General features: G+C 40.0%; 10 protein-coding genes, 1 long non-coding RNA gene and 1 pseudogene across 18 annotated transcripts in view; 6 read left to right on the top strand and 6 right to left on the bottom strand.

The window, feature by feature from the left end:
• Nucleotides 1-35,622: 35,622 nt before the first annotated feature.
• LOC121990518 lies at nucleotides 35,623-36,997 on the top strand. Its single transcript, XR_006114619.1, has 2 exons — nucleotides 35,623-36,344; nucleotides 36,468-36,997. It is a non-coding gene; the product is annotated as an uncharacterized LOC121990518 (long non-coding RNA).
• A 1,374-nt stretch (nucleotides 36,998-38,371) lies between these two features.
• On the bottom strand, nucleotides 38,372-38,746 carry LOC121991354 (protein RALF-like 19). Its single transcript, XM_042545363.1, has one exon. It carries the CDS (start codon nucleotides 38,744-38,746, stop codon nucleotides 38,372-38,374), a length of 375 nt encoding a protein of 124 aa, XP_042401297.1.
• Nucleotides 38,747-39,486: 740 nt separating this feature from the next.
• On the bottom strand, nucleotides 39,487-42,172 carry LOC121988831 (G-type lectin S-receptor-like serine/threonine-protein kinase SD2-5). Its single transcript, XM_042542516.1, has 2 exons — nucleotides 40,692-42,172; nucleotides 39,487-40,598 (listed from the first exon to the last, which is right to left on the bottom strand). Exons 1-2 carry the CDS (start codon nucleotides 42,088-42,090, stop codon nucleotides 39,625-39,627), a joined length of 2,373 nt encoding a protein of 790 aa, XP_042398450.1. The 5' UTR covers nucleotides 42,091-42,172; the 3' UTR covers nucleotides 39,487-39,624.
• Nucleotides 42,173-59,004: 16,832 nt separating this feature from the next.
• LOC121988832 (protein GRAVITROPIC IN THE LIGHT 1-like) lies at nucleotides 59,005-62,422 on the top strand. 2 transcript variants are annotated; one of them, XM_042542517.1, is made up of 2 exons: nucleotides 59,005-59,336; nucleotides 60,786-62,422. In XM_042542517.1, exon 2 carries the CDS (start codon nucleotides 60,801-60,803, stop codon nucleotides 62,235-62,237), a length of 1,437 nt encoding a protein of 478 aa, XP_042398451.1. In that variant the 5' UTR covers nucleotides 59,005-59,336; nucleotides 60,786-60,800; the 3' UTR covers nucleotides 62,238-62,422. The 2 variants fall into 2 exon arrangements, with proteins under 2 accessions (XP_042398451.1, XP_042398452.1); XM_042542518.1 differs by lacking the exon at nucleotides 59,005-59,336 and adding an exon at nucleotides 59,575-60,690.
• A 684-nt stretch (nucleotides 62,423-63,106) lies between these two features.
• LOC121988833 (BES1/BZR1 homolog protein 4-like) lies at nucleotides 63,107-65,978 on the top strand. Its single transcript, XM_042542519.1, has 2 exons — nucleotides 63,107-63,526; nucleotides 64,661-65,978. Exons 1-2 carry the CDS (start codon nucleotides 63,311-63,313, stop codon nucleotides 65,462-65,464), a joined length of 1,020 nt encoding a protein of 339 aa, XP_042398453.1. The 5' UTR covers nucleotides 63,107-63,310; the 3' UTR covers nucleotides 65,465-65,978.
• Nucleotides 65,979-66,163: 185 nt separating this feature from the next.
• LOC121988835 (B-box zinc finger protein 22-like) lies at nucleotides 66,164-68,273 on the bottom strand. The gene is made up of 3 exons (XM_042542521.1): nucleotides 67,839-68,273; nucleotides 66,887-67,300; nucleotides 66,164-66,745 (listed from the first exon to the last, which is right to left on the bottom strand). Exons 1-3 carry the CDS (start codon nucleotides 68,076-68,078, stop codon nucleotides 66,515-66,517), a joined length of 885 nt encoding a protein of 294 aa, XP_042398455.1. The 5' UTR covers nucleotides 68,079-68,273; the 3' UTR covers nucleotides 66,164-66,514.
• Nucleotides 68,274-68,854: 581 nt separating this feature from the next.
• Nucleotides 68,855-75,704, bottom strand: LOC121988834 (protein HIGH CHLOROPHYLL FLUORESCENCE PHENOTYPE 173, chloroplastic-like). Its single transcript, XM_042542520.1, has 16 exons — nucleotides 75,406-75,704; nucleotides 74,252-74,509; nucleotides 73,988-74,149; nucleotides 73,834-73,884; nucleotides 73,465-73,599; nucleotides 73,353-73,376; nucleotides 73,124-73,235; nucleotides 72,700-72,825; nucleotides 72,529-72,578; nucleotides 71,005-71,163; nucleotides 70,834-70,929; nucleotides 70,631-70,746; nucleotides 70,216-70,339; nucleotides 70,005-70,118; nucleotides 69,837-69,917; nucleotides 68,855-69,301 (listed from the first exon to the last, which is right to left on the bottom strand). The coding sequence occupies exons 1-16, from the start codon at nucleotides 75,463-75,465 to the stop codon at nucleotides 69,155-69,157; spliced, it is 1,815 nt and encodes a 604-aa protein (XP_042398454.1). The 5' UTR covers nucleotides 75,466-75,704; the 3' UTR covers nucleotides 68,855-69,154.
• Nucleotides 75,705-76,162: 458 nt separating this feature from the next.
• LOC121988836 (60S ribosomal protein L11-like) lies at nucleotides 76,163-79,201 on the top strand. The gene is made up of 5 exons (XM_042542523.1): nucleotides 76,163-76,277; nucleotides 76,387-76,494; nucleotides 77,303-77,345; nucleotides 77,436-77,631; nucleotides 78,851-79,201. Exons 1-5 carry the CDS (start codon nucleotides 76,275-76,277, stop codon nucleotides 79,047-79,049), a joined length of 549 nt encoding a protein of 182 aa, XP_042398457.1. The 5' UTR covers nucleotides 76,163-76,274; the 3' UTR covers nucleotides 79,050-79,201.
• A 5,770-nt stretch (nucleotides 79,202-84,971) lies between these two features.
• Nucleotides 84,972-90,413, bottom strand: LOC121988837 (polyadenylate-binding protein-interacting protein 9-like). Its single transcript, XM_042542524.1, has 10 exons — nucleotides 89,902-90,413; nucleotides 89,555-89,665; nucleotides 89,350-89,394; nucleotides 88,623-88,695; nucleotides 88,432-88,544; nucleotides 88,254-88,313; nucleotides 88,059-88,106; nucleotides 87,905-87,973; nucleotides 85,440-85,501; nucleotides 84,972-85,328 (listed from the first exon to the last, which is right to left on the bottom strand). The coding sequence occupies exons 1-10, from the start codon at nucleotides 90,217-90,219 to the stop codon at nucleotides 85,271-85,273; spliced, it is 957 nt and encodes a 318-aa protein (XP_042398458.1). The 5' UTR covers nucleotides 90,220-90,413; the 3' UTR covers nucleotides 84,972-85,270.
• A 16,218-nt stretch (nucleotides 90,414-106,631) lies between these two features.
• LOC121988838 (nuclear intron maturase 1, mitochondrial-like) lies at nucleotides 106,632-113,418 on the top strand. 7 transcript variants are annotated; one of them, XM_042542527.1, is made up of 5 exons: nucleotides 106,632-109,002; nucleotides 109,266-109,533; nucleotides 111,706-111,787; nucleotides 112,004-112,847; nucleotides 112,930-113,418. In XM_042542527.1, exon 1 carries the CDS (start codon nucleotides 106,673-106,675, stop codon nucleotides 108,842-108,844), a length of 2,172 nt encoding a protein of 723 aa, XP_042398461.1. In that variant the 5' UTR covers nucleotides 106,632-106,672; the 3' UTR covers nucleotides 108,845-109,002; nucleotides 109,266-109,533; nucleotides 111,706-111,787; nucleotides 112,004-112,847; nucleotides 112,930-113,418. The 7 variants fall into 7 exon arrangements, with proteins under 7 accessions (XP_042398461.1, XP_042398460.1, XP_042398464.1 ...); XM_042542526.1 differs by having other exon boundaries at nucleotides 109,266-109,475; XM_042542530.1 differs by having other exon boundaries at nucleotides 109,266-111,787.
• A 14,173-nt stretch (nucleotides 113,419-127,591) lies between these two features.
• On the bottom strand, nucleotides 127,592-129,135 carry LOC121988840 (annotated as a pseudogene).
• Nucleotides 129,136-139,391: 10,256 nt separating this feature from the next.
• Nucleotides 139,392-143,083, top strand: part of LOC121991355 (serine/threonine-protein kinase EDR1-like) — an 8,697-nt gene continuing 5,005 nt past the window's right edge. The window contains exons 1-4 of the mRNA XM_042545365.1: nucleotides 139,392-139,590; nucleotides 142,207-142,262; nucleotides 142,829-142,897; nucleotides 142,980-143,080. Coding sequence (XP_042401299.1) covers nucleotides 139,392-139,590; nucleotides 142,207-142,262; nucleotides 142,829-142,897; nucleotides 142,980-143,080 — 425 coding nt within the window. The remainder of the gene's footprint in view (nucleotides 139,591-142,206; nucleotides 142,263-142,828; nucleotides 142,898-142,979; nucleotides 143,081-143,083) is intronic.

Consider the following 143,083-nt stretch of genomic DNA (forward strand, 5'->3'; position numbering starts at 1 on the left):
TCGCGAGAACATGCTCGCTTATTACTCGCACTGGGGCAAGAATCTGGAGGCATGAGAGCATGCTCACTTATAACTCGCGCTGGGCGAGAGTCTGGAATCCCGACCGAGGGGTAATCTGGGGGGTCTGACCAGTAAGCGATCAGGAGGCCTGACCAAGACTTAATCTGGAGACTTGACTAGGAATGGATCTGGAGGTCAGACCAGGGACAGATCTGGAGGTCTGGCTAGGAATTGATGATTTGGAGGTATGACAAGGAATGGATCTGGAGGTCTGACCAAGAATTGATGATCTGAAGGGTTGACTAGGACTTGATCTGGAGACCTAACCAGGAAGCGATCGGGAGGCCTGACCAGGACTTGATCTAGAAACCTAACCAGAAATGGATCTAGAGGTCTGACCAGGAACAGATCTGGAGGTCTGACTAGGAATTGATGATCTGGAGGCCTAACCAGGACTTGATCTGGAGACCTGACCAGGAAGTGATAGGGAGGCCTGACTAGGACTTGATCTAGAGACCTGACCAAAAATGGATCTGGAGGTCTGACCAGGAAGTGATTCGGACGAGCAACATCTGTGGCTTGAAGGGATTGTGCTCGAGGACTTAGCTTAATGCTCCTATGGCCACAAAGTGCAATACATAAGGTTTTAGTCAAATTTAAACCTTACTCTGATTTCGCGGAGGAGTAAAGGCGCCGAATTTGGAGCGACACTTCCTGACGTCTTCTTCTTCGTTTCCCGAGGTCGTCGCATGGAATTTTCAGTCCCCGAGGCATGGTCTTCACAAGGTAGGGCATTCCTGTTCGCATATCCCCCTCCATGATTTTCTTGTCACTTCCATCATAAATGCCCATTTATAGGGAGATGACACGTGCCCCATGAACTTAACTAGTCATAATGTATGATGCATGCTTTTTGCACATGACCCCAAATCGCTTCTGCTTCTCGATCTAATGGCTGACGTGTTCTATGTCGTTTCAGTTGTCCAACTCGTTTCCCGATACTTCCTAAGGGTTTTGATTTAAAAACCCTAAAGGATGTCCGCCGTCGTTCCCTATCGCTTCGACTTCCTTCGACCTTTCTTTTCCTTCTTGCTTTTGCTTGCTCGCCTTCTTCTTCGTGCCCCTCCCTTGTCTTCTATAAGTATTCTTCCTTCTCTATTTTCCATTTCTCCTTTTGATCCTATAATGGCCGGCGAAATGGAAGTGCCCTGGTATGCATACTTTCACTCCGACTTAGATAGGAGTGACCTTAGGGCGATTCAGTCAAGTTTGCAACTTTCTAAAGTCTACAAGCTCCGTCCTCCGGGGCCTGATGACCATCCTTCCTCCCCTCCTGCTGGTTTTGTGACCTTTTTCAAGGATCAACTCCTTGGCAGTCTTCGCTTTCCTATCCATCCATTCTTTTCTTCTTTGAGCAGGTACTTCGGTGTTTCATTATCCCAATTCGCTCCCAACGCCTTCCGCGTCATGTGCGGAATGGTGATCCTTTGTTGCCTAGATCAAATCCCCTTGACCCCACAGTTCTTCCACCATTTTTACACCCTCAAACGCTCAGAGCCGGGTGTTTTCATGGTGCAGTCCAAGGTCAGGTACAAGTTTTTTGAAGGGATGTCTTCTTCTAACAAAGGTTGGAAGTCTAGATTCTTTTACGTCCAATTGCCCGAGTCAGTATCCTGGCCCATTGAGTGGCGCTATACTCTTCCAACTCCTTTTGAGCTACGCAACCACCAACATCAACCACACTGCCACACAGCTTCCGAAAAGTTGGAGAGTGTTCAACTTCGGCTCTCCTTGCTACTGCGAGAGAGTTTGCTATACACTTTTGGGCTCAACCCTATCCAGATGTCATTAGGCACTCCTTTTGGTAAGATCCAATGTCCCCACTTCCCGATCTTCACTAACTGAGGTATCTTCCTTTTGTTTTGTAGAAGCCACCATGTTTCATGCTTACGCCCTTGACTCCTCTAAATTGCCCAACGATGTTCTAAAGAAGATGGTCCAGGAGGTTCCCCAGGCCCCTCAGGCCAGCGCCCTAGCAGAAGCTTCCTCACAACAGTCTGGGGATCATGAGGCTCAGGGAACTGAGTCCCTCCCCATTGAGGTGGCCACTAGTGATAGGGCTCCCTCTCCAGCCCCCGAAAAGCACTTGCGCCTCCAATGCAAGAGGAAGTGAGTTATCCCATCATTCCAAGCTTCTCCGTTGAGGCATCCCCTCTCGCAGGCCTCCTCCAAGGCCAAAACCCCACCCGGGTAGCCCCTTCTCCGACGATAGAGGCCGCAACCTCTTCTCCTATTCTCGTCTATATCTCAGAGCAGACCAGCCCCCGAGCAAGAGACTAGCCCGGGGACTCCTCCACTCCCTCGCTTCCACGTTCTACCCTACCTGCCTCTTCTTCCCGCCCCAAGGAGCAGCTCAAGAACAAGTACGCCTTCACCTCCTCCTTCCAGCTACCCTCTCTGCAAGTGTTGAGTCTCATTCCTTCTACTAGCGCTTCTCCTCTTTGTGGTCAGGTGAAATTTCATGGGGCCCTGGCTGAATCCTAGAAAACTGCCGCTGACCAGATTTTGGAAGGCCCACCACTGGAGCTAGTCGACCTGTTCTCTAATCGGCTAATATCGGTGAGTTTTTTTTTCTTTCTTTTTCATACCCTTGGGATAATGCTAATGCTAATCCTCCCCTACTTTTGACAGACCTGCGCCCTGGACCTTAGCATATCACAATACGTGGCTGGTCTGTAGCGAGAGAACGAGTCTCTGAGGGCTCGCCTTTGGGAGCTGGAATCTCCCACGACTACTAGCCGCGTTTTTGATTTAATTGCCCTTGACAACCCGGTGCAGTCCTATCTTCAGACTGTCGAGGAGCAGACCCAAGTTGCCAGGGGCATGGTGTTAGCTAGAGCCCTAGAGCCAATCATTTGATGATTGTATGGACTCATTGTATCATATTCTTGTATATTAATAAAGGCATTTATTTGGTTATTATACTTATTTATATTAGTGCCAAATAGACTAAGTATAATAGCGTCCTTGAGTAGAAGGTTCATACCTATATCAATCGATTAGTTGAATCGATAGTGAGATGATATAGGGAACACTACTCTAAATCATTCCTAGTCGAGTATTAGCATTCAGGGACAATGTTAATACAATAAGACTAGCATGTAGGTCAGCTCGATGACTTGATCTCACAAGTCATGGATATAGAGATATCAAGCTGACACATGGGTATGCATTAGAGAATGTATATTGAATGACCCGCCATGAGAAAGTATCATGGATCGTTATATGAGTGTCATATACTTTCTCATGTGGCTATTAGTATGACTATTAGTCCTTAGACCTGAAGTCACCATGGATCCCTATATAAGGAGTTATGTACTTTAGTTTCGTCAAACGTCACCCGTAACTGGGTAGACTATAAAGGCGATTACTGGGTATATAACGAATTATGTAGAGGAATGTGAGTGATGTAGATGGGATCTATCCCTCCCATATGACGGGAGCGACATCGGTATTCTTGATAGAGTGAGACCACTAAGTGCATGGCCATGCCCAAATGAGTCAACATTAGATGTTGAGCTCATTTGATCGAGTGAGTCTACTTGGAGTTCAATATTTAGATTGATTAGAGGATGACACGGTCTATGCCTCACATTGATCAATCTAGATGTCTAGGATAGAAGGACACTTGTCATTATTTTGTGAGTAGTCACAATTGGTAGTCACAAGGTGATGTCGGATCTCGACATTCTTGTAACTTGGGTAGTAATGATGTGTTGCTAGATACCGCTCATTACTTATGCTCCTAAATGAGTTTAGGGCATTGCCAACGTTACAAGAACCTATAGGGTCACACACTTAGGACAATTAGGTGGAGATTAGGTTCATATGATGAACCAAGAGGATTAGATTCATTTGATGAATCAAATTGGATTAAGAGTAATCCTAATTGGGCTAACTTGAGTTCGACTCAAGTTGATTCATGTGTTAAATGAGTCTAATTTAGATTTTGACTCATTGAATCAATTTAATTTAATGAATTAGATTCATTATATTAAGTTGGCTCGAATCAAATGGTTGGATTAGATCCACCATGGTAGAGATTGAGTCAAGTTTGACTTGACTTGAGAAGGAAGACCAAAGGTCAATTTTGACTTGACCTTTTGCCACCTCATTGGTGAGTTGGCATTAGGTGGACCAATAATGATGTTCCACATCATCATGGGTGTCACCTCATGAAAGTTACAAAGCCACTCTCTTAATGGTTTCATATTAATTGCAATTAATGCAATTAATGTGATTTTATGGTTTCATATTAATTGCAATTAATGCAATTAATGTGAATTTTGAAAAGTGGCTGGCCACTTTGTTTTTGGGTGAAGAAATTCATTTTTCATTCACTTGTGTGCATCTTCCTCCTTCTCCCTCTCAAGCTCTCCCTCTCCCTCTCCTCCCTTGGCCGAACCACATAGGTGCTAGCACACCTTGGTTTTTGGTCATCTCCATCTAGTGTGTCCGTGTGGATACTTCTAGAGGACCGGCGCTTGACGGTCTTGAGATCCGGCATCATTTGGACGAGCGGGAACGCGAAGGGCATCGCTACAAGGGTAAACATTTTTTCTCGTAGATCTAAGTAGTAGATCAGTTTTTGAACTCGTACAAGAAATAGTTTTTCGAATTTTGTATACGAATCTTTGCACGGATCTACGGCTTTGGGTCCTTCGGGGTTTCCGCGACGCGAAAAAGCGGTTTTCGCGGCTCGAAGAACCCAACACATGGTTCAAGCAGAATCAGAGAGGGTACATACCTTGCAGACAGCCTTAACGACGAGCGAGTCCAAGATCAAGTCTGAAGGGCTGAGGCGCACCCAAATTTTGGCTGATCTGGAGAAGAAGGAAGCTGAGATGACTACCGTATCTTTGCGGCTGCGGGAGTTGCAAGAGGCCCACGCCACTTTGGAGAAGGATTTGACAACCAAGAAGGCAGATTTGGCTGCCAATGTCGATCGGGAAGCCGCCCTTCAGAAGTAGTGGGAGGTTGGCACGGCTACCCTGAAGTCCCTCTAAGCATACCTCTCCAAGGCCAAGGACGAAGCTGCCACCACATATCAGGAGCTGGCCCTGATCCGAGCTGATGCAGACAAGGCCAAGGATGAGCTAAAGGATTATCAGGCCGGTGATGCTGCCCATCTAGAAGCTCACAAGGCCACCTACCTTGCTTCCAAAGAATTTGGAGCGAAGATAGGCGATCTCATTGACTGGATGGTCTGCTACGATGGTTTAGGGGCCCTGCTGTAGCTTTGTGAGAAAGGTTACCTCCGATCATCCCCTCTTGACAATTTCTTGGACAGGGGTCGTCTTCTCCATGAGCTTCCCAACGATGTCTTTCCTTCTTTTGATGATTAACCTGTGCTCATCCTGTACCCTTCTCTTCCATGAATGCACACTTGGATTTTGATAATTATTGAATGCATATGTTAGTGGTGGATGAACCTGGTGTCGTGTATGGTTTACTTAGCATATTCACATATATCTCATGCTACTTGCTACATTCAAGCAGTTTGCTAAGTACTTATCCCTCCTGCAGAGGTTTTGCTAACTTAGCCTCCATGTAGGCATCGAGGTATGCAATCGGTCAGGTTTTTTTTTTAACCTGACCGGACATCTATCCCGACTAATCCGTTTAATGTCCCGGCTGGGTTGGGTGATTGGATGACCCGATCAGCTGCTTTGTCTGACCAGTCTACTCAAGGGTGTTGACGCAGCGGGGGCCGACAAGAGGGGGGGTGAATTGCCTGCAATAAAAAGTAAACCCTCCTCAAGGCTTTCAACTCAAAAATAAAAGCAACAAGAACAATAAAAATAAATAGCAGAAATAAACAAAAAGAATAGACTCAGCTATTTGACTTGGTTACAACCGAGACGGTTGTTAATCCAAGGCGGTTGGAAAGGTGCGCTAAAAGAGTCTCCTTCTTTGAAGGCGGAGAAGTCTTTTACACTTTGAGAACACAGAGGTTGCTTAGAAATGAATTACAGAGTTCAAAGTTGAGTTGCTTGATTGAATTAATTAGATCTGGACCAAGGCTATATTTATAGCCTTGGTCGGGATGCCCCGAAGAGTTCCAGGCGCCCTGGGGGGATAAAATTTTATCCCCCAACGAATAGATCGCGGTTTCATCGCAATCAAGATAAGAAGGCATCCCGGGCGCCCGGACTGTGAAGTCAACCAGGTTGACTTTTCGTCAGGGCCTTCTGCTCCATTTCAGCTCGGCTTGGTCCGGGTCTCTTCTGCTCCGACTCCGTTTGCTTGGGTGATCTCCACTATCCGGAATAAGGCTCACCCGAACCCAACTTCCGGTCTTCTCCTCAAGCAGTCTTCGTCCCGGCTTTACGTCCCTCGAACGCTGCGCATGTTCTTCACGCCCACCAGTGTACTCTTTCGCAGCTTTCTCATCCTTCGGACGTACCGAGCCCGTCAACTCCCTTCCCATGCCATCCTTCTCGCTAGCTGTGTCTTCCGCTAGACTTCCTGCGCTCCTAAGCTCCTGTACACTTAGACACAGGGATCAGGCAAACAGGACCTAACCTAAACTTGATTGATCACATCAAAACAACCACGGGGTCCAACAATCTCCCCCTTTTTGATGTGCATCAACCCAAGTTTAAGTTGGGGTAAAACAAACAAATAGTAATTTTAAGAAAGTTACTAAACTAACATTTTTTGGCGCAAAAATTACAATAATAAAATTTGCAACATAAGTTAGAAAAAAATAAAAAAATGTAATTATCCTAACTCCCCCTAAACTTGTTACTTAATTCTCCCCCTTTGATCACAGCAAAAACGGGGTAAAAGCAGTTTTTCTAAGTCATTTCAAAAATCCAAAAGAAAATTTCTAAGTCATTAAAAAAAATGCTAAGTTCACTTTCAAAGAATTTTTTCAAAATGTTTTCCAAGTTGAAAACATTACTAAGTAAAAAAAAATCAAATTAAGAAGTAATTTTAATTGAAAGAGTTTGTAAGTACAAAAAATATTTTTAGAAGACTTTTTAACGAAAATAGTTTTAAAGATTTTTCAAGTTTAAATGAAAGAATTTCTAATTTCAGAATATATTTAAACCAAAAAAAACTATTTGAGAATTTTTCAAAAAAAAATTCTAAGTATTTTTTAAAATTCATGTGTAGTATTTAAAAATGATTAAAAAAATATTTAAGTAACCTTTTTAAAGAATTGTTTTATTCTAATTTTAATGCTTTTATCAAAAAAATTAATTAAACATTTTATTTCGATATTTCGGCTTCCAGGTCGTAGTGAGGCACTTGACCTTCTTGGTTATTGGAGCAACAACCACTTCTTTAGACAAAGCTTCATAAAGAAACTCATTGTTTAATTTACTCGTTGTAAGGTCTAACTTATATAGTTTTTAATTTAGCAAAGATTTTGGAATCCAGTATAGATTCCTTCGTACTAGGTCACTCAGAAATTTAGGGGGAACATAATTTCTGGGAACTTTCCTAAGTTGTCCCTGATATTTTCTAATATACCAGTTTAATTTTCCATAAATTCTTAATTTTGATTTTTGGAAATTTATTTAAGCATGCATTATGATATTTCAATTTCTCAATTTCAACTTTTAATTTTTTATTTTCTAATTTTAAATTATCATACATTTCTAGTGGGTATGCTTTTGCTAAGTTCAATTTCAATTCAGTATCCTCTTTTTCTAATTTAGCTAAGTCTTTAGAAAGAGCTATAATAAATTGAAATGACTGTTTAGGATTTAGTGCACGTACCTCACTTACCTTACTTGGTGAGGCTCCCCCTTCATCGTAGCTTTCCTCTTCTGATGATCCTCCCCCTTTATCTATGCTCATCTCTAAGTCTGAGTCATCTTCAAAGAGATGGTTGGCTGCCAGTGCTAGTCCCGAGAAAGCTTCGGCTTCTGACTCGGATGATGAAGAATCATCCCATGTAGCCTTCAGGCTTTTACATGTAGAGGACGTCGATTTTTTAGGCTTCTCCTTGTTCTTTTTCTTCAGTTTGGGGCAGTCATTCTTGATGTGCCCTTCCTCGTTGTAATTATAGCATCGGACTATCCTTCTATTGTGTTGATGCTTCCTCGACTGTGATTTAAATTTATTAGTTTTAAGAAATTTACTGAAACGTCTTACCAATAGCGCCGCTTCGGTTTGTCGATCGTTGCTTCGGAGTCGAGATCGTCCTTTTCGGCTTGTAGGGCAATGTTGAGGTTTGACTTCTCAACTGGTTTCTCTGCAAGTCGAGACTCGTGAAGTTCGAAGGTAGAAAATAAGTTTTCTAAACTACTTACCTCAAGGTCCTTAGAGATGTAGTATGCATCTACTAAGGAGGCCCATTCCGGAGTTCTGGGGAAGGCGTTGAGTGCATACCGAATGGAATCTCAGTTTGTTACCGTTTCACCGAGATTCGTCAGTTTCGTTATCAGCTCCTTGATCCTCACTTGAAGCTGCGCAACCTTCTCGTTGTTGTTTATCCGAAGGTTTGTTAGTTGTGTCTGGAGGACGTCGCGCCTTGCTAGCTTCGCTTCTTAGGTGCCCTCGTGGAGCTCCAGGAATTTATCCCAGAGGTCTTTAGCGGAGTCATAGCTTCCGATCGGACTTACCTCCTGGGGCGGCAAAACACTGAGCAGGTGAAATTCGGCCTTTTCGTTGGCCACGCAATCGACCTGCTCCTTCTTCGTCCAGTTGCACTCTTCTTTATCTTTTGGCGCTGCATATCCATACTTCATTATTAAAAGTATATCAAATTCAGTTTTAAAAAATACCTCCATTTTTCGCTTCCAAGTAGCGAAGTCTCCGTCGAACTTCGGGGGATGAATGTTCGCTCCGGCCATCGTTCTGATCTTTGTGCTTCAATCGGCGGTTAGTCCTTCTGAGGCTGTCAGGCTCTGATACCACTTGTTGACGCAGCGGGGGCTGGCAAGAGGGGGGGTGAATTGCCTGCAATAAAAAGTAAACCCTCCTCAAGGATTTCAGCTCAAAAATAAAAGCAACAAGAACAATAAAAATAAATAGCAGAAACAAACAGAAATAATAGACTCAGCTATTTGACTTGGTTACAACCGAGATGGTTGTTAATCCAAGGCGGTTGGAAAGGCGCGCTAAAAGAGTCTCCTTCTTTGAAGGCGGAGAAGCCTTTTACACTTTGAGAGCACAAAGGTTGCTTAGAAATGAATTACAGAGTTCAGAGTTGAGTTGCTTGATTGAATTAATTAGATCTAGACCAAGGCTATATTTATAGCTTTGGTCGGGGCGCCCCAAAGAGTTCCAGGCGCCCAGGGGGGATACAATTTTATCCCCCAACGAATAGATCGTGGTTTAACCACAATCAAGATAAGAAGGCATCCCAGGCGCCCGGAATGGTTCCGGGCGCCCGGACTGTGAAGTCAACCAGGTTAACTTTCCGTCCGGGCCTTCTACTCCATTTCAGCTCGGCTTGGTCCGGATCTCTTCTATTCCAGCTCCGTTTTCTTAGGTGATCTCCGCTATCCGGAATAGGGTTCACCCGAATCCAACTTCCGGTCTTCTCCTCGAGTAGTCTTCTGTCCCGGCTTTACGTCCTTCGAACGCCGCGCACGTTCTTCACGTCCACCGGTGTACTCTTCCGTAGTTTTCTCGTCCTTCGGACGCATCGAGCCCGTCAGCTCCCTTCCTGTGCCGTCCTTCTCGCTAGCTGCATCTTTCGCTCGACTTCTTGTGCTCCTAAGCTCCTGTACACTTAGACACAGGGATCAGACAAACAGAACCTAACCTAAACTTGGTTGATCACATCAAAATAATCACAGGGTCCAATAAAGGGCCCTCGACCTAGTTTCGCACGATCAAGCTACCCGCCCAGTCATGAGCCCTGGTACTCGATAATTCGAGAGGGAGCTACTGTAGACACGCCTCCTTGGCACGATATTCTAGAATAATCTTACGACTATCACTGCTTTTAAGTTTATGGCTGACGCCAGCTACTTTAATCAAACCGCTTGATGGACACTAATGACGAGACCCTCTAAGCCCCCCCTTGGCAACTATAAATACCCTTCCCCTTCCGCTTTATTGAACTTTTCGTCTCCCTTCCTCTTTTTTCTGGTACCAGCTATGCTATACCTCTTGTGCTTCGCGTTTACACCATCTCATGGATTCCCCTATGCCTACCTATTCTCTCGGAGTTTCAACCTTCACTAGCGTGGATCTAGACGATCTTCACTTCTCGTATGAGATTCCTATGACCATGAACATCATCATACCTTTTAAGGTCCACAGGGTCTCTTCCCCTCCAGCAAGGTACGTGACCTTCTTCAAAGAGCAGTTTGTTGTCGGTCTCCGCTTCCCCATTCACCCTTTCTTTTCCAAAGTGAGTCGTTATTTCGTATCCCCCTTTGTCAACTTACCCCTAATTCCATGAGGATTTTGTCCAGATTCGTCCTCCTCTGCGAAGTGTGTGACATACCCTGGACTCCCCGCTTATTTCATTGCTTCTTTACCCATCGTCGTCACAGTGAGGGCCTTTTCTGTCTTCAGGCCCGCATTCGAACTACCTTTTTTGTTCCCCTCCCCTCCTCGGACTCGAAGTGGAAAGAAAAATATTTCTTCTTGAGCTTTCCCCTAGCCATAGAATTACCTACCCAATGGCGCTCAGCTCTACCTCTGGCACCACCTCTAGGGGATTTTCAGATGGACTCTGACTTTACAGAGGCCTCCGCACAACTAGGATGTTGGCGCTTGGACCTGCTTAGACTGCTAACAGAAGACGTACTATTTTTATTCAGGCTGAGCAGCATCCCTTCAGAGCTACCATATTCCTTAGGTAAGGCTTACCCTACCTCGACTGGCCTTCGTCCCCCTACTCTGATTTTGATGCAATTCTTGCGGCAAACACTCTAGCTCAAGTGCCCCCAATCAGGCCTCTTCCCGTGAGCAATTTGGAAATAAACCACCGGGTGCACATGGTACTGGATAGGAGGGGTCTCTCGCATCTTTCTCCCCTTCCCATAGGGGCGACTGCTTCAACTGCTCCACGGTCGGCCGTCCGAGCAGCCTCGCACGTTCGCTCCGCTCCTGAGCCTTCAAGGCACGCTCCTCCTGTGCCTTGTATTCGTCAGCCCCGAACTCCATCAGAAGGGTCAGACTCAGATGAGCAGCCGCTTCTGCGTCGAGCCAGACATCGACCCATGGGACCCGTCTTGGCATCCGAGGCCCCGACCATCATTCCGTCGTCACAACCAGTCTCTGATTCCCTTCCAGATCCACATCCCCCCAGCGATCTTGTCAGACCACCTCGAATTAGGGCTGGAGTTGAGCGAGGGAAGGCCCCGGTGGTTAAAGAAGAGATTAACCCGGGGTGGCAATATAGATCTAGTGCCTCGGTCAGACCTTCTCCTCGACCAACTGCTTCCTCTCAACCTGGCCCTTCCCCCTCATCCCGGTGCTGCACCTTCTTCATCTAGTCCTTCTACTCAGCCAGGATCTATTCATGCCCCGCCTGGTCCATCTACTCAACCAAAATATGTTTCCACTCAGCCTGGCCTGAGCGGGACTACTCCAGACTCTTCTCGACCTTGGTATCTCCGCTTCCGTGCCACTCTGCCCATAGAGTGAGGATTGTGTCGCTCTCTCACTGCTCCTGCTCGCAATATCCTATTACAGGGTCAATTAGCATCTCAATGGGAGCACACCATGCAGGCGATGGATACTTGCACCTTGCCTGGCCTGTTGGACTTGGTCTTGGAAACTGCCACTATGGTAAGCTTTCGCTCTCTTTTGCGGCTATGCTCCTCCTACTCTGTTTTTCTGTTCTCACTCCACTATGATTATGAACAGATGTTTTCCCAGTCACTCCACTTAAATTAGACAATCCTGCACATATATCGGTTTAATAAGATCTTAAAGGACTGAGTTGCAGACCTGGAGTCTCAAATCTCCAACCTTGCTACAGTCATGTCCGGATTTAAGGCAGAGGTAGCGACCTTGAAGAAAGCGAGTGCCTTCTGGGAACAGACATTGGAAGAGACCCAGTTAGAGATCAGCCGTCTCCGAGATGACAAGAGCAGGCTTGAAGTTCTCTTGCAAACATCTGAGGCTAGGTGTCAAGAGACTCAATCAGAGATAATTCAGCGATCTGCAGCTTTAGAGGATTTCAAGCTTACACATAAGAAAGAGATGTATTGTATGGTCCAGGAGATAAGTTCTCGGGACCTGCTTATTATGGACCAGAGGCGGGATCTGGAGTCTCAGGCAACAGAGCTGGGTTCTTTGCAGGCAGTGCTATCTCAGGCGTAGTCTGCTTTATCGAGCTCTGTTATTGCTTTGGAGACCTATAAGGCTGGGAAGAGCGACCGCCTACAAGCAAGTCGAGAAGAATATTTACACTCTCGAGAGTTCGGCTCCCAGGTGGGGGATCACTTCGTCACGTCCGTGGCCTATGGTGCGGTGGGGGCACTTCAACAACTTGAGGAGAAAGGGTATCTGTTCTCTATCCCTTCTGAAGATTTTCTAAATCATTGTCGCATCCTTAGAGAGATGCCCAACGATGTATTCGCAGGATTCAAATAACTTATGCATGAACATTATATTATACTCTATTGACGTGCACTTACTGTAGTGGCTACTCTCTTTCTAGATTTTATACCTTCTCCTTAGTCTTAACTCAATGGAGTCTGAGCTATTTTAACCCAAGCACGGGGGCCTGATCGGGTCTGAAAAAAGATTCATGAGTGTTCTAAACTAAGGTATCCCGGCCTGACATTTCATACCCGACCGATCATATCTCCATGATCTAAAGTCTTACAAAGTACTAACTTAAGTACAAAAGGACTGGAGGTAGTTAGCACTCTAGGGACAGTCAAGCTTCTTACCATGAGCGTCTTGCAGATAGTAGGTACCGACGCTAACCTTTGAACAACTTTATAAGGACTGTTCCACTGAGGTGCTAACTTGGTTACCTCCCCTACGGGCTTTGTCCTCTTCCACACTAAGTCCTCTTCTCCGAAGAACCGGGGAATCACCCTTCTATTGTAGTTCTGACGCATCCTTTGCCGATATGCAGTTAAGCGGGCAACCGTCCGTTTGCAAATTTCACTGATCAAATCCAGCTCTAAAAGTCACCGCTCAACATTTCCTTCATCATATAGCATTCTTCGAACTGAGGGCACCCCAATCTCTATAGGCACTATAGCCTCACTTGTTAGAGTGTATACTAAAAGCCTAGCTTTTGTAAACATTTATTTGTTGAAATGAAAGAATCACATTGGTCAATATTTGCATTTATTTGTTAAATGTATTTGTTCAATTAATTTATATAGTAGATAACATGGAGTGTGGTGTCACACTCAGAAGATCATGTTGTCAGTTCTCTATAAATTATAAACAGTTGCTCGCGACTAAGATGGAAAGGAACAAACCATCAGAATAGTCATAGTGTAATTAAGTATTAGTTTATCTTGACTAATAAATTACACTGATACACTTTAAGTGTATTGAGTAGGATCATTTAGGTATGTTCTTTTTGTACTGACTTAGTAAAAGAACTAGACCTTAGTTATTATGGAAGTGTGTGCTCTTAATCCTAATATAATAACAAGCACATAAATTTAATATTTATTTCTTTGACTTATCAAAGGGTGAGCTTTAGCTCGATAAATCAATATGCCCGATAAGTTGGGAAATGATACTACTTATAGTGTGTGTTGTTGATTATAGAAGGAATCTGTGTCCTAGTTATCTAGGTTGAGAATGTCCCCAAGAGGAGCTCATAAGGATTGTCATGTTAAACCCTGCAGATGGACCTAGTCCGACATGATAATAAAGTTGAGTGGTACTACTCTTGGAGCTAGATATTAATTAAGTGAGTTGTCAGTAACTTACTTAATTAGTGGACATTCGTAATCTTAAACACAGGGAGACTAACACACTCATGATAAGAAGAAGCCCATAATGTAATTTGGGATTGGTGCGGTAGTGCGGTAATAACTCTCTAGTGGAATGAGTTATTATCGATGAACTTGAGTTGTGTGTTCAGGGCGAGCACGGGATACTCAAGCTCATCGGAAGGCCAAAACCAATTTCTCCTCTAGATCCCTGTCGTAGCCTCATTATAGCCTCAAGTCCATCCAAATGTAAGGCTCTTCTTGGTGTCCAAGAAGGGGGTCGGACCATTGCTTGGTGATCAAGCAATGGCCGGCCACATCCTCTTATAGGGGCCGGCCCTATAGCTTGGTGACCAAGCTTGTAGGGGCCGGCCACAATAATTCAAAAAGGGAGGGTTGTTTTGAATTTTTAAAATCTTCTCTTTGTAGAAAACTATAAGTTTTAAAAGAAAGATTTTAATTTTTAAAACTTTCCTTATTTGAATTAGGCCACATGTTTAAATAGAGAGTTTAAAAGATTTTAAAACTTTCCTTTTTTAACCATCCTCATGGTTTAAGAAAAAAAGGAAAAGAAGTTTTAAAATTTAAATTTTCTATCACTATGTTAAAAAAAGGAAATTTTATAAGAGAAGTTTTAATTTTTAGAACTTTCCTTTTTTAACTCTTACTTTAGGAAAGAGAGCTTGTAAAATTTTATAAGAATTTTTCTTGTAAAATTTTATATTAAAATTATTTATTTCTTTCTCTTGTGGGGGCCGGCCAACCTTGCTTGGTGCCCAAGCAAGGTGGCCGGCCATATAATAAAATAAAATCATCATCCAATTAATTTTGGTGATTGATTCAATCAAGAGGAAAGAAAAGGAAAAATAAAAGGGAAAAGGAAAAACTCTTTGATGATTTTATTTTTTGTAAAAGGTTTTTCCTTATTTGCCTTGGGCAAGTAATATAAAAGAAGGGGTGAGGGGGCTTCATGAGACACAACTCTTATTCTTTTGCTTGGGTGATCTCTTGGTGGCCGGCCCTCTCTCTTCTTCCTCTCCCTTTGCTCTCTTCTCCTTGGTGGTGGTGGTGGCCAGATTTTAGAAGAAGAAGGAGGAAGCTTTTGGGTGGTGTTCATCTTGGAGGATCGTCGCCCACACGACGTCCAAGGCGAGGCGAGGAATACGGCAGAAGATCTCGAGGTCATTAGCATACAAAGAGAAGGTATAATTAGCAATTGTTTTCCGCATCATGCTAGTTTTTCTCTTTGTAAGAATTCTAAATACAAGAGGCAATTAGATCTAGTTTTTCGAAATAGTTTTTTCGAGTTTGTGTTTTCTTCTTTTTCGAACTTGTGATTCGATTGTTCCTTTTGGTTAACCTAGAGTTATTTAAGGAAATAAATATTAGCTTTCCTTAAAAGGCTTTGCCTAGGCGGTGGTGGTTGCTCCCATATCCAAGAAGGTCATGTGTCTCGCCATGCAGTCCTGGAAGCCAATTTTGAAAATTAATATTTATGGAATTAATAACCTAAGTAGATTTGAATCAATAGTGTTAAGATCCGCTTGCGATTCAAATCTAAACCATTAAGAACAGATAAGTTAAATTTAGAATCAATGATGTTAAGTTCCGTCTGCGATTCCTTATTTAACTTCTAAAGAACACAATAGGTTATTTAAGTAAAGGTTCGACACTTGTACAAAAAATTTTGTACAGTGGAACCGGTACGTTTTCCTAGGTTTAACCAACATCACTGTCGTAGACCAAGTGAAATAAGATGAGTCCTGTGCTCTCTCAAGGGATCGTGCGGTAGGCCCAGAGGATGCTGGGCAGCTCTTCCACCCAAACAATGAAGTACCAAACCCCTCCTATGCTAATGTAGCATAGAAATGACTCGGGTCGTCCGCCAATGAATGTAACTATAAGTGATAAACTTATGATCGTATGTTATTTCTATGTTTGGGATTTTTAATATGGAAATGGGGGTTTTGGATTTTGATTCTAAATCTAACAAATGAAAAGAAAAGCAAATAGGAAACTAATCTAGTGTTGGAATGAAATCTAACTAAGTGTCAACAATTAATCCACAACATATTGTCACTCTACGTTATGGTTTAACCATCAACATAATTAAACTAAGGAAGGAAATAGCAAAGCATTAAATGAAACCTAATCTAATAAATGAAAGACAATGTAAGTAATAAAGTTAAATCTAACCTAACTATAATTGCAGAAAATAAAAGGGTAACATGAAATAAAATAAGCATTTAACAAACCCTAAAGTATTAAAGAAATCTAATCTAACCTAACCTAATTGCATTCAATCAAAACTAGAACTTAACGAAATTGAAAGAACAAGAAAAAGCAAGAATTAAACAAACTAAAATGCATCAAATTAAACCTAACTAATGGTTGAAGCAATTCATCGAACACATTGTAGGCATGAAGCTAATTAAGCATAATAACTGCAATTCAAACATGGAAAATCATATTCAATACAAGCATTCAATAAGAAACTCCAACACAAGCAATTTGACACAATTAACAAACATTAATATGAATAAAACTAAGCTAATCCAACCACAATTTACACTTTAACTTCCAATTACCAATGACTACCTTTGCCATCACACAAGGGTCCGGCGATCGAACCCCGAAAGCCGGTGGACTGTAGTGAAGAACTGGTGGACAACTTGCTTCGACAACGACGATGATGAACAAATCTTCCACCGAAGAACCACTTTGCTGGAAGTTAACAGGAAATGAAGGTGCTGTGAATGGGATGAATTGCTGCTCCTTCTTGCTCTACCGCTTGAACCTCAGTTGGTAGAAGCTTCGGAAGGAAGTCGGAAGATGGAGGTCACACCGGAGAAACCCTCTCCGGTGAGGTGAAGACGACTGGAGATCGCTGCCTCCGCTATCTCTTGAATCTTTGCTTTGCAACCACTACGATAGAGACTCGAGGAAGCAAGTAGATGAAGACACCGGAGAAACCTCTCTGGTGAGTTGAGCGCGATCGGAGTCGTCGTCGCTATGTGGCACCTCCTGGAAGAGACTGCTATCGCTCGCCGGAGAGGAATCAAGAAGAGAAGGTGGAAAGGGTTGGCCTGCCGGCTGTAGTAAAGGTAAGGGAAGAGTGGCCGCCGGCCGGTGGTGAGGAAGAAAGAAGAAAGAGGAGGTGTCGGCGATGTGGGGGTGTGTTGTGTGCCCTAGCCGACGCGAGGAAGAGAGGAGTTTTCTACTGTGCCGTCGCGTGGGTTTAAGAGAGGATTTTTCCTCTTTGAATCTGGGTCGCCTATCTTGATGAAGAGCTGATCTTGACCATTTGATTAAAGTGATGAAGGGGATCTGCATCTGAGCCATTCATTTTGATGAAGGAGATGGATGAAGATCTAGCCATTGATCTCGCTGATGAATGATTTAGATCAAGTTGTCTTCTTGCTTGGATCCAATGGTTCATATCTTTAGATCTAGATCAAGGGCAGGATACTTAGATCTGAATGAAAGGGGAAGATCTCTCTTGATCTGGATCAACGGTTCATATTGATGCAGCTTGATCTTCTCCGTTCGACCTCCAAATCAAGCTAGATTCGATCCGATCCGACCCTAATTCATGGATCTTTGAATTTCCTATAAAACCAAAATAACAACATGCGTTTAAATTCCATAATTATAGAAAATTTATATTTAAGTCCAAAATAAATTCCTACTCACAATACATAGTATAAACACCAAATTAAGTATGTGAGAAGGTAAAAATGTCAATAATAAGAGTCAAAATAATGCAAAAAAATACTAGTTATCAACTTCCTCGCACTTATTCTTGCTCATCTCGATCATGTAAATAAAAAAAAATAACTAAGATGCATTCCCTTAGCAATTCTCAATCATATATAGAAAATAGTGAAAAGAAAGTTACCTAGGATTGTCTAATTCAAGTGACCCAAGCATTCATGGATTCAATTCATACACTAATTAACAAACATGGTAACTTCAATCCACAATCAATAAATTGAGGATGATACAAAATAACCTTACAAAGTAAGTAATGGTGGCTCTCCTCTCATATACATGTAATAGTGGAGTTCACTCAAGCTACTCATGATTAATGTACTACCATAAGCTTGCTTTTTTTCTACTCTCCACCACAATATACATAAGAATGTACAATAAAATAATGAAGGCTTATTTATGTAAGAGAAACATGAATCAAGCAAATGATAGTGTAAGAAAAGAAGTGAAGAAGATAAAGTAAAGTAATGTGGAAGACATGGACATAATGAAATGCTACATAGATGAGTACAAGAGAACCATGCCCAAAAAGTATCTTATCCAACTTTCAAGTTAGCTTTCACAACTCCAATAAACATGTGAACAACCTCTACTCTAGCATTTCAATAAAAATTCACTCATGATAGACAATAAAATCTAAATATTGCAACAATAAAGATTGTCTCTTCTAAAAATTCTATCATAAAGGAATATAAAATAGCACAACATGTCAAAAGTATTTTTCTTTTTTCTATTTTTTTTCTTTTGTTTCTTATGTTTCTGATTTTTTTTATTTCTTTTTTTTTGTTTTGATATTTTTTTTTACTTTTTTTTCAACATGTTGTGCATCACTATACAACATCATCAATAGCTAAAAAAAAAGATAAATAGCATGGTTTACCTATGGTGATCAAACATGGTTCACCTATACTTCCCCTAAATTCTACTAAGCTATTTCTCTCCCCCCACACTTAAATTTTTGTCCGTCTCGGGCAAAACACATCATGTAACATCCAAAAATATCCACATCCCAAGAGAGTAAGAGAGTGAAATAAATGGAAATAAATGAAGAGAGAAGAATGATATGATAAATGATATGGATTTTATTCAAGAAACATGTGATAACAAAAGGAATGAATAAAGAAAGTGAGATACCCTTCATAAAAATCATGCAATCCTATGATAGTATGGTCTCGAAAGAATTAAGCAAATTCTAGAGTAACATTAACCACGAATGCATCACACATCAATAGGAATAATAGGCTTAAAAATCCTCACTAAGTATATAAAAAATTGTCATCTCAATCTATCAACATAGAATCCATCACCAAGTTGTAATCACATGTAATCCAAGAATCCAATCATGACAATAAATCATCAAATTAAACAATCAAATTTAACTAACTTTCACAATTTCTAAGATGATAAAAAGAATGCATAGGGAATTTATTATGAAAATCGACAAGACAAACTAAAAATGAACTAACAAGTAAAAGCAAACAATGCAAAGTAATATATACAAGCTGAAAGAAAAAGAAGAAATGAGATGGAACAGACTCCCTTGAAATTCTAGTGGTCGGAGTCGATTCAGTTCCAGAAGTCATTCTGGAAGTGGGATGAATGTAGGTGAAGTGAGGATCACCCCCTCCACCTTCGACTCTTCAAAAATTTTCTCCGGTGGCCGAAGACGGTTTAGTTGGAGTGTCCACTCTAGGAGCTTCATTATTGCATAAAAGGTTAGGGCTTTGTTCAAATGATAAAATATATCCTTGCGTGATTGACTACAAATGAAATATATGTAGAAATCATGTGCACTAAAAAGAAAAGGATGCATTTCCTGTACGCATGATGTGTGAGATGTACTAGAAATAATATCAATATAAATATGAATCAAAAGATGTGTCACATTCAATACAATCAAACTTAATTACCTCCATGGAATTTTCTAAGAATTCAGAAGAAACATTGACCTTGTCATCCTAAAAGGTGCCTTGGGGTCTAAAATAGTGAATGCGATATTTTCTTGGTCATATAAAAGATCAAGCTCTGGATCAGGAACAATCAACGGAAGTGATTCTTGAGTTCCCCTACAATTCCATCGTTACTAAGTAAAATAGCATGCACAACTGGCTCAAATGATAAAATAGTTATAGGAAGTGATTCTTGGGTCTCCCCTACACTTCCATCATTATCTCTTATACCTGCAACATCAAGACTATCTGGAACAACAATATCATCAACAAAAATAATATCAGAATCAACTACAGCATCACGATATAAAAAACTAGAAGAGTCATGTAAAGTAGCAGAATAAAAGTCAGGAATATCACAAACTCTACAATTCATCTCCTCAAGAATTGATGCAGTAGATTGATCTGAATGCAACTGTAACTATGTCGATGAATGTGTTCTTGGCTAAAACTGTGTTTCTTGATGTTGCAAAAATTATTGTGACTATTCCCTAAAATGCTGCTCAGGCTGATGGTGCTGAAAGTAAGGTTGATAATATTAGGGTCACTCAGAAATCCCTTGTTGTGTGTTCCCATACCTTAATCATGCAAATAAATTATACCTGTCCTGCTGATGAGTCTGATAATATTGAGGATCAGGCTGCTGATACTGGATCCTGATTGGGAATATACTGGCAAAGGAATGAACATCCTCGGTAATAGCTGGTCGAGTCCCATATTACTGATAATTTATAGCCATAATTTCAATAAGTTCTCTGTTCTCTGGCTTGAGTTGGTCTCTTGTTAACTAGAGCTCCTCCACTAGCTGCATCAACCATACTCTTGTCCATGGGAAGCAATCCCTCATAGAAGTATATAATCAGTGTTGGATCGAGAAGTGCTAGAGGTGGGTGAATAGCGCTCATGGCTTTCACTCGTTTCAGATTCATAGAACTCGTTCAGAATAAAGCAGCGGAAAGATTAAAAGAAATAAGTACAAGCACAGAAGACACTAGGAGTTACTTGGTTCAGAGCCTAGGGTGACTCCTACTCCAAGGCCCGCGATCGTTGATCATATACTGTGGGCAATAACTATATAGCGCAAAATGTTTACAAATATGTATTACAATAAGTGCAATAATAAAAATTTATACTGACGACAATAATCAGAATCTCGGAGCTTCGGGTCGTCGGGGAATTGGAACAGCACTTCAGGGTGTCTCTTATACAGCAGGATGTAGAAAGGTCACTTGGAATTGAATGCTTTGAGTGCTGCCTCGAGAGTTTCTTTTATACACTGCTGGAGGCGCCTCCAAGCCTGTCCAAGGCGCCTCCAGGCCTCCCGAGTCGCCCGCGTGGATCAGCACGAAACTGGTCACAACTTATCTGGTTGAAGGCGCCTCCAAGCCACTCCAAGGCGCCTCCAACCTTAAGTCCAAGGCGCCTCCAGCACTGCTTCGCAGCCAGCTCCAGCTTTGCACCCGAGGCGCCTCCAAGCTCCATGGAGGCGCATCGGACACTGTTTATCCGAGGTATAACATGCTCCTTTGCTCCTGCAAAATGTATTAGTGTCAAACACATACCCTGCAAAACAAAGTTAGCACATAATAGTCAAGGTAAATAAGATATTGACAGTCTCCCGACTGTCCGGGTGTGACTTCGGATTTCCTACCGGAAACCCTACGTCGACCCGACGCCTACTGTTCCCTCTACGGGGAATGCATCCTCACCTACTCCTTTCGGGAGATTTACCTTTTGCCAGTTCGGTCCTCCAGACCAACTGGACTTTTGCTCAGCGTCCTAAGCTTCCGGTCTTCATGCTGGATGTCCGGTCCTCGATTCATCCAGACTTCTACCCGGTTCACGACACCAAGATTTTAACCTAGGGTTACCGCCCCCTAGGAGTTTTGCCCGAAGCTCCGACCCGCCAAGACTTCCCGCATAAGGTTACCACCCCCTATGACCTAGGGTTACCACCCCCTAGGATTTTTCACTTGCCTAACCGCAGCTAGGACTTTCCTGAAACACTCAATCATACACATTAGATGACAATTAAGCTTAACTTTGAATCTCTTTGCCATTATCAAAACTAAGGTTCGATCGTCGGATGCTTCCCGCACCAACAATCTCCCCCTTTTTTATTATGGCAACCGAAATTCAAAGTTAAGTAAAAAGTGCAATAAAGATAAACATAAATGAGCACAAGCATAAATAAAACATAAGCACATACAAAGCTCCCCCTTAATAAAAATTTTCTTGTTATTTTGAAATTTCTTTAATTTTCTTTGAATTTCCTTATACTCTCCCCCTTTGCCATATACCAAAATAAATAAGAGAGAAATTGAGTATAAAAATAAATGCTTAGCTTTTTAGAATTAATTTTCTTGTAAACATTAGGTAAGATAAAAAAAATTTGTCATAAGTTTGGAAACATAACTTTTTTTCATTTAAAATCTAAGTTTGAGAAATACTTTCATGATTTATCTAAGATTTTTCAAATGATTTTTGAAAGTATATATATATATATATATATAAAATAATTTTTCAAATGATTTTATAATTATTTACAAAGTGTTTTCAAAAAAAATTTCAAATAATTTTCAAAGTTTTTAAACAATTTTAAAATGATTTTTCAAATAATTTTAAAAGATTTTTCAAATAATTTTTAAAGAATTTATAAAAGATTTTTCAAATAATTTTTAAAGAATTTTTTAAATTATTTTTCAAATAATTTTTAAAGAATTTAAAAGATTTTTCAAATAATTTTTAAAAGATTTTTCAAATAATTTTTCAAGAATTTTTAAAGATTTTTCAAATAATTTTTAAAGAATTTTTTAAAAGATTTTTCAAATAATTTATAAAGAAATTAAAATATTTTTCAAATAATTTTTAAAGAATTTTTAAGAGATTTTTAAAGCAATTTTTAAAGAATTTTTAAGAGATTTTTCAAACAATTTTTAAAGAATTTTTAAAGATTTTTCAAATAATTTTTAAAATATTTTTCAAATAATTTTGAAAGAATATTTAAAATGATTTTTCAAATAATTTTTAAAGAAAATATATGATTTTTCAAATAATTTTTAAAGAATTTTTAAATGATTTTTCAAATAATTTTTAAAATAATTTTTTAAAGAATTTTTAAAATGATTTTTCAAATAATTTTTAAAGAAATTTTAAAATGACTTTTCTAATAATTTTTAAAGAAATTTTAAAATGATTTTTCAAATAATTTTTAAATGGTTTTCCAAATGATTTTTCAAATAATTTTTTAAAGAATTTTTAAAATGATTTTTCAAATATTTTTTAAAGAATTTTTAAAATGAAGGTTGATTGGGTTTAGTAATTAAATTTGATTAAATTTTTGAACAATTTAAACTTATTTGAACCTAGATCCATCTCACCCGATTCTTAATTATCAATCAGGTAATCTTAAGTAATTTTATGAGATAGTTATCTTTAATTTAGGTTATTTCTAAGGATTAATTTACATTTGAGTTAAACTTAGGTTTTCCAATTAGTCAATTAAATATATCTTTCCATAATTGATTCCTAGGTCAGGGCGAGGCTCTAGGCCTTCTTGGATATGGGATCATCCACCCCCTTCCTAGACAGAATCGCTCAAAGAAATATATATTTAATTTTCTTTTTAAAACTCCTAGATTTAACTAGCAAGTGTAAATTACGCCTAGATCCTTAAGCTATCCTAGTCAAAGCATGTATATTGCAAGGAAAATAAATAAACAAGCATCAATCAATTTTATCTATTTATTGAGATAGTTTTTCTATTAGCTCCCCCTGGATCATAGCCTCGATATGGTCTATCAAGGAAATGGATCTGATCCTTGGGGACCCAATAGTGACCAGGTCCAACTTGATTAACCAAGTTTGACTTGGGGACCCATGCTTGAATTATGTTTATATTATTTCTATTTACTAGAGATAGATATGATTTATACTTACTTTTGGTTTTGAATCCAAGTCCGGACTTGTTGTAAACGGCTCGCTGTTTTCCAATAATCAAATCCAGATTCTTGGAACCCATGGTGAACCATTCCAACGTGTCCTTGAGTTCTTTAATTTGAGTTTTAAAATTGAAATTTTCTTCCTCAAGTTGTTGGACTTGAGTTGAACTTCCAATTTGAACTTGCTTAGTTAAAGAACTCGAGTCAGTCGCTTCCTTAAGAGCTGTTACCTCCTTTTGGAGCGACTTGACCCGGATGTTGGATTTTGCCAATTTTTTTTACCAAGTAAGGTACTAATTCTTGCAATTCATCTAACTGAGTTTCGGCGAGTAGGGCACTTACCGTGAGGTTCGGTCCTTCGGAAACGGATGCGGATCTGTGGCTTTGTTCGGACTCGGTGTCTGACTCACTCTTGGTTTCGTCAAGGTTTACTTGTACTGGCAACGTGAGGAAGCTTGTCAGTTCTTCTTCGTCGCACCCGGATTCATCTGATGACTCGGACCAAGTTGCCTACAACGCCTTCTTCCTTCGTTGCTTTCGATTTAGACAGTCTGGCTTGTAGTGCCCCTTCTGGTTACAGCCGTAGCAGGTGACTCTAGTCTTGTCCTTTGTGTTCGTTTGAGTCACCTTTTTCGACTTGCATATCTTCCGTACGAACTTTATCAGTTCGGAAGTAACTTCGTCTTCGTCCTCTGTGTCTGATTCGTCTTTGGACTCTGGTTTGGTTTTGCACCTTGATGTTGGTTCGCGCATTCTGCTAGTACCTGCAACAAAAGCTATACCCTTTTCGACCAGGCGTACATTAATCTGCTCATGCAACTCGAATTCAGAAAACATTTCATCTAATTTAATAGAAGAAAGATCCTTGGAAACCTTGTAAGCATCTACCATGGATGCCCACAAGGTATTCCTTGGGAAGGCATTTAAGGCATACCTTATGACGTCCCTGTTCTCCACCTTTTGGTCGATCGCATGAAGCATGTTGAGTAGGTCCTGGATGCGTGCATGGAGCTAGCTGGCCATCTCACCTTCCTGCATTTTAATATTGTATAATTTATTGAAAATTAAGTCGCGCTTACTTACTTTAGCATCGGAGGTGCCCTCGTGTAGTTCGATTAGTTTGTTCCACAACTCTTTTGCACTTGAGAATGGTCCAACTCTGTTGAGTTTTTCTTTTGAAAGGCCGCATTGTAGCATGCAGGTTGCTTTGGCATCAGCTTCCACCTTCTTCTTTATGCTAGCATCCCAGTTGATGCATGAGACGAGTTCTCCGGTGTCGTCGCGTGGAAGCTCGAGACCGGTCTGGATAATGATCCACATCTCGACTTGTGTCTTGAGGTGGTATTCCATCTGGTTCTTCCAATAGGCAAAGTCCTCGCCGGAGAAGAGTGGCGGGCGGACTATGCTAAAGCCTTCTCGGAGGGCCATTTGAAAATCCTGCACAAAAAAGGAGAAAAACAACTGGTCCCAGGACTTGATCCTGGATTAGTAGTGCGAGAGAGGGATAAAGATAACAAATAACTAATTTTGGGAAAAAATAATAATAAAATATTAAAAATATATTAAAAATATATAGAAAAAATATTATTTCAATTTTTTGAAAACGCGATATTTTGTTAATATGGACCAATGGTGATAAGATGGCAATGAATTTTTTGAAATTAATTTTGGAGGGAAAAAACGAAAGGCGACGAAAAAAAATGCTCAAACGGTAGTTGTACCAATTCAAAGTAACCCCGCTCTGATACCAATTGTTAGATCGAGAAGCGCTAGAGGGGGGTGAATAGCGCTCATGGCTTTCACTCGTTTCAGATTCGTAGAACTCGTTCAGAATAAAGTAGTGGAAAGATTAAAAGAAATAAGCACAAGCACAGAAGACACTAGGAGTTACTTGGTTCGGAGCCTAGGGTGACTCCTACTCCAAGGCCCACGATCGTTGATCGCTTACTGTGGGCAACAACTATATCGCGCAAAATGTTTACAAATATGTATTACAATAAGTGTAATAATAAAAATTTATACCGACGACAATAATCAGAATCTCGGAGCTTCAAGTCGTCGGGGACTTGCAACAGTACTTCAGGGCGTCTCTTATACAGCAGGATGTAGAAAGTTTGCTTGGAATTGAATGCTTTGAGTGCTGCCTCTAGAGTTTCTTTTATACACTGCTGGAGGCGCCTCCAAGCCTGTCCAAGGCGCCTCCAGGCCTCCCGAGTCACCCGCGTGGATCAGCACAGAACTGGTCGCAACTTATCTGGTTGAAGGCATCTTCATCCAAGGCACCTCCAGCACTGTTTCGCAGCCAGCTCCAGCTTTGCACCCGAGGCGTCTCCAAGCTCCATGGAGGCGCCTCGGACACTGTTCATCCGAGGTATAACATGCTCCTTTGCTCCTGCAAAATGTATTAGTCTCAAACACATACCCTGCAAAACAAAGTTAGCACATAATAGTCAAGGTAAACAAGATATTGACAGTCTCCCGACTATTCGGGTGTGACTTCGGATTTCCTACCGGAAACCCTAGGTCGACCCGACACTTACTGTTCCCTCTACGGGGAATTCGTCCTCACCTACTCCTCTCAAGAGATTTACCTTTTGCTAGTTCGGTCCTCCAGACCGACTGGACTTTTGCTCAGCGTCCTAAGCTTCCAATCTTCATGCTGGATGTCTGGTCCTCGACCCATCCAGACTTCTACCCGGTTCACGACACTAGGATTTTAACCTAGGGTTACCACCCCCTAGGAGTTTTGCCCAAAGCTCCGACCCGCCAAGACTTCCCGCATAAGGTTACCACCTCCTATGACCTAGGGTTACCACCCTTAGGATTTTTCACTTGCCTAATCGCAGCTAGGACTTTCCTGAAACACTCAATCATACACATTAAATAACAATTAAGCTTAACTTTGAATCTCTTTGCCATTATCAAAACTAAGGTTCGATCGTCGGATGCTTCCCGCACCAACAATCAGTATTTGATCACTTATCTGGTGCTGAGGGAAACTAGTAACAAGTCCTTTAAATATCTCCCAATATTCTTGAAATGGTTCTCTTGTGAATTGTTGGATTCCACATATACTCCTCCAAATAGCTACAATAACAGAAGCATGAAAGAACCTCGCCAGAAATACTTTCTTCATCTCGATCCAGCTGGTGATAGAATTGGGTGGGAGACAATACAACCAATGTTTTACTGAATCTGCTACTGAAAATGAAAATTCTCTAAGTCTAACATCATCTTTTGATATGCCAAGTGGGTTCCATGAAGAGCACATCATATCTAGTTCTTGCATATGTCTGTTGGGATCTTCACCAGAAAGTCCATGAAACTTCGGTAATAGATGAACAATATGCCATAATTCGAAGTCTGCCTCTAAACCAGAATATCTGATGTAAAAGGAATCATCTGACAAGTCTAGTGCCCAAAGCTCTTTGAGAATCTTTTCAGTGTCATTCTCCATAGTACTCATCAAGTCTGAGATCCTGAACACACTGAAACTCTGGAACTGCTAATATCACACAAGAAATTTCTTGGTCTTACCTGAAACACTCATGCAAATACCATTAAAAGACACAGGAAAATATACAAGATAGCACACATGCATACAAGAGAAAAAATAATTAAGCCCCTAACAATATTTTTGAATTTTTGCAACCACAAAAAATAGAAACAAGAAAAGAGAGAAAATAGAAAAACAAACCTAAGATTACCAAACACCACTACTTCTCCCTGGCAAGGGTGCCAATTTGATTATGACCCAATTTCATCATAAATTGGGCATTAAACAATGAAGTACCAAACCCCTCCTATGCTAATGTAGCATAGAAATGACTCGGGTCGTCCGCCAACGAATGTAATGGTAAGTGATAAACTTAGGATCGTATGTTATTTCTATTTTTGGGATTTTTAATATTGAAATGGAGGTTTTGGATTTTGATTCTAAATCTAACAAATGAAAAACAAAGCAAGTAGGAAACTAATCTAGTGCTATAATGAAATCTAACTAAGTGTCAACAATTAATCCACAACGCATTGTCACTCTACGTTATGGTTTAACCATCAACACAATTAAACTAAGGAAGGAAATAACAAAGCATTAAATGAAACCTAATCTAATAAATGAAAGACAATGCAAGTAATAAAGCTAAATCTAACCTAACTATAATTGTAGAAAATAAAAGGGAAACATGAAATAAAGTAAGCATTTAACGAACCCTAAAGCATTAAAGAAATCTAATATAACCTAACCTAATTGCATTCAATCAAAACTAGAACTTAACGAAATTGAAAGAACAAGAAAAAGCAAGAATTAAACAAACCAAAATGCATCAAATTAAACCTAACTAATGGTTGAAGCAATTCATCAAACACATTGTAGGCGTGAAGCTAATTAAGCATAATAACTACAATTCAAACATGGAAAATCATATTCAATACAAGTATTCAATAAGAAACTTCAACACAAGCAATTTGACACAATTAACAAACATTAACATGAATAAAACTAAGCTAATCCAACCACAATCACACTTTAACTTCTAATTACCAACGACTACCCTTGCCGTCACACAAGGGTCCGGCAATCGAACCCCGAAAGCCGGTGGACAGCAGTGAAGAACTGGTGGACAACTTGCTTCGACAACCACGATGATGAATGAATCTTCCACCGAAGAACTACTTCGCTCGAAGTTGACCAGAAATGAAGGTGTTGTGAATGGGATGAACTACCTCTCCTTCTTGCTCTATCGCCTGAACCCCAGTTGGTAGAAGCTTCGGAAGGAAGTCAGAAAATGGAGGTCACACCAGAGAAACCCTCTCCGATAAGGTGAAGATGACCGGAGCTCGCTGCCTCCGCTACCTCTTGAATCCCTGCTTTGCAACCACTATGACAGAGACTCGAGGAAGCAAGGGAAGTAGATGAAGACACCGGACAAACCTCTCTGGTGAGTTGAGCACGATCGAAGTCGCCGTCGTTGTGTGTCGCCTCCTGGAAGAGACTGACGTCGCTCGCCGGAGAGGAATCAAGAAGAGAAGGTGGAAAGGGTTGGCCGACCAGCGGTAGTAAAGGTAAGGGAAGAGTGGTTGCCGACCAGTGGTGAGGAAGAAAGAAGAAAGAGGAGGTACCGGCGGTGTGGGGGTGTGTCGCGTGCCCTAGCCGACGCGAGGAAGAGAGGAGTTTTCTACTGTGTCGTCGCATGGGTTTAAGAGAGGATTTTTCCTCTTTGAATCTGGGTCGTCCATCTTGATGAAGAACTGATCTTAACCATTTGATTAAAGTGATTAAGGGGATCTTCATCTGAGCCGTTCATTTTGATGAAGGAGATGGATGAAGATCTAGCCATTGATCTCACTAATGAACAGTTTAGATCAAGTTGTCTTCTTGCTTGGATCCAATGGTCCATATCATTTCAGATCTGGATCAAGGGCAAGATACTTAGATCTGAATGAAAGGGGAAGATCTCTCTTGATCTAGATCAACGATTCATATTAATTCAGCTTGATCTCCTCCGTTTGACCTCTAAATTAAGCCAAATTTGATCTGATCCGACCCTAATTCATGGCTCTTTGAATTCCATAATTGTAGGAAATTTACATTTAAGTCCAAAATAAGTTCCTACTCACAACACATAGTATAAACACCAAATTAAGTATGTGAGAAGGTAAAAATATCAATAATAAGAGCCAAAATAATACACAAAAATGCTAGTTATCAGGCACCTCGACCTCTATAGGCACCACAGCCTCATTGTCGTAGACCAGGTGAAATGGGGTGAGTCTTGTGCTCTCTCGAGGGGTCGTGTAGTTGGCCCAGAGGATGCTGGGCAGCTCTTCCACCCAATCACCTCCAACATGATCCAACTTGACTTTCAACCCTCGGACTATCTCCCGATTGGTAACCTCGATTTGCCCATTGCTCTGAGGGTAAGCTAAGGATGTGAAGGTCTGAGTTATGTCAAATTCTTAACACCAGGCCTAGATCTTACGGCCCTGAAATTATCTTTCGTTATATGAAACCAACTTGTGTGGTATTCCAAATCGGTAGAGGATGTTCTTCCATAAGAATTGAATAACGGCTCCCTCAATAATCCTGGCCAGGGCTTCTGCTTCCACCTATTTAGAAAAGTAGTCCACTGCTACGAGCAAGAATTGCTTCTGACCTGGTGCCATCGGGAACGGTCTCACAATATCCATGCCACATTGGTCAAAGGGGCATGAGACTATTGAGGTTTTCAGCGTGTTGATCAGTCGATGAGTCAGGTTCTGATGCTTCGGGCAAGATAAGCAAATATTCACCAGTCTTTGAGCATCTTTCTGTAGAGTGGGCTAGAAATACCCGGTCAATAATACTTTTCGAGCCAGCGTCCTTCCTCTTGCATGGTTGCCGTAACATCCCTGATGTACTTCCTGCAAAGCATACTCCGTCTCTTCCATTCCTAAGCATTTGAGTAGCGGTCTGGAGAATGCTCGTTTGTACAACTGGCCCTCGATTAGAGTATGCATATGAGCTCTTTTCCTGATCAACCTGGCCTCTTCTGGATCAGCAGACAAGACACCCTGCTGAAGATAAATGATCATCGGAGCCCTCCAATCGATTGACTCCTCCATATCATTCTGCAGGTCTATCTGAGTTACTAGGTAGGTCTGGGCTATTGACCTGTTCAGCACCCAAGTGGTTAAAGAGCTGGCCATTTTAAGTAACTCATCAGCTCTTTGATTATCTGCTCAAGGAATCTTAGTCACAGTGACTTCTTTGAAATCCTCTTTCATCTTCTCATAGGCTTCCTAGTATAACTGTAGCTTGTCACTGTTAACTTCGAAGTTGCCCATACCTGCTGAGCCACAAGCTGAGAATCTGAATAAACAACTATACGAGCGGCTCCAACATATCGAGTTGCTTGCAGTCTTGCCAATAATGCTTCGTACTCCGCCTCATTATTTGTGGTTCTGAAATTTAACCTGACAACCAATTGCAGGATGTCTTTCGAGAGGATATCAGGAGGATCCCGACTCTGCTTCCTTGTTGGATGGATGATTCATCTACATAAACCTTCCAAATTTCTTCATAATTCATTTGATGGACTCTGTTAGAAAATTTGCTAGGGTCTGCGCTTTAATTGTCGTTCGGGGCTGGTACTGTATGTCATATTCTCCTAGTTCTGTAGCCCATTTGATGAGACAACCTGCTACCTCCACATTAGTAAGAGCCTTACCCATGGTGCTGTTGGTCAGGACTATGATGGAGTGTGCCAGGAAATAGGGTCTTAAGTGGCGAGTCATGAGTACCAATCCGTAGACCAATTTTTCCATGGCCGTGTATCGGGACTCAGCCCCTTTCAATAAGTGGCGGAAGAAATACACAGGCCGCTGTACATCGTCCTGCTCTTTTACCAATACCGCCCCCACAGCCTCAGGAGTGGCTGACAAATAAACCCAGAGCGGCTCTCCGACAATAGGTTTGAACAATGAGGGTAAGGTCTCCAGGCGCTTTTTTAATTCTTCGAAGGCCTGGCTGCATTCTTCGTCCCATTAAAACTTGGTCGCTCTCCTGAGTACTTTGAAAAAGGGTAAGGCTCTATCTACAGACCGAGATATGAACCTGGACAATGTAGTTATTCTACCTACCAACTTCTGAGCTTTCTTCAAATTCTGAGACGCCTTCATATCTCGAAGTGCCCGAACCGTCTCCAGATTAGCTTCAATTCCTCGCTCAGTGACAAGGTATCCCAAGAATTTTCCCCCTCAAGCTCCAAATAGGCATGTCAATAGATTCAACTTTAGTCCATACTGTCATAGTGTGTCGTAGGTTTCTTCTATGTCAGCAATCAAATTTATGGCCACAGTGAATTTGATGAGGATGACATCTATATAGACTTCCACATTTCACCCTATTAGCTCCTGGAAGATCTTATCCATCATCCTTTGGTAGGTAACTCCGACATTCCTCAATCTAAAAGGCATGATGGTTTAACAGAAGGTACCATCTGCCGTGATGAAGCCAACCTTCTCCTAATTTTCCTACACGAAAGGGATCTGGTGGTATCTCTGGTAAGCGTCGAGCATGCAAATCCTTTCACATCCCGAGGTTGAGTCCACCATCTGATCAATCCTAGGCAACGGATAGCAATCCTTAGGGCTGACACGATTGAGATCTCGGAAGTCGATGCAGACTCTCCACTTATTGTTGGGTTTAGCTACCAGGACCACATTAGAGAGCCAGGATGGGAATTATACCTCTCTAATGTGACCTACTTTCTTAAGCTGATCCACCTCCACTCGGATGATTTTATTTTGCTCGGCTGAGAAGTTCCTCTTCTTCTGCTTGATCGGTCGAGAATCAGGCAAAAGGTGTAATCTATGCTTAGCCACCTCGGGCTTGACCTCGGTCAGCTCTTCAAGGGACCAAGCAAAAATGTCCCTGTTACAAGTCAGGCATTAGGACAGGTTTTTCTTGAGCTCGATAGACAGGTCGCTTGATATGCGGGTGAGGCTCTCCGGGCGTTTGGGATAGAGCTGAACCTCCTCCCAAGGGATGGGTTCCTCTGTTATAGGCAAAGGCTCCTCTTGGATGATGTGGATCCTGCCATCCTGGGTTCTCTGAGCATTGCGGGCCTCCACCTTCACCATGTCGATGTAATACTTGCGCGAGACCAATTGCTCACCTTTAACTTCCCCGACCTGGTCTCCCACAAGGAATTTGATCTTTTGATGAAAAGTGGAGACTGTCGTTCGGAACTCGTGCAGTGCCGATCTTCCCAAGATGACGTTGTATGAGGACGGTGAATCCACCACTATGAAGGTGATCCTCCGCGTCCTCACCAGGGGCTCGCTACCCAAAGATATTGCTAGCTTGATCTGGCCCATGGGTCGCACTTCATTGCGGTGAAACCATACAATGAAGTGGCCACGGGCTGGAGTTCACTAGCGTCGATTTGCATGCCCTCGAATGCACTCTTGAACAGCACGTTGACAGAGCTTCCAGTATCAACGAAAACTTTGGCCACGCGACTGTTGGCAATAACGACTTTGATTATTAGGGCATCATCATAGGGAAGCTCCAACCCCTCCAGGTCTTGTGGCCCAAAGTTGATGATGGGCCCTGCAGCTTGCTCCCGGTTGCATCCTACAACGTGTATCTCCAAGCACTACTCGTGAGACTTCTGAGCTCTAGCGGAGTCTCCATCTATGGGCCCTCCGGAGATCATGCCAATCTCACGGATGGCCACATTTCCCCTGTTCTCCTTTTCCCGGGCTTCTCCTGGCTCTCTACCCTGACCTGGCTGTTGGCTTCCCTGACCTGCATTTTCGGGCAGAGGCCTACCTGCCTAGCCCTTTGTCGCAGTAGGCTGATTGGCCAACATCCTTTAAAGCTTGGGCGCGATCTCGAGGGAAGGTAGGCCAAGTTCGGCTGCGCTTCGAGAGTCACGAGAAAATTGGACACAATTTCCCATGGAATGAGTGTGGGACCGGTGGTAAGTGTAATAGCGGGGCTCCCACTGACCGGGCCTTGGGGGTTGGACAGCTGCCACATGTTAGACCGACCTAGGATCGTGACCAAGAGGGAATGGTGGTCGAGTATCCTGGGCGCACGGAAAAGGCTGAGCTGATGGTTGAGATGACTTTCTCTCTAGTTCATTTTTTTTACTATCCTTTATTTAAATATCAATTGAACATCATAAAACATCAAAATATATATATATATATATATATATATATATACACGCTCTAATTTATTGAGTAAAATTATCAATAGTTAACCTGTTATTTTTCTATTAAATTTTTTCCCTTAGCATGCAGCTCGTATTGCGTTGAAGCCGTCGTCCATGCCTTCTCCATGGTCCATCATCTTGTCATCTGATCTGATCATATCCTAACCCAGCTTGTATATATAATACAGGTCAACGATAATTAAAAAAAAAATAAAAATTCTCTCCTCTCTTTTTCTTAGTTTCCGTACATATACGCCTTCAGATTAAACAGTACGGGAGTGTGGCTGGTGGTCGGCGGTAGGATCGCGTAACGGCAGCGGTAGTAACACGTAGACAGCTGCAAAGCAAATTCCTAAGAAGAAAAAACAACCACCAACAGAAAGTGCAAGAGATTCATATGGAAGGAGAAGAAGAATTCGAAGCACGTAGGCTAAGACCGAGGAGGCCACGGCCACTTCAATCAGCCTTCTTCGTCTTCCATGACAATGACTACTGCACCAGACGAGGCTGAGACTGGCGGCGAGGACAGCCAAGCAAACGAAGGCGAGGAAGGGACTGTAACGAAGAGGGTGTGAAACGAGCAGTTCCGACGGCGGGATTGAGGGATAGACACTGGCGCATATGGTTAAGGGAATCACGACGTCTCCCATTGACGGCAGGGCATTGTGTTGGTTGTGGGTTGTTGCAGTACTGCCGCCGGACTCGATGTCGTCCTGAGGTCGAGGTGGTTGTGAAGCTGCCGCAGCAGCGGTTTGAGGCGGCGGTGTGATAGGACCATGGTAGGAAGAGCGGAGAAAGGTGAGGAAGGAAGCAAACACTGTTTTCACAGAGAGGCGAGAGAAGATAGACATGGCAGAGAGATCGATGGTGGGCGACGCGACGGAGTTATATGAAGAATATATATACACAGACAGCTGCAGGATCACCAGCTTACTAAGAAGATTGAAATGGGATTGTGGGGCTAAAGACGAATATGTTCGTCAGTAGAGCCCTCATCTCACGATCATCTATGAAGAGGTAAATCAAGATGTTGTAGTTGATTAGTACAAAGGAGGATTTTTTTTCCTTGACTTTGTCGAAATTCGAGCCCTTGTCCTATGATAACAACTCTGCTCCGCACTAGCCAACTCAATCATACCCCGGAGACCTTATCGGTCCATCTTAGGATTAACACGGAGAAGATAAATCATAATCACTAACAAATAAGTGACAAGTGGGGTGAAGTTTACACTAATTACAGGGATTTACTCTTCGCCAGCCTCGAGAATCGACACCTAGATCTTATATGACATTAATCCTGCTATTTATCATCTCAGCTAGCCCGTGGGAGCTTATTGAAATGGGATGGTGGTGGTAGTAGTGGTGGAGGAGGAGGAGGAAAAAGACAACAATGAGATGAAAAAAATGGGTTGATTCGATGCTGGGGATGCGGGAAGACAATAATGATGTGCTCATTGAAAAAATGGGTTGATTCGATGCTGGGGAGGGAAGATTTTGTGAAAAGCATCGGATCAACCCACAAAAAGGCGGAGACAGGAGCACTAAAGAAAGATAAAATAGAGGCGAAGCAAAGTAAAAGGAAGGATCAACCCATTACTTTAATTTTATACAGTTCTCGTATTAAAAAAAAATATTTTGATTTTCTATAGATAAACTTTTATTAAATTTATTTTCTATATAATTTTTTTTTTCAAATTTGGCACGTATAATTAAAATTGAGTATATTTTCTAACAAATTAAACATAATTTTTTTCTGTTTAATATAATTATTCCTAAATTTAATAAAGAATATAGTATATTTTTTATTTAATTAAGTACTATTTAAAAAGAATTTAGTACATTTTTTGTGATGAAAAAAAAGTCATGTTAAATTTGATAAAAAATATACTAGAAAATAAATATAGACTGTCGTGTCAAAATGTAATATGGAGGTGATCGACCTAACCGTGAATCCTAAATTACCCTTGCAAGACGATGAACATGGTCATGAATCCAAAATTATCCACTTGTTTTTTGCCCTAATTTTTTAAAAAGATGGGTTGATGTTACTTACTGTACATGGCACATGAGCAGTTTTCAACTGGTAAGAAGTGCAGTTTCCATGAAATAGATCGATAGTTAATAAGATTAATTAAAATTATTATTTCTCATCAAAAACCTCCCTTTGCTTGGCAATTTGGCATATTCGTCTCAAAAAAAAAACAAGTCCAACAAATTCACGCGTTTTATCAATTACTAAAAGCAAAAACAAATGTAAAAACAAAAACAAAAGATACTTCGATTTAAGAAAAATAGCAAATCCATCTGCTACCCAGGCGAACAACGTAGGAACAAGTCAAAACATTATCTTAAAGCTATAGCCACATTATTATATGATTTAATTTAACTGTCCAAAAGTGGAACATGTGGAAATTACAAAGCGGCAAAAGACATGATAGTGGTGGTGCGTAACTGGGACCCAGAGAGACGGATCAACGAGGAAAAGGAATCAACTAATTAAAAAAATCTCTAGGCCCTAGGGGAAGGGGAGGGAAAAGGATAAAGAAAGAAGGGAATCCCTAGGGAATAGGGAAGGAAGAGAGAAGAGAAGGAAGAGAACGGAAGAAGTGAAGCAGCAAAAGAAATAAAAAGTGTTGTATAGCAATGACAGATCTGGTAGAGGTATTCTAAGGGAGACTAGAAGATTAGAGAAGGAAGATACTGGACAATAATAATTAAGGTGTAGTGGAGAAGAAGAAAAGTGCAGAAGAGGAGGAGAGGTATGGGAACTAGAGGGGCGGAGAGCTTTTTGCACGGTGGCCCGGCGAGAGGTGGCGGAAGCCATAGCAACCGAGAGGGTTGTCACGCTCAGTCCTGGACCTAGTTCGAGGAGTTGTGCCAAGCTTGGATTTTTATCCGGCGGCAAAAGGGACAGTAATCCGTCCACGCTGCGGCTCGTGCTAGCGCCAAAGCTTCGCGAGCCCCAGTCATTGCAGCCAGTACTACCGCCGGAGTCACAACACTACTCTGTTTCATAGAAAGGCCTTCTCTACACCTTTGTCTCCGAGATCCCCTTCTAAATTTGCCCTCTTCAAGAACCTCTCCAAGGTTCCTTTTTTTCTTTAAATCGATCTGATTCCTGGCTTTTGGCTTTGAGATTTCATTGGATAGCTTTTTCGTTTTACAGGTTTTTGTTCTCATACTAAAGTTTGCAGCTTGTTCTTTTAGCAGAGTCGTTGCCGGATTTGTTCGCAAAGCCCGAAGGTGAGCTAGGGGACGCCGGTGTTTAAGGCGGAGTGTTCCTACACCCTTCACTGCCACTTCCCCTGTATCACTGTCGATGTCAAGAGCCACAACCATCTCAGCTGCTTGTGTGTTGCGCTGCCTAGCTCCAGGAATCCTTCCTCTTGGTCATGAACCGCTGTGACGAAGACACAGAGCGAAGGATGGATGGTGAGGCAGAGAACCGGAATCCAGAATCCCAATTGGAGAACCTATGGCGGAGGTAGAAGCGGTACAACCCAAGGTCGTGAGCAATGGGTTGGCGTGAACAAAGTCGTGAGGAGACGCTGCCAGTAAACTGAGCGGTCATGAGGGGGACGTCGTTATTCGCGAGTGGCCGTGAGGAGACCTGTGTTTTGGCCAATTGCGTAGGACTATCGGCGACTCGCGAGGTTGAGGACAGGATGTGAGAGATGACGAGAAGGAAAGAATGATGTTTCGTCCGATTTTGGGTGGATAAAAATTTGTTAACAATTTAATCGGTGGATGGATTCGTAAATCCATCCTTTGACTATTTCAAAATAAGTAAACAAGGGAAACGATTAATAGTCCATTCGTTTACATGAAATAAACAACAGAAAGTTTTCTGTACAGAAAATTTTCTTTAGTTTTTGAATCCATCATCCCAAGTAAACAGACCATTAAAATATAACTTGATTAAATTTTAAATTTATTTCAAATTTTCTTATTTGTTTTTTAAGTATTTATTTAATAATTTTATTTATATACATATGTACAATTTTGATAGATTTATTATAATTGTCATTGCAGATCATCAATTAATCAGATGATAGATTTATTACAATAGATATATTTTCAGAAAACAAATTTCTTCTCATCTCTAATTATTTGATGAGTCGGTTATAAATTGATTCATTAATTAATAGGCACCCATAATTTGAAAGGATTAATAATATTTTATTTTAAAAATTATATAAAAATAGTTAAAGATATACATAAATTTGGTGAGACCATTGAAAAAGTTAAAGATAATCAAATAGTTAATAATAATCGAAAAATTATAATTTGGAAGAGTAAAATAATTTAAACATTTGATATATATATATACCATAAAAATTAATATTAAATGCATCATTATGAAATTTGAAATGTTTAGAAGATTTAAATAGTCATTAATACTAATAATTAGAAAACATTTTTTTTCATAAAAAATTGTATTTGTTCATGAATATCTTTCTTTTTTTTCTTTTGTCCAAATGTCTCATTTTCAGTATTATTCTCTCAGTAAAGCTGCTTAAAGAAATAATAATATCAAGACCCAAGAAATAGTTGCTATACATTATATAATTAAAACATATATCAGAATTTATAATTGTTAAATAATAATTATACATTATATAATTAATTTCCTAGTGATTTCTCAATGATTTTTATTTATAATTCAAATATCTAGTTTTTACTATATAACTGATCTTAAATGTAATCGATTTCATCGTATGTAAATTTTCCATGGGTAAATTACAGGTCAACTAGAACGCACGTTGTCTACTACTGTTTACCATCGCAACGATCGTAATGGAAAAATGATTAGGTATATCTCATTGTCTCCGTCAATTCATCTCAGAGTTAAGAGATAAATAACGGATGATTACAGAATTTTCCAATGATCATGATTAAAGGTCGAGTGGAATAGCGATTAATGTCGGATTGTGAAGTATCTACTCGGTCCCAGAATTGATCGAATAATCCTGTTATTTCTCAAACACATACATAAATTCAATGATATCGAATTTAGATTACAAATTAAATCATAATCAATGAATTAACGGTCTCTTCGCTCTGATGATTTGCATATGATCGATTAACCGGGAGGTGTTATTTGGTGGCGGGGATCAGTGGAGCATCCTGGCGCAGTGGGTGATGACGGTGCATCCCCGGCGGTACGGGTTGGCCCGCCCGCTCCGCTGGCAGTTGTAGTAGGAGTTTCCCCTGCGGTCGCAGGGCACGCGGTCCCGCTTCAACGCGTCGTAGCTTATGAACCGGGCCCGCCCTCGGCTGCCGGCGTACCCGTACAGGAACCGCCGTGTCTCTTCCTCCCCTTCCAAGTCGTCCTCCTCTCCGTCGCCGGCGCACTCTCCCACGAGCCCGTCGCAAGTGGGCGTGGCGCCGCCAGCAATGCGGGCTAGGTCGGAAGCCACGGTCTCGGCCGCGGTGGCGGTGGCCGAGAGGAGGAGGAGGAGGAGGAAGAGGGCGAGGCGGAGAGCCATGCGGGTAACTGGGGGAAGATACGAAGGTGCGTGGGGAGTTTGGATTTGGAGGTGGCTTGATGGACGACGACGCTTTCCCTGCCTGAGGAGGGAGAGGGAAGGAAGAAGGCTGAGGAGGGAGGATATGCAGAGAGGATGTGCGGTGGAGTTGGGCTCCGGGGACCGGTTTCGGCGGTGGCGTCGAACATTTGGGCGGACGCCCGTTTGTTGAGGATTTGTTGGTTTTGAAATTTGTTGCTTTTTGTTTGAACAATAAAAATGTGAAAATTAATTAAATTATAAATAAAAAGTTTTAAATGGAGAGATTTTTAATTTTCTTACTAAAATTATGGAAGATAATTTGATAAAAAAAAAATCATTTTTTTTTCTTTAACCTAGTTTTCAGAAACTGAAAAGGTTAAAAAAAGTTTCTAGACCATACTTCTTTGCTTGAAGAAAGAAAAAAGACGGTTAGAACAGAGGTTTTAAGCCTGTGTGTTCAACTCGCCCTAGAAGAAAACAGAAATACAATTCTCCATTGTAATTCCAATGCCAAGGCAAGATGATGACGAACAGCAGTGGAGAAGATCTATAAGAAGAGAGAGAAGAGAAGGAAGCAGAAGAAGAATGAAGAAAGGAGAAGAACTAGAACATTGACCTTAATATTGAGTGGTTCAACAACTTGGCTTCTTAGGAAACTGAGTCAGTTGGATTCTACAATTAGTGATCAAATGTTAGTTATCTTTGTGCAACAACGAAGCTGATCATTTCCCTTATATGCAAGCCATAACAAATTAACAATCATCAACTATGTATATTTGCGGTTCAGTTTCAAATACTACACTCACAAACTACACACACAGACAATACATGCTAAGCTAGCTAGACTACTAGAACATTTACCTTGGACCAGACACTTGTGTTGCCGATGGAGGAGTCGACGCATCCAAGTGAACAGCTTCCCTTATTGCGATCGGAACCGCGTCGAACACTTCTTGCAAATCTGTTTCAACCGTGGCTGCACCTTCTAAAATTTTAACAACAGTGGACATGGATGGTCGTCTGTTGCTCTCACTCTGTATGCAACATCCAGCTAAGTGGATCATTAGAATAACATCTTCGAAATTCAGTTCCAGGTGACTTTGATTGATCATTTCCGTCAATCCGCCTGATTTGATCTTATCCTGAATGAGTTGTAGCAAATGAAAGTTCTCCTCAGGCTGGGAGTAATCCAAGTTTCTCCTTCCAAATATGGTTTCTAGAACCACGACGCCGAAGCTGTAGATGTCTACTTTCTCTGTGATGATCGATGTCAACCATTCAGGAGCTAGGTAGCCTGGAGTGCCTCTCAATCTAGTCATCACTTGGCTTTGGTCTCTGTCAATCAGTTTGGCCAGCCCAAAGTCAGAAATTTTAGCTTCGAACTTGTCATTCAGAAGGATGTTGTGGGGCTTGATATCCAAATGAGCAATCCTGTATCTGCAGTCTTCATGAAGATAACAGAGTCCCCTGGCTGTATCAGCAAAGATCCTGCGTCTTGTAGGCCAATCCAGACTATTATCTTGGCTCTTGTTGAAGATCCACTTATCGAGAGACCCATTGCTCATGTACTCATAAACAAGAAGTCTGTTTGATTTCTCGACGCAAAAGCCAATAAGCCTCACCAGGTTAATATGGTGAATGCTTCCGATCGTCTCGACTTCTGCTAAGAATTCTTTCTTGCCTTGCCCAACTCCATCCAAGAGCTTCACTGCGACTCTTTGATCACCTATTTGTCCTTCGTAAACTGACCCAAACCCTCCCTGCCCAAGTTTTTTGGTGAATTGCTCTGTGGCTTGTTTCAGCTCCTCAAATGAAAATCTTGTAGGCAATCCTGTAAGCAATTTATCCAACTCATCATCTTCCTCCTCCATATCCCTTTTCTTCCGCTGTAATATAATTACTGCTATAAGAAGAAATATCAAACCTCCAGCAATGATGGCAAGAAGCCCTCCAACACTAACTTTCATTTGTGCTTCCTTATTCACCTGAACCTTAATGTATACGGTAGAGGAATCTCCCTCATTTACTGCCATTGTGAAAATTTGAGATAGCAAGTAACAATAGTTGTCATAGTATTTTGCAAATAAAACAGCTTTGCAAGAACAATTTTCTAAGCAAGCTTGTGTGCAATTATTTTCATCTATTCCCTTGATGGTTGGCTCGGTATTGTCGGGGTCGATGAAGTAAGAAACATTAGGAACAACTACAAGCCGGTGATTCTGGATGGATTGACAAGAGAGGGGAGTGACGAGAGAGCAGCCCTGATATAGTTTTCTGTCATTAAGAGGCTTTAGGTACCCGTCTGCTGGTAAGGGACAGCTGCACATCCCGTAGTCACAAATTCCATACTCGCCGCAAACTGTTGGATTGTTACATGGAGAAGGGCGACTCGGATACCAACGTTTATCGCTCATAACATCGTATATGCTCTTCCATCCTACAGCAGTCCGCTCATAGATTCTCAGGTGCCCGTCGGACTCTAACCTCATAAACTGAATCGATGATGCAAAGGGCAAGTTAACGGTTCTCAGTCTAACATGGTCGGTAGAATTGATGGCGAAAAAATCAAGTGTGCCATTTGTGTACATCGCATAGATAGAACCATTGACTTTGTCCAAGTACAATTTATGGTATACCTGGGGATCAGTAAATCCGACATAAGCATACACACCGTCGGAAAGAAGCGTGAGGCGATACAAACCTCGAGTCCAGTTGACGGTAGAGGTGTTGGAAATAAGGCTTTGCCTCTCTTTGAGCGTCTGGCCAAGGACCCAAGTATCAGTCGGGTGTTCGAAAGATTGCCACACTATCGTGTTTCTCTTATCAAACAGCACCAGGTTGCCGGATTGGGTGATGTTGACGCCGACGACTCCCCTGCCGGAGGTGTTGGTGGACCAAACCGTGGAACCGTCAGCATCACGAAGGATCAAGTCGCCGTCCGCATGGAAATCGAGAAGGGAGTTCGACTGCACGAGCCGATCGCGGTTGGCTGACCACACAACTTGTGCATAACTCATGTACGTGATGTTTGGATCAGTGTAAAGGGCGAAAACGGCGAGGAGGAAGGCGTCGAAGGAAGGGTTGCTAAAGAACCCGCAAGCGAAGGCAACATCATCGGTGGTGTTGTAGAGGAGAATAGGTCGGATGATGGACCTGTCGTCTCTGCCGGCGTTGCTATTGGTGCTGTAGGCGTATGTGGAGTTATTAATCCACACAGTGGAAGGCTCGGCGTTTGGTTTGAGATTTGAGAATTGCCCACATGCACAAGAAAGGAGGAGAATTAGAAGCAGAATCAACATAAAGAGGATCAGAAGGTATGGCATAGTTCTGCAGAGGCAACTGCGCTAATGCTGTGCAGTAGACTGGAAAGTTGGGAGGAGGACCAATCTTGCCTCGCATTAAAAGCCTTTCTTGTTTCTCCAAAGAAAATAATTGGAGTCGGATGATTTGACGGGTCCAATATTGCGGTCCGCGGAGTATTATTTTTTGTGAGCATAATTTAAGTAGGACCGGGCGTCGGAAGAGGCGTGGAAAGAGTGTCACACACCAATCGGTGCTTTGCCGTACGTGTTGAGTAATAGGAAATACCTCATGGAGCATTTATGTTCAAGAGATTGGAATTCACTGGGAGAGTTTATGTTTTCCAGCAGGCTGCAGCTATTCCACTGGCGGAACTCCTTGGGACGTTTCATCGCTTTGTGCCGAGCCTCGCGATTTGGCTGCTATGCTTAGGAATGGCTTGCTATGCTTAGTCAAGCCAAACAAAATCTGATCTTTGAAAAATGGATAAATGTCATCTTATTAAATTAACTGGAGAAGAGGGAACCCAATTGATTGTAATTTGATTTTTTTCAAAATCAAATGGGAAATGAATAGGCAATGACTCGGAAGATATAAGATATGTCTATTCGTAAATAAGTATCCTCGGATAAATTTAGTGGTTAACGTATGAGATATTGTTATAATGAGATTTAGGGTTCGAATCTCGGTAAAGCCGAGATAAATATCTCCTTTATGTGCTAGTCACTATTCGAAAGGTTAGTAATCGCATGTGATTTACCTCCTCCGTGTTAACCTTAGGATGAATTGATAGGAACACTGAAGACGAACGTATTCACCTTTTATCATAATATCTACTCATAAATAAAAACTCTCCAAATTAAAGAGATGGTTTGATCATCGTAATTTACTCTGATCATCTCTATGTGATACCAACGGTGAGGAATGTTTGCGCTAGATGAGCGGGTCATGTTTTATCACATGTCTAATCACAAATTAATAATTTCACAACAGAGAGAAATATTTATTAAAAAACACTTTCTCTTTTATTTCATTATAAAACACTTTAAATTATTATGATTTAAAATTATATGAGATAGATGCAAAAATTGCAATTCTAAAGCACATATATTGTAAAAATATTAGTTAGTGCATTTATCGTAGTGTAGCGGGACCAAGTGTATTTAATTTTTATATGATATGTTAAATACATCCTACTTATTTTTTTTTATTAATGCTGTTTTTTATATATATTCTTAATTATATGTAGGTTGTATTATATTCCAATATAACTATTGTTGAAAATATAATATTTCCTTGCCATGTCCTGTGTGACTGTCGAATTATTGATGAGGATCCCAAAGTTAATGTTACATAAAGAGGGTAACATCTCTCAATCTCTAATATAGAAAAAAAAGATAAAAAGAAAAGAAATCATGCGAAGTAATGAAATAAAGACACATAAAAAAATATGAGAAAGAAGAAGAAGAGTTATCGTGATTCAACGGCGTGCCTACTTCACAAAAATAGCCGAAGTTTTAATAGAATTTTCTCTACACAAAAGAATCATATTCAATGATTCTCATTATACAATAGATTTACAATGATCCCAATAAATAGTACCTAAACCTCATATCTGATACAAGCGTAATAGATTTCTATGATAAAAAATCTTAACAGAATTTTATTATAAAAAATCGTAACAAAATTATGGTACAAAAAATCTTAACAGATTTTTCTTCTATGATGTTCCTCGCATTGGCCTTCATTCAGATATGAGTCACCTATCAACAATTTCTACCTTGGTGAATATCTACTCTTTCGAAAGACAAATATCTAAACAAAACTCCGCATGGATTTCTGGGTCTGGATATCCTTCCTCTAGCATCTAGAGATATAGATCAAGTTTAAACAATGCTTGAACTTCTCTGTAATCACTGGCTTTGTCAATATGTCTGCAGCATTGTCTGCATTGTGAACCTTCTCAAGTTGAATTTTCTCTGAAACAATTTGCTCTTTGATATTGTGAAATCTCACATCAATATGCTTGGTTCTCACATGATATACCTGATTTTTCGCCAAATAGATAGCACTCTAACTATAACATAACTGTTGAACCCCGGTTGTCCAGTTAGAAGGGGGGTTGAATAACCCTGCACAAATTACAAAAGAAACCCTTCTCGGACAATTAACTTAAATAACGAACACTTGCAAAAAAAAAAAAATTAAATGAATAGAAAAGAAAGAGACTCCGGAATTTTTACTTGATTACAACCGGGGAAGTTGTTAATCCAAGGAAATGAATCGCATTACTTTCTCCTTCAGGCGAAGAAGCCTCTTTACAGTAAGTTATGCACAAAAATGAAGAAGTTAAACAAAGTGGAAAGTGTATACAAGTGTTGCTCAGTAATTCTTGTTATTTTTGAAGCTTCTGGACCAACACTGTATTTATAGCCTTAGTCAGGGCGCCTGGAAGAGTCCCAGGCACCTGGAGGGGGACAAAACGTTATCCCCTCTGCAATGGATCGTGGTCAAATGCGATCTGGATAGAATCGGGTTCCGAGCATTCGGAATCACTCCGGGCACTCAAACCCTTAAAGTCAACATAGTTGACTTTTTCAGTCCGGGCTCTTTGCTCTGGTGCTGCTTGCCTCGGTGCGGGTCTTCTGCTCCGGCTCCACTCGCTTGGGTGATTTCGGCCAATCGAAATAAGGCTCACCCAAATCCAATTTCGGTCTTCTCCTCGAACAGGCTTCCGCTCCGACTTCTTGTCCCTCGAACGTCGCGTACGTTCTTCTCGCCCACCAGTGTACTCTTCCGCAGCCCTTCCGTCCCTCGGATGCATCGAGCCCGTCAGCTCCCTTCCTGTGCCATCCTTCTCGCTAGCCACGTCTTCCGCTCGACTTCCTGTGCTCCTAAGCTCCTGCACACTTAGACACAAGGATCAAAAACCAACAGGACCTAACTTAACTTGTTTGATCACATCAAAACAACCTTGGGATTCCAACAATCTCCCTTTTTTTTATGTGAGCAACCCAAGTTAAGTTAGAGTAAACAAATAAAGTTAAAGCAAAAATAAGTTTTGCAATAAAACATAAAAAGTAGGATATTTAATTTTAAGCTACCTCCCCATAGACATACTCTTTTCCTTCTACCCCTTTGATCACATAAAAATGAAGTACCAAAAAAAATCTAAGGGTAACTTTCATAAAACTTGAATTTCCTAAAAAAAAAATTCTAAGTAAACTCTGATTTTTAAAAAATATTGATAATAATTTTGATAGTGCTAATAATGCGATAATTTTAGAAACATTTTCTAAGTAAAAAAATGAAAAATTTCCTCATTTAAAGAAAATTTTCAAGAATTATTTTTTTTGTAGAAATTTTGGTACAGTTTAAAAAGAATTTCTAAAAAAAATCTAAGTAATATACATTTTAAAAATGAATTTTAAACAATTTCTAAATTAAAAAAATGTTTTATGAAGTTAAACAGATTTGCAAAAAAAAAATGAATAATTATTCAAAGCATGATCTAATTTCAATTTTAATGCTTTATCAGTTAGTCAATTAAACATTTTATTTCAATATTTGGCTTCCAGGCTATGGCGAGGCACTGACTTTCTTGGTTATTGGATCATCAACCACTTCTAGACAAAGCCGCATAAGGAAATTAAATGTTTAATTTTCTCGCTGAAAGCTCTAAGTCTAAAGTTCAAGTTAGACAAGACTTGGGAACCCAATATAAGTTCCAGCCAACTGGATTGATTAGGTATTTCTTAAGGACATATATCTTTGATATGTTTTTAATTTGTCCTTTGTGATATCTAAAATACCAATTTAGGTTATTGAACTTTCTAAAACTTGTATTATATGAGCATGCATGATTTTTCAAGTTACTTATTTCTTTTTGTAAAATATCATTTTCTAATTTTATTTTGTCAAACTCTTCTAATGGACAAGATTTTGCTAAAATAAATTTTAAATTTTAAATTTCTTTTTCAAGTTTGCAACAATCTTTGGTTAATAATTTTACAAACTTAAACAACTTGTCAGATGGGAGAGATCATACCTCACTTACCTTGTCGACTTCGTTATCCGTAGCTCCCCCTGATTTCTTCCGATGTAGCTCCCCCTTCATCGATTCTCTCGATGCTCATTTCGGACGAGCTTGCTTCATGTTCATCTTCTTGATGACTTGTCATTAATGCAAGTCCAGAGAAAGCCTCGACTTCCGATTCGAACGACGTATCATCCCACGTCGCCTTTAGAGTTTTGTACTTATTTGTTTGGACAAGCTTCTTTCCTTTGTCCTTGTCCTTATTCCTAATATTGGGGCAGTTGTCTTTGGCGTGCCCTTCTTAGTTGCAGTAGTAGCATCTGATCGTTTTTTTCTTTCTACCCTGCTGATGGTTAGTTTTTCTTGATTTAAATAACTTTTTAAAATGTCTTGCCATCATTGTCATTTCTTCATCCTTGAGAGAAGATTCTAAATCTTGTTCATCCATCATTGCCTTAAGGGCAATGTTGTGCGTTGGTTCCTTCTTCGTATCTACACATCTCGACTCATGGATTTCAAAAGTTGAAAACAACTCTTCTAAGGTAACAGTTTCTAGATCCTTAGAGATATAGTAGACATCTACTAATGATGCCCATTTCGTATTTCTAGAGAATGCATTAAGTGCGTACCTTAGCGAATCCCAGTTACTTACCTTTTCTCTGAGATTCAAAAGTCCGGTGATTAGCTCCTTGATCCTCGAGTGAAGGTGGGTTATAGTTTCATTTTCTTTAAATCGAAGGTTGGTGAGCTGATTGCGAAGTAGGTCCCGTCTCGCAAGTTTCGCCTCCGAGGTTCTCTCATGTAGTTCCAGGAATTTCTCCCAGAGCTCCTTTACGGACACGTAAGCTCCAATCCAGTTGACTTCTTATGGCGATAGTACGCTCAGCAGATGAAATTCTGCCCTGTCATTTGCCATGTATTTGGCTTGTTCTTTCTTCGTCCATTGATACTTTTCCTTGCCCTCGGGTGCTTCAAAATCAAATTCCATTATTAATGATAAATCGAAATCGGTTTTGAAAAATACTTCCACTCTCTTTTTTCAGCTCGCGAACTCCCCCTCGAATTTTGGTGGGTAGATGTTTGGTCCAGTCATCGTCTTTGCTTCGATCTGCGGTTAGTCCTCTAGAAGCGTCTTGGCTCTGATACCACTTGTTGACTTTCTTGGTCCAGGCGCCCGGACCTGGAGTTTATCCAGATCACGGTCAAACGCGATCTATGCGAGAAGGGATAACGTTTTATCCCCTCCCAAGCACCTGGAACCCTTTCAGGTGCTCCAACCAAGGTTAAAATATAGCCTTAGTCCAAGAAGCTAAAAAAGAAAAGTAATTCTGATTACAACATTTGTATGCTTTCATTGTTAGTTTAGCTTCTTTTTTTTTTGTGCTTGAATGTTGTAAGAGGCTTCTCCGTCTGAAGGAGATATTAGTGTGACACATACCTTAGATTAATAACCTCCCCGGTTGTAACCAAGTAAAAATCCCTTGCCTCTTCTTTTAGTTTCTGTTTATTTATTTTATGCAAGTGTTACTTTGAAAGTCCGAGAATGGTAGTTTTGTTGTTAACTTTTCAGGGTTATTCAACTCCCCTTCTAGCCGGCCTCCAATGGTCCCAACAAGTACAAAATCTTGATCTAACTAGTTAGGATCTGTAAGGGATAGTTTTAGTTAGTTTCACTTAGCTAAATGTACCAGGTTGAAGAAATATCTTCCTAGACATACATAGACAAAGTTTCCCTAACTTACTATCATCAAAAAACTTCACCAGTATCGTTGATCAAGTTAAACTATTATCCCTATTTTAGACTAGTCCTAATTACCCATCCGGGTAAATTATTATTTTGGAGGTGCCAACCAATTTGGAGTCTCCCCTTGAATTATTGAATCTTTTGGGTTAAGTTTTGGGTTTACGTCGATTAGTTTTATAGTTGTAGTATACTTGGTTATATTTTTTGTTTATATTGTTTTTATTTAAGTTAGGTTTAAATAACTTAGGGTTTTTCTTTTGTTTTGTATTCATTTTTGAAGATTTAACTTTAGAGAGTCTTTTGATTTATTTTTATTTATATAATAAATTTTATCTTTAGGTATATAATAGTGTTGAGTCTTACTTGTGCGGTTAAACATGCTTTCGGAACCCAAGCTTTACTTTGATTTTTATTTTGGTTAACTAAAGATATAAAGGATTTGTTGGTTGAGCTGGGCTTATATCCGAGTCCGGACTTGTTGTACACAGTTCTTTGTGATCCAAGCATCATATCGAGGTACTTGGATCTAGTTGTGAATTTTTATAGTAACTCTTTTAGTTTAATTATTTCATTTTTTTAATCTGGAATTATCCTCCTCAAGTTTTGCAACTTGAGTTGAGATTTAAGCTTGAATTGGTTCAGTCGTGGCACTCAATTTTAATTGTTCATTAAGTTTATTATTTTCTTTTGTTAGTTCGTTTATTTTATTCTCAAATATAGTTAATTTTTTATTCAAGCATAAAATAACTTTAAAGAACTTTTTTCTTAAACCAAAGTATACCTCATTGGAATCTTCAAAAATGAGTACGGACTCATGTCTTAATTCGAGTTCGGACTCATCTTCCGATTCGTTCTTCGATTCTATTTCGTAAGCCATCGGCGCGAGATAGTTGGAGTGCTTCGGTTCTGCGCCGTCTAATTCATCTCCGAACAATTCGTCCCACATCGCTTTGAGGGCCTTCTTCTTTTTTAGATTCGGGCAGTCAGTATTATAGTGCCCCTTCTTGTTGCTTCCAAAGCAGGTCACATTTTTATTGTTAGAGTTGGAGGTGGAGTTGATCTTCTGCAAGTCCTTGCTAGTGAAGTTCTTCTTTCTCCTGGTGAATATTTTTCTTACCAAGTTCGCTAAGTGTTCTTCATCATCAGAGTCTGGATTAGTCTCAACTTCAGGTTCCGGCTTGGATTTAGACTTGTCTTTTGATGACCCTACAATAAGAGCAAGATTTGGTCTTGGATTAGCAGTGTTTGAGATATATTTAAAAATGTAGAAAAATTTAAGAGGTGTTGCACCAATCTCAAATTAAAACTGAACGAAAAAATTATCTAAATAGGTAAAGTTTTACCAATTCAAATATAATGCGAAAAATAAAGAAATTTAAAAATGATCCCCCGGCTTGATTGGTGGTTGCACTAACTCAGAGCAAAACCTGCTCTAATACCACTTGTTGGATCGAGTCGCACGTGAGAGGGGGGTGAGTCACGTGTTTTTTGAAAACTCATCTTTTCAGTTTTAAAAATCAAAGTACAAAAGTAGTGAAAAACTAAAAAGAATGAGAACATAAGAAAACACGAGCGGTTTACTTGGTTCAGAGCATTCAGCGACTCCTACTTCAAGACCCAGGTCCCACAGACTTATCGACGGATAATCCACTAAAGGCCTCTTCTAGTACCTCTGAAAGAGGAAATCGAGTACAAAGAAAGTTGAAAAAGTGCAATACACTACACTACACTTGTCCTTTTGCAGTAATTAATTACAAAAGAAAATTATCAACACTTAAAGATTAAAGTGGGAGCGCTCGTGTCGATGTCGGTCTGCTGGCTACGATCAGAAGTCCTCAGAATAGTCGTCGGCAGCAGCAAATTTACAACAGAGTCATAGCAAGAGCTCGGAACAATCGGAACTTCAAAGGAAGGCGCGGTAGCTCGTAAAGGTGTTGTTCTCCAATGCCTTCTCGAGACAGCCTTATAAAAGGCATGGAAGGTGCCTTTCATAGCCATGGAAGGTGCCTTTCATAGCCATGGAAGGTACTTTCCATAGCCATGGAAGGCACCTCCAATGAGGTAAGATCGATCCTGAACAGCCCGACACTTATCCAGACTTCGGTCAAACTCTATCCTGCGGAAGGCGCCTTCCATAGCCATGGAAAGTGTCTTCTATGAATAGTACGAATGTGCCTTCCATCAAGCTTGAAGGCGTCTTCGGATACTATTCATCTGAAGATAATTTTCTCCTTTTTGACCTACAGAATAATGTTAGTCTAAAATACCTTGTAAAACAAGTATTAGGACAATAATAATGAATAAAGGTGTAGTAATTAGTTTATGTCCTCCCAGGACTAGGAACTAGTCAATGTCTCAGTTTAGGGATCTCAAATGGACCTAAATTGGATCGACACCTACTGTCCCTTCAATCGGGACGCGTCCTCACTTGGTCACTCTCTTCCAGTGACTTACCTTAACTTACCAGTTTATTATACATTTGGTCAGCCCGTCGACCTGCTTGAACTTCATGCCAGCTATCTGATCGGCCCGTTGACCTAAATGGACTTCTTGTCAGATATTCAGTCAGCCCATCGACTTATCTAGACTTCGTACTAGCTATCTGGTCGACCTGTCAACCTAGCTGAATTTTGTACCAGCTATCCGATCGGCCCGTTGACCGAGCTAGATTTCATATTAGCTATCCGGTCGCCCCGTTGACCTAGCTGGATTTTGTACCAGTTATCCGGTCGATCCGTTGACCTAACTAGATTTCCTACACACTTAATCAAGTGGTTAGATCACAATAAAGTCTAACTTAACTTACTTGTTATTCATCAAAACCTGAGTTTGACCATTAGTGTAAACCACACCAATAGATTGTTTTCGCCCCACCGGACGAGCACTCCGGTCGTCTTAGCATTCCTCTACTTAGTGATAAGCATATAATGTTCTTACCGTAGTGCTCTTGGTTGTACAGGCATTCTGCCAGGACTAGCCATTTGTCGATTAGACTTCATGTCCGATTGGCAACAGCAGTAGACCTCTACTCGGCCTACCTTTGGCAAGCCCGTTGGTTCTCTGACATTGACCGCCTTAACTTTGACCTCTACATTGGTTGATATCTCTGCTTTTAACCCACACTTGGTGGGCCCCACTTTATCACCGCATCATCATTGTACGAGGCTTCTTCGCTTCCAAGAGTTTTCTCTAAGAAGGAGTTCTGATAAATGCACTTTATTTGTCTTGGATTAGCAACTTCCCTGGTTGCAAACCAAGTAAATCGGTAGCCTCATTTAATTTTATGCAATTTAGTTTTATTTTTCTAACAAGTGTCTATAATTAAAGTCCAAAGTTCCGAGAATAGTGCATTTGTAATTTCAGGTAATTCACCCCCCCCCCCCCTCTCCCCCTCCTCTTGTCGGTCACACGGGACCAACAATAAAGAGTTTGAAAAAGATATAAATGATATTCAGTGTCTAAAATTAAATGATAAGTTCCAATAACTTTAACTAGAGCCTTGACTTGATTTCTCATAAAGACAAACTTTTTGTAGGATCAAACGAGTGCGATAGAGGGGGGGTGAATATCGCACTCTTAAAAAAACTTTTCTTTTCATATTTTAAAGACAATCAGAATATATAGCGAAAAGTAAAAGACTCAGTTCGGTTACTTGGTTCGAAGCCTAGGTCTACTCCAAGGCTCGCGATCCTTGACCGCACCGATGGACAATCCACTAAAATCCTTCTTTCTGAAATTCTCGGAAAGAAGCAAATCGTACAAATGCAAATAGAAGATAGTAACAGACTACTATTTTCTTTTGAATCAAATACAATGCAAGCTTTAATAATTATACCGACAAGAGTAGAAGATGAAGCTCGGTCGACCGGATGGAGTAGCTTGCTTGAAGATGTGTAAAAGACTTGTAGCACGAGTAGCTTACGCAAAGATGAACTTCGAACCGATCAGATTTCGTTCCCCAGCCTTGAACCTCGAGCTCTCTTTTATAAGAATCGTCGATGTTCAATCAACCAATCCCCAGGTTCGGTCGACTGAACTTGCTCCCTTCCTTCTTTGCTGAGATTCGCTGAGATCTGATCTTCAAGCATTAACTAATCATTAAGGGTTCGGTCGACCAATCCTTCTTTTCGGTCGATCGAACAAGATCCTTCCCTGTTCGTCGAGATTTGTAGAGATTCGCACTTACTCGCTTTAATGTGATGATCGTTCGGTCGACTGATCAGCATACTTTCCTTCTGCTTCTGATCGATCTGAAGTGTGTTGAGTCATTAGGGTTCGGTCGACCGATCACATGGTTTGGTCGACCGATCAAGCTTTGATCAAACTCTATTTTAGTCTGAACTTGTACCTGCTCTGAGTTGGCCTTGTTTGGTCGACCAATTACGCTGAACCTACAAAACAGTGTTAGATAGAGTATTCCTGTAGCACAAAGGTTAGCACAATCATATATAATGCATGAGTAATATTAGACAGTAGAACTGTCTTGATCTCAACATAAAAACCTTCTCGGTTTCTTCAGCTAGATCAGCGGCCTTAAGTTGTTCCCTTCAGGAACACGACCTCACTGTCACTCCTCCAGTTATTTACCTTAACCTGCCTGCCAAACATTGGTCCTCTAGACTTGTTTGGACTTTCTCTGCTCAGTGTCTGATCACCTGACCCACTAAGGTCTTTCCTGCAATACTATATTAGCTAGCAACAATAATAGTAATACAGAATGCTATGGTAAAACTAAATTTAGAATCACCAAGATCCGCTAGTCCGGTTGACCGCGCGCAGTCGACCGGAAACCATCCAATCAACCTTGCTTGAAGTTCACTCTTCCAAGACTTTTCGCTACCTAAGGTTAGGTTATCTCCCCCTACGATTTTCACCATCTAGCTTCACTCACCATAACCTAATGTTACCACCCTTTAGGGTTTTCTCCACTTGGCTTCACTCACCAGAACTCAGTATTCGGCTACCCAGGGATCAGGTCCTCCAGACCTATCGAATCCACCTGGCTTCCACAATATACTGAGATTTCCCTTGCCTAACCTGCAACTAAGACTTCCCTTGTCTAACCACAGTTAGGACTAGTCACTCGGTTGACTTCCCACCCTTGCCTAGCCATGACTAGGACTTCCCATGATCAAGCTCAATTAAACATACTTAAACATATTTGTCGGACATTAAAACTTTAAAGGTCGATTGCACCAATACTTTTCAATTGACTTTATGGTTTGGATCATAAGGAATCCTTGCATTGTATTTGAAACATGAGTAGTTCAATCAGATTCAATCCACCATATATTATAAGGAACTTCTGTCAAATTTGAATCAAAATATTCAGAAATAATATGCTTATCTTTCTTTTAGAACCAAGCATTTCGTTTTTGACAATCCTTCTGAAAGTGTCCAGGCTCGTGACAAAATTGACACTTATCATTCTTTTGGTTTTGGGCAGATGTCACATTTAACTTAAGTTCTCATTATTGTCTTTTGTATTTTTCTTTCTTGGTTTCTTTCTAGCAATAGGATGACTTATTTAATTGAGTGAACTCCTTGTTTCTTAAGCCTTCCTTCCTCTTGAACCAACATAAATTATAATTATATCACATTTCATTTATCCTTTATAATATTATAAATGATTTGGAATGGACCATACTCAAGAGGCAAGGAGTTTATAATACACTGCATATGCTTTCGCTCAATTTCATTCCCATGGAATTCAATCTTGGTGTAGTATTCATCATATGAGTGATATGCCCATTCATGGTACGAGAACCATCAAACTTCATAGTGGTCAACATATCCATTAATGTCCTACAAGTGGCTTATCAACAGACTCAAATTGAAATAGATGTTCTACAAACTTCATAAATTCTTAAGCAACATCAATTTTAGGGATTGTTGACTTAATAATGCCTGCTACAATCATTCGTATAAACTTCAAACTAAGTATGTTTGATCTTTCCCAAACTTTATGGAAAAATACTTGTTCAGTGCTACTAGTATCTGTAAGTGCAACAGTGTAAGAAGTGTCAAATCAAGATCTAAAATATCTAAATGGAACTGGATTTTCACTCTATTCAAAAAAAAAAAATTAAGCCCATTGAACTTCGTAATAGACAAAGCTTGTGAATAAAGAGTAATAGTTGTTGATATTGCAAAATATATAAAATGCTCATACTTCAATGTTTTTATTTATAAATGATAATATAAAATTCAGATAGCATTCATATGAACTTTAAATGCATATTGAAGTTCTACTTTGGATGATACTACAATACACACATATAAGTGATGCTCAAATAAAATTTCATATAATAGGCAATTATATATGCTTTAATTAAACATGTTTGTTGTCGTTGATAAACTAAGCATACCTAATAAAGCATATAATTTAACCATAATTATATTCGTGATCATAAAATAAAATAATCAACTTTTAAATGATTCTTAATTATTTTATAATCGGTGAACTTTAAATTATTTATGATAAGAGTTAAGTATTTCATCATATCATTTCATAGCATCACGTTCTCATGAATAATTTAATATTATTTAATTAATGTCTAAAACTTTTTAATTTGACCATTTTGATGATTAATAAATTATGTATAATATAGACATTAAATTAAATAATAATGACAATAACTATTTAAAGGTTCATATGTGTTTACTTTTAACTTTATAATTTATCAAATATAAAACATGGGTAAACATAATAATCTAAACATAATCAAACTCAAAAGAAGAAAATATTCATAACTCGCATACTAAGTAAATATGTGATTATCATAACCATTATTTTCTAATGATGATCATAATCATTTATTTCTAATAAATGAATATATTAGAAATCATACAAATTAAGATTTAATTAAACACAAATAAGTGTAACATGTTTAATATATTATGTCAATTAGTAAGTTGAGATTCCAATAAAAACATGTGCAATCATAAACTTTTAACGCAGAATCGATTAAGAAAGAAAAATATTCTTTAAAGAAAAATCATAAGGTCTTAACATGATACCACATGTTAGAATAACATATATCTTCATCAACATGAATATGCAAATTAAGTTTTTTATTTTGCATATTCCTTAATGCCCAAGGTTTTAAACAAAATTATTTTCACAATATGATATTTAAAGTAAAACATACATTGGCTTATGGTGACTGATCCTGTCCGAACGTTGAATCGATAGATACTGGGTACGTGGCGCTCTCCGAACCGGTAACGTGGATCTCTGACTGGCCGTATGGAGCTCCGGCGAACCTGCAAAGAAGTCGGGCCGGGAAGGGGTTCCCGGCGACAACCCTCCGACGCTCAAGTCAGGCAAGATGAAACTATGAAGTGGCTTCCAATATTAGAGATCACGTGATTGCGTACCTCCGGCGAAGTCTGGGAGCTCTTATATAGAGCTGCGAAGAGGCTTATGCACACATACCGAGGCGAACACGTGTCCTTTTACCATACCTCAGTATGAGCTTGTCAGAGGAGCTTGCCTGGCACCATACTGCTACAGTCCGAGCACGTCTCTGATGGGACAGCAGAACCTTCCATCGTCGGATTCTGCGTATGGCCTGGTCGTCGAACATGCCTGTTGTCAGAAGATGTTCCCCAATGTCCCCTTGTCCTTGTCCTTGTCCTTGTCTCTTTTCCCCGAGCCGAGCGTCCATCCGCTCGGCAGGCATCGGTCCGACCGGGCGTGGATATCGGTTCGACCGACAAGCTTCCACTCCCTCGCGTGCTCAGCTGAGACTGTTCCTTCACATCATTGTTGCTTTACGCCTTGGCCGAGCGGGCTTCCCGCTCGGCTCGGCGACCCTATTTACTATGAGCGTCGGAAACCCGACTCCCCGTCGGGTTGTCTTTGATTCTGTACTGACCCGTTCGACCAGTCGACCCACCCCTTTTCCGATCGGCCAGGTATCATGCTGACCCTTTTGACTTTTGACCTCCACGTGGCGTTGACTCCCCTCCAGAGGGGGTCCCCCGACCTTACCACCGGATCAGTGACCTTTAAGTATGAAGAAATTGTTGGATCGAGACGCACGTGAGAGTGGAGTAAATCACGTGTTTTTGAAAAAAAAAATCTTTTCGATTTTAAAATAAGTACGCATCGGATAAATACGAAAACAAAAAGCAAGTAAAAAAGACAAGTTCGGTTTTACTTGGTTCAGAGCCTTCAGCGACTCCTACTCCAAGACCTAGGTCTCACTAATAACCTCTTCCAGAACTGTCGAAAGAGGGGATTGAGTACAAAAGAATAGGAACACTTTTCCTTTTGCAATAATTAAGTACATAATTTAAACTTCATTACCCAACATTCTTTGTAGATGGTTGGCTCGAACTCAGTGTTGGACAGCTTCTCAGCTGAGTGTAGCAAAGTCGTAGCAGGGCAGCAGCAGAAATCCGGAGCAGTCAGAACCCCAATCAGATGCATAAAAGCTTGTAGAATTGATGTTGTGCAATCCTTGGTCGAGATGGTCTTTTATAAGGTGTGGAAGGTGCCTTTCATAGCCCTGAAAATACCTTCTATAGGCAAAAATCTATCCCAAAAAATCATGCTCTTTATCGTCAACGAGGTCTGATTTTATCCATTGAAAGGCGCCTTCAAGCTCTCGAAGACGCCTTCCATGAACAGTACTGAAGGCGTCTTCCGTCGCCTAGAAGGCGCCTTCTGTTGCCTGGAAGACGCCTCGAGTACTATTCACCTAACAACTTTTGTGCTTCCTTTGCCCTGCAAAATGTGTTAGTCCAACATAGAAATATTAAACCTGTAAAACAAGATTAGCACAATAATGATATGATTAATTTATAACTTATACTCTGTCCTTCAGACCCGGATCTAGTTAGGGTCTCAATTTAAGTTTTTAAAATGGACCTAAATTGGACTGACACCTAATGTACCTTCAACCGGGATGCATCTTCACTTAGTGACTTTCCTCTAGTGACTTATCTTCACTTACCAAGTGTTGAGTTATTTCCTCGATGCCCAATCTGACCCACCAGGTCTTCCTATTGAATCGCACATCCGGAATTCCTCCCATCGGGAATCGAACATCCTGACCTCCTGTTAGAATCCCATATCTGAAATTCGCCAATCGAGAATCGCACATTCTGACTGGACTTCCTGCTTAGTGTCAGGTCCTCTTGACCGTCAAGTTAGTCAACCCTGCACATTCGGTAACAAGGTTAGATCAACAACACATCTTTAATTCATTTGTCATTCATCAAAACTTAGGTTTAATCATTGGTGTCAAGGCCTATATATATTGGGTAGAGGAAGGACCAATTGGTAACCTTTTATCATCAATGTGTATATTCAATTGTCTCTTAATTCAATTTGTTCATTCTCATATCGCATGAATATGAGAATAGTCTCTTTATTATGACAAAAGATGATAAAGTTCACCCCAAATGTCTCAATGTCGATCCCACAATGATTTGAAAGGACTCAATGTTGATCCCACAATGATTTGAAAGGAGATAAATCACGATGACCAAGTGACCTTTTCAAGTGGGAGGGATTTTATTCCCCAACAAATTATTTTCCCGAGGATTCAACTCATGCTCTCTTTTAGTAATCTACCATCTAAATACAAACTCAGCTATACTTGTAAAAGTAAAAATTATCACTTCATCCACTAATATAAATATAATCATTAATCATAATTATGACTATTTAATCATACTATTTAATCTTAATAAAATTTAGAAATATGAGTCATTAAAATAAATTCTTACATGTTAGCCATTAATAAGAAATAAAAAAGTGTTTTTAACATCATTCACAACGTGGCACTATCGAAGACTTTGCAGTATAGGTTATGGATGACTATGACTCTATGAGTTAGGATTAACATTTCTTGGGTGATTATCCTAATTTCGCCATTAAATATGTTTTCTTCTTCTATCAATTTAAGTTGTCTTTAGATTACGGTGTCACGATAAGATATTCAAGTTATTATTCAATTATTCATTATTCGAATCTTAATTACGACGTATTATAAAAAAATTTCCTTCAAATAAGGAACATAATTAAAAAAATGGACCCAATTCAGAAATAATCAATACTAACTAAAATTATTATTATTTTTTTCTTTTATCAACTTAAATTGCATTAACGATGAAATTAGTACACATTGTGATAAAAAGGTGAATACGTTCGTCCCCAGCCAACCCATCCCAAGGTCAACACGGAGGAAGTAAATCACAAACGACTACTAAACCTTATTATATCAACACCTCATGCGTTAATCATTAGACTCATCTGAAAAGACATAAAATTAGTACACATGAACTACTACAAATGTGTAAATCATGTGTCATAAAAGTACTGATAATATTTAAGATTTAAGTAGACGTGTCTACTAAAATTCTTTTTAATGTCACACTAAAATGCAGTTTCAAATTAATAATGACTCACGCATATAATGATATCATTCATAATTTTGTTTCCGTATCAAGTCCAATATGATATAGAATGTTTCGCAATTAAAATTTAAAAAAAAACTAAAATATTTATGCTAAAGCAACGATGATCTCACGTCTAACGAATTTAAGCTAAAGTAAGGATAAAATGTTTTTAACGAGGCAAATGTTGGTATGTGATAATGGCCATTTAGTAAAAATTGTGTTAGTGGAGCTTGACCAACATAAACTCAAATGGTAAATCCTAGCATCATGCTTGATATGATCCGACAAAAATGAGACAGCTCAATTAAATTTGAGTCAGCTCCAGCTTATATTGTGTTAAGTCTAGGGCAGGATCTATTGGCATGTGGACCTAAAGAAACTAAAATTTCTACATTTCGGATCCAATGCGAGACCCGACAACCCGCCGTTTTTCTATCAAATTCCAGTTTGATTTACGAAAAAGCCTGCATTCACGTGCACCTTTACTTTATTAAATGACTAAAACACCCTTATGCGTTCTAAATTTGACGTGCAGTTATTATGTACCATATTCGTAATTAAGCCTACACAATTGGGGTAGTATTTCTGAGGCAAAGTCACGCGTCGAAACCTATAAACAGGGCTAATAAACCAATGGGTCATTCTCCCACATTAATCGCCTGAAGCACAAATCTAGATGCAAAAATCGAAGCATCCGACGGTTCACGAGCGAAGGTGATTTCAACGAATCCTTCTAGAACCGGGTCGTTCATTCCCCTGTTTCCTTTCAACGCCGCGATCCCAAAGCCTCCCCCTGCTCTGATCTGCCTCGCTTGCTCTCTAGCTTCGCCTTCGCCATTTCATCCCCTTCATCCATCGGATCTCGAAGAAACTTATGGAGCCAGAGATTATCAATGGTGAAATCATAGATATTGGCGCCCTTTGACGAGCTCCGCAGTTGATCGGTACTCGTATGGTCGCTTCTGGTTCAAGAACTGGATTTGAAGCATAGCGGCCAAATCGCAAGCCTTGGAGCAAGGTAGATAGAAGATTGGGAGGAGTTGCGCCAGTGGAACTGCTGCAATCTGCAGACGAAGGTAAACTCTTCTAGTGACTAGCAAGATCTTGAACATAAACGTTCCATTAGGTATTTATTATTTCCTCGACCTGTTCTTCTTTCCTGAGTGAGAAATGATTACGAGAGAGAAATAGTGTGCATCCGAAACTGATATTGCTCCAATTTTTCTTAGTTTTTAGGGGAAATTGTCGTTTTTAATGTTAACCTAGCTTTTAAGGGGATTCCATTGTCCTTTTTTTTTTTTTTTTATCAAAGTTACCCCTTTCTTTTCTCGTGAGTTCTGATAGAGTATTCATGCTTATTTTTGTAATGATTGTTGTCAGATCCTACCATATTGAATTCTCTCATACTCAGGAATCATAAATTTTTCTTCCTAGTCTTCTGCATTTGTAATGATTGATCATCATTGTTTCAGGAAGTTATGATAAAACTTAGGCTTTATGAAAGATCAAACACTTGATTTTTAGACTTCTGATTCCCTGCTTGATTACTCTAGTGTTGATCAGATTTAATGTTGTTGCAGATATTTGAAATTTACCGCAATTGATGCCATGTTATTATAGAAGGAAATTAAATGTCCACAAATGCTGCAGATAAATGTAGACAATTACAGCTGATTTACCAGTAAAAAACACTCTGTTGACCAATAATTATTCAAAAAACTCATTAGATTAGAAATATGAGGAATAGCTATATTTACTGAGAAACATGAAAAAATCGTTTTGGTTCATGTTTTTGATGATCTCTGACTGTCATTTGTATTCTGAGTAGTATCAGTAAATCAGCTATTGTTCTAGTTGCTTATTTATGTGCATTCATCTTGTTTTGTTTATGTATTCACACACTTGGCAGATAAAAAAAAAGAAGTCAATTTAAGTCGATTCTATGAACTTTGAGAAAGGTTTATGTTGCATCTAACAGTTGTTAGGTGGTGGAACTCATGCCAACAAATCATTATTAACCTAGAAAGATTCATCCATTATTGAACTCTCAATACCAATTCGTTTTCTTTTCCTCAACCTCTACACGGCGACTGTTCAACTCCAGAATGACTAGATTGCACATCAGCAGATGCTTATTCATACAATTTTCTCAAAGTTGATTGGGACGTCAACTTTAGGAATGAGAGAGTTTTTTTAGGCATGTCCTTGAAATCTTCCATCTCCATTCATGGATATTATAACTATCAGATGAAGAGGAGCTTTCATGTGCGTGTACAAAGCATAGTGAATACGTTCTTCTTTAACCTTCGTGTTTCCACATTGCATCTTTAACACACGGCTTCTCCAATCAATTCTTATTAAGCTTGGATGGTCCATGCTTTGTGTTTTCAATCAATGGCAAGAATCTGATGTCTTAGAGATTGGCCAAAAGTAAACTTGTTTAGTCTTTTCATTTCTTAATTGAAAGATGTTACTGATCTCCTGCTTTATTTTCCTGTTCTATCTTTCTGTTGCTGCTTCACCAGAGTTTTGAGGACGATATGGAGCCGGCGAAGGCGGCTCCGCTGCCTAATTTTGGTGCAGTTGCTCGGACCGTCACCAAGATCCTCCGCCTGCGCCGCTCTGCCGCCAGCTCTGCTGAAGGTGCCACCGTTGCTGCCGCCGGCAGTTTAGACGCAATTGGCAAACTCAAGCTCTGTAGAGACTTCGGTGATTACTCCGGCATCCTCTTTGAATCATCCGGCGACGACGTCCTGAAACCTGAAAACGAGAAGAAGCAACAGAAGAAGGATTCTTCGAGAGACCAGGAGGCCTTGGAGTCGTTCGTTGCCAACCTCTTCGCGAGCATCTCCGCCTTCAAGGCCGCCTACGCCCAGCTGCAAGTGGCGCAGTCTTCGTATGACCTGGACTTAATACAGTCGACGGACGCCACCATCGTCGCTGAACTCCGGCGGATGTCTGAGCTCAAGCGGTCCTACTTCAGGAATCAATCCGACGGCTTCACGAATTCAGTCCTGCAACCAGCTCTCGCCGCACAGCTCCAGGAGTTTCGCAACCTCACCAAGACCTACAAAGTCACCACGCGGAAGCTGGAGGACGAAATCGAGCTCAAAGAATCCGAGATCGACGCTCTCCGAGCCGAACTTCTCGAATTCGAAAGAAAGGGGCGTGTTTTTGAGGCCAAGCTCCACCCCAATCGCTCCCTCGCTGCTCTCGACGCCCTCCACCTCTCTGGCGTCAATCCCACTCACTTCCTCACCGTTCTGCGCTACACCTTCAAAGCGATTCGATCCTTCGTCCAGTTGATGGAAAAGGAAATGGAGTCTGCCGGTTGGAATCTCGATGCCGCCGCAGGCTCGATCCAAGCGGATGTCCTTAACCGGGGAAAGCCCGGTCACAGGACCTTCGCTTTCGAGTCCTACGTCTGCCGGAGGATGTTCTCCGATTTCTCCCAACAAAATTTTGGCCTTTCGGTTTTGGGGGAATGCTCGACGTGGGATCGAAGGAAGTTCTTCAACGAATTCACCCAGGTAAAGTCTCTCTTAATGAACCATATCCTCGACGGCCCGCGGCCATCGCCTCTGGCGCAGTTCTGCAGGGCGAAGTACTTGTCACTTGTGCGACCGAAAATGGAATCGGCCTTCTTCGGCGACCAGAAAAAGAGAGCGGCGGTGAGCTCCGGCAAGGACTCACCGGACTCGGAGTTCATCGCTGGGTTCGCCGAGATGGCGCGCCGAATGTGGCTCCTACACTGCCTCTTCTTCTCGTTCGAGGCCGAGATCGAGCGGTCGATCTTCCAAATCAGGAGAGGCAGCCGATTCTCGGAGGTGTACATGGAGAGCGTGACAGCGGCGGAGGACAAGGATTGTGCCGGCGAGGCCGCGGTCGGGTTCACTGTGGTTCCCGGCTTCAGGGTCGACCGAACGCTGATCCAGTGCAAGGTCTACTTGATCTCAGAGCCGCATCGACGGTCATAATCAGGTAATCGGACGGATGCGTAAGCGGTACGTTGGTATTGTAATTAATGTTTTTGGTAGACCATCCCCAGATGGGTAAATGGTGAGATTTGCCTCGATGACCGTATACAAAGTGCCATGGCAATGTTTTAGTTTTTCTTGTACCATGGAGTAATCATTAAGCATGCGCACACGATTGTTAATGACGGGATTAGAGTTTAATTAATGACCCCCTTTTTTTTTTTTTGCCATAGAACTGCATAGGAATGGGGTGAATAAATATTGGAATACGATATCTAATTTCATGCACTGGAACTAATTCATTTCATTGTCCAATTTAATTTGCATTGTCTTCTTCCTTCATTCTCCTTTCCCCCTCCAATTATGTGTTTTTCCTCTTAATTTTTTTTTTTAAATAGCCAATGCGAGCTTGTAATTCAGTTGCCTGGTGGGTGGGGAGCAAATCATCCCCGCCCGCATGTGACTCCGCCGCGCTGCTGCTCTCTCTCCCCCTGCCGGCCGCGACAGCCCCACTCTGCGGGAGTCCCCGCCGAACGAGTTAAGCGAGGGGCAGTTCAGCTCGCCCCGTGGTCCCTCCCTCCCCTCCATGACGAATTGAAATAGCAGTACGATACGAATCTCGACCGGTCCGACATTTGATTCGAACCGGTCCGGCATTTCGAAAATGCTTGCCGGCCCAATGCCAAAGCCTTATACGAAGATTTCACCTCGCTCATACTATACTTTAATTTTTAACATTGTTTAATATTTTAACCGAAAAGATTATCACAAGACCCATATTATTTAGTATTCTCTTCAAAACACCCTCCAATTATAAGTTGGGTGGGGGTAAAATGAAAGTTTCCCTAAAACCATATACCGGGACCGTTTCAACTGGCTTCACACTCGCTTACCTCACCTCTCTCTCTCTCAGATCCCTTCGCTTTACCCTTTCTCTCGGCGCCCATGCCGCCTCCTTCGCCGTGAGCCCTTCTGCCCTTGAGCTAGGGTTCGACTAGATCGGAGGATCAATAGCATTCTGAGCTGATCGGAGGCGGATCGGTTGAACTCCGGGCGCGCAGGGGAGAGAAGCGATGACTTCCGGGACGAGGATGCCAACGTGGAGGGAGAGGGAGAACAACCGGCGGCGGGAGCGGCGGAGGCGTGCGATCGCGGCCAAGATCTACACCGGCCTGCGTATGCACGGGAACTACAAGCTCCCCAAGCACTGCGACAACAACGAGGTCCTCAAGGCCCTGTGCGACGAGGCCGGGTGGGCCGTCGAGCCCGACGGCACCACCTATCGCAAGGTACCCACCATGTCTTGTCACTAAATTATTGTTCGGCTTCTTATGCCTTCTTTTTGGGGTTCGGACAAATTTTTCGCCGAAAAAACGATCGATATCGGTGCATATTAACATGGTGGAGACGCAGTGATTTAGTGCTTAGGATTGGATCAGATTGGCGTAGGTTATCTCGGATGGTCTATCGTGCGCATGCACGACAGCTCACGCCTCATGTGAATCCCGCGAATTCTGGGGGCTTACGTGACTTGACGTTTTTACTCGCGCTAAGATCACTTTAAGGTTCTTCCCGTTTCCAGTGCTAATAAAATATCAACAACATGCTTTTTCTTGTCTTCTCTTTTTCTGATAGTTTCAAAATTAAAAATTAAAATTGATCGTCAAGTTTAGGTCTTTGTCGCTGGAAAAACATCTCGATAATTTTCACAGTGCAAAATTTCTCATTGGACAAAGTATATAGTTCCATCATTTAAATTTTCAGAGGAACTGATTCGTGATGTTGATTTTCCAACCTTGATTTTAATTGTCTATGTTGTTTAATGTACTGAAATAGTTGGTCTCAGAAGCCGGAACAAAACTTTGGAGTAAGCAAAGGTTCAATTCTCCTCCCTTGTTTTTAAAGAGTGCTAAAAGAACTTTCCTCAATTTATGTGGCCCAAGATGATGAGAGTATTGGAAGGTAGCCTAAACCCAATCATAAAGTGATTCCTACTAGTCGAGTATAATAGTGAAACTAATACAGAGTGACTGCCATATTCTGATAGTGCCAACATGATTTAACTTTTAAAGAAGTGAATTTCACATTTTAATTATTACTCTGTGCTTTTGTTTGAAGGATCTTATTTGTATTTGTTTTGTATACTCAAAACCATCTCCAACTGAATGGTAATTTCTTATATCTAAGAGCATAAAGCTTGTTGATACTTGTCATTCTATCTATTTATACTCCTTATGAGGAGTATGTTATGTGTTGCCAGTTGGAGTTAAAGCACAACCTTTTCTTATGGATTGCTTGGAGGAGTCAATTTGTCTTTACTGTCCTGCATCAGCAGTGAAGCTCCTTATTCGAGCTTACATAGAGTCGTTTTGGGTCTTCCTATGTGAGTGTTCAACTGAAGGTTTTCCAATTTCCTTCTGCAGGGGTGTAAACCTCCAGTAGACCGCATGGATATGGCAGGCGGCTCGACTTCAGCAAGTCCATACTCTTCGAACCAGCCAAGTCCATGTGCGTCGTATAACCCCAGTCCTGCTTCTTCGTCGTTTGCAAGTCCTGCTTCTTCATCCTATGTTGCCAATACTAACAATTTGACCATTGGTGCCTCTGCTAACTCCCTCATCCCTTGGCTTAAGAATCTCTCTTCAAGTTCCTCTGGTGCTTCCTCATCCAGGTTCATACACCAACACCCTTTTTTCATCCATGGTGGTTCCATGAGTGCGCCTGTTACCCCTCCCTTGAGTTCCCCAACTGCTCACACACCTTGTATTAAAACTGGGTGGGATGATCCGAATGCACAACCGCCTTGGGTGAATACAAGCTACACTTTCCTCCCAAATTCCACACCGCCAAGTCCTGGACGACAGATCATTCCAGACCCAGCTTGGATTGCAGGACTACAGATTGAGTCAGGATCTCCTTCATCCCCCACATTCAGCCTTGTTTCCTCAAACCCGTTTGGTTTCTCAGGTGGAGGTTCTTCGAGAATGTTGACTCCAGGGCAGAGTGGTACAAGCTCACCTGTCATGCTTGGCATGCCGCACAATACTGATATTCACATGTCCCATAACATTTCGGATGAGTTTGCTTTCGGAAGCAATATCAATGGCAGTAACCTACAAGGTCAACTTGTGAAGCCCTGGAAGGGAGAGAGGATCCATGAGGAATCTGGATCAGATGATTTGGAGCTCACTCTTGGGAGCTCAAGGACAAGGGGGGGAGACTCCTAATTGATTCAAAGATAGCAGCATATTCTGAAAGCCCCTTTGTTTCGATGTTCCTGAGTTCTTTTTCCTTCAAAGAGAAATATAGAGAAAGCTTATGGACATCCAATTGTTTCATGCAATCAGCTTCCATCCTCTTCGAATTCTGTGAGAAAGTCTGTTAGGTTTGAGGCATTTAACTTCACTGTGCACTTCGTGCCAAAATGTGCATCAGAAGGAAGAATAATTGCCATCTACAGTGGGCTTCTTTGACCATTGCTTTATAGTTTGAAGGTTAAAGTTACATTACATCGTTTTAGTTCATTGTACTATTCTTGCTGTTGTACGCATTTATGTAAGCCTGCCTGAAAACCTCGGATGGGTTATTGATTTACCCTTTTTCTGTAGCACCGTAAAACTGGTAGATGCTGCGATATGTTATTTGTGATTCTGTTACATTTGCATTTTTCTCCCATTTGAGACCCATGTCATGTAAGAACAGAAATAGTGCCTAATTCGGTCACTTTGATATTATCACTAAGGTAACAGGTTAAATCCATCTTTGCTCATTTATTTTATTCTTTTGTTTGATTGCAAGAATAATGCCCCATTTGTTTAAGATTGGACATTCCATAAGTTGGGACTTCTTGAGATGTAACCAGATGACTATTTTTAAAATTTTCATGGCCAATCAACTAAACATAATTGTGAATGTGGCCTTCGATCCATTTCTTATCAATCTAACATGATTCTAAAACTCTAATAAACCAACACAATGGAAAACTTCTCATGCTCAAGTAAGGTAAAGGGTAAAAGTCTAAAAGAGCATGTTTTACATTGTTTCTTTATCTAACTCATGATTCAGGTCATCAAAGCCATACAAACCTCACTTTTTTGGGTAAGAAATACAGACCTCCCCTGAGTAGGATGCAAATGCTAAATGTTTATGCTAATGTTACTGTTGAAGAATACAAACGCCTTGGACTAAGAAACATACTGGTGCAGAGTCTAGTTGCCGTATTAATCATTTTGGCGACTCACTCACTCATTCTGAGCTTCATGAGATTATATGGAAGTTTAAGATCTTGGAGAATCCCATACATCCGGCCCCAAGATGCCATTTGGAGACGAAGAATTGTGCTGGTCTTTTTGCAACCGTATTTCTGATACTGTAGGCTGTGATGCAGAATCTGGCACAATCCATGAGAAGTCAGGAATACTGTCCAAACATTTTTCCAAACCCATCTCTGTTCCAGGAGAACAATAAAAGTTTGATCCATCTGTGCTTCCTAGTGGCAACTTGACGATCTGCAATATAAACACATAATTACACACTATGGAGTACTCAGTTGTTTCAGTCGAATGGATTGGCAACCATGGACAAAAACCAGTAATGCTATGGTGATATCTTATAGACAACAATAAGAAAGATAATTAGAAAGCTCGTACCTGCGAACAATCATGATCATTGACATGAAGATCGCTCTTAGAAGGAAACACAAACAAATCATCCAGAGGCCAGTCAGGTGTCTTCCTATAAGTACTGTAACCAACAGATGGCAGCTTCAGATCCCCGCTTAGAGGGGTAGATTGAGTTTGATTTGTTTCACTGGGCAAGGGCGTAGGCAGCATGTTTGTGGGCAGCAAGTTGGATGGAGATGATTCTTGCTCTCTTCCTGCAGAATTCAAATGTTGACTAGCAATTAGATTCAGCGGTTTGACAGAATGAAGTCCGACTTGCACGCCTGTCAGCAGGAACCTTTGATGAACTCTGACATGTGGATTCATTGTGTGTATATTAACATCACAGTTTCGACAGAAAACTGCACGATCCTCCAAACAGAAGAAGCCGCCAGGAGCTTCCTGGAAACACATACGAAGGCTCTTTAAATAAAGCTGTAAAATTGGAATCAACAAAGAAGGGAAACAGTAGTTTGCCTACATAGACAAGAATCATGAATCAGAATTTGAGATGCAATCAAGAGTGTAATCCAGAAGATAAAATCGGCAGCTATTAGATAGATCAGAGACAGGTGAAGAAATGTTACATTTAGGTGAGACAACAAACATGGAAATGAACAAGCAAACACGTCGAATTCTAGGGCCTATGTTATGATGATATAAGATCAGTATACACATTGGTAAAAGAGAATTCTCAACTCAGGCTATATCATAAAGAATTCTCAACCTAGGCCTACTTCTTTCACTCGACCTTCCTCAACTCACAATGATTCATCATACGGAAAACGCTACTATTCTATTGATGCAATGAAGCAGAATCATAGCATCGCGCAGCAAAATTTACCTTCGGAAGAGGGCAACCCGAAGAATTCATTATAAATCTTCTTAGAAGAACGATGCCCTAAACAGATTCAACCAAACACGAAATCAAACAAGGCACCTGGCATATGTCGCAGTTGGGCCTACGAGAGGAACCAGAAGCAGAGCCAGAGCTGCCGCCGGAGAAGAGCGGGTACCTCTGGTGGCCCACGGCGAGCGTACCAGCGGCGTGCATCTTCGCATCGCAAACCCAGCAGAGGGCGGCCTCATCCGCGAAGCAGATCACCGTGGCCGCTACCATCTCGCACGCCTCGCACTGGATCTTCATCCCTTCTTCGCCCCGCCGATCGAGATCGCCCATTCTATTCTCTATAACGCAATTGCTTTGCCATTTCCAAAGAACCAGGGAAATGTTTCGGAGGCGGAGGACAGGCTTTATATCGGCATTGGATCGCTCTCCTGGTCGGGACGAAGAAGGAGAAGTGAGGCGGTGGACGCCGACAGAGCATAGTCCTCGATACCCGAAAGGCGGTGTATGCGAAAACAAGATGCTGTTACGACCACATTATTAATAATTTACACCCTAGACTTTTTCAATCATACATCATTTTACACCTCAAGGATTGGTATCTAAATGAATGTTTAGATCAATTCTCGGATATAAAATATCTCGTTTTTATTTTCCTGATTTATTCCCTTTCAAAATGTATATATTACTATCATATATATTATTTTACCATTTATACTTCCTTAAACAACAATTCATTTCTTCAAAAAAAAAAAAAAAAAATTGGTCGAGTTACATTAACCGTTTAAAATGTGAGGTCGCGTTAAATCAAACTATGTTTCAGTAAGCCATATTTTTTTAAGGCATTCTCCTTCCTTCGACCACCGCCAACGTAGCAGATGAGATCCTTTGTCCCATTTTCTTCGTGTTCATGTCTCATTCACTGATCGAACGAATCACATTAAATCATGTCAGATTTCAAGGATGCATGATCTGATATGATCCGTTCGATCAATGAATAAGTGCTCATCCCCTGTCTCCATGTGGTTCATCGCCAGAGTAAGAATAAGTTTTCCTTAAGACTGGGTTAGTCAAACAGATAGCTAGAAGTGATCGCAAAAGGAATAAGATTACGTAAGAATTGAAATGCCAAAGTATTTCTATATTCTAAGACTTTATCATAAGCTTCTTCCTTACATACGGATGGAAGATACAGGAGAGAAAAGAAAGTGGCGCTTATAAAATGTCAGATGAGAGAATTGCCAATTTACAGAAGCCTCACTAGAAAAGAATGATGCCGTGAATTTTTATATCATTCAATCCCTGCAACTGATATCAGAACAGTATGGATGCGAGTGTTGAGTTGCATATATTAATTTGGAAATGGCAACTAGTTTAGGACAAACCATTCTCTACTGCAGTTATAATAATCAAACTGGCACTGGGGTCCCTTCTAAGGCTTCTTTCCCTGTAATACCATCTTTCAAGTTCTTGAAGTACTCGTCATAGTCCTTGTCCGGAGGGGGGTTTTCGGGATCGATTACATAAGGTTCGCTAAATGGCACAGTACTTTTAACCTGCATGGATACATGACGAGCAATAGTACTTGTCCAGAGAATATATGAAAAGATAACTAACATTTACAATGAATCCGCTAAAATGAATGCAGTAGATCTTTAAATTGATAGTTTCTTTAGTTCCTTAGTTAACTACGATTAACATGAATAAATCATGTGATGTTACTTTTATATGAGCATATTAGCTTGAGAACTGATCCATGAGCAATCAATCCATGTGCCTCTTGCATGGTAAACAGATGAGGGCTGTATTCAGAATCATGTTTTTCAGGATAAAATAATAGCCAGCAAGAGTTTTGCCGGTTAAAAGTTTCAATCACTTCATCAGTGGCACATGGATGGATGGATGGAAAAAAAAAGTGAGACAAGAACAAAGCTAGACATTTAGCCAATCTAAAAGGTCTGATGTAATTAGTTATCATTGTCAAAAAAGCGATTACTTGACATTTCTTTACTTGCAATCAAGAATCGAAAGCTAATGACATTTCTTTATGCATATAATCTATAAACACATGTCAACATAAAACCCCTTTACCTCAAAAGTCTTCCCACATGCATATTGGCTTCCAAGAGCTGCAATACATATTCGTGCAATCTCCTCTCTTGAGATCTTACCCTGAAAGCATAGGCAATAGCAAAGCTCCATGTTATACTGCTTGCTTTAGGCTATCAAAAATTATGATTATCTTGATGACTTGAATACCGTTATATTGTCTCCTTGATCAAAAATGAGATCAGCTCCCGCAGGCTCTTCAGTTAGTGCACATGGTCTGACAATTGTGTAAGGAATACCACTTTCACGTATCAAATCTTCACCCTTTGGAAAAAAATCATATTAAGAACTTGTTGAAACTTGAAAATGGTTCACCATAATAGATATATGGAAATATGTTCAGGTTATCTTCATCGGTCACCTTCAGTTTATATGTGAGGATAAAGTCCAACTCTTTGTTCAGGCGCACAGCAGGCGGCTGTTTGCTGAGATCCAGTCCAGGTCTGTCAGGTCGTGTGACCCCAGCAGAACTCACGTGTACGAACCTGCCTAATGAAGCCACATCAGAGGTCTGGTTCTTCCATAATTCACATGAAAAACTCATAAGCCAACTAATCTACCCTCTGTGCTCAACAAATGCAAATTATTTATGCAGAAAATACTATCTAATGATCATAAATACAACCTTGGCAGTAGTGCTAGCTTTGTAACACATTCTTTTAACTTCTAAAACATTCACATTTTTTTAGAATAGTAAGGTCTCCTTATTTTTAAAACAGTGTGATCTCCTTTATTTTTAAAATACTAGGGTCGCCTTTATGATGAAAACCTGATACCTTGGAGTGATAGGCTCGTTAATGTACGCTCGTATGCTTGAAAATGGAAGCTGAAATGATCCTTCCTCAAAAGTAGGATTGAGTTTACCATCATACTCAAACTTGCTGTACATGAGCTGTATAAGGTTGCAAGACAGATTTAGGGGGAAAAAAGAAGCATTTCTTGTAACAAAAAAGAAAGCCAGAGAGCATAAGAAACGAGCCTGCACTGCAATGATATTGCTTGAATCAAAGGGTGCAGCATCAACCACAGTCCGAGCACGAAATACAGGCCTAAATGAAGAAAATGGTAGCTTTATCTGAATCCAGCAGGGTACGGTTAGCCCAAGTAGCTGATCATTGAAAAATAAGTATTTGGGTGAAGGTGAACTTACTGTCTGCCACTGATCTCTTATAGTGTCAAAGCTTGCAGTATAACCAACTGTATCCCAATCAGAACTGGTACGTAAAATGAGCTTGTAACGGTGTCCATCGCCTTTAACTCTCATTTCAATACCATCATATGCTGAAAGGTCTTCGGGCATCGACAAATTCTGGAGCCAATTGGAAATTATTTGACAATAAAGGCAAAAAAATTTTAAAAAAAAACTTTTAAAAAATTAAAAAGGGGTGCCATGCTTTTATAAAAATATCATCCATTTACTATATCACTCTCTTACTCCTATATTAAAAATTTTAAATTGTCATTTTCAATTTATAATATTTTTAATACTAAATTAGTTAGAAATTTATAATCCTAAACATTTGATTGTTTTGTAAATCCAGATTTAATAAAAAATAAAGTTTGTATATTGAAATAATTAATTTTTGTGGTGTTGTTATAAATTTTATTTTATAAAAATTGATTATGTTTATATTATATCTTAATTTATATTATTTTTATGAATTGAAATTCTCTAGAAGTAAATTATGGATTTTGTTAAAAAAAATTATAAAATTCAGACAAAATGAATCTTTATAAAAACTTACAGTGAGAATTAGGACTTTGTAGGTATAGATTTCGTAAATTAGGGCTAGTAAAATTTTAAAAATCGAAGTTAACAAAATTTGATTTTAGAGACTTAAAATTCAGATGTATAAAACCCAAATTCTTAAACTTTTGTAACTTTATGTAAAAAAAAATATTTTATAAAGAAATTTAAAAAATCAAATCTTTTATTATTTGAATTCAAATTAGGATTTCATGAAAATCTATTATGAATTAGGGAAGAGTCAATAGGGATAGACGAAAAGAAAGGGCGCGCTTTAGATGAATTTTCCACAATGATCACCCTTTTCATTTTTCTCCCTAAAATTAAATGTTGGATTATCTAATCATAAAATTACAAAGTAACGTATTTTTGACTAATTGCTATGCAAGTTTCTAGAGATGCAGATAACTAAAAAGAATATATTATGAATGTTTTATAACAAATACGTAGCTATTAGAAAGTAGCAGCAAATGTAACGAGATGTGAGATTAAAATACAAGAGAACAACATATCATTGAGGCTAGAACCATGGGAATGATAGTTTAGGATAATAATTTATGCATTAGAGTAAAATTACAGTTTAGAGTATGCTCCGGAATCATGGATAGAAAATTTTGGAAATAGACTAACAAAGGCAATTGAATTTACACATCAAAATTCAGAGATCTCTAACATAATTAATTTATGCTCAGCTTGTCACAATAAGGTGAATTAAAAAAAACAAAAGAAAAATTCAGTAAATTCACGAGCCAATGCTTCCAATGCCAAATATATTTCTCAATATTCTCAAATAAAGATCATCATGCTAACATTTAAACAATAAATATATTATGTCTACCAGACAATGGTTCCAAAGCCAAACAAATTCGTCAATATTATCAAAGAAAGATCATCATGCTAGCATTTAACCAAGAAATATTCTCTTACCTTAGTCCTGATACTAGTGAACCCTCCGTTGTTTGCAGTTGAAACTACACCTGAAGAATAGAGTATTTAGATTCAGAAACAAAAATCAGGAAAATTAAGCAACCATGGCGTATGACATGGTCTCAACTCAGGCCACCTTAAGAAATGAGTAAAATGAGCGTAAGGATATACCTTTGAATAATCCAGTTGGTCCACCATCTTCATTACCGTTAGGATCAACTTGGAATTCGCTTGCGCTAACACCTCCCATGACAACATCATCTAATGCACCCCAAACAAGCTTCCCTGTGATATTTCCTAGACAAGAATAAATAAAACTTTCTAGTCAATTCCAGAAATTTTTATGAAAAAATCAATGGGTAAATTAATAATTATGGAGGACATAGATAACAAAAACAGATAAAAGAAAAGATAACAGATTTGATATGCTGACTAATCAGTACAAGCAAGGACATATTAACCCAAGGATCTTGAAGCGCAAGGTAAGTTAGTTGCAGAGAATCCAAGTATAATCTTTGTATGCCACCCAGTCAAGATTTGTAAAAGAAATTCATAAATTGGAATATAGGAAAATGTTGCAACTTAGATTGAATACCTTTGGACCCAAATAACAATTTTCCATCCTTCAGTCCAACACTATTCTTTACCGCATATATCAGATTTTGCATTCCAATAAATTCGACCTTTTCTGGGGAATCTCCTTTTATCTGACAAATGTAACTGAATTTCAAGGTTACACTAAAAGTTTCATGGATAGAAGGTGCAATAGTCTGAGGTTTGAAAATTCTAAAAGATCGCAGTTAACAAAGGATATATCCTAGCACCTCTGGTTCGAAAAATTTGATTCCCTGTATCAAATAATACTCAAATCACATCAACCAGAACAGACATTTGTCGAAGTTGAATCATACAAATTGTATACAAGCAGATACATACTTGGCTGTATTTTGCTCTATCAGGAGTATCTCCTTCCTTTGGACCAACTATTACAGAGACGGCATTGATGACTTTTCTCACTCCCTGGAAGTATTCAGGAGAAAGTGTTTCTGTCTTCGTGACATCCCCAACAATCTGAAACATAGCAAAATACGCAAGCTGCCAGTTAAGTACAACCCCAAAACCTCTAACAACTTGGATATGATCATACTTTCAGACAGACATCTAACTGCTTTGAAAGGTTAAAAGAAAAATTTTTTGCTAAGTAATTTTCAATGTATGTCATTCGACCAAGTGCCATTTTCCTTTTATTTCGGGATCTTGAAGAAAGTGAATGGAGAAAAAATATAAATGATATATTCATCTCACCAAGTCAACATCTGGTCCTAGCATTGATCTTGCTTTCTCTTTGTTCCTAACCTGACTTTCAAATAATTAGAAATACTAAAACTTCTACAGATGAGAACAAGGTAAATAATAATGAAATTAATTGAATTAACTGTATGGAGTGTATATAAGGTACCAGCGCACGAACAGGAAGGCCTTTATTCCTTAATATGTCAACTACTCTTCGTCCAACTCCACCAGTGGCCCCAGTTACCAACACTGTACCAGATGTTTCCATTTTTTTCAATGGTTTAGTTGATGCTGAACTTGATAGCTTCTCAATTAGAGACTCGATGAACTACACAAATGTAAACCAATCATTTATATGGATTTATACTAGTACAACAGACAAAAGAAACAAAAGTAATGCATCTCTTCATGCCGCAAAGAAAGGGCAAACCTTGGCAGGATTAGGAGGCCCGTTAAAAAAATACAAAGTTCTAAAAAATCTCCCAAAATCCCAAGCTTGCCGATTAGACGCAGCAAATATGACTCCCTTGTGCTTTCTTGTGTATTTGAGAGGCAAGGTTTGCTTGGGAAGCAACAGGTCCAATCTATTAGTATGTGGGAGAAATTGTTTAGTGCAGATGGGTAGCACTAGCACCTTTTGATGGAAGTCGAGATAGTTTCTTTTGAAAGTGTATGATGAAGAAATTCCCTGTAGCAAAAAAAAACAATAGAATCATTTTAGCCTTGTGACATTATCCACCCCACGGACTTCAGAAAAAATTGTCAATCTTGAGTGGGATCATGATTCGCTCTTTAATGTGTAAGTAAAATTTCTGCAACATAGATCAACAGAATAAGTCCAAGACAACAGAAATTATTTGTGCAGATTACGTTATAAGAAAGAACAAGGCAAAAGTCCAAAATGACTTTCATAATGAACTACAATATGTTCAGAATACCATTAATCTAAAACTATAGTGTCTTATGATTGAAGACAGAATATTATTTTAATTTGATAATAATCTTTAAGAATTTTAAAGTACAAATATTACAGTTACCACTTTTTTGAGAAAAATAATTAAAGTCACCTTTTAACAATTGGAGTCCAATTTCCTAATTGTCCCATTTTAGCTCGCGCGCACAATATGTTCAGAATACCATTAATCTAAAACTATAGTGTCTTATGATTGAAGACAGAATATTATTTTAATTTGATAATAATCTTTAAGAATTTTAAAGTACAATTATTACAGTTACCACTTTTTTGAGAAAAATAATTAAAGTCACCTTTTAACAATTGGAGTCCAATTTCCTAATTGTCCCATTTTAGCTAACTTCTCCCACTCAATCTCTGTGCGCGCACGCGATTTCCATTGGCATAATAGATGCAAAATAGTGACAATATTAACATGCTAGGAAAAACCAAAGCAAACCCCGGATTTAAAACAAGATTAGTTAAAGAAATATTAGTTTGTCCAGTAAATGTGTCCCATCTTACAAAAATGAAAAGAAAATGAGAGCATGCATATTAATCGCAACGAATACGAAAGATATCAAACTTACCCTAGGTCTTTAACACCATAACTCAGATTTCAAGGCATATACCTGAGGATTGAGAAGAGACGATGTTGAGGGCCGCACTGAGAGACAGTAGCAAGACTCCATTTCTCAGCAAAGCCAAGCGACCATAACCTTTGCCAGTGCAAATGCCGAGTAATAGATCAAAGCTTTGAGAAGGAACGTGAACCACACAACTGAGGATTGAAGAAGAGATTGAAGCACTCATCATCCAGAAATCAAGCGGTGACCGTTGAACCGACTGAATCAGACGGCATCCGTTAGTTCTCTCGCTTACGGTACCTTTAGGCTTTAGGAAGGTGATCAAACTATCGACACTTATTTCTTCAATCGCCTGCGCTTCGATCGCCAGTGGCCGGAGAAAACAGCCAGGGCTTCTTTGATCGAAATGCTCCGACGGTTTGGATTCGTTTTCGCTTCGAGGCTCGACCATGAACAATTAGCACGCTTCAAGGGGGACTCAACTTTACTACGCCTATGGCTTTGCTATTTTTTCAAAAGCACCCCTCCCTCGTTTTAACTTTTAGGATATTAAATGACTTAACGCATCACAATGAAGTGGTTTTATTTATCATAATTGTTTTATTTAGTGGTAAATAAATTATTTTTAAAATTCGAATGTTTTTTTAAGTATCAATTTAAAAATAGAAATAAATTTAATTTAATTTTTTTTCTTATTCCGATCAAATTCCATTAACTAAATGCCCTGAATCAGAGCGATCAGGCCTAATTGATTGGGCCGACCAATGGCCCGTTTATCTTCATTTGACGATGGCATTTCCGTGGATTTGGCTATAAATCCATTGGGTTCACTCTTTTAGGGTTTCGTGTGGTCGGGTCTCTGGTATCCCGTTCGTCGGCGCTAGCTGCTGCCTCCGCTCCTCTGCTCTCTCGCAATGGTTAGCTTTTTTCGGTTTCACTCTGCCACGTTTCTTTCCCTTGCGCGGCTCGATTTCTTCGTGTTTCCTTTAATTAAATGGCTTTTGTTTTGGTCGTCTTCCCTTGCAGGCCTCCGAGAAGAAGCTTGCGAATCCCATGAGGGATATTAAGGTACAGAAGCTTGTTCTCAATATCTCCGTCGGCGAGAGTGGCGATCGTCTTACCAGGGCGGCGAAGGTACTTGATCTGACTTCTCTTTACTTGAGTTGATTATAGATTCCGAGTCGCGAAGATGATTTCTTGTAGCTTACTATCTGGGTTTTTTCCCCCCCCCCCCCCCCCCCCCTTTTGCCCGGGCTTTCTCTTGTCTTGTCACGGTTGTCAAAATTGATTTTTTTTTTTTTTTATCCATGGGATGAAAGAGAATTGTGTTCAAACTAAAATTGTGAAGTTTCCGTCTTTTTCATACTAGCTTGTTTGAATCTGTTTATCTACATGGTGATTCTGAACAATGGCAACATGGTCAGATAATTTGTACATACATTACCCAGTGATAGAATGTCACATCTTAATGTTTTGCTCATTTATTCTGTTAGGACTGCTTAACTTAATTCGGTGATATTTATGATGATTCCATCTTCTAATCTGGCTCATAGACTAAAGTTAAGGGAAGTGTAATGTCTCGTATACATGTACGTTTTATGTCTAAAATTCTGATCCATAAGCGCTATTGGAAGAATGTGAAGATGCTACGTCTGACACATTGCAATATGCTACATGAGAAACAAGAGTACATCTGCTAGATATTGGTCTGTAAAGTTGCACATTGTTATTTTCTTCAAGTCATGCCGTTTGTTGTTTGTCTCTTGGTAAAAGATTGGCTTTTCATCCCACAAGTCTTGCCAGGTCTTATTGCTGTAGAGTAGCCAATTGTTCTTGATTTTAATATGCCTTTTGCTAATTTTCTGTTGGTAAAAAAACAGTGTTTCCTCCAAGAGTCTTGACCAGCTCTGTTGCTTATGCATTTTGTTTTTGTCTCTCACAGGTTTTGGAACAGTTGAGTGGGCAGACCCCAGTTTTCTCTAAAGGTAATTTTTGTTGTTTTAGAAAGTAATGCTGTCAATACATAGAATGTTTTTGCTCATGAACCTTCTCTTGTGGCTGATATAATTATGCAGCAAGATATACTGTACGTTCCTTTGGAATCAGACGTAATGAGAAGATTGCATGCTATGTTACAGTCAGAGGTGACAAAGCCATGCAGCTACTTGAAAGTGGACTGAAAGTGAAGGAATATGAGTTGTTGAGAAGAAACTTCAGTGATACTGGCTGCTTTGGTTTTGGTATACAAGAGCATATCGATCTCGGAATAAAGTGAGATTAAGTTTTTTTAAGTTATTATGTTGAATTTCTTAGACAACTACCAAATGTACCACATACTGATAGCAAATATAACACATTTGTTCATTCTCATGTGAGCTGTTCTTCCATCTCCATTTTTGATAGCATGCTGATTGTAAAATCTGCACATAATTTTTTGCTGATCTATGTATTAGGAATTATCTTGGACTCTAATACAATTAACTGACATGGGAGTGGATCAAAATGTTATTTCTATTTTTTTATTTTTTTTTTTGCATGTTATCATAAAGGATTTTGAATATCCAGATATTGTGTCAGTCTTCATGTATGGAGTCAATAGATCTGACACTGGTAGATGAGAGATGTTGTAAAAGGGAAGACAAGTGATTGCTTATATTTGATATCATGGCATCATTAATTTGTGTGTTTCGCTAGTCCTCATATGCATCACCATTTTATGGCAAAATCCAGTATCATTTATGGCTTGATTATTATGTTGGAAGGAGAATTTTGTTTTCAGGCTATGACTTTATTGGACATTATGTTTCCTTGATCAAACTAGGGGTTTACTAAGAGAAATTAATTTGGTCGAGGTAAATAATTTGGTTAATGTAATGGAATGGAATAGATAGAGAATATATTTGTTATCCCTTGGAATAGAATTGTTATGTTGAAATAGGAATGCATATTCCTTTGTTTGGTTAGAGCAACATAATAGGTGGATATTTTCAGGTTTCTAGCAATATTATAATAAAGTACTCACCAATGATGAAATATCTCCAGGTAATAGATCATGATTTGCCTATCCTGTCCTCAAGTAATAGAATAGTTATTCCTGACATTCAAATTCACCATTGGTCTCAATAATATTTTGCTTGATAAACTAATTCTCAAATCGACCCTGAGATGTAGGATTTTTCATGTTTAGATGTCTTTTTAGGAATCCATCTCAGCAAGTATTGGTACAAAATGCCATACTTCATTGAATTATTTCAGAGGTTTTGACAGCATATTCATATCTGGAAAGTTACCGTCAATGAAATTGATTTTGTGGATATTTATACTTTTATTTCTAATGCCTTTTGCAACTGTGGATGTTTAGTAGTAATAATGGTGCATTTTACTACATCAGTATTACGTATTTTTAAAAACAATCATTATTCGCAAAATACTGAAATACTGGAGAGTTGTTATTTCTTATGATTGGATATTCTTTTCTCAATCTCTGTAGGTATGATCCCTCGACTGGTATATATGGCATGGATTTTTATGTAGTCTTAGAGCGACCTGGTTATCGCGTGAGCCGCCGCCGCAGATGCAAGTCGCGCGTTGGCATTCATCAGCGAGTCACAAAAGAGGATGCAATGAAATGGTTCCAGGTGAAATATGAGGGTGTCATCCTCAACAAGTCTCAGGCAACCACTTCATAGAGATTGATACGTCTGAATCATGAAATTTCTTTCCAACAGCTGAACCCATTTGTTTTTATCAGTTCCTTTGCAGACTAGAACTTCCATATCTTTCAATTTTGTATCAGAGAATATTGTGCTTTAGCAGTTAAATTCTTTTGCTTCGGAGATAATTTGGCTTTCAATTCTATGGAATTGCGGTGGTTAAATTTTGATAGATACGCTAATATATTTATTCTGTGCTATTTTACTATTCCATTCAATAATGTTATCCCAAAATTAGATTTAATTGTCTACACTTTAACAGGGAATATCTTATATGCGTGGATTTTACTCCAAACCGTGATTTAGAGAAGAGATGATCTTTAACACTAATGAGTAATAATGTTATCCCAAAATTAGATTAAATTGTCTACACTTTAACAGGGAATTTCTTGTATGCATCTATTTTACTCCAAACCGTGCTTTAGAGAAGAGCTAATCTCTAACGCTAATGAGTATCACATCTAATGTGACATGGAAATACCTAATGATTACGATAAAGTAATAAAAGAATTTTTGAAAAAAAAAAACATCTTATGCAAAACCTTCTATAGGATTTTCATCCGAACCTTTGTAAATTTTTTAATAGAAGTCTCATTTACAGCTATTCAGCTTGATCAACTAAGTGTTGATGATTGTTGTTTGTTAATTAACCAGCAACAATCAAGATTTAATCCTCGCCAAATTGGACAATTGTACAAGTTCTTTCCGTGGTTGTAAAAAATGGTAATGCTCATCCTTTCCTTCATCCTAAGGCATATAAAAGGGAGGCAAATTATTATCTCCGTGGAAGGAAGATAAATCACTAAACGACCTTTTAAGTGGGAGGCACATCTTCCTTGGGGCATGAACTCGAGAAATTTAAAACTTTAATTGCAAATGCACCATCTACTGCGGCCGAGAGATCCTCTGCGGTTTCTATAAGTCTCAACAAATTATATATCATTTTTTCTATGGACTATCCAAAATGTAGTTTAAATTAATTGTTAACCTTTTGCACACATTTTAGGCTACATTTATTAGCTTATGGGTCAAAGGTACACAGACAAAATTATGTGGTAAAAGATGATTCGTTCGCTCCTAGCGTCTCCGTCAATTTATTTTTAGGCCAACACGAAAAAGGTAAATCACGGATGACTACTAGTCATTAGTACAAATGGCCAAGACATAGAAAAAGTTATGCTCGGTCACAGGCAAAATCATGATGATTGAGTTGGTGGAAAATTTGCAGCTGCAAACAATAAATATATATTTAAATATACTTTTTTTTACCAGAATTAAATATTTAATTAAAATTAAATCAGGTCAAATTAATTAAAATTGAATAAATTATTTTTTTAAATAATCGAATTGACTAAGTTTTTTAATAAAAATAAATAAATCGAAATGCTTAAAAATCAATTAATTCGTTCAATAATTAAATTAACCAAATTTTATAATAATAATGAAATCGTGAGAGATTTAATTATAAATGTAATTGATTTTTTTAGCATAGAAATTTTATGGACGTGATTTTTTTAATAATTTTGAAATTGAAATTGAATTAAATAAATACATTTTTTTAAAAAAAAATATTAAAATAACCAAATAAAATTTTAAATTCAATCAGTTTTTCCGATTTAATTAAATTTTTATTAATTTGTATACTTTTCACTGTTTTTTTTATAAGATAAATGTAATATTAAATTTTTTTTTTTCTGAGCGAGAATTCGTTATAGTAGTTTATTGTTGGGGTTCTTAAATGTCATTCTTACTTTATACTTCTGTATGGATTTGATCTGACACATCTTTATCAAGTCCAATTTATAAATATGAGATACTAATTTATATATATTCATGTATTATATTATACAATGAGTGTCCATAATGATTAATACTAACAGAGATTAAAAAATATTTTAAAAAATTTAAATACAGGTGATCAAAAATATCCATTTGAAATACAATGAAAATAGTACAGTGGCGGAGCCACATTAACGGCTACTTAAGTTGAAGCTCGAGTAGTCAACGATGGTCGTAAAAAAAAATTATGAGGGAAGAAAGTAAAAAAAAAAAAAAAAACACATGAAAAAGGGACAGCTGGCTCATAGTGACGATGTTGGCATCGGCGGCTAGCTCGGGGTGACATCGCTTGTGACTCACAACTTAAGAAAATCATGGACTGATTCCGTCATTGAAAAAATGTCAATTCGGATGAGTCTCCGACCCGTACTAATCTAAAAATTATAAATCCAAATAACTAAATAACTCATTCTAACTCAATCTTATTTTTTACTCAACAATATTATTCTTTTATTCTTTAAGAAAATAATTGAATAAAGATAAAAACACATAATAATATTTTAATTTAAACACATAACAAGAATTCTCATTCTTCAAATAAATATATTCCATAGATTTAAATATTTAAATTTAAAATTTTAATTGTTTAAATTTATGATATCATTATAAAATCAAAACGTCTTTAGCGGTTAAGAACTAACAATTTTAAAAGTTTCAAATTCCACTTCTCCATCTTAAATTTAGATCTATTCCGATTAACTTAAATTCAATTCAACTTAAAAAAAAAATCTAAATTAAATTTTAAATCCAACCTGATTTAACCCAAATCCTAAAAATCCTAACTTAATATTTTACATGTCCATTTTGATCCAATTAATAGTTGGGTTCATTTTGATATCCCTAGGCGTAATGGATTTTTTTTTAAGTCAGCACCATGTTTCTAATCCTTCAGAGATTTTTTTTAACACCATATTTTTAGTGTTTCAGGGCAATTAATGAGAAGAATAATCGATTTGATTTTATAGAAATTTTCTATATAAATCCCTAAGTGTTCATAGATAATCCAACATCTCGGATTATGTCTTACAATAAATGGTAGTTGGAAATAAAATTATAAATAATTGAGAGATTACATAAGTCCTTTGCATCCAAAAAAAAAATTTATTTGTCTCTTATTTTATTGCTTATTAGGGAAAAAAAGGGACAAATTAGGTAACGCTTCTGCCTGACCCTTATTTTAGTTTATTGTGCTTCTTGATTAAAAATTAAATCGGTTTAATCCAAATTCAATATATTATATTCCCTAAAAAACTTTCTAAATATTAATATTATTAAGTATTTTTTTTTCTTTGACGTGAGAGATTTCTATTATGTAAATACATATATCTATGTAAAATAACTCTTCACTAAACATCCTATGATTTATGATTGATTTATCTTCTCGGGACGATCTAGTGGTTAGTATATAAAGTATTATTATCATGAGATCTAGGGTTCGAATCTCGATAAAATCGAGATAAATACCTTATTTATGTATTAATCATTATTTCAAAGATTATTAGTCGTCCATGATTTATCTCCTCCGTATTGATCCGAACGTATTCACTTTTTATAATCATGATTAATATGTGCACCAGCCCAATTGAGTTATTGAGCCGTCGGTTCTCCTCAACTAGTCGGGTCTAAAAGACTAATATGACTTACCAAAGGTGGAATTCAGAATTGATCAAAAGTGTTCTAAATTTTGAAAATGGTTACTTTTAATCCTAGGCTAAATTTGACTTATTTTTTCCTTTCTATCCTTTTCTCGTGTCTTCATTCTCATATCTTTTCTATCTTTTACATGCATCACGTCCTTTTAATAATTTTTTAATATCTTCATAAAAGCTTAAAATAATAGAACATAATTTGACTCTTAACGATTCAAAAATCTATACGATATAAAATTAATCTAATTGTATGTCTAAGTTCCATCAAAATTTACGGATAAATTTAGATAGATTCAATTAAACACATTTCAGATTATAAGAATATATCAAGTCTAATAATAACTCATTATTTTAATAATATTTTAATATATTCAGAAAAATCAAAATAAATAATGAACTGTATCATTAAATTTCTTATAACCTCAATTCATAGGGTCTCAAATGTATCGTTCGATTAAAATTTATTGATAGATCTAGTCAGATTCGATTTAATTTATTTCAGATCTTATAAATTTATGAGATTGTAAAGAGTCTGATACATTCTATTATTTATTAATTTCTTCAAAGATTATTAAAATATTATTTGAAAAATCAATTAGCATTAGATTTGATATATTCATATTAAGTCTAGCGATTTGTTCATATCGTATTAGTATTAGGCCTAAGTTAGCTAATACTCCACCTTCCTCTCCAACAGAATTTCACATTAATTTGCCTTCTCATAATGATAGGACGGTGAAGATATAAGGTGTTACTTAATAAAATTTTAAAGTCGAAATTTAACGTATTTAAATATATCTTTTTTTCATATTTTATTATATAATTAATGGCTAATAATTATTCATAATTTATTTTTTCTGTGTTAATCTAGAGACAAATTGACGGGTACGTTAGGACAAGTGAATCAAATTAATTTATTTTTTCTGTGTTAGTCTAGAATAAAAGTTTAGTTAAATTAAATTAATTAATCAAATTTAAAAATTCCATTCATTTAGTTTAGAAATTTATTTTTTTTTAAAATATAGATTAGTAGGATAATTGATATTAAAAATTAACACCTTATGTTGCATTTTAAAAATCAACAAGCTATTGCGTTAATTTTTAAAAACTAATACACAATTCAATTAATTTATTTTTTAATTAAATTAATCGATATTTTATTGAGGGAAAGATATTTTTTTGTAATTTTTTGTGAGAAAATAAAAAATTAGATAAATTTGAGAACGGAATTCAAATTTTCTTTTGGATTAACATATTGACCACAAATCTAACAAAAGATTATAACTCACTGTTTTTCTTTTTATCTTCCTTTATGTTATAACAGACTGTAAAAATAGATTTTTAATTATTTTATTTATGTTTCTACTCAAATAAAAGCACAAAACTATTTTTTAAAAAAATTAAAATTGCAAAATTATTATAAACAATTGAAAAGAAACCTGCTATTTATAGCAAGATATACTTGTACATTATCATCCTCATCCTCTATCGCGTCTCGGCCCCATTTTTTTTTTCGTTTTTCTTTTTTCTAATTTCAGAGAGAAAACTATAGAATAATCCAGCATCATATCTCTCTGTCGCGTCTCGCCCCATTATTGTTTTCGTTTTTCTTTTTCTAATTTCAGAGAGAAAATTATAGAATAATCCAGCAATGCGATTGAAATAAGAGTTGATCGATCAAATTTCGAAATATTCAGCTAAGAGTTGATCGATTTCTAGTTTGCATTTTTAGTGTTTGGGGTGGATGCAGAGCAACCGATCGGGGCTGAGGACCAGTTCATCTGCCACTAGACAAAGGCATCGACGGAACTGAATTAAATTAATTGAATAAATCAAATTTTTTCTAAAAAAAATTGAAATACCAAAATAATCTAATGGAATTCTTAAATTCGATCGGTATATTATATTTGATTTAACTAATTTTTTACTCATTCATAATCCTAATCATTTATATAGGATGAGTTTTAACCAAAAAAGAAAATTTACTTTCAATCGACTTAATAATATAGTTCCTTTAGACAAAATGGACTAAAAAAAAAATATGCCACATATTCAAAATAAAAAATAGTAATCCTAATAAAAGAAGAATTGTACCGTTTGAACCGGCTTAACAATTCTTTTCAATAATGCTAAGCATACTTATCCTATTTTTTTTATTAACTCTAAAAGAGCTTCTCTTATGAAGCACAAATGAGAATTTTCAATTACTCTTAATTCTACAAAAGCACAAATTTAAGGGGTAATTTAACAATAAAGCCAACAATTCAATCATAATAAAATTGAAAAATAATAAACATAAATAATGAGGAGACAATACTTCTAGTAGTAAGCATAGACATTCAAGTTTGGCATGACTTTCTTTACCCATGAATTTATCCATGTTATAGAGTTATAGGTACAAAGGTCTGCATTGATACTAAAACCATTATACAAATTTATTTTCTAGGAAATTAGAATAGAATAAATTATCATTCTCAAGGAGACAACCAAAGATGGTGATAATATATGAAGGTCAACTTAATATGTTCCAACAGAAGAAAACGTTACCTAACTCTATTTAAATAGATATGTTTAGCTACTAATCTGACGCCTACTAAATTTTTTTTAGCTCTTATGGCCAAAAGAAAACAAACCAAAGGAAGGAGGTGGCAGTAGAACAAAATCCCATTCAATTTAAACAATGATCCAACTCCGAATATGCAACTCAACTCAATTTGAGGAAGATCGTGGAATGCGCAGCCTCACTGGTGTCTTTGAAGGACTCACCCTGGAACATACGAAATTAATACATAAATTCAGATTATCTGTGTAAAATGTTTTAGTTTACCATTTTCAACAGCAACTATTAGGATAGCTTAAGAAAGATTAATAGATATACCTGATAGGCAAAGTTCCTAGAACCATGCCACTCTGGTTCAAAGCTAGCATTGCACTTTCTGCCTGCAGTAATCGTTAGAGAGAAAATGAACATTCTTGGGCACAAAAGGCACACAAATTACAATTATTAAAAGTCATAGTTCAATAGATTAGGAGTGACATCAATAACTTAGATAGCTAGTAATTGTAGTTCTAACTTCCCAATTCAATTATACTCCAAGATGAAGGTAATGAAAATGTCAAGTCATCGTTGGTTGAATTTAGTATCAAACTCACAATTATCTCTTTTGGAATTTCTAGATCTTTTGAGATAAGGGTTTAACGGCTCAAAATTTTCAATGGTAATCGAAGGATTTACCTTGTTTTTGACATTTATCACTATATTTTACATGTACACATGATTTCAGAAACAAACTTTCTTCATCTTTATTTCTTTCTAGCAACCCACACTTGTATTTGAATAGTTGACTTAGCAATATAATGTGTTTTGTAACTTAGCCCAGCATTGAGCACTTTAAAGTATCTCTAATCCCATCTTTCCAAGAGTGTTGGAACCAAGTTATAAAACATTGCTACCTTACACGGAACCAAGTTATAAAACATTGGAATTATGCTGAGAACTTAGCAATAGAATGTTGGACAGGAAGCATTGACCATTCTACCTTACATGAGAACCATAGTATTTTCTTGTTTACTAATAGTAATAGAAAACAATGTAACATTAAATTCACATTTGTTCCTTGATAATGTTTAGCACCATTTTAATATGTGGCCATTAAATTTTTTTGTAAGTAATAAGCTTTCAGAAACTAATACTACTACAAAAAAGTATTACTGCAAAAGAAGTTTGTTTGACCAAAAAAGCTAACTAGATTTAGTAATATGATACTAAGACTAATTTCTTAAATTCAATTTTTTAAAATAAAATGACAACCTTCATTTTGTACAATATCCATGAAAGAACTCTTAGCTAGGAATGGAAAAAATATTGAAAATTTTGATATATCCTGAATTATATTGATAATCCGGTATATTAAAAATTTTGATATGATATCAATATGCAATTTAATAGTACTGATACCGGAATTTGAGTGTAAACGGTATAAAATTTTTTCCATACAAAATCGGTATACTAAAGTTTCGATATACTGAAATTTTGGTATAGTATCGATATGAATTTTCGATATACCAAAGTTTTCAGTATAGTATATGGTATACCGAACTAGCTCTACTCCTAGACAAACCTCTACGCGAATAGTGAAAATGATACGAAATGTTTCAGTGTAGGTGACCTATTGTACAACCATGCCACTAGATTGCCAGCAGACTAATCTATATTTGCATTTGCATATGCCATCAAGTTGAATAATGAAGCAAATAAATAAACTTTATATGGAAAATAGTACAAGGAAATATCTCTATTTAGTAAAACCAATAAAATCTATGGAAGTATATATCTTACTAATATTCTAAATATTAGAGGAACTATTAAGTTATAAGCAATAACCCAATAGAAAGCTGGGAGGAAATTATGAAATTTGCATGTGTCCAATGCGAAATTTGTGTCACTCACATGAAAAAAAAAACATCCTATCATTACAAAATAGTTGTCCATAATGCAGCACAGAAAATTCTGGGAGGGATGTTCTCAACTAAAATAATTCTACTAGCCACCGAGACTATATCATAATAAGTGACTGTACAATAACTTTTCATGTAATTAAGCTAAGTTAAAGGCTATTATGAGTAGTTCATTGGTTCATCTACAATACATCCAAAGAAATAAATAATAACATTGGCCATTTAAGTTGACCCACCAGTACTGTTTTTTCTTCTTCTTTTTGGATAGATTTGCAGGTTAATGGTTGTTTGAATAGCTTGAGCGTTGACATTAAGTTTCTCAACTGTGAAGGTATTTTCATGACAGAATATCAAGATATTATTGCCAGGAATTTTGTGAACCAAGCTACCTTTAATAACACGATATCATTGGCATATTGATGAGAAGATTGATTCCAAATTTAGATAATGGTATAGTTAAGGTCTTTAACTGATTAAATTAGATAAGTTTGTGATTACAACCTAAATGGATTATTGTTGGTTAAGTAGCACCCTGCAAGCACATTATGCAAAAGTGGCACACATTATGTAAAAGTGGATGCAATGATCATAAAGTGCAATTACCTCTACCATTATATTTTACAGCTAACTATATAGATTGCCATCATCACCATTTCTTAGCATTTTAACCTAAACATGTATGAGACTGAAGCAAAAAAGAGATTTAACAAGAGTAAATTTTTGAAGCAACGGTAAGAAATTTTGTTATAAAGCTGCTAAGAAGATTATGAAAGCATACAGAAAAACAATAGCCACTTAACATTGATAAAACAAAAAAGTTACAGAGTGGACTGAACATTGAATTAATCTTCAAATACTAAATGAATCAGTAAATAACTAAAATACCTGAGCAAATTCAACAAATGCAATTCGAGTTGAGTGGATATTATCACCAAGGAGTCTCAAACGAGAAACCTGAATTAAAAGAACAGATTAATTTACTTTCACAGTAGTTGTATCATAATTGTCCAAAATGTCCTTTTAATAGAAGCAGACTGACCTCACCACAATGTTGTTCAAAGAAGGCTTTTACATCCGTTTGAGTTATCTGCAACAGAAGATAAAGTTATATTTATGAAGCAATTATTCTATTGAAACTGTTGTACTGAAGTATAAATCTGTCTTTGTAACATAAGACTGTAATAGCAAAATATGATTTATAGGCACCAAAATAAAGGGAGTAGACCTAATATACCTTTTTGTCAATGTTTGTACAGTACACAGTTCGGATGACCATTTCCTTTTCACCCTCAGACTGTTCAATTTCACAACAGTTGTAAAATTTCAAGCAAAAGTGCATATACTGCCTTGTTTGTGTAACTTGGAAAATATTGACTATTGTTTCATGAAAGAAATAATGAAAATGAGATTACCTTAGGAAGAAACTTTGGATTCACGGGTATGATTGCTGTCTTTGAAGGTAAGACTTTCATTGGGCAGTAACCAAGAAGAGGGCCACCAAGGCTCAAAGCTGCCCTTGCACCATCTAATAGCAAATATATATTGTTTTAACATCTTTTATGATATGTGTTTCCGTGAAATAAAATGCAATTTATGAACTCACACTCATCTGAAAACTCTATAAAGGCAAAGTGAAGAAGAGAATGGGGATCACCACAAATACGACAATCAACTACCTGAAAATACATCAATCTTATAATAGTCAAAGAAAGGGGTGGTAGAACCATCCATTTTGCTTCAGATGTCTATAATGACAGGCCATAAAGACACATGAGTGAGATAAAAAATTTCTTGCCATTGGGTAAAGAAAATAGAAGACTGTCTTAACAACACAATGAACTCATTACAAGCGCAAACCATAGTAAGTTACCTGAAGGTGAAAGTAAATCACTTTCAGAGACAATGTACTTCTTAAAATAGAAGAACAAGGTATATGTCAATTTTTTTTCTCATTAGACTCTTTATCGTTGCCCCTTCAGCTCTATTATATTTAGCCTGGATAAATATGTCACTGGAATAATATGGGTCGAGAAATGCAGTTCTGAAAATAGTGTTTAAAATATCACAAGTTAGTTGCTTATTAATGCCTATATATTTCAACTTTCACACAATTTCAGATGAGATCATTTCTCTAGAATTCGCTAGTCAGCAATTTTTATCACTGTGTAACTCTAGTAAAATATTGTTGTTAGAAAATATAGAGGGAGATGGTCATGTAAAAAAAAAGGTTTTTGAGGTTCCTACATAGGCAAATAATTAAAGAAATAGCTTACTAATAAATGTATGACACATTCAGGAAAGTTTCGGATAGCTGCAACTGAGAAACTTACCTGGCCGTAGATAGAAAATATTTCAGCAAGCTTCTGTTCAGTCACCTGAAATATATTTTTCAGCCCCCATTAGATTATTAGAACAATTAACACCATCAGAAGACAGCACTGATCCTTCAAGTAGTGATAGCAATGGGATAACTAGAAGAACACGACATTAATCAGCGACAGAACTAACAGCAAATTTTTTGTAAAATTGACTCACTTGATGATCAATGTCGGAGACATAAACAGTACGATTAATGCTATCCTCCCTCGCAGCTCTTCGAGCTCTGTTATTCATCTTCATCCGCCCCTCATCATAATTATTCCTCCTCTGGTATAAAAGAAAGTTCAATACCACTTTTTTGTTTTCTATAAAAGAAACTAAAAGAACAGGCAAGTTCAATAAAGTTTGCAAAATTTTCTCTCTTCTATCTTCTTCGCCTTGTTAATTTAAAAGCGAAGCGCAATTTCGAACACATCGTTAAAACAAAAGTAATTTGGAACAGATTAAACCCAAAAGTAATTTTTGTTTCGAAATGAAACACAAATTCAAGGCAAAGAAATTACTCGGCGATTCGGCTGATTATTAGACGAGCAATCACTGCTCGAGTCCCTACTACTGCCGCCATTGCTAGTCGGCCCGTCTCCGTTAAAGCCACTCGCCGCCACAAAAACGGGCGCATCGGCGGAAAGCCGGCCTTCGGGATTCTGACCGCCGCAGGCAGTGTAATTCGAAGGGAAGAATTCCTCGGCGGCCGGGTTCAATTTGGAAAGTAAATGGACGAGCTCAGTCCGTGCTTCTCTCTCGTATTCCGCCGGCGCCTCTGTCTCTCGGCGGATGAACTGATCGGAGGACCCGATCGCCTGCTCCGCGACCGCAGCCATCCCAAACACCAAAAACGCAAACACGAAACCGATCGACACTCGCCGAATAATTCGATCGAGAACAAGCACGAATTCGAAGTGATCTAGTCAAAAATAAAGGGGAAAATCGATTTCGATCGCCATTCTCGAGTTTTCTCTCGGAAATTGGAAAAAGAAAAACGAAAATGGGCCGAGCAAGAAGCGACAGAGATGATGAGGATGAGAATGTACCGAGTATAACTTCTATAAATAGAAGGTTTCTTGCAATTTTTTTAATAAATTTTAAATTTTAAAAAATAGTTTGGTAATTTTATTTGAATAGAAAACATAAACAAAATAATTAAAAATCTATTTTTAATGTCTTTTATAACAGAAAGGGAAGATAAAAGAAAAAGGGAGTTGTCATCTTTCTTTCTTATTCAATAAGGTACAAGGAATGGACAAAAATGACACGAGCATGATGAGTTATGGGCCACCGTGAATTTGTTATAAAAGATTGAATGTCGTTGGAATTGGATGGTGTATTTTTCATCCGCTCATGGACTTTTTTAGAACTTTGTCGGTCTAAAGAAAATTTCAATTCCGTTTTCAATTTTATCTGATTTTTCATTTTCTACTATAAATTTACAAAACAATATTGTTAGCTTTTTGTATTTTGACTTAATTCAAAATTTACAACTGTGAGAATAACTGAGTGCTCACTCTGAGAATAACGAATTAAGCATTCAGTTCAAAATCCAATCGAACAGATTGATTAATTCGAAATTGAACTGATTAAAAAAATTAGTTCATTGATTGTCATTGAACTGATTAAACATTCCCTTAGGGGTGTTTAGTTTAGAAGAATAGGAGTGAGGTATGGAAATGAGAATCATTGATTGTCATTGTTAATATTTGGATTATAGGAATAAAAATGTAAATAAGGGAATGAATCTTTGAAATTGGGTAATAACTCATTCCCATGTACTTCCCCTTCAATGAGTCATTATCCTATTTTCATCAATCAAAATATTCCCTTATTCCAAAAATACTCTTGACCTAAAATTAAAATTTTCTCTCTTAATATATTTTTTTTTTTTCTTTCATATCAATTCTCTCTCATCATATTTTCTCTCTCATCATTTTATCACACACTTTCTCTCTCCTTAATCTCTCCTATCACACTCTCTTTCCTCTTTTTTCTCATTACACTTTCTCTCTCCTCAATCTCTTCCATCGCACTCTCTTCCTTCTTTTTCTCTCATCATACTTTTTCTCTCTTCAATCTCTCCCATCACACTATCTTTTCTATTTTTTTCTTATCACACTTTCGCTCTCATCACACTTTCTCTCTCCTCAATCTCTCCCATCACACTATATTTTCTATTTTTTTCTTATCACACTTTCTCTCTCATCATACTTTCTCTCTCCTCAATCTCTCTCATCACACTCTCTCCCCTCATTGTTCTCATTACATTTTCTCTCTCTTCATCCTCTCCCATCATACTTTCTCTCACATCATATTTTCTCTCTCATCTTCTCTCATCATGATCTCTCCTATCACACTCTCATTTTCTCTCATCACACTTTCTCTCTCTTCATTCTTTCTCATCACACTTTCTCTCTCATCAGACTTTCTCCCTCATCATTCTCTTTCATCATATTTTTCTCTCACATTCATCTTTCTCTCACATCTAATTTTTTCTCTTATTTTCCTTTAAGGGTAAAAAGGAAATTTTTGATTTATTCCGATAGAAAATATGCAACTAACCAAACATTGCTTTTAATAGTGATATTCATACTCATACTCATTTCCATTCCACAATACAATGATTCTCATTCCGATTCCTATTCCTAGGAAAGAACCAAACGCCCCCTAAACTAATCAAATTAGTCAATTTTTAAATAAAAATTAAATAATTTGAATTAGTTCCATCCAAAACTAAATTAATTTCACTATAATATTAGTTTTTAAAAATGAATAACGATTAAAAGGGATAATTCATTTTAAACAATACATGTCTTTTGTATGATGTCAATTCAAAAAAAATGTACTTCTGTGTAAAAAAACAATGTATTAGTAAAAATATTCGAAAGAAAAAGAAACTTTAGCTACAGCTTTTTCTCTAACAAAATCAAATTTATTTTATTTATTTAAATTAAAAATTTTAAAATCAAAACCAAACTAAATTATCTTACCTATCCATTATTTTTTAAAAATAAATAAATAAATTTCTAAAATAACTATAAATTTTTAGATTCCGCCAATAAATTCAATTTAACTCAACTTTTATGGTACGATGACTAACTGAAAAATCAATTTTTATAATTAATATTAACATTCAAATCTATCTTTAAATTTATCATAAAATTATCAAATATTAAATACTTTTAAATTTATCATAAAATTATCAAATATTAAATACTTTCAAGAGAATCACTATTAGCTAAGTGACAAATAGAAAATGGCTAGATAAGTGATCGCATATCAATCGATCATTTTATATATATATAATTAGCAATTTACCAAAGCGCACCTGTAAGTTTGAGAATTAATCAAAAAGCATCCTAAACTTTGAGAAGGCACCTTTTTGTTTCATCTTACTCCTATGTCAAATTTGATATTTTCCCTATACATACCATCTCTCTTCTTTTTCCTTTCATCCTTAACTTTCCTTTTTTTATCTTTCTTTCATCAATAAATTTTGATCAATTCATACATTTTAGATCTTATAAATTTATGAGATAGTAAAAAATCCAACGATAATTCAGTACTTATTTCGGTTTCTTATACTATATTAAAATGTATTGAAAAAAATTAACTAGTGTTGACCTTGATGTACTCACATAACTTGAATAAATTTAATTAAATTTATCTAGGTCTATCAGTAAATTTAACTGAAATATATTAATAGATGTCTACTAATTAGATTTATTTTAGATAACGTGGATTTTTTTAATTAGTAAAGAGTATGATAGTATCATCAATTACTTATCTTAAATTTCTTTTAATGTGTTAAAATATTAGTGAGATATGATATGATTTATATACGGACCAATATTATACATTTAAAAGAGAGAAAAAATATTAAAAAAAATAGGAGTTAAAAGAGAAAAAGTTAGATTTAGAAAAAAAATCTTTCGGATATTTTCCAAAATTTAGAATGCCGAATTTTAAGGTCCACATTTGGTAAATAATATCTATCTTTTTGGCCCAACTAGTTGAGGTGAACTACCGCTTCCGACGGCTCAATAGCTAAACTGTGCCGGGTGCATAGATCAATCGCCACCTGCCAAAAAATTGTACGTCCTAATATTAATATTTAGACAAATAAACACTAAAATAAGAGACAAATAAATTTTTCGGCGCAGAGCACTTACATAATTTCTCAATTATTGACTGTTAGTCTAATTCACTTAAAATATTAAGTTAGGATTTTTAGGGTTTAAATTAGATCGGGTTACATTTAAAATCTGACGCTAAATTTTCGTTGAGTTGGATTGAATTTAGTTAATCATGATCGATCTGAATTTAAGATCATGATTGATCTGAATTTGAAACTTGAAAATTATTAATTCTTAGACTGCTGCGGTTTGATTTTATAACATATCTTAAATTTTAATTGTGTAATATTTATTTTAGAAAAGATTTGAATTTTTTTAAATAATTATTTTCATTAATAGTTTAGTCAATAAAATTTTTAAATATAATTATTTAAATTTATGAAATATAATTATAGACGGACGAGATTTATTGTTATGCGTTTAAATTAAAATAATAATATTATTATTATATGTTTTGAATTTTTATTTAATTATTTTGTTTATTTAACATTAAGATATTTTCCTCCTAATTTACTATCTAAATTAAAAAAAAAATATCAACAATAATAATTTAAGAGATTTTTACATCAATAAAATTTAGATTTTTTAGAAAATAAAAAATGTTTCGGATAAAACTCTTTTTTTTATATATAAGTTTTTTCCAGTTCAGTCCTAAATTTTGTACTTAAATACTAATCGAACACTACATCAAAATGTCAAAAAGAAAATGATGCGGTGATGATGAAAGGTTTCATCCCGCTGCTATGGTGGAGGTAAAAATTAAAACGGTCAACGCATAGATGACATTAGCCGATCGGACGAAGTATGCCCTGACCAGGGAGAAGGCTTCGACTCGTCGTCGCCTTCGACAAGGGAAGCAATCAAACAACCGACGCTCAAGGGAGACAATGTACAAAAGCCGAGCCAAGCGGATACTCCGCTCGGTCGGACAGCAGAGCTTAATGTGCGCAGAGTTCAACTTCGGTCGAGCGCCTACCCCGCTCGGCCTGGCAACATGCTTCGGTTGAGCGGCTACCCCACTCGACCTTGCAGCATGCTTCGGCAATAACAAAGTGGACCTTCAGTCGAGCGGGCACACACTAAGGAACAACAAGGTTTTGGCCGACCAGACGGGGCACAAGGGAGGTGGAATTCAGGTCGAGCGACCAATCCGCTCAGCCTAGCAGTACACTCCTGATGATATCCAGTGATATCCTTTTGGGAGTTGGTGCCGCCAATATCGGGCATGGGTTGCCAGAAGATCGTATGGCGGAAGCTTCCACTGTCACTTCAGAGATATGCTCGGCCTGTTAAGGTACTGTGTTAAGGACACTTTACTAACAAGTCTTTTCAGGGAAAACTTTGACAAGTGTGCTCGCTTTGGGAAGCATGCACGCGAACTACCGGAGCTCTATATAAAGGGAGGGTCCAAGCATCAGCGGAGGTATGCGATATTCACTGTTTGTGCGACTGTCTTCTTATTGCTCCGCTTTCCAATTCATTGTCGGTGACTGACTTGAGCGTCGATGGGCGAATCCCGGGACCCCTTCCCTGGCTCAGCACTGACGTAGTGTATGTTGCAGGTCTGCACGGAGTTCACAGTAGGTCAGCGTGAGCGCCACATCCCCAGCTATTCGTCTCTTCGACTTTCGGACAGGGTCATATTTGGCGCCGTCTGTGGAAACGTCACTTGAATCCGAACCAAGAAGATGGAGGATGATGGACGACTCACCGCCGTGACACTCACCCAAGAAGAGCTTGAGATGCTCGTTCAAGCCCAAGAGGCGAAGATGATCGAGCAACAACAACAGCAACAACAGGCGTTAGCCGATCCGCAAACGTTGTAACTTGCAACATCGACGACTGGCAAACGAGCGGGGCCGGAAGACTGAGCGAAGCAAATCTCCGTATAGGGACAGAAATGAAGGTCGATCGACACACAGGGGGAAGCGTCGCCCGCACCAATCCCCTTTCATCGCACTTTGTTCCAAACCCCCTCGGAGATAGCCCAGATGAATCAAGAGCGGGGGATCGTCTTCGGATGATGCTCCTATTCGGGATGCACGAAAGGGCAAGGCGCCATGAAGCAGTGTGTCGCCCGAGCGAAACAACCGGTAGTTCTCCGAGGGAATCTTACGAGACCCTCTGCCGAGACACTATATCCCGCTGGCGATCGGGACGTACAATGGATCGACCAACGGTGATCATCTGGATCGGTTCGACAACGAGGCCACATTGCACCAGTATACAGACGAGGTGAAGTGTAGAGTCTTTCTCACTACGCTCTCCAGATCGGTGCAGCGTTGGTTCTGAAGACTGTCGGACGGCTCCATACGAAGCTTCAAAGACTTCCGAGCCGCATTCCAGCACCATTTCGCCAACAGCCAGCGCTATCAGAAGACGAGCGTCAGTCTTTTTATCCTAAAGCAAGGGCCCAAGGAAGTGCTCCGAGCATACATACATCGTTTCAATTAAGTGGTCATGGGCATCCCCTCGATCTCATCCGAGATAATGATGAATGCCTTCACTCAGGGGCTAGTCAAAGGAGATTTCTTCCGATTGCTCATTAGAAAGCTGACCAGAGACTTCGACCACATGCTCAAGAAGGCCAACGAATATATCAATGTGGAAGAAGCTCAGGCGGCCAGAAGAAAGGAGTTATCGACCGAACCCTCGACGTCGACCGAGCGCCGACCGTCAAGCAGCCATCAGGCGCCCAAGGGGCCGAGGGCCGAAGGAGCACAGCCGCACCAGGAGATTATGACACATGTCGTGCAGCATATGGCTTTTGGTCGACCGAAGATAGCAAAAGGCAAGTTGTAGGCGTCGATGTTTTGTTCTTTCCATCAGTTGACGACCCACAACACGCATGATTGTTGCAGTCTGACACCAATCGTCAGCCGACCGACCCCAAGAGGATACCGTTGTCGATCTCCTTCTCCTAATTGGTGACAGAGGCATCAATCGACCAGGTGGCGAGAGGAAGAAAGAAGGGAGCCCGAGTGACATCACCAACATCAACGGAGGGATGACATTGATCCCTCCCGAGTCCTAACTGAACGAAATAGACCATCCAATCGGGAAGAAGAAAACAGGAACAACGTATTCCAAGGAGAGATAGACATGATCGTTGGAGGGCCAACCGACGACAACTCCAACAGAGCCAGGAAGTCATATGCCCCGCGGCTAGAGATCCACGCGGTGGGATGCAACAAGGAGAAGGCCGAAGGGCTCGAGATCATCTTTGACCCCAGCGACTTGGAGGGAGTGGAGATCCTTTACGACAATGCGCTGATCATCCGAGCGGTAATCGCTAATTACACTATTTACTGGACTTTTATTGATACAGGGAGTTCGGTGAATATCATCTTCAAGAAAGCGTTCGATTAATTACAAATTGATTGTAGCGAGTTACTGACGACCCCTTTCTACGACTTCACGGGGAAGAAGTGTTGCCGCTCGGATATGCCGGACTGGTCATCTCGCTCGGAGAGGAGCCACTGAGGAGAACCAGGACCACCAACTTCATCGTGGTGGACGTGTCATCGACCTACAATGTCATCCTGGGTCGACCGACCCTCAACAAGTTCCGGGCGGTAGTATCTACCTACTGCCAAAAAATCAAGTTCCTGGTAGACGACCGGGTGGGCGAAGTCAAGGGCGATCAGTTGGCCGCTCGGCGATGCTACATCGAGATGGTCAAATCCGAGGCGAGGAGCGCTCAGAAGACTCCGCGACTAGAGGTAAACACGATCACTAAAAAAGCCCCTACCTTGATGTACGAAGAAAAGGAGGAGGTCCAGATCCACCCCAACCGAGCGGAGGCAACAACCTTCATTGTCGCTGACCTGGAGGAGGAGAAGAAGGCAGAGCTGGTCATCTGCCTTAAATAAAATCATGATGTGTTCGCTTGGTCGACACACAAGCTTCCCAGCATCTCCCCGAACGTGGCTCAACACAAACTTCATGTATGACTGGATGCTCGGTCGATGAAGCAGAGAAAAAAGGACTTCAGCGCGGAACAAAATGTGATCATTCGGGCGAAGATAGAGAAGCTGTTGGAGGCCGGCCATATTAGGGAAGTTTAAATTCCCGAACTGGCTAGCCAATGTTGTGTTAGTCTCCAAGCCCGGGCAATAAATGGTCGGTCTGCATCGACTTCCGCGATCTGAACAAGGTCTACCCAAAAGACTTCTATTCACTGCCCAAGATAAACCAAATGGTGGACTCGACTGTGGGCTACGAGCTAATCTGCATGCTCGATGCATATCAAGGGTACCACCATGTGCCGCTCGCCCGAGAAGACTAGGAGAAGGTCAACTTCATTATGGCCGACGGAACATACTGCTACAATGTCATGTCATTCAGAATCAAGAATGTCGGAGCCACCTACCAGAGGCTGTTGAACAAGGTGTTCTGACGGTCGATCGACCGTAATATGGAGGTATACGTCGATGACATATTAATTAAATCCCTCCGAGCTGCTGACCTATGCGCAGATATCAACGAGACTTGTCGGACGCTGAGGACTTATGGGATAAAACTAAACCCTGGCAAGTGTCTGTTCGGCGCAAAGAGTAGTCGCTTCCTAGGCTACATTGTCACCGAGCGCGTCATTAAAACCAATACGAGCAAGGTCAAAGCTTTGCAGGACATGTTGGTGCCTCGGAATTTGAAAGAATCTCAATGACTGACCGGTCGAATCACAACGTTGTCCAGATTCATATCCAAGTCATCCGACAGAAGTCTGCCGTTCTTCAAGATGCTCCGCCGAGCCACAAAATTCCAGTGGGACGACGAGTGCGTGATGTGCGTAGGTTTTATACACATGTTTAGCATATTTTGACGCGCATTCCTATATTTTATGCATGTTTTATCTATGCATTTTCATACTCCTTGCTTCACTTTTAGCATATTTACTCTTTTTTGTTCGGAGATCTGCTCTTGTGTATTTTCTGTCTACAGAAGTCAAATTTGGAGAGAAAATGATGTTCTTGGCGATTTTGATCACCGAACAAAGGAAGTCAGTGCTAGCCATATGTGCCACACAACCATGTCAGTGCGATCGGGCATTGGAAGAACTCAAGGAATATCTAAATTCCTTGCATGTACTGGCCAAGTCAATTGTTGATGAGCCACTCTAGATCTATTTATCATCCAACGAGCATGTGGTCGGGTCGGCTCTAGTTTGACAGAACGACCAAGAGCAGTAGCTTGTATATATTTTGAGCCATATATTGAAGGATGTTGAGTTTCGATACACCGGTCTCAAAAAATTAGCCCACGCTTTGATTTTCGCCGCTCGGAGGCTTCGTCCGTACTTTTTAGCGCACACAATCATCATGGTAACTAACAGCGCCCTGAGACGAGTCCTTCTCAACCCTGAAGCATTGGGAAGGCTAATCAAATGGATGATCAAGCTGAGCGAATTTGACATCCAATATCAGCCGCGAGCGGTAATCAAGGCTCAGGCCTTGACGGATTTCGTCACAGAAGCCCAAAATATCGAGCCAGAGGCAACATGGAAGATATACGTTGGCGGCTCGTCCACTCGGCAGGGTAGCGGGATCGACATATTGCTTATCTTATCTCAGGAGGACCGGATGCAGCTTTCCATTTAGCTGGACTACCGAGCCACTAATAACGAAGCAGAGTATGAGGCATTGATAGTCGGCCTATAGGCAGCTCAGTATGTGGGAACAGTTAAAGTCCTCATCCACTCGGACTCCTAGCTTACCGCTCAGCAGCTATCCGGAACATTCGAGATAAGCAATGCCCGACTCAGGCTCTATGCGGAGACTTTTGAGAAGTTAAAGATCAACTTTCAGGAGGTCATCATACAAAAGATCCCCCGATCGGAGAATTAGGCGGCATATGAGTTTGAAAAATTAGCCAGTTTACTATCCCCGATCTTCATAGGGCAGCCGATCAAACAAGTCTCGCTCGTGGCGCACATCGATCGGATGGAAGGAATAACTTTCCCGAACAACTGGAGAGTGGTTCTAACAAAGTTCTTGCGGTCTGGAGCTACACCTACCGATCCAAAAGAAGCCAGCTTGTTGAAGAAGAGGGTCGGGCGGTTCACCTTGATCGGGGGCCAGTTTTATAAGAGAGCCTTCTCCAGGGCCCTCCTCAAGTGCGTCAGATTGGAAGACATCGAGTACATTCTGCGGGAGGTGCACCAAGGCTTTTGCGAAGATCATCCGGGCGACTGTGCACTAGCCTATAAGATACTCCTGGCCAAATATTTTTGGCTGACCCTCCAAGAGGATGTCGCTCGGATGGTGGCCACCTGCTTGTCCTGCCAGAAGTATCAAAACCTGCCACACTGACCAACCGAAGAGATGAAAGTGCCCACAGTATTTTGCCCGTTCGACTAGTGGGGCATGAATATCGTTGGGTCATTCCCCATGGCGACCAGTCAGCGAAAAATTTTACTCGTTGCGGTAGACTATTTCTCGAAGTAGATGGAAGCCGAGCCGCTTGCAAGAATCACCAAGTAGATGGTCATCAAATTTGTTTGGCAGAACATCATTTGCCAGTTTGGCATCCCATGTCGACTCGTATCTGATAATGGAAGACAGTTCGTCGGTTAGAGGCTCAGGGAGTGGTGTGGGGGATATGACATCCAACAAGCCTTCACCTCTATGGCCTACCCCCAGGGCAACGGGCAAGCTGAAGTTGCTAATTGAGAGATTCTCAGAGTTTTACGTGCTCGACTCGGCCACGTTGGAGGCAGCTGGGTCGATGAATTCCCCAGCGTGTTGTGGGCGCTATACACGACCCCAAAGGAGGCAATCGACGTAACCCCCTTCCATTTGATATATGGCAGCAAAGCAGTTATCCCCGTGGAGGTCGGAGTAGAATATGATTGCGTGCAACACTACGATGAAGGGAACGCCGAACGGAGGCTCATAGAGCTCGACTTGGTGGATGAAATGCGGGCAAAAGTAGCGATTCGGCTAACAGTGTACCGACAACGAATGAAACAGAACTACAACCGGAGGGTGATCCCGAAGTCCTTCCAGGTCAGCGATCTCGTTTGGAAGAAAGTGAAGCGGTCGGCGACGTCACCAAGCTCGAGGCCCCATGGGCAGGGCCTTTCAACGTCGTGCAAAAACTCCGTTCGGGCGCTTACTATCTGAAGGATAAAGAGGGAAGACAGCTCGAGAGGCCATGGAGCGCGAATCATCTTCAACCCGACTGGGCTGGATGAGAGGTGCGCGAGTGAATACTATGTACTTTTGTATTTTTTGAATGTCTCCCGAACGCAGGACAAAATATGAATAAAAAGCGAAGGCCTCTAGTTGAAGTGCATCTCCCTTATCGGTCGAGCGGCAACCTTAAACCCGGGTTAACAGAGACGATCGAGCGACGACCTTAAATGCGTGTCTCCATCAACGGTCGAGCGGCGATCTTAAATGCGTGTCTCCATCAACGGTCGAGCGACGACCTTAAATGCGTGTCTCCATCAACGGTCGAGCGGGGACCTTAAACGCGTGTCTCCACCAACGATCGAGCGTCGACCTTAAACTCTTGTCTCCACCAACAGTCAAGTGACGACCTTAAACTCTTGTCTCCACCGACGGTCGAGTGATGACCTTAAACCCGGGATCACAGCAACGGTCGAGCGACGACCTTAAACTATTGTCTTCACCGATGGTCGAGCGACGACCTTAAACCCGAGATCACAACAACAGTCGAGTGGGGATCTTAAACCCTAGTGTTCGCATAATCTTCCTCAGCGGTTAAGCGACGACCTTAAACCTCTGGCTCAGTGAGACAAACATCGACTACTCAAAAGCCTAAGTCTTCAAAATATAGTGACCGTTCGACGCTACTTTTCGAAATACTCCAGGATCGATCGGAGGTTCGCAAAATCATGACGACACTAAATACAAAAGGGATCGGTCGGCTGGATAGACTAATTACGGACGATCGGAGTCACAGGGCCACAAGTTCATGCAATGCTCAAAGAAAAGGGGAGTCGGAAAAACATTAAAGGAGATAAAACTCGTCCGAACGGACGAGCATTCATTAAGACTTGAAAATTTTAGACATTTTACAAGGACTCTCGGCCTCACTCAAGGTAGTCCAAAACGTCATCCGACAACGCTGCAGTGAGTTTATCTCGACTGATGGCGTTACTTATCAGAGCTGTCGGCAGGTGGCCTCCCTCGCGGAGCTGGTCGATCGCTACATCGAAGAGGCGTAGAGCCCGATCAGCGACCTTCTCGTTGAAAACATCCGAGCGGAGGTAATTCTTCTTCATAGTCTCGAAACGGCTAGGCTCAGCTTTTTGGTAGGTTTTCAAGGCCGCCCGGGAGGCCTCCAGCTCATCCTTTGCGGTGGCCAGCGCAGTATCATTGGAGGCGAGTTGACCGCGAAGGGTCGTTTCTTCGGCCGACCGCCTGTTCCACTCGGCGACAAGGAAGTCCTCAACTTCCTTGAGTTTTTGGGCGAGGGTCCGAGCCTCATTATTCTTCACCTCGAGGTCTTCGATGGCCCAATTCTTCCGCGCGTTGGCTGACTCGATCTTATTGTCGAAGGTGATTGTTGGGACCGAAAAGTAGCTAAAGGGGGGGTGAATAGCTCGTCGCGTGATCGGTGCTTGGCGTTGATTGTTTCTTCAAGAATGCGCAGCGGAAAATACAGAAACAAAAGCATACAACGCTAACACGGTTGGTTTACTTGGTATCCACCTCACAAGAGGTGACTAATCCAAGGATCCACACCTACTCACGCACCCTCCACTAATAAACCCTCCTTTATGGTAACTACCAAAGGCGGAGAAGCCTACAAGACTCTCAATACAAGAAGAAAGGGAAAGGTAATGAAATACAAGCACAAGCTTACAATGAGTACAAAAACCCTAACCCTAGCTTTCTTCTTCTTTGCTTTTGATCCGCCTCTTGACTTGGAAGACTCCAAGAACCTTCAAGAACTGACGATCTGGAGCTTGGAGAGAGCTGTGGAGGAGCTGGTGAAGATCTGAGGTCTGTTGTGGAAGCGGTGTCGAAGGAAATGAACGCCTGCGGCTTAAATCGACGCCAACGGTCGGATCCCGATCGATTGGATTGCTCTCAATCGATCGGGGAGGCTTTGGATCGATCCACGGGTCGATCCAGAGCGCCTCTGATCTCTGGAAATTTGCCTGGATCAATCGGCTGATCGATCCAGGGCTTATCGCGATATACAGCACCTTCCCAATCGATCCACTGATCGATTGGGACCTCTGAATCGATCGGCTGATCGATCCAGAGGCATTCTGCGTGCTCGCGACTTGCTCCCAATCGATCCACTGATCGATTGGGACGAAGGCTTCTCGCAGGGACACCCCAATCGATCGACCGATCGATTGGGCTCCAGCCAATCGATCGGCTGATCGATTCAGCTTCTGGTTTTTGCCCAAAACCAAGTCCCAAGCCTCCCAAACCAACACCCGATCACCCTTGACCTGTTGGTTCATCATGCCTAGCATCCGGTCACCCTTGACCTGCTAGGATTCCCTCACCAAGTGTCCGGTCACTCCCTTTGACCCACTTGGACTTTTTTTCATCTTGCCAAGTATCCGGTCACTACCTTGACCTACTTGGACTTTCACCAGATGTCTGGTCACTCCCTGACCCATCCAGATTTCCCCATACCTGGCTTCACTCACCAGGACTTCCAATCTGCCTAGCTTCACTCACTAGGACTTCTCTTCTGCCTGGCTTCACTCACTAGGATTTCTCTTCTGTCTGGCTTCACTCACCAGGTCTTTCACCTAGCTTCACCTACTAGGATTTTCCTTACTGCCTAGCATCCCAGTTAGGACTTCCCAGTCAAGTATCCGGTCATCCTTGACCTACTTGACTCTTCTTCAATCAACCTTGTATTGTCAAACATCGAAACCCAAACCAAGACTCAAGCTTGGTCAACCAGATCAACCTTGACCTGAGAGATGTTGCACCAACAGTGATGACCTGTTTATTAAACCGAGCCAGAAGAGTGGCCTGCCCTGAACTCTTCTCCCGTTCGGCCTTGAGCAGTTTGTTGCTCTTCGCGACATCGGCTCGAAGTTTGGCCACCTCGGCGTTTGTTTGTTCTTGAGCGGCAAAGGATTGGTCGCTCGACGCCTTCATTTTCTTTACTTCCTACTCCAAAAATGTGAGTCTTTGGCACATGACCAGTCTCTCCACCCAGTATTGCAAACAACAAAGCAAGTATAAGTGTTGATTGAAAGTAAACTATGCTAATGCAAAATCACCCCAATTGCCATCTGGGTGTGGCTGTCCGCGAGTACCCCTGGAGGCATCACCGCTGCACGGGCCCAGACATCTTCCCATATTTTGACGAGCGACCCTTGGATGATGATCTGGTGCTCGAGAGCTCGGGACTTGGCACTGGATTTGTGCCACTCCTCGGTGGGCAGATGTAAAGTCATCATAATGTGGCGCTGGTCGCTTGGGGCTGACTGTGCAGAAGTGGCACGCTCGAGCGGCCGTGATGAAGAGATCGGTCGGATGCTCGACTTCTTGGTCTTCAATTTTGGTGACAGGAAGGCCACCGGCGGCGCGCAGACTATCCCCTGAGGTAGACCGGATAGGGAGGGCGTCCGATCCAATGATTCAGGGGAAGTGGACTCTTGGATGGGAGCAGGGGTCGACGTCTCCACCCGTTCGGTGGATCACACCCCGGAAGTGGAGGAGCGGGATGAAGGCTCCGCCTGGCGCCTCTTGCGCCTGGTCAGTGGCTCAGCTGAGGAGGCTGAGCCCGAAGCCCCCTCAACTTCAACGACCAACTGTCGTTCAGAAGGTTGGGAACCCCCAGTCGCCCCGCCGCTGACCAAATGGGAGTCACCTCGCTCTCGTCTTGCGGCTCCTCTTGCAAGCCGACCGGCTGCAGGGCAGCTCCCCAGTTCTCTGACAGCGGTCGCGTTGATCGCGGTGTCTACAAGCTTTGCCTTGCCGGCTAGACGTGCGCGCAACATGACTTCAACTGCACGAAAGGAAGAAAAATCAGTTATAATCAAAGAAAGGAGTAAAGTGATCGCATACCTAGGCTGAATGAGAGGAGATCAAATCTTCTGTCCCCAAATTTCTCTGTCCCCGTGTCCCCTGCCGATCGGATGGACCAGATTACATCTTAAGGCATCATGACATCCTTAAGATGTGTGCAGTATTCTCGTGATGTGCAAGGCATCCTTGAGATATAATCTGGTCCACCCGATCGACAAGGGGACACGGGGACAGAGAAATTTGAGGACAGAGGATCCGAACTGGAATGGGAGTCGGGTGCGGATCGGACTCAGACCGAAGATATACAGGACACCCTCCAGCAGTAGCTTTTGGATGTCGTATTTCTGACCGGCCAACATTGTGACTGCGTTGAGTTAGTCCGATCGGCTCTTGTACTTCTTTAGCCGGGGTTGAGGCGCCACTTCAAGTTGCCAGTGAGTTGGGAAGTCTAGCCGCTCGGGAAGACGCAAAAAAAAAAATATTACCTCCAATGCTTATTGGAGGATGATATTTTGTCGAAGAAAAACCAAGTCCACTCGGGCTTGGAAAAGGAAAGTCCCTGGCTCGGACAGTTTTGGATAATAAAAATAGTGGAAGACCCGGGGAGTAAGGGGAATGTCGTGCAGGCAAAAAAGAACCACCACCCCGCGCAGCAGCCGAAAGAAGTTCGACACTAGTTGGTGGAGAAAGATGTGGAAATATTTACAAACAATAGGAAAGAGGGGATGAATAGGGAACCACAGACCGGCGGTAAACTGATCTCAAAAGAAGGTGATACAGCGGGGCGGCGGAGAATTGGGTCGATCGGAAGAAGATGGAAGAAAGACTTGGTAATCAGGAGGAAACTCGAATGCGACTGTCAAACTCTCAGCGTCACCGGTGTCAAACCGGGACTCAATAGAAGTGTATCAGAGCCCCGGGATGTCGGCGGGAGGCTGCGATGAACTTGCTATTGCAAAACTTGAAAGAGAAGGAATAGAGTGGCAGAATGGTCGCCGGAACACTGAGATGTCAAAAAACTCGAGAACAAGGAAGAACAGGCACCGAAAGACGTGAAAACAAGGGGAGACGGGGAGAAAGCTTACTATACAGAGATCGCCAGTGGAGCAGTAGAGGAGAAAGGTCGCCAGAGCACAAAGAAGCTAGCGTCGAAGAGCACGAAGACGAGGATGCGAAGGAAGAAGCGATGACACGCACGAGGTTATAAGCCTCGGGGTCGCCCGACCGAAGCCGTCCGATCTAGGTTGCGGAAACCTAGGCCGAGATCTAACAATTGAATTTGAATCGCCAAATGTGACATCATAGTGGATATCCACCTGTCACATCAGCGCGTGCGACGACAGTGGGCAGGACGCATAGCGCATCGCCACGGGTCAACATTTAATGAGGCATGGGAGCGCGCTCAACCTTAATATACAGAGATTCACACGATTTCCCAAAAATTTGGGTGACGTAAGCCTGGCTCGCACTCGCCCAAGACAGTCCAAGCAAAGATTTTACAAGTACAAACCTTCGTTGTGTCGATCGGATTGAGGGAGCATACCTACGGCCGAACGACAAGCTTCAACAAGCTGATCGGCAAGGAACGAACGCATCCCGATCAAAAATCACATAGTGTCGAAGGCCGATCTGGAGGAAATCTGCTCAGACAATTCAGGCCGAATGGTCGCCCAAGATAGGGACACTTTACTGAAAAGTCTTTTCAGGGAAAGCTTTGAGAAGCATGCTTGCTTTTGAGAAGCGTGCACAGGCGCTACCGGAGCTCTATATAAATGGGGGTGCAAGCATTAGCGAAGATATGCGATATTCACTATTTGTGCTACAGTCTTTTTGTTACTCTGCTTTCCACTTCATTACCAGTGATTGATTTGAGCGTCGAAGGACCAACGTCGGGGACCCTTTCCCTGGCTCGACACTGACATAGTCTGTGTTGCAAATTCACGTGATGTCCATGGAAGGTCAGCGGGAGCGTTACATCCCTAACTTTCCGTCTTCTCAATTTTTAAACAAGATCAAAAAAAAAATATTCGGGGACATTTTAATATTAATGACAATTTGACGGCCATTTGGAAAATATGTTAAATTTGGGGGCAGTTAAAAAAATACCCTTTATTTCGAGCGACCCGCTCGTGGAGGTTCACCCGTTACCCATTCAACAACGGGTAGCGGCCATGTCTGCTCAAGTCTCCAAACCCTTCTCCTTCCTTCTCCCTCGCTGCAGCCGCCGCCGGCCTCTCCTCCTCTGCTTCTCCCTGCGCTTCACGGCCACCGTCGGCGATCGCCACCACTGTCATACTCTCCCTTCCGACGTCCATCTCCTCCCCCGTCAACAAGGTGAGCAACAGATTTCGCAATCTCTCCCTAATCCTTACGACCTCGTGAAGGAAGACCCGATCCAGGTGTGCTCCGACCTATGGGTTCGCTGCTTCGCCCGCTCACCCGATGCCCCGCCTCTTCCCAATCTCACTGGCTTCCTTAAGAAGTTCGACCTCTGGATCCTCGCCTACCAGCGGGCCTGCGCCCACCACACTGGCTCCTTCCCCGCCCGCATCGCCATCCACCTGCCCCACCTCCGCTCCCTCCTCTCCCTTCAGATGTCCGTCCTCGCTTCCCCTCGCCGCACCCACCTCTGGGGCGCCGTTACTCATCTCCTCCTCCGCTCCCCCGCCGATCCACCCTCCACCCGCCCCATCTCCCGCCGCAAGTTCCACGCCGCCCTCCAAAATGCCCCACCCCCTTTTCAGGACCGTGTCGTCCAGGAACTCCTCCTGCTCCTCCTCGAGCCTGTCTTCGAGCCCCGCTTCTCTTCCAAGTCCCACGCATTCCGCCCTGGACGCAGTCCCCACACCGTCCTCCGCACCCTCCGCTCCCAGTTTGCTGGCTATCTCTGGTTCCTCAAGGCTAACCTCTCCCACATCGTCAACGCATTTGACTCAGACATTATCCTGCCCTGCATCCAGCGGGGCACCTCTGATAGGAAAGTACTCAGCTTGATCAAATCCGCGCTGAGAATGCCTGTCAGACCTGGGGCATCTCAGTCAGGTGAAGAGAAGGTGGATCAGCTTGCCAAAAAGAGGATGAAGAGGAAGATGCTAAGAGCGAGCCGGAAGAAAAAGGTTCTGAATGACAATGAGCCAAAACCAGACCCTTATTGGTTGCGGACATTCTTTGGCTTTGTGCCAGGAGAAGCTGCTTCTGTCCCTAACTACGGTCACTGTGGGATATTGAGTCCTCTGCTTGCCAATATCTGCCTCAACGAATTGGATTGGTGGATGGAAGAGAGGATAGATAAATATTTCCGCCCATCCAAGCTTGATTCCATTTGGAAGGAGTCGATTGATGACGGTTGTCACAACCCTGCATGGCCTGAATTTGTTCCATCCAGTGGGAATGAAAAAACCAGGAAGATGGATTACATTCGTTATGGGTCTCATATATTGATTGGAATTCGTGGTCCGAGAGAGGATGCAGCAGCATTGAAGAAGGATCTGATTGAATTCTGTGAGAGCAAGTATGGTTTGAGGTTAGAGAATTCTATGATTGAAATTGAACACATCACTAGGGGAATCGAGTTCTTAGATCATATCATTTGCCGGAGAGTGATACATCCCACATTGCGTTACACAGCTACAGGGGGGAACATTGTAAGCCAAAAAGGTGTTGGCACTCTGCTTTCAATCACTGCAAGCTTGCAGCAGTGTATCAGAAAGTTCAGGCAGCTTGAGCTCGTGAAAGGGGATAAGGACCCAGAGCCATTGCCCTGCACGCCAATGCTTTATTCGGGCCAAGCACACACCAACTCTCAGATGAACAACTTCCTTGAGACAATGGCAGATTGGTACAAATATGCAGATAACCGCAAGAAAGTAGTTGGGTTTTGTGCATATGTCATTAGGAGTTCCTTGGCTAAACTCTATGCTGCAAGATATAGACTGAAGTCTCGTGCCAAGGTTTACAGGATTGCTTCACGTGATCTAAGTCATCCATTAAGAGAGAACACAAGGAATGATGCACCTGAGTACTCCGATCTTTTGCGGATGGGCCTTGTTGATGCCATTGAGGGTGTCCAGTTCTCTCATATGTCACTTATTCCATCATGCGATTACACTCCATTCCCAAGGACTTGGGTTCCTGAACATGAGCTGGTACTGCGTGAATATATTAAGCTGCAAGATCCGAAGTTTTTTTGTGAATTACACAAGTCAGTAAAACACCAGGAACTAACCTCACCACAGGATTATATTTCGAAGGTTGTTTGGGATTACAAGATTTGTGGGGTTTGGAGCAAATCCCAGAAAAGGGTGAAAGAAGCTAGAAAGTTGGAGGAGGGTGCTGATACTTAAGCTGCTAAAGTTCTACATCATAGTGTTACGTCTAGCTCACCTTTCAGATTAAAAAAACTGCAATGATTCACTTCGCAAAGATGGTGAAACCTGAGGTTAGATTAGCAACTAAGTAAACTGACATTGGCAATGATGGATTAATCCTGGGAAAAGTAAAGGTAAATGCTCTTTTAGAATTTTCCTAAGATTAAATTTATCTTTGCAAACTTAAGAATTCAGATATTCCTCATGATCATTGCTCTAGAATAAAAAAGACGATGCAATGTCATTAAACCTTGGCTCGCACAAAATTTCCATTTATTCTAGAAAGGTTCCATTTGTGATATTTTAACTATCTTAGAAACCTCTTAGTTTAAGAAAACAATCTCATTAGTTAAATTTTTAAACACTTCTTGATTAGTATTGCTGCTCAAAATTTCAGGTTTACCTAAAATTCAAGCACCATTGTTTGAGCAGTTTCATCACAGGGTAAACTACTCTAATGGTTTGAGATTACCATTAGTCAAGGAGATGGTATAAGTTTTGGCAACTTATTTGTGCTGAGTATCCGGAATGGGTCTTTCTCGAGTACAATTCTGGAACCCATTGATGATTCTCGCAGCATTGATGAAGTTTGATCCTTTAAAATATGGTATGAAAATGAAACTTAAAGCAAGTAATTTGGATGGTTCATATTGATGGAAGATAGTGTAAGTTGAGATTGTTTAACTTTGGTAACTGAATTTTTATAATTGAGTAATTATGCATGCATGTCTGCTAAATCAAGTAGATACTGGACAATGAAGCGTGAATTTTAATTCTTTTTCTATTTATATTTTCCATATCTACTAATTAGCAGGATTGCGTTCGTAGTAAAATATTGATTTTTGTGATACTGTTATCTGAAATCTTTATGGACATGTTGTAAAATGAACCATTGATATTAATTTATTGACATGATAAGATTTATCTTGATTAGAGTTTGACTATGAGTTATTGTGTAGCTGGTTTCAAATAGTTGGCATAAATATGACTAATGCCAAGTAGTGATGAACTGACATGAGAACTTAGCTGATGGTATGTAGCATCTTGATTATCTTTTGTGAGTGAATGGAGATAGTGAATGATAAGAAGGTTATGTTTGAATTTATTTTTGGTGAAAAAAAAGTCAATTGTGACTGTTCTCCCATGTCCATTTTGTCAAACAATTACAAGGTCATTGCTTTCTTCCCCCTTATATGATCAATTTTAACTTTGAACCATTAAAATTGTCTGTTCTGCACTATGTTATATCTTATACATGCATATCACCTTAATAGAAGCAAAAGGTAAATCTTCCTTGTTAATTCCTCTCCACTTGTGTTTCGCATTTGAGACCATGACAAAACAACTCCAAACGTGCTGAGTTGATGTTAGCCAGACTATTCAGAGGAACAAATGAACAAGAACAGAAACACTAAAGAAGCCTACACTACACTCAAACAAGGTCGTCAAGCTTAATACATTGTTGTGTCCTCATGATTGACATGGTTGGTACATATGGACTAATACGAGAGGTAATAGGAATAGATATCATAATTTTTAATGATAATGCCATATTAGTCACTGATTAGATTTGTCCTGGTGACAAGTGGCTGGATGTTTCAATTTCTGGTTTTGTTTTGTCTCTGGATTGAAACTCCTTCAGTCAAGTCTGCCTGTGCAAACCAACTATGAACTTTCTTGTTAATGCATTTAAAATCCTCATTTTAACACAAATATCAGAGACAAATATAAATACAATGTAGAAACAAGATCCAATCAATCGGTCTAGTGGTAAGGAGAAGATCTATTCATGCTCAAACTTTCTTGTTATTTCCTTTGATATAGATCTTCTTTCACTCAAGAAAATAAACATGAACACCAACAAAAAGGTTTATACAGAAACTCTAAATTGGGGGAAAACACAGGGATAAATGAGAAGATCCTACTATAGGAAGGATAACAATAAAATTGGTACAACAATCACACTTATAGAAGATGATCATTCCTTATTCTACAACAAAATTGCTCCCTCCACAAGTGTTTCATCAATTCTTTCTCTTGTGAAGGGTTCACCTTGTCATGTGTGACACATAAATCAGTGAGGTTGCAAAATCAGAGTATAAATGATTTATGTGAATCCTAATAAGCCATAGGGCTTGAGATATAATGATCTAATGTATTTATAAGCAGCATAAATCAGTGAGGTTGCAAAAGCAGAGTATAAATGATTTATGTGAATCCTAATAAGCCATAAGGATTGAAATATCAGGACCTAATATGCTTGTTGAGACCAAATCTGCTACCTTTGCTGCTTTCACCTTGATTGTTACCCTACCAATCTAACTTGTTGAGAGCCTAGGGTCACATTTTATATATATATATATATAATAGGTAGATGCCCCTCCCTCCTAGTTTGCCTATTTTGTAAATCCAGAAGACCGGAACACAACTTATGCACATTCAGAAGCCTAGGGTCACATAGTCTATTAGATGCTAAGGATACCAAAAACAGTTATTATCTTAAAGCAAATAGGAAATGAACAGCATAGGCTATCAAAGAGTCATTACCTTTTACAATAATTAACAATATCACTTCAGCCAAAATCTGAAGAATTCCTAAAGTATCAAGTTGAGATCAATGTCCCCATCTGGTGATTCCCTTATCTCAGTTTCTGTTTTTTTCTCATTTCTAACTGAACCAGGGAGCAAGAAATCATAGAATGACAATTCATTAGATGAAGAAGCGTTAACTGTCTCCTTCTGCAGCATATAAACTGTTTGTTTAGTCTAACTCCACTTCATAACTAAAAAAAGACAAAGATAATATGATTTACTTTTCTTGCCTGAGAATTCTGCAGACTGAAATCAGAATGATCATACTGATAATGCTGAGGGATGTCAAAAGGTTTCAATAAGCTCGGCGTTGAAACTGAAGCCAAGGTAAGAAAACTGCCATCATGTGCACCACCATTGCCTTTGCTCCTCTCAATGTAAACATCTGAACTTGCCAAGCCCACAAATGGAGTTGAAGAGTTTCCTCTGAGATCAATCACAGTATTTCAGTTAGCATTTTTGACTGATGACAAAGGAATCATCAAGGGAATGAGTACCTAACAGCTTGGAATTCAAGTTTGATCAAGTCGCTTCCATTTGCAGGTGAGAATTCACTGGAGAGAAAAGGGTGTTTATGGGGGAAATAAGCTTCTTGATTCCTGGTAACAATGACCTCGTTGAGATGAAAAGCCGGCGGTGGTGGCCACTTGTTGTCAACTGTCATCTCTACTGAATTCTAAGCAAAACTAACAGTGATTCATTATGATTTTGCATCAAACACTGGGAATTGTTACACAGTTGTTCTTCTGCTCACCTTGTGTAGCTCTGATCTCCAGCAAGAGAGCAAATCATAGCTGCTTGAGTTGTTTTGGCTTGAAGGGGGCTCCATCCGGTGACATGTCTGAGAATCAACCAGCGGCGGTTGTTGCTTCCTCTGAGGAACAGGGACTGCTATCTTCTTCATCGGTGGGTCATCTCCTTTTGCTTCGATAGCTGTGTTCCATAACATCGGAAAAAACCCTGGCGGTTGTCGACGTTGATGCTGCTGGTTGTTGAAAAAATTGGAGGTTGCCTGGGGTTTCATGACAGCTGTGGCAGGAGGGGGCGGTGGGAATACCAAGCCTTGCGAAGATAAATCCGACGAGGAGGAGACGGCTACGCTGTAGATCCTTTGCTGCTTCTCCATGCACCGGAGCTTCTCCAACTGCGCAACACCGACTCCACGCTGCGGATTCTTCTTCAGCTTGTTCTTCTTCGGTGGTTTGTGTTGCTGCTCCTCGAGTTCCATGACAGCAAATGCCGAGGGGGAATGCAGAGGACGTGGAGGAGAATGGCGAAGGGCGGTTTATTAATTATTGCAGGAGGCGCGAGATCGAAATCGAGAGGAAAAAGGAAGCAGATTTTGTGGGATTCAAAGAGGTGTTGATTGAAGCGCAGACTTCGCAGGGTAATTCTTTGTCACTGCTCTGTTTTTTCCATAAATATTTCTCCTTTTTAAGCGTATTCTCCCTGCTTCAATCTTCATGCAGTGGATTTCAACAATCCATGGAAATAAACTGACCGCAATCTACAGTTTGTCGACAGAATCCAATCTGCTAATTTAGGGAAATCACCTTCTTTACTTCGATATGGCCCGTGATCATCTCTGGGGTTTTTTTTTCATACAAAAAATGTCGCGGAGATATTTATTCTGAGGCGACAGCAAATCCTAGGAAGAAAGCTTGTAAGATACTTGCATCCCATGCAACGTAGATTTACCCAAAATGAGAGAAGAGAACAAAATTTCATCTTGCCCCTCATCACACCTTATCTACTTTTAATTTTACCCTTTTAAATTTCATTCAGTTATTAATGTTAGCAGCGGAGGGGATATTTTATCTTCAACTATGGAGGTGGCAAGATGAAATTGTTTTGATGAGATGAAGGAATGCATGCCAGGCTTAATGGGTTGTAAACCTAAAAATTTTAGATTGTTGCTCGTGAGTACTTTCTGATTTATTTTTATTTTCACAGGACTAGATCGATGAGTCTCAAAATTGATCAGTGAAGTTGAATAACTGATGCCAATTAAAAAAAAAAAAAAAAAGGATACCACGAGACTTGCTGGCAACTTTGTTTGTATTTTCAATTAATATTGTAAGTCAATTAGTAAGCCTCTTTTATGACCTGTCCTTTGTGAATGAAGCTCATGTAGTGTTACTTCATAGGATAACAACAAACAGACAATAGGGAATGTAGAAGGCACATTTCTTTATTGTTTTAGTTCTATAGGGTTTGATAGCTAGCCTAGCTCAAACAAAAATGATCACAAGTTGATCTTTTCTTGTTAAAGAAACAAAAGTTTTTGTGGACAAGTAATGTGTGTTACTAGAGAGAAGGATTAGGGTTTTTGTACACAAGTAATGTGTGATAGTAGAAGGATTTGGCATATTCTTGCGGTGAAAGTGAGATTGCGATAGATTATAGAATCTAATGATATCTAATTATATGATCAAAGTTACCGATGAGCATTGTATCAATTTATGGAATTTAGTATTATGTCAAATAGGATTAATAGACACATCCCACATGAGATGTTATGGATGTATGTTTGAAGATGATATAATATCTATTTATGCAATAATTAAACCTACTTATCTGTTTGATACTCTACTTTATCATAAAAAAAGGTCAATAATCTCATCGACAATAATAGAGAAACCTGAAACCCTACTCTCTTTTCAAAAACTAAAGAATTCATTTTCCTTTTATGTTTGCATTCAAAACCATCTTTCCTCTTTGTTCTTGGTACCCCAGGCATCATTTCCCTGATTGACCTTCTCCAAGTAGAGCCGTAACTCAAAGGTAACATCACCAATGAATTCTTCTGCATATTAGGAATGCAATTTGCTGGTAGGTCACCCTGTGGCAGGTATCAGAGTCTTTTGAGCTTGCAAATGCAGCATTTTATTATGAGTAGTGTGTCGGTTCGACCGGTTAATCCGTGACCCTTGGCAACCATATTTAACTATGAAAAAATTAGTCATAAATGACCCCTCTTCACGTGTACTAACTTTTAACAAGTCTTTTGCATTTTCCTAATATATTTTGATGAAAGGGAATTTTAGAAATTGATGTGAACTATTTTGGAAGTTCCAAAATAGAAGTAGAATGCTTTATATAAACTCCTATATGAGCATAGTACACAAACTTTAATGCCTTAAAATAAAATTAAGTAAAGGCCTTTATTGGTCCTTCTATTTGGCCCAACTATTTTTCAATATCGAGACCAAGTATATGCCCCTTTAAACCACTCAGTCTTCGAGTATTAATTTTTCTTCTTGAATTCTTCCCTTTCCCTTTGTTTGTTAGGAGTTTTTGAGTGTTAAAAGTTTACTAAAATTTAAAATTCATTGGAAAAAAGAAAATCCATTAGGGGGCCATTTCAATTATTAAGTAGCAATAAAATATGAAATTCTTTCATAGTCAAGAGGAATAAAAAAATTAACTATTTGTTTTACATGAATTCATGAAAGTTGTTGGAGGTTATTATGGTGATGGGTGAAGTGGTATGAATTAGATAGCGCAATTAACCTACTCTTTTAAATTAAATTAACATTAACTAGATAGCTAAAGCACTAATCTATTGTACTATTTTTATTTTTTTTTTGCTTTAATCTTTTTATGTGTCATCATTTTCCTCGTTCGAATCGTTTGATCGAATGTGACAAGGTTCGTGGTGGACAAATAGGCCTAAATCACGGGGAAAAGTTACTAATTACCAAACTCTCTCATCATAGAAAAATAATTATTTATTTATTGGCTACTTTCATCCACTATCATATATATTATGTGATAATTATATATAAATCAATTCCATAATTTAACTTCTTTCATAAAACCTAGGAACAAACTGTGAGAAGGATTTGGAGTGAGAGTAATCACTTTTTTTTTATTATAATATGATAATTATTATACAAATTAAACTTCTATATTTTTTTATTCAAATTAACTATTATTGTTATGTAGCTCTATGAGCATCAATAGAGTAATCATAGTTGATCACCAAATTAAGTCCAAACTAGTTTGTCATTATCATATTCCTCAAATTGAGCTAATTTATCTTGATTTGGAACAAAAGTTGGTAATGTGGTCACAATTGAATTGGTCTTAATTGTGTTGAAATTGTGAAATAGGATTCCACAATAATTGACATGCACATGAGAGTAAGTATAGTGCCATGACTCATGTTTGAAAAAGAGCTCAAATCAAACTTTTAAATAATTCAAATATGTGTGTTTTTTATCTTAAAGAAAACCAAATTTTCTTTTCCCTCATTTTTTCCTTATCTTTAAAGAAATGGACGGTTGGAAATTTTCTCTTTGAAAAAGAAATGATTATGACCCATGGACTTCTAAGTCAATGTCACCACATACTCTTCCTATCTCATTATTATTATTATCCATATTATCAAGTAATTCAAATAAAAAAAATCATAATTCTAATTTCAACCTCATAAGTTATAAGAAAAAAAATTGTCTCCTTCCAAAATTAATCTCATCAAATCCAACCACTTGAATTATAAATAAAATGATTTGGCAATTACCAACTCCACGTGATTCAAAATTATCGATACAATTCATTCTTCGGAAAAATAATACGTTGTCAAAGATTTCCGATACAATTCATTCTTCGGAAAAATAATACGTTGTCAAAGATTTGGGAAGATTTAACTAAATTTAAAATTACATATAATTTAAATTTAACTTACAAATAGATGACCTGAATTGATAATTTGAAGTTGTCAATAGGGGTTGATTTCTGTTACATACCAAAGAGCGGTAGATTGGACTCAGTCATCGAGCGGGCAAATCTGCTGAGCAGCAGGTTTGTGTTGTCGAACCGAGCAGACGAGAGCACAGAGTCTGATCGGGCGGACAGACAGGCCTGGCGAGAGGTAGGTCGACCGAGTGAAGCGACAAGCTTAGTGGAGTTGCAGTTTCCTTGAAACAGATTTGCCCCAGGCTTACTAGGGTCGTTTGTGGTCAGTGTGAACTGAGTAGCACTCGATTGTTTTTACGGGCAATCTGCTAGCAGGAGTTGCACTATCAATGACAACGTTAATGGTTGATATGTGTTATGTCTGTGATCGCAACCTCCTTATATAGGAGCTCAGATCAATGACAACGTTGATGGTTGATTAATGGTTCAATGCAATCCGGACCCTAGATTTGCACCTTCCCTACGCACCCACGCATAAGAGAGAGCTTCTCCCCGTACATTTGTTCACATCCTCAATGTATGTGAATCAATATAAACTATCCAACATATCTTGAAACTTTCAATGTAGGACTAAAATCTCATTCATAATAGGGCTTCTATTCTCTTCGACCTCTTCTCCTTTCACACGTATTCAATATTCATACTGTCGATAAAATTAAAAAAAAAACAAAGATTTTTTTAGTTAGTATTACATACATGGTTTACGTTGATTAATTTTAAAAGAAATTGATAACCTTTATAAATTTTTTTTATTAACTATCAAAGTAAATTAAAAATTATTTACCAACAGTCCATCAATATAGTATTCTTAGATCAAACCAGAGTTGTACCTGTGTACGACGGGGCCTGAAGCACATACTAAAAACGTGACTCCTACGATAAATAATAATAAAGTTCAATTTACAAATAACATATATATTAAATATATAAATAAATTAAAAATAAATATATTACATCAACAAAAAAAAATAATAAATATTTAAAATAATTATATAAACACTACTCGTATAGCTGCTTTAGAGATAAAAAAATTATCAAATTTGCATAATTCAATTGTCGAACTCTTTCTTTCTCAATAGATAACATTGGTAGCTCATTTAGTGTATCCTATAATACTAATACCAATGCGGTAGCCACAGCCAGTAGCAAGACGACAAGTAGTAATCACCATGCAATTAGGTCGCAGTTCGCACAAGGGACTGAGGTAGCGTGTGACAGCCTTGTGCTATGCAATTAAGTCACGCGAACAAAGGCCAACTGCCAACCCGCGTCGAGTGAGATAGCCACTGTGAGAATCGACGCGATTAGGTCGCACAAACGATCCTTGTTGCATGATTATGTTACAATTAGTGTCACGTGTTGCAAGACGAAGAAGATGGTCGAAGAAGAAGATTATGATTATCTCTTGTTCCGTGGATCCGTGTCTTAGTAGAAAGAACGCCGAAGAAGAAATCACGTGCAAAGAAGAGCAACACGGAAAAATAAATTATGTGCAAATAAGAGTCATGCGTCAGTGTGTGCCTCGGAACCATGAGAATAGGTTTAACGGTCATTTAGGATCCATATCTCTCATTTTTTTAATAAAAAAATGGGTCCTTCATTGGGCTGGGCCCTGAGGCGATCGCCTCTCTGGTCTCATGGAAGTTATGGCCCGGGATCAAATATCTAAAAATATTAATTTATACTAATTGGATCAAAACTCATGTGTATATATAATCTTATACCTACTTATCTTATAATTTTTTATTTTTTTATTTTAAATTTTAAATTTAATACTATAATCCAATTCTGACAATACTAAAATATATATCTCAACCGTCCTATTGAGACACCTAAATTAAATCCGAGCGCCCAATACTATCAATCCACGAATGAGAGCATAGAATGTCTAAATTAATTCCGATACTATGAGAGTCATGAACATGTAATTATAAGGTATATTTGGTTCAAGTTATCATGTATAATCTTGGTTATGTGATTATCAGGTAATCACATAACTAAGATCATGAGCAATAAAATATAACCAAATATTGTTTGTTTCAATCTAATTAATATAACAAAAATATGTTTATTTGAAGGTTTTAATGAATAACCTAATTTAGTATTTTACTAGATTACCCTTAGTTACAAAATCAACTATACATAATAATAATAATAATAATAATATTATTATTATTATTATTATTTAAACTCTATTATATTTTATTATATTTTCACATTTTTTTATTTTTATATATATTTTATTTTTTTATGTTTTTTAATTTTTATTTCTAAATTTTTAAATTTTTTAAATTTTTTAGTTTTTTAAAAAATTTTAGGGGTTTTTACATTTTTCTATTTTTAATTTTTTTTAATGTTTTTTAACGTTTTTTTTTTTAATCATTTTTTACTTTTTTAAATTTTTACGTTTTTTAAAAAAAAATTTATGTTTTTTTTTAATTTTTTAATGTTTTTTCTATTTTTTATTTTTTTATCTTTAATGTTTTTTCTATTTTTTTTAAAAAATTTTTGCCATTTTTTATTATTATTTTTTAATGATTTTTTTTAAAACTTTTTTTACATTTTAATTATTTTTTATTTTAGTTTTTATATTTTCTATTTTTTCTTTACATTTTACTTCTTTTTTTTCACATTTTTATTTTATCCGAGGATATTTTGGGTAAAATAAATTCGATAATCCCGAAATCAAGAAAACCTCGGTTTTCCGATTCCTGGTTGCATACCCCTTTTACTGAAGTGTCGGGCATGGAACATTACTCGGGAATCATCAATTATCTAAACCAAACAGGGTTTTGTTGATAACCTTAGATGAATAACCAAAGTTATCAAGGATAATCCCCAACCAAACACACCTTAAAGGATATATATATATATATATATATAGGAGATTTTTTTTATCATATATACTCTTACCCTACATATTCATGGACAATTGAATATAAGTCGGAACATCTGGAGACTCATCCGAACACCCAGATCGATAAAAGTAAATCCGAACACCCAAATCGATTGATCCTGTCTGAACACTGAATTGAAGGACGCTGGGCACGTGGTGCTATCTGAATCGATGACGTGGCTCTCTGACCGGCCGTACGGAGCTCCGGTGAACTTGCAAAGAAGTCGGGCCGGAAAGGGGTTCCCGGCGACGACCCTCCGACGCTCAAGTCAGGCAAGAGGAAACTAAGGAAGTGGCTTCGAAGATCCAAGATTGCGTACCTCCGGCGAAGTGTGAGGACCCTTATATAGGGCTGTGAAGAAGCTTATGCACACATACCGAGGCGAATACGTGTCCTCTTACCATACCTCGGTATGGGCTTGTCAAAAGAGCTTGTCTGACATCATACTGCTACAGTACGAGCACCTCTCTGATGGGACAGTAGAACCTTCCGTCATAGACTTCTGCATATGGGTTAGTCGTCGAACACGCTTGTTGTCAGAAGATGTCTCCTGATGTGTCCTTGTCTCTTTTGTTCCCGTGCCGAGCATCTGGCCGCTCGGCAGTCCCATCTCGTCCGACCGGACGTAGGTACTGATTCGCTCGGGAGATTCAAGGTCGTGTGCTCGGATGAAACTGTTCACAGCATTACTGCTTTATGCCTCGGCCGAGCGGGCTACCCACTCGGCCCGGCGACCCTGTTCACCATGAGCGTCGGAGGCCCGACTCCCCGTCGAGTTGTCTTTGCTTCCGCTTATACCTCGTTCAGCCGGTCGGTTCCCCTTTTCCGATCGGTCGTTTGACCTTTGACCTCCACGTGGCGTTGACTCCCCTCAAAGAGGGTCCCCATTCTTCCTGCAGGATCACTTGCCTCCCCCTCAAGTCCAATCGAAGAAGGCGATTAGTCCGAATGACTGGACCGTCAGTCGCTCCGAGCGGAGTTTCCATGCAACTACCCTCCGCTCGGCTACACGAGGGTAGCCGTAACGTCGGTCAACACCAACATTCCTCGGATCTTCTGGAAATCTGTGTCAATCTTCGACATTAAGGGCGAGCACGCGCTTATTAAATGTGGTCTATGTCGCGATGCCACGTGGCACCCCTGGTGCCGTCAGCGTACGACGACAGCGTTACCTTCGATAGGGCCGCCTTAGTTTGAAATGGACGGCCAGATGCAGGCTTCGATTCCCGTGACCTACAATCGACGGCTGAGACCGCTCGGGCTTAACCCTATAAAGCCTTCGTCTTCTTCCACCGCCATACTCAGCAACTCAGCAACTTGGGCTGACGCTCGGGCACGTGTCGCTATGATCCCACTGAACAACTTGGCCAATAGCCATATGCAGCAGGCTCTGGGGTAAGCGTATTTTCTAATGTCCTTTACGCATTCTTTCCGATCGGCCACTAACAATCTTGCTCATGACAAAGGTGGGTGGAGGAGATCACCGTTAGCAACCGTCTGGCCTTGGTGGATGAAGAATTAACAAGGCTAAAGGCTGCATGCGGTCCGTCCGACTCTCAAGGCCCTTCATACGCCGATCTGCAGAATGAGCTAAAGGAGACCCAGGATTTGTTGGAGGCCGAACGGAAGAGGACGGCTGACCAGGCTCACACTCTGGCCGAGCTCGAACACCAGAACAAATCACTGGATCGCAAGATAAGCCTGGCCACCGAGCGGAAGAAAACGGCTATCTCTGACCTGGAGAAGAAGAATGTCGAGGCTCGGGGCCTGGAGCAAAAAGTCAAGGAGCTGATAGACCAGCTAGTCGGCGAGAAGGCGGCCCGATCGGACGTGGTGACTAAACTTGAGGCAGCCCTGCAAGAATACCAGGCCGCCGCCGACGCCTCCCGAGCGGTTCTCAAAGAATATCAGGATGCTGAGCCGGGTCGGGTCGCCGCCTTGAGGCAGAATTACATCCGCTCGGTCGAATTCTCTGAAAAAGTATGCGAGCGGATGTATACTGCTTTTGAGCTCGCTATGACGGCCACCACAACCTATTTGAAGTCCACGGGTCATGTTCCTGACTCCTTCCTCATCCCTGCCCAAGACCAGGTGAAGCTCCTCGGCAACATCCCAAAAGACCTTTATGACTTCCATGAATAGAAGCTTTTTATGTAAACCGGCCGCTCGGCCAAAGACTATCCTTTTTTGTAATTCGGGCACTTGGCCTTAATGTCTTAAATGCTATCCTTTTGCTTGCTTTTTCATTTGTTAATCAATATGAGTACTGTCCGCTCGGCTTGCCAACTACCGTTGTTCCATGTTCCTCCACTTCTCCTCGTTATTCGCCTCTCATCCCACCTTTCTTGTGTTTGAAAGAGGTTTTTTACGAAGTATTTTGTGTAGCTAGTCTGCTCGGAGGAATATATCCTGTTTCGCAAATGGTATTTTCTCCAAATGTTCACGAAGTACTTTTGGTTAATCGGACGATCGGCCAAACGACTTAAGAGTCGACCTCTTTATTGTCTTCTTCCAGCTGGAGGGTTTATAGTCGCCGGTCCGACTCTCGATATTTAACGTCGGAGCTCGACGGTCTTCCGGCCGGAGGGTTTATAGTCGCCGGCGCGACTCTCGATATTTAACGTCGGAGCTCGACGGTCTTCCGGCCGGAGGGTTTATAGTAACCGGTCCGACTCTCGATATTTAACGTCGGAGCTCGATGGTCTTCCGGCCAGAGGGTTTATAGTCGCCGGCGCGACTCTCGATATTTAACGTCGGAGCTCGACGGTCTTCGGGCCGGAAGGTTTATAGTCGCCGGTCCGACTCTCGATATTTAACGTCGGAGCTCGACGGTCTTTCGGCCGGAGGGTTTATAGTCACCGACGCGACTCTCGATATTTAATGTCGGAGCTCGACGGTCTTCCGGCCGGAGGGTTTATAGTCGCCGGCGCGACTCTCGATATTTAACATCGGAGCTTCAACGTAAAGCTTGAGCCGAGCATTGTTAATCTCAAAAGTGCCCGAGAGCTGTTGGGCAGACAACTGAGAGTCGGAATGGAGCATCACCCGACCGTCCCCAACATACCGGGCGGCTTGCAAACCGGCTATGAGCGCCTCATACTCCGCTTCATTATTGGTGGCTTTGTAGTCCAGCCGGACGGATAGGTGCATCCTTTCTTCTTGGGGAGAGAGTAATAGCGCGCCAATCCCGCTCCCAAGCCGAGTGGACGATCCGTCCACAAATATTTTCCACATAGCTTCGGGCTCTGGCTTTTGCACTTCGGTGACAAAATCTGCCAAGGACTGCGCTTTTATCGCCGAACGGGGTTGATACTGAATGTCAAATTCGCTCAACTCCGTTGTCCATTTGATGAGCCGTCCGGACGCTTCTGGGTTCAACAGCACTCTTCCCAATGGACTATTTATCCGGACGATGATTGTATGGGCCAAGAAATAAGGACGAAGGCGCCGAGCGGCGAGGACCAAAGCAAAAGCCAGCTTCTCGAGCCTAGTGTAGCGAGATTCAGCGTCTTTTAAGATATGGGTCAAGAAGTACACTGGTTGTTCTTCTCCGCTCGTCCTCACTAATGCCGAGCCTACTGCCTGCTCGGTTGAAGATAAATAAATACAGAGCGGCTCACCTACAGCTGGCTTGGCTAGCACAGGCAAAGAGTTCAGATATGTCTTCAGTTCTTCAAACGTCCGATCGCATTCTTCGTCCCAATGGAACTTAGTAGCTTTGCGGAGGATCTTGAAAAAAGGGAGGCTCCGGTCGGCAGTCTTAGAGATGAATTTAGACAATGTCGCTATCCAACTGGTCAGGCGCTGTACTTCCCTCAGATTTCTTGGGGCGGCATATCTTGCAACGCTTTTACTTTGCTGGGATTTGCCTCTATGCCCCGCTCGGTCACTATATAGCCCAAAAAACGTCCGCCTTTTGCTCCGAACAGACATTTCTGAGGGTTGAGCTTGACTCCATACTTCCTCAGCGTTCGGAAGGTCTCCACCATGTCCGTAACAAGATCGGTCGCTCGGACTGACTTGATGAGAATATTATCTACGTATACTTCTAAGTTGCGTCCGATCTACTCCTTGAATACTTTATTCATCAAGCGCTGGTAAGTGGCTCCTGCGTTCTTCAGTCCGAACGACATTACATTGTAGCAGTAAATGTCGTCGGCTGTGACGAAGCTAACCTTCTCTTGATCCTCTCGGGCGAGCGGCACCTGATGGTAGCCCTGATAAACGTCCAGCATGCATATTATCTTCCACCCGGCTGTGGAGTCCACCATTTGATCAATCCGAGGCAGAGGGTAGAAATCTTTTGGGCATGCTTTGTTGAGATCCCGGAAATCAATGCAAACCCTCCACTTGTTGCCCGGCTTGGAGACTAGCACCACGTTCGCCAACCAGCTCGGAAACTGCACTTCATGTATGTGGCCGACCTCCATGAGCTTCTCGACCTACGCTCTGATGATGACGTTCTGTTCGGCGCTGAAGTCCCTCTTTCTTTGCTTCACCGGGCGAGCGTCCGGTCGGATGTGAAGTTCGTGTTGTGCGATACTTGGCGAAATCCCCGGCAGCTCATGCGTCGACCAAACGAAGACATCGCAGTTTCTCTAGAGACATTTGATCACCTCCTTTTCTGGCTTGCCTCCAGATCGGCGGCAATGAATGTGGTGGCCTCCGATCGGATCGGGTGGATCTGCACCTCCTATTTGCTTCATAAACCAAAGAGGGTGGTTTTTCGGTTATTGCGTTTACCTCGATCCGTGGCGTCTTCCGAGCGGAATTAGCTTCGGCTCGGACCATCTCGACGTAGCATCGTCGAGCCGCCAGCTGGTCTCCTCGTACTTCTCCCACTTTATCTTCCACCGGGAACTTGATTTTCTGGTGGAAGGTGGAGACGGCCGCTCGGAACTCGCTGAGCGCCGTTCGCCCCAAGATGACATTGTATGCACAGGGAGAGTCGACCACGACGAAGTTGGCAGTCCGCGTCCTTCTGAGCAGCTCCTCTCCCAGCGAAATAGCCAGTCGGACCTGTCCGACCGGCAGAAGTTCATTGCCCGTAAACCCGTAGAGGGGGGTTGTCATGGGCAGCAACTCGGCTCTATCAATTTGCAGTTGGTCGAAAGTCTTTTTTAATATAATATTGACCGAGCTTCCTGTATCGATGAAAATGCTGTGAATAGTATAGTTAGCTATTACCGCTTTGATGAGGAGAGCGTCGTCATGTGGCACTTCGACTCCCTCCAAGTCCCTGGGCCCGAAACTGATTTCGGGCCCGCTCGCCCGTTCTTGGCTGCAGCCAACCGCATGGATCTGGAGCTGCCTGACACTTGCCTTCCGTGCTCTGTTGGAGTCACCTCCTGTCGGCCCGCCAGCGATGATGTTGATTTCGCCGCGGGACGTGTTGCTCCTATTTTCTTCTTCCCGAGCGGACGGCTTAGGCCGCTCCCTAGACACCCGGGGATAGTCCTCATGCCTCTGAGGATGATGCCGCTCGGGAGACTGTCGCTGTCGCCTGTCGGATATACGCCGATCGGCTTCATGGTGTTGTTGTCGCCTGTCGGATGATGGTGAGCGACGACGACTACTCCGAGGAGCGGGGTGGGCGATCAGCGGAAGGTTCCGACAATCTCTTGTGTTATGCGTGTCGGTCCGGTGGAACGAGCAAAACATCGGGGTCCATTTCTTTTTTGGTTTAGGCCGTTCGGCAGTTACCTCTTGAACGGCGTGGGACCTTGTGTGATGAGGGCGGACAGCTTCAGCTCGAGGTCCTCTGGGCGGCTGGTGGCCAGCGAGCGGCTTCCGCTCGGCTGGGGCTAGCCACTCGGTTGGAGTTTCTTTTCTTCGGGCCGCATGTGTTTCCTCCACATTAATGTACTCGTTGGCCCGGTGTAACATATGATCGTAGTCTCGGGGCGGCTTCCGAATGAGTGACGGGAAGAAATCACCGTCCACGAGGCCTTGCGTGAACACATTCATCATCGTTTATGAGGTGGTCGTTGGAATATCCATGGCCACTCGATTGAATCGTTGGATGTATGCTCTGAGCGACTCTCTGGGCTCTTGCTTCATGGCAAATAGGCTAACACTGGTCTTCTGGTAGCGCCGACTGCTTGCGAAATGGTGGAGGAAGGCCTTGCGGAACTCCTTGGAACTTGTAATGAACCCGTCCGGCAGCCTCCGAAACCACTGTTGCGCCGACCCCGAGAGGGTAGTAAGGAACACCCGGCACTTTACTCCATCTGTGTATTGATGTAGGGTAGCTGTGTTGTCGAACTTATCAAGATTGTCGTCCGGATCGGTGGTTCCGTTGTATTCACCGATCGCCGGGGGGCACATAGTGCTTTGGCAGAGGGTCCCGCAGGATGGTCTCTGAAAATTGTTGGTTGATCCACTCGGGCCTTGCCTTTTCTGTTGTCTCGCATAGGCACCTCGTCGGATGAAGATCCTCGGCCACGATTAACTGTTGCTGCTTCAGGAGGCGTTCGAAATAGGGCCCGATGAAATGGAACCGTTGCCGGAGGTGCTTCCGCTCGGCCTCCCGATGCGGACGTCGCTTGTTGCTCCATCCACTCAGATTGCACCTTCTGTTTTTGTTGTTCCACGAGCTTAGCTGTTCTTACCTCGATTAGAGCGTCGAGCTCCTCCTGGGAGAGCATCACGGCGTGTTGTCGTCCAACTTCGTCCAACTTTTCTGCTCGGATGCAGGTGCGTTCCCACAGACGGCACCAATTTGATCCTGTCCGAACACTGAATTGAAGGACGCTGGGCACGTGGCGCTATCTGAATCGATGACGTGGCTCTCTGAACGGTCGTACGGAGCTCCGGTGAACCTGCAAAAAAGTCGGGCCGGGAAGGGGTTCCCGTCGACGACCCTCCGACGCTCAAGGTAGGCAAGAGGAAACTAAGGGAGTGGCTTCGAAGATCCAAGATTGCGTACCTCCGGCGAAATGTGAGAACCCTTATATAGGGCTGTGAAGAAGCTTATGCACACATACCGAGGCGAATACGTGTCCTCTTACCATACCTCGGTATGGGCTTGTCAGAGGAGCTTGCCTGACACCATACTGCTACAGTCCGAGCACCTCTCTGATGGGACAGTAGAACCTTCCGTCATAGACTTCTGCATATGGGTTAGTCGTCGAACACGCTTGTTGTCAGAAGATGTCTTTCGATGTGTCCTTGTCTCTTCTGTTCCCGCGCCGAGCGTCTGGCCGCTCGGCAGTCCCATCTCTTCCGACCGGACGTAGGTACTGATCCGCTCGGGAGATTCCAGGTCGTGTGCTCGGATGAAACTGTTCACAGCATTACTGCTTTATGTCTCGACCGAGCGGGCTACTCGCTCGGCCCGGCGACCCCGTTCACCATGAGCGTAGGAGACTCGACTCCCCGTCGGGTTGTCTTTGCTTCCGCTTATACCTCGTTCGGCCGGTCGGTTCCCCTTTTCCGATCGGCCGTTTGACCTTTGACCTCCACGTGGCGTTGACTCCCCTCAAAGAGGATCCCCGTTCTTCCTGCAGGATCATCGATAAGAGTAATTTGAGACATCCAGAGACCTATCTAGACACCCTAAAAGAAAATCGAAATGTTAATGTTTGAATAAACCTCTAGACTCATGCTCAGTCATCCATCAATTTAGAGAGAAAATATGAAGGATAAAAATACCTTCATCCATCAATTTAGATAGAAAATATCAAGGATAAAAATATCTTTATATACCCACTAATATGATACATTGTGCGATGCCACACTCCCAATTGAATCATAGTGTCCAGTTAAAAAAAAAAAAAAAAAATTTACAAAATATAATACTACACTTACAAAATATAGTAATATATTTAAAATTTATATTGAGAAAATGTTAATTTTAAAAAAAATTAAAACTTATCAATTTAAAATTTGTTAATACAATTTTTTAACTCGATATCCTCTAATATAAATTTTTAACTCGATATTCTTAAAATTTAAACTTTTCAATTAAATTATAATATTTAATTAAAATTTTATCTCAATTCAGACTTAATTTTATCTCGAAATTTCAGACTTTCTAATATTTCTAAAATTCAGACTTTCTAATTGAATTAAAATATTTAATTAAAAAAATTAAAAATCAAAAAAATCAAATTGAATTATAGCATTTAATTTTTAAAAAAACGAAAAAAATAAAAAATATATATTATACCGTCCCGCTAGCCTCCTAGGGTACGATTGCGCCTTCCACGAACATGATCAATAGCTTAGCCGCCCACTTGGCTACCGGCGAGTTTAATGTACGACCAATTAAATGAAGAGACATTTCGTTTGGATCGAGCGTGCAAGGACGTCAATCACGTGACCTGTTTAAATCAAAGGACGGTTTATAATCACATAATGCTTCCAATAATTCGTGTTTCCACCAGCATCATGTACTGGCATCGCATACAATCACTTGTATGCGGGCGCGACAGAGGTCATCATGTTTCCCACTTCTCCGTCAAGGAGGGGCCGACACCGTGATTGCCAGTTGTTAACCTTCTCCAGGTTAAAAATATATTACAATAACGGGTACCAGTCTAATTACATCTTGCACATTAGATTCGCAGTCTGATGTTTTAACAAACCAAACAAACTTTCTGTTTTTCTGAAATTAAAAAGAAAATAATAATAATAATAATAACAAGGCAGAGATCAGAAATTTGTAGTCCGTCCTGGCATTCTCCTCCTCGTTCCGTCTTTTATCCCAACTGCTGCCGTTCATTCGATATGTGCACCTGCTCCTTATAGGCTTCTTAATTCACTATTTACAATCCACCGGCGATGCTTCCGTCACGATTTTTTTTCTTGACCTAGATTTTAGGGGTTTTTTTTTAAAAAAATTATTTACTTCACCAGCTCCGGCACCCATCCGCCGTCGGGGAGGATGCGGCCACCGAGACCACGTCAGTTCTCTCCATCACACACTCCTTGCTCAGCTTTTCGAAGATCTTAGCCCTCAAAGCTCTCCCGGACTCCACCCTCTCCACTGGCCCTTCCTCCTCGTACTCGGCAGCGAAGCCGACTCCATCGACGCCGTCGAACCACCCAACGCCGCCGGGCACCGCTGTGGGAGTTGCCGGAAGACTGCAGAAACTTACCTTGCTTCTTGGTGATGGAAAGGAGCTGTTACCTGCTTGTAATCCCCATGAGGTAGGGAACGCGTTCGCCTTACTGAGTTGAAACTGGCGCAGAGAGGCGACGATCTCGTTGATCGACGAACCAACTGGCCGCGACGAAATCCGGAAGGCGGCCGTGTTCGGAGACATCGGAGGTGAGTCCGAGGACGGTGAAAGCGGCAGAGTGGAGGTCGGTGACGACGAAATGAGGTGCTTAGAGATGTACGACTCCAGCGCTTGCTGACGCAGTGGCGAGCCATCGTAGGACTCGACAGTGGACAAAGGCGACCTCCCCGGCGTCGTTGGCTGCTGCTGCTGCTGCTGCGGGAGAACGCGAAGCTGGCCCGGTGTGTGGGCGAAGAAGCAGACGCGGCGGCGGCAGGCGATTCCATCCTTGCAAGGCTGGGTGCGGTAGCGCGCGGGGTGAAGCCAACACTCGAACACCCCGTGCGCGAATTCGCACGAGTCACCGCGCTTGCAACCGCCCTTACGAAAGTCGGGACACGCAGAGCCGGAGTAGTGATACTTGCGCGGATCCCGGCGCCGCGCCTTCTCCCCCGGATGGGCGAATGGGCACTCGGTCCAGTCGTGGGAGCGGCCGCGAGCGCAACGTCGTACCTTAAACTCGTACATCCGGAACTCATCGGAGGAGTACACGGCCAACGCAGCGTCCTCCTCCTCTTCCTCCTCCGCGAACTCGTTGGATGGCAAGTACTCCTGCAGTGCCGCCGCAAGGGCCGACTCACCGAGGGAATAATCTCCGCTGCCACCGGCGACAGCAAGGCGGTAACCCACACCAGCCGACGGATCATCCAAGTGGGAAGACCACGGCTGAATGCCGGCCGCCGCCAGCAGATCGCCCGTTTCCCCTCCTACCATCATCATCTTCTTTAAGGGTTCAGACAACTCTTTTTGTCTATCTATTTGAGGGCATGGCGTAGAGACGTGGAGAGGCAGGGGTGAATATAAACAAGCCGCCTAACCCAGGTCGAGTCGAGGACCAACCACGGTCAGTTAATCGGATTATCACGGCGACTAAATTAACGGCGCCAAGTGTACCCTGCGGACTGTGGAGGCGGTGGGGGCAGTTAGCGGAAGCCGTACGACGACGATAACGGCGTGAGGGAGTCGGTTTTAAGGAGGAAGTGGGGCACGTGGAGGAAGAAGGGGAGATCGAGGGCATGCGTAGGGCGAGGTGGTGTTGATAGGGCACCGGGACACGTTCTCTCATTTGGCGGCAGGGAGTTCGAGTTATTCCTCTCCACCCAACGACGGTTCTGCCACTGCACGTCGGTCCAAAATAACCCGGCGGTTCAATTTATCGAACCGGTGAGATGGGGACGGTTAGCTTGCACATGCAGGTAGTAGCCTGTAGCCGACCGGCGCAGCACAATTATTGAAGTGATCAAGGCGAATCAAACGGCCTCACCGACTCGGTTAAATTTTCCCGGTCCAATCACCGGCCGCCGGATGTCCGCGACGAGCATAATTAGTGCAGCGCCAGAAGGTTCGGCCGCTATTGATTTATAAAAATAAATAAAAATACGATAAAATTGGGAGAAAAAAAAAAGGGGGAGTCGTGATCGGCACGCAAGGAGTCATGTGACGGGGGCGCACGGTCGCGCACCAAACCCACGTGGGTCGCCATGCCGCATAACATAGACGACGCCGGCGTCCGTCGCACGAAACCAAACCGCCGTGAGAAAATGAAAACACAAAACACAAAACACACAAAAAAAAAAAAAAAGGAAACGTTTTTGTTTTCTGGTTGGGCTTTTTGCTTTGCGTCAAAATAAAGGAAAGGAAGGACGGAAGCGGAGTGATGGGGAATCAATGCGGGCGTTGTACGCGGCGGGGCCGTCACGACATCCGGACCCGAGAGTGAGCTCGGACCGTACACGTGGCGGCGAGGTTCCAGTCGACGTCGTCATCGACAGCCGCGGCAGCCTTAAGCGACGCGCAGTAGAGCCAGATGGCGCCACGTGGTTCCGCGATTCCCGTAGGCGCATGAACGAGGAGGATCTCACGGCGATGCCGTTTCACGTCGCTGATGGCTGACACGTAGACCGGGACAAATGCAAACAAGTCCATGTTTAAGTCGAGATTTGCATATTAGTCATTCTTTATATTAAAGAGTCAGCCTAACTGTTGTGGGTCCTTTACTTCATTCTCGTTCCAACTTTTCCCCCTTCCAATAAAGCACTGAGTTTTACCATGATCCTGTCTTGCAGCACAAGAGCACAAGAATCTAAGACTAGGCTAAGTAACCTATTCAAAAGAAGAACAAGTAATATTGATTAGATTAATCAGATACGTGAGTACTGTAGAGATGCATATACAAACACTTCTAGTTTGTTTGCAAGATGTCTCTGTTTTTTTTTAATTATAAGATAAGAACAATTGAAAAAAAAGAAGCATCAGGTGTCGGTGTGGATTGTTGTGATTTTAACACGTTTAGTTTGGTTTGTTTCAAAGACTTCAGTCTATTGAGATCTAGGGCTCCTAATATCTTTCGTTAAAGCGAGGTGTATAATTAATTTAAAAATATGGTTTTGTTGAAATTATTTACTTCTACTAGTTTGAGAATTTGAAATGTTTTTATACAGTTTAAATTAACGTGTGAATATTTTATCAATCAATGTGTCAATATAATTTTGTTATACTAGTCTTGTAGAAAATGTGAAAAATAATTTCTGTTTCCACTTTCTTAACGTAATTAAAAAAGTTTTTATTTGTATTTATTTTTAAAAATATATTGATAATGTTGAAATCTTCTGGCGAGATAGGCATGCATCGAGGTGACAGAGAAAATCTGTCGCCGAGATGGTTCCTAAAGTAAAGTTGAAAATCGATCCACAAGACATGATTCGACCTACTGATGGCACTGAAGTCTACCGACGAAATGACTGTCAAAGTGGAAATGAAATGTGACTCGAATAGAAGAGCAAAAGTCAAAGGGCGGGCGTTGGAGTTTTTCAGCAAAAATCCTGTGATAATTAAATCAACTAAGAAATTAAATTATGAATTAACAAAGTTAGAAATAGGAAGATTCATCGATGACAAATGATGTTGTCAAGTTGATATGCTGCTAGGTTGTTTTAAGTTTGACCGCGTGAATATTTTGAATAGGAGGGATCTAGTACCGAGTGGGTCTGCGTGTCAAAGAAGAACAGGGATGAAGAAAAAGTTAGTGATCGGATCAAGAAGAGTAGTCGGTGTAAATATTTCGACGCTCAAGTCAATCGGGTAGTGAGGAAAATGAAGAATTGTAAATTCTGAGAGCGTAGAGTAATATTGTGTAGCCTAGCGTACTTGTACCTTTGGGAGGACATCTCTAGTATAATGTTATTTTCCCTCTTTATACGAATATCAATGTATTACTAAAATTACTAAAATATGATCAACTATTCTGACATTTTATAATTTTTTCCAAATTGAATCAGTATCTCTAAACTCGTAGGGTGGAAACTTCTATCGTATAAATATCATAGGAAATATTCCCTTAATTTTCTGACAACGGTTATATAAAACGTCAAAAAGAAATATCGAGCTCTTAGTACAAGGGGCTATTAATGATAACATTTTAACGGTGAGTTTGAAAAGTCATATCTGCTGTCTGATCGAACGTCGCTTTTGAATGGATCTAATCGACTATCGACGGTTAAATACTTTTATGACTCGACATCCGATCGGACAAAAAGCCCTCGTCGAGTAGTATGTCTGAAAGATCTGATCGGATCAAGAGTACTCGGGTTCCAATCATACTAAGAGGACTTGGGATTCAATCAAACAGGAGAACTCGGAATTTGATCGGACAAAAGGTTTAATCGACCGAAGTGCTTGGTCGGACTCTGCGACCATACTAACCTTGATTATTGATTCCTCTTTAATTTTTACTACCACCTTAACTAGTTTTCTCGACTTCAGCACCAACTTCAGACCCGACCTTATTCACGGTATCAACAAAAGTCCAACCTTCCTCAGCATACCAACATAGTTTAGTATTTACTATAAGTATAGCTCAAGAGAAACTTATGGCCGCTATCTATGAGAAATTAAGGATTCATTCTAATTCGGTATTCTTGAATTCAATTTTTAATATTAATGTCAACCGTTCTACGGTTAATAATCACTAATAAAATGATAATCTAGTGGGTCATATATATAAGGATCACGACCCATGTTAATTGTAGATGTTCCACGTCATAGTGGAGAATTGGAAGAACTAAACTTAGAACAGAAACCTCATGAAATTGAGCTCGAAGGATAGAGGTTAGAGTATTGAGTTCGTAATAAAGAATTTAGAGAACTAAGCAGGTATTGAAGAGTTTGAAAATAAAGCTTCTTCTTAACATAATTGATAGTGTTCAGAGCCCTAAGGTGTCGGTATGTCGACTTGGCCTAAGAAGCTAGCCCTTTAATTCGAGGTCATAAACACATAAATGTAATATAACAACAAAAAAACGAGTCACATTAATTATGATATAGTGAATTAATTATATATTAAAATCCGGAGTATTATAATTATTAGTATTTAAAATACGAGTAAATAAATAGATCATGCATCGTAGGAGAATCCAAAGTTTTTGGCATCGAAGTGCATAAAATCTAGAAAGAGTAGATACGCTTTGATTGCACGTGCATGGGGACACGTGGAAGGTTGTCAAATGCTCGATCCCTTCCGATCATCGGATTCTCAAATCTATTGTTAATTTATACTATAAAGCTGCAGGTTTGTTTAAAAAATGTTAATTAATCTTGTATTGTCTCTTAATAGTCAACAGTCAAATCTAAAACATTATGAATATATCACACTTAAAGAATAATTAACATTGTCTTATATAATATAGTAAAAAGTGATTGAGAGATAAATTAGGAATCAATTTATAATGCATTTGATCATATTTTATTATAATAAATTTATTATCCTCTAATTAATTGGTTAATTTTTATATCTAAGACAAATAGTTATACTTTACTATGAATTATTCTCCTACTTTTCCTTATTTTTTCTCCATAAAGTATAAGAATGTGGCACTTATTATTTCTAAGACATATTATTCCGGATAGCTTTAATACCAAAAAAGAAAAAGATGAGACAATGGTCGCTACTTTTTATATATTTCGTGTTATCGAATGTTTTATCTTTCACTCAAAAGTTAAAAAGTGGTTTATATAACTCAATTTAAGAGTAAGATAAAAACAAAGATAAAAGAAAAATAGGGGAAAAAAGCAACCAAGGCTTTAAAACTGTAGATTTATTGAATAAATAAATAAAATATAATATGATAAAAATATTTTTAATGTATCTTGATAAAGGTCTGATAAGCCTACTTTCGTGGGCCGGCTCATTTATGTCCAATTCATTTCGTGGGCTGGCCGTGTTTAGTGTAAAAAATAAAATAAAATAAAAATTACATGGCAACAAAATAGAAAAAATAATAATGCATTCTATTTAATGATAAAAAGAAGGAAAATGAGATATTTGTAAAATATCTAAAACGAAAACAAGAAACTAAAAGATGTTATGTAAATAAAACATAATAAAGATAAATATAATAAGGTATCAGTAAATAATGAAGAAATAAAAGAGAGATAAAAAAAATTATTTTTATCAAGGTTTTAATTAAAATTTATGTGATCAACTTAATTTAATTTAAGTAAATTATGTCACATCCCCAGAGGAGTCTCAGCATACGAAAATCCGACAGCATCTCTCCTGTGTTAGTGACAATATGAATACTGAATACATAGCCCTCAGGGCTTCTCAATCCTCAGCCAATACAGTCGGAACAATACAATAAAGAAAATATACATTTCATGCAGTTTATAGTAGTGCAACCTCCGATTGACTATAATCAAATCAAAATCATGTTGTTTCATAAAGACAAACTCTGGCTGACAACATAAAACGAAAGGAACGCAACGATATTTAAAACATCGCAAATATATATAATACCTACTCCATTAAAACGAGGAAAAACCCACCCAACTAGAAAACTATCATAGCGAAAAACGAGGGTAGCGTACCCAAAACTTGATAAAAAAAAAAACACGGGTGTAAGTGTTGGAACCCGAAGGGTATTTTGATGTGATAAAACAAGTTAAGTTATGTCATATTTGTTTTGATCCCTGTGTCTAAGTGTGCAGGAGCTTAAAATCATAGGAAGTCGAGCGGAAGACGTGCCTAGCGAGAAGGACGGCACGGGAGAGAGCCGACGGGCTCGGTGCTTCTGTGAGACGAGGCGTCGTGGAAGAGTACATCGGTGGACGAGAAGAACATGTGTGACGTTCGAGGGATAAGAAGTCGGAGTGGAAGCCTGCTCGAGGAGAAGGCTAAAATTGGGTTCGGGTGAGCCTTATTTCGGTTGACCGAAATCACCCAAACGAGCGAAGCCGGAGTGGAAGACCCGGATAAATGCGAGTAGCACTGAAACGACCGAAAAAGTCAACAAAGTTGACTTTAAGGGTCCAAGCGCCCGAACCCATTCCGGACGCCGGGAACCTCTTTTTATCCATGGTTGACGTGGATGTTGACCGTTGCGAAGGAGATAAAGTTTTTATCCCCTTTCAGACGCCTGAAACACTTCTGGGCGCCCCGACCAAGACTATAAATATAGTCTTGGTCCAGAATCTAAACAACAACAAGAATTACTAAGCAACACTTGTATACGCTTTCCACTTTGTTTAGTTTCTTCATTTTTGTGCGTAAATTACTGTAAAAAGGCTTCTCCGCCTGAAGGAGAAAGTAGTGCAATTCATTTCCTTGGATTAACAACCTCTCTGGTTGTAACCAAGTAAAAAATCCGGAGTCTCTTCCTTTTCTGTTCATTTAGTTATTTTTTGCAAGTGTTCGTTATTTAAGTTAATTGTCTGAGAAATGTTTCTTTTATAATTTGTGCAGGGCTATTCAACCCCCTTCTAGCCGGTCAGTCGAGATCTAACAGTGAGAACTACACATCACCAGTTTATAGGTCATATAGCAAGAAAACAAAAGATCAAACATAGAAACCATCGCGACATGGAGAGGGGACTAACAGCTGGAACATCCTGACGGTTTCAACCTGAAATAGGAATAAATCAACGAAGTGAGTTTAATGAACTCAGTGTTGGTGCAATATCCCTTAGGTCAAGGTTGACTAAGTTGACCAAGCTTGAGTCTTGGTCATAGTTTCGATATTTGACAATACATGTAGACATATGGACAATGCAGGTGCAGTTGTTCATGTGGGGAGATTCTGATCAGGGACTGATCAGTGTGGATGAAGAAAAGTCAAGTAGATCAAGGATGATCGGATACCTGACTGGGAAGTCCTAACTGGAAGCTAGGCAGATGGAAAATCCTGGTGAGTGAAGCCAGGTGGAAGTCCTAGTGAGTGAAGCTAGGCAGATGGAAAATCCTGGTGAGTGAAGCCAGGTGGAAGTCCTAGTGAGTGAAGCTAGGCAGATGGAAAACCCTAGTGAGTGAAGCTAGGTGAAAGTCCTGGTGAGTGAAGCCAGGCAAGGGAAAATCCAGATGGATCAAGGATGATCGGACATCTGGTGTTGGAAAGTCCAAGTGGGTCAAAGGGATTGACCGGACACTTAGTGGGGAGTCCTGGCAGGTCAAGGGAGTGACTAGATGCTAGGCATGATGTACCAACAGGTCAAGGTTGACCGGATGTTGGTTTGAGAGGCTTGGGACTTGGTTTTGGGCAAAAATCAAGAGCTGGATCGATCAGTGGATCGATCCAGGCCTTTCCCAGCGAACAGAAAGCCTCTGGATCGATCAGTGGATCGATCCAGAGGTCCCAATCGATCAGTGGATCGATTGGGACGCTGCTGCTTCGCGCAATAAGCGCTGGATCGATCCGTGGATCGATCCAGGCGTTTTTACAGAGCACAGAGGCGCTCTGGATCGATCCAAAGCCTCCCCGATCGATTAGGAATAATCGAATCGATTGGGATCCGACCGTTGCGTCGTATTTGAGCCGCAGGCAAGCGTTGTCTTCGGCACTGCTTCACCGATTCATTTCAGATCTTCACCAGCTCCTCCACAGCTCTTCTCAAACTCGAGATCGCCAGTTCTTGAAGGTTCTTGAAGGTTCTTCCAAGTCAAGAGGCGGATCAAAGCAAGGAGAAGAAACTAGGGTTAGGGTTTTTGCACTCATTGTAAGCTTGTAAGCTTGTATTTCATTACCTTTCCCTTTCTTCTTGTATTGAGTCTTGTAGGGCTTCTCTGCCCTTGGTAGTTACCATAAAGGAGAGTTTTATTAGTGGAGAGTGTGTGCGTAGGTGTGGATCCTTGGACTATTCACCTCTTGTGAGGTGGATACCAAGTAAACCAACCGTGTTAGCGTTGTATGTTGTTTCTTTGTATTTTCGCTGTGCATTCTTGAAGAAACAAGCAACGACAAGCACACGACAAGCGCGAAAAGCTATTCACCCCCTCTAGCTACTTTTCGGTCTCAACACTCAGTGGGTATCGAGCAGACATGCATAGTAAAATATAACTATCAGAAATAGTCATGCAGTACAGTCTCCTGAACATTAATAGGTAATACAAGACTGGACAACGGAAGAAATTGTACTTACCAGGGCCTCCTATCCTGACATAAGGGCGCGAACCATACAAACAGATGCAGGATCGTTAGGCTAAATACATAATGTTCCTGTATGCATATCAATCATATGCAGTCACCAAAATGTAGTATCCAAAATGCAGCAATCACACAAAAAAAATGCAATCCATGCATATGGTGCAAATGATATGGTCACCCTTGACGCTAATTAGCCATCGTCATCGCGATGATGAGGCCGAGTGGATAGGTCGTTTAAGGCAAAAATATAAAAGATTAGAAATAATTTTCAACATACTTTAACTTTTTCAAAATAGCTAAGGTTTTAAAAACTAGCTAATTTTTTATCAAATATTATGACAAAAATCTACTAACTTTGTATGTTTAAATAAGTCTGTAAAATTAAAGTAAGTTAAAAACAATTTTCAAAAATAAATTTATAAAAGTAAAGCAGTTTTCAAAAATAAATTTGTAAAATTAAAATATTTTTCAAAAATAAGTTTACAAAATTAAAACAAGTTTCAAAACAAATTTTAAAAATGAGTTTTTAAAAGTAAATCAATTTTCAAAATAATTTTACTAAAGTATTTTCAAGGAAATGAAAAACACTTTTCAAAAATAAATTTGTAAAATATTTTCAAATAAGAGAAAATAATTTTGTTATAAATAGTTTTAATAAGTATGAAATCAATTTGAATTAATCCTCCATTGAATCTGACATTATTTTTGAAATAAGATTTCTAAAGATATTTGCAAAAAATTAAAGTAAGATTTTCAAAGTATTTTTTTTTTTCAAAAGTGAGGTTGGATTTCCAAAAAAAGATTTCAAAAAAGGTGAACGAGGAACGCGTCCTCACCAAGTCACTCCCCTCCAGTGACTTATCTTAACTTACCTGTCAGACGTCCGGTCAGCCTGTCGACCCATCTGGAATTCGTGCCAATTATCTGGTCTGCCTGTTGACCTAGCTGGACTTCATGCTAGACATCTGGTCAGCCCGTCGACCCGTCTGGATTTCGTGCCAACTATCAGGTCAACCTATCGACCTAGCTGGGCTTCGTGCCAGACATCTGATCTGCTCCGTAGACCAGTCTGGACTTCATGTCAGCTATCAGGTCAGCCCGTCGACCAAGCTGGGCTTCTCCTACATATTTTGTCAAAGTGTTAGATCACAATAAAACTAATTTAACTTACATTGTCATTCATCAAAATCTGAGTTATATCGTCAATGATAACCGCACCAACACAGGGGTCCTTTTATAACCCCTGGAAAATCTTATCTACTGCTTGAGGGCGCCTCCAAGGGGCTTGGAGGGCGCCTCTAGCGAGGCAATGGATAAAGCTTTATCCGCTACCAAACGGCTACAAAGACTGGGTCGAGGGCGTCATCCGCAAGCATGGAGGGCACCTCCCATACCTTATGGAGGGTGCCTCCTATACCTTATGGAGGGGACCTCTTATACATCATGGAGAGCACCCTCCACCTGCAACGTATAAATAGCTCCAGCCTTCCTTTGGATCTTCCGCTACTCCATTCGTTTGGGTGATTGCAGCCAACTAAAATAGGACTTACCCGAACCCAATTTTCGGCCTTCTCCTCGAGCAGACTTCCGCTTCGGCTTCTCGTCCCTCGAACGTCGCGTACGTTCTTCTCGTCCACCGGTGTACTCTTTCGCATCCCTTTCATCCCTCGCATGCACCGAGCCCGTCGACTCCCTTCCCGTGTCATCCTTTTTGCTAGCTGCGTCTTCTACTCGACTTTCTGTGCTCCTAAGCTCCCGCACACTTATACACGGGGATCAAAATCAAACAGGACCCAACCTAACTTGTTGGTTACATCAAAATAATCGCAAGACCCAACAGGTTTAACATTGGTTGTAAACCACTGGTATGGGTCTTTAAAAACGGCTTCTAAAGCCTTTTTTCTTTTGTCCGATTAATTTGTTGGTGCGGGAAGCATCCGACGATCGAACCTGTATTTTGATTATGTCAAAGGGTCCAAAGTTAAGTTGCCTTGTTATCTAACAACGTTTATTGAACTTGCATGAATGCCCTAAGTGTACTTAATCAAAAGTCCTAACTGCGGTTAGGCAGGTAGAAAACTCTAGGGGGTGTTAACTCTAGGTCCTAGGAGGTGGTAACCCTAGATGAGGAAAAGTCCTAGCTGAGGTTAGGCAGGTGGAAAACCCTAGGGGGCGGTAACCCTAGGTCATAGGGGGTGGTAACCCTAGGCAGAAAGTCTTGGCGGGTCGAAGGTTTTGGGCAAAAATCCTAGAGTCGGGGACTCTAGGTTGAAATCCTGGTGTTGCAAATTGGGTGGAAGTCTGGACGACTCGTAAAGTGAACGTCCAATAGAAAGTCCTGGAGATTCGAACGCTGAGCAAATGTCGAGTTGGTCTAGAGGATCAATCTGGCAAACAGGTAAACTCTCTTGAGTAGAGTTGGTGAGGACGCGTTCCCCGATGAGGGAATAGTAGGCGTCGATTCGACTTAGAGTTTCCGGAGGTGAAATCCGAAGTCAGAATCGGATAGTCCGGAGACTGTCAAAATAAGTTTCTATTTATCTTATTTTGTTATACTAACTTTGTTTTGCAAGGTATATCTTGTTTGTAGACTAACATGCCTTGCAGGACGGAAATTGTACAAGAAAAGCCTCGGATGAATAGTCCCGAGGTGCCCTCCATAGAGCTTAGAGGCGCTCTGGACGCTGGATGGAGGGCGCCCTCCATGGAGCTTGGAGGCGCTCTCAGGTGGATAAGCAGCGAAGATGGAGGAGTTTATCGACGTTGCGATTTCGACGGGGTTGGAGACGCCCTCCATGCAGTTGAAGACACCCTCAACAGGCTGTTTAAGCTTGGTTCGAGCATCAGCTTATAGAATACAAGAAATCGCAATACTTCCTTCTGTGTGCTGCTCAAAAGACAATCCGGTGAAGTTCTAACATTGCTCCGACAACTAAGAGCTTGAATTTCAGATTTTTTATTGTCGGTATAATTTCGATTACTGTATTTAATCAACTGTGATCTTTTGTAATATTTCGAATTTATAGTGATTGACCATCGAAAGTACTCTTACGTGCGGGCCTTGGAGCAGGAGTCGCCACAGGCTTCGAATCAAGTAAATCTTGGTGTTTGCTTGTGTATTGTTTTATTTTTCCGCTGCGTATTTTACTCTAACGAGCGAATTAACCACGAATACTATTCACCTATCCTCTCTCTAATGTTTTCGATTCTATATAACTTTGATTGTATCTATAGTAGCTTTTCATACTCACCGTATCATTCTCCAATTCTTACTTTTCATTTCTATATTTATCATTTTATAGATAATAATAAAAAATATAGAGAAGTCAGAAAAATAATTTTAAAAAATAAAGATATGTTAAATTATAGAAAATTAATATATTATATAGTAAAAATTAATTTTCTAAATTTAATAAATTAGTTGTTCTATTCTAAATTTTAGATAAGGAAGGGGTATTCTGAGAAGCATTGTCTTCTTCAAAATTATTAAGTTTAAAAAATATGTTTTATTACAAAAAACGGTGATACATCATATTAAAAGTAAGATTTTGGGTTCCTTGTTCAAACGGTAACTGGGTTATAGGCTTTAGGTATAGGCGGAGCTAGGCAAAGAACGAAGGTATATTTTAGAAAATAATTAAAAGAATAAACACTTAATTATCATTGTAATAATGAGATCATCTATATAACTAATAACCTTAACGTCTAAAATTAAATATGAACCGAATTCATTATATTATCTTATTTTCCTAAACATCGCTATCATGACACCTTAACTAAGCCCCACCTCCTTTCATTCCATTGGTCATATCACTTTATATTAGGCAAGTGGCAAAAGCATCCTCCCTATCTTTTATTCTATTTTTTATTATTTCGATCCAAGTAAACATAAGAAAACAATTGTAGATGTTGATGATTTTTAAAATAATTTTGTCTGGAATGGTAGAATGGCTGAGCGATTTCTGAATTTGATATAAGAATCAGTTTCAGCTGTGATAAATTAATAAATAATTTTTTAATCTAATTTTAAAATACTGGATGTAATTTACTTAATTATGGATGAAAATTTTCTATAAAATCAGACCGATTATCCTATAATTAACCGTCTTAAATGGGATATTAACTGTCAATTAAAAAACAAAAGTATTTTACGTTATTAAAAGAAATTTTCTAAAAAAATTTAATATGAAGGATTTTTTTATAAAAGATAGCTAGAAGGTAGCCCATTTCTTTAATCAGCTAAACCTAGGGTCACAGAGATTACTCCAACATGTTACGCTAATATCTCTCTTTTCTAGAATTCTCCATATAATTTCTCTTGCGACTCTATCATAAATTTTTTCTAAGTCAATGAATGTTATGTGTACATCTTATTTTTGCTCTCAATATTTTTCAATTAGTTGTCTAAAAAGATGTATAGCTTCTATTGTCGACTTTCCAAGCATAAACCCAAATTGGTTTTCAGTCACTATGGTCTCCTTCCTTAATCTTTTTTCTATTACTTTGTCCCAAAGTTTTATGGTATGACTCATTAGTTTAATACCCCTATAGTTTGCATAATTTTGTACGTCTCCCTTATTTTTATATAAAGGAACTAGAGTATTTATCTTCATTGATTAGACATTTTTTTCATTTTCAATATCATGTTAAATAATTTTGTAAGCCATTCAATACCTTATTTCCCTAGGAACTTCTATACCTCTATCGAAATATCATCGGAATATCATCTGGTCCAACGACTTTTCCATTGTGCATCTCATTTAAAGTTTATTCTACTTCTGAAATTTGAATTATATCATAAAAATTTAAATGTCTATACTCATTTGACCTACTTAAATTACCTTCAAGTTAGTCACCTAAACCTTTATTAAAAAGTTGATGAAAATCGCTCTTTTATTTCTCCATCATTTACTAGTACTCTATTACATTCATCTTTAATACATTTTATTTGAATAAGATCTCTTGTCTTTCTTTCTCTCACTTTAGCCATTCTATAAATGTCTCCATTGCTCTTTGGTTTTGGTACATATTAAAAAAACAAAATAAAATGAAGAGAAAGTAAAATCATTGATTAAGTTTGCAGCTTACATTAAAATTCATTTTCTTCTCTTGTCTCTTGTGAATGATATCCTTGTTTCTACTTTCTAGTTTGGTGTTGAAACTTTTTCAATGTGAAAATCGTGATTTCAATTTTTCCTTGAGGGAGTATCTTTCAGGTAGGCTAATCTAAAAATTATATTGAGGTTCAGTTATATAGTGCACACTCCTATCATACATCTTTTGCTTGACTGTTTCAAACTTCAGTCATACATCTACTCATCTGATTCAATGTGAAAGTCTTGATTTTGATTCCTCTTTGAGTATATTTTAGGAAGTCTACTTTAGAAACTATATGGAAGTTCAGTTTCGTTTTGCTTAATTCTGTGATAGATAATCTACTTGACTAATTCAAACTCCTTTTCCAGGTTCATATGGGGAGGTTTATCGTGCAGACTGGAATGGCACTGTAAGTTTCAATCTAGGATATCTATCTTTTTCTTGTTAGTCGTTTGTGTATGAATGATCATGAAGTAGAGGGATAGTGGTTTTAAAATATTATAATTACAGATGAAAAATTCTATGCTGTATTTGTTTGTTTTGTGAATGTTGGAATTTTTTTTTATCAGGAGTTTCCATGTGTAATAGAAGCTCCTGGGCATGTATGGTTGTTTAATATTTCTTTCCAGTTAATTTTAAATTTATATGCAATGTTTTAATGTTTCAGGGAAAGAAAATGGTAGCGTTTTGTTCTATTGTGCTATTTAGGAAGTTTGTGATTATTTTGGAAAATCTTCCATTTTTTTTCCTTTTCCATCGAAGAAGGATTTAGATATTTTTTTCTTAAATTAATTGTCCTTTGTGTAAAAAGAAAATTTATTTTATGTTTTACCATATTGTTGTGTTCTTGTAGTATCGATGAAACCTTTTGATCTTTAGATTTATCTAGAAGCAAAGCATTCTCATATTTGTGTTGATGGCTAATTGTTGAGAATCTTTTTTCTTACTCATCTGTTCTGTATGGTCATCTTCCAGGAGGTTGCAGTGAAGAAGTTGTTGGATCAGGATCTTTGTGGCGATGCATTAGAGCAATTCAGATATGAAGTAATCTCTATATAAATATTGCATACCAACTTGGAATTTGATTTTGAACTTCAGTTTTTATATAGTCACTTTTTTGCCATAGGTTAAAATCATGTCAAGGTTACGACATCCAAATGTTGTTCTTTTCATGGGCGCAGTGACTCGCCCCCCAAATTTGTCAATACTGACAGAGTTTCTTCCCAGGTT

This window comes from Zingiber officinale, chromosome 6B (genome assembly GCF_018446385.1).
Source record: "Zingiber officinale cultivar Zhangliang chromosome 6B, Zo_v1.1, whole genome shotgun sequence".
Lineage (NCBI taxonomy): Eukaryota > Viridiplantae > Streptophyta > Magnoliopsida > Zingiberales > Zingiberaceae > Zingiber > Zingiber officinale.

Coding starts and splice junctions, on each gene's coding strand:
- LOC121991354 (XM_042545363.1), bottom strand. CDS start 38,746: ATGGCTCTCCGCCTCGCCCTCTTCCTCCTCCTCCTCCTCCTCTCGGCC.
- LOC121988837 (XM_042542524.1), bottom strand. CDS start 90,219: ATGGCTGCGGTCGCGGAGCAGGCGATCGGGTCCTCCGATCAGTTCATC. Junction 87,974..88,058: donor TTGAACAACATTGTGGTGAG/GTCAGTCTGCTT, acceptor CTTTTAATTCAG/GTTTCTCGTTTGAGACTCCT. Junction 85,502..87,904: donor CATTTGTTGAATTTGCTCAG/GTATTTTAGTTA, acceptor CGATTACTGCAG/GCAGAAAGTGCAATGCTAGC.
- LOC121988836 (XM_042542523.1), top strand. Junction 77,346..77,435: donor GACCCCAGTTTTCTCTAAAG/GTAATTTTTGTT, acceptor ATAATTATGCAG/CAAGATATACTGTACGTTCC. Junction 77,632..78,850: donor CATATCGATCTCGGAATAAA/GTGAGATTAAGT, acceptor CAATCTCTGTAG/GTATGATCCCTCGACTGGTA.
- LOC121988834 (XM_042542520.1), bottom strand. CDS start 75,465: ATGGAGTCTTGCTACTGTCTCTCAGTGCGGCCCTCAACATCGTCTCTT. Junction 71,164..72,528: donor TCACTAGTATCAGGACTAAG/GTAAGAGAATAT, acceptor AATTGGCTCCAG/AATTTGTCGATGCCCGAAGA. Junction 70,340..70,630: donor AACGAGCCTATCACTCCAAG/GTATCAGGTTTT, acceptor TTCATTAGGCAG/GTTCGTACACGTGAGTTCTG.
- LOC121988831 (XM_042542516.1), bottom strand. CDS start 42,090: ATGCCATACCTTCTGATCCTCTTTATGTTGATTCTGCTTCTAATTCTC. Junction 40,599..40,691: donor TCTTGCCATCATTGCTGGAG/GTTTGATATTTC, acceptor AATTGCTTACAG/GATTGCCTACAAGATTTTCA.
- LOC121988838 (XM_042542525.1), top strand. CDS start 106,673: ATGTCTGCTCAAGTCTCCAAACCCTTCTCCTTCCTTCTCCCTCGCTGC.
- LOC121988835 (XM_042542521.1), bottom strand. CDS start 68,078: ATGGGCGATCTCGATCGGCGGGGCGAAGAAGGGATGAAGATCCAGTGC. Junction 67,301..67,838: donor CCAACTGCGACATATGCCAG/GTGCCTTGTTTG, acceptor ATGTGTTTCCAG/GAAGCTCCTGGCGGCTTCTT. Junction 66,746..66,886: donor ATGATCATGATTGTTCGCAG/GTACGAGCTTTC, acceptor TTTATATTGCAG/ATCGTCAAGTTGCCACTAGG.
- LOC121988832 (XM_042542517.1), top strand. CDS start 60,801: ATGGAGCCGGCGAAGGCGGCTCCGCTGCCTAATTTTGGTGCAGTTGCT.
- LOC121988833 (XM_042542519.1), top strand. CDS start 63,311: ATGACTTCCGGGACGAGGATGCCAACGTGGAGGGAGAGGGAGAACAAC. Junction 63,527..64,660: donor ACGGCACCACCTATCGCAAG/GTACCCACCATG, acceptor TTCCTTCTGCAG/GGGTGTAAACCTCCAGTAGA.